Consider the following 144,179-nt stretch of genomic DNA (forward strand, 5'->3'; position numbering starts at 1 on the left):
GAGCCCTTTAAATGCACTTTAACTGCAGGTATCTGGTGATCCCAAAAAATCTCAATTTTTTCAGGATTCTTCAGGCATAGCCATTTCAGATTTCAAGAAATATCAAAAAAATATACCCAGCTGAAATAATACCTGAAAATACTGATCATAATACTAAAAAAATATTCCTAGTCACAGCTAAGTCAGCAGGTGTGGACACCAACAGCTTCTTCTAAGGTCACATATCTCTTTTTGTGTATTTGTGAGACGCAGTGCAGCAGAAAGTTTTCTGGTGGACCACCAGCATAAGTACTCATTCTATGCCTATGGTCCAAGTAATTTATACACAGTTTTGACATCATTTTTTTCAGATTAGGACAATGAGAGGTCTAGTTAAGAGGTTGGAAGAGAAAGTAAAAAGCGCATGGAGGCTATTGTCATCAGGCTTCTGGATAGCTCAACAACTGCCTAAATGCTCTGGATATCCCTATTTACAAAGGGGCAGTGCCCCCACCCTGGTCCCTGACCCTGATCAATCACGGCCCTTGTTTTGTTTACATTTTTGTCTTTGGGGGATTCTTTGTTAAAATGTTGTTATTGTGAACTGATTAAGTTATTTTACATGGTTCAGCTTCCCTCCCTTGAGTCTCTAGAAGTTAAGGCTGTGAACACAGAATGTATGTGTCATTTCAAGTGTCAATGAATGTGCATATCTATAGCTACTAAGGCCCTGTGCATTGTTTTCCACTGCACGCACTGCAGATGCCAAGATATATTTTGAACTTTAGGTAACCCATTAGAGGACAGCTATGTTTTTAAAATTTAATTTAAAATAAAGAAGAAACACCCTCCTTGCTTTTAAATTAGTAAATGGTAGCTAAGTAAATTAATGCCCCATACAGATTTGGAAAAGAGCTGTAAGCAATGTGATATGATAGGAAGTCAGGAGATGGTTCTTGAAATCAGAATTGGGGCATTAAGATCTCTGTTATCATGTTGTAAGATATGGTTGTCCCATGTCCCTGCAGAGTTGCCTATGTCACCCAAATTTTCAACCCGATGGTTCTTCCCTTCCTGCCTTTGCAACAGGAATTTCCTATTGGCCTATTCATTCTGTATATAGTACTGCTCATACCATTTTAGATCAGTTTGGAATACAGATCTTAGTAGTCCACAAGGCATTTCATCCAGTTTCTACAGGCTGTCAGTTTCCTCAGTACTCCAAAATCGAAACCAGCCATTCCTATTATGGCGTCCATGGGCACCATACCGTTCAGGGCCATTCCACATGGCCACGGCTGCACAGGTACTTTGGCAGTACAGTACTGCATATCTTTATGCTCTGCAGCTTTCTCTGTCCCCACGGAAAACACATTTCAGTGGGACACCTGGTGCCCCATCTGAAATGTGTCCCCTGGGAAACACAGCAGCGATGAATAAGTTCCGCCATGCTGGGGGGGGGGGCAGATTTCTTTTTTACTTTTTCAGGATATTGGGATTGTGATCTACACAATTCCACCTTCCTGCAAAATAAAAAAATGCCCCAGTCTGCCTCCCGCTGCAGCAAAGCACCACAAAGACAACTGGGGCATATTTTGCCCCCTCTGGGCCACTGTAGGATGGGAAGGACCCAGGCCTTTTCACTGTCCACATGAACCTGCCATGGGAGAGGCCTGTAGTGGGCTAAGGGAATACAGATTCTCCTGCGTTCCCTTAGCTCGAGGCAAATGACGGCCCAATCCACAACAGTCCTGGGAGCTGCATCATATGGAAGTGTGGATCAGCCCCACTTCCACATGAGCACCCGCTTGGCCTTTTCTGCCCATGCGGAATCAGCCTCACTGATGCATTTCCTGGCAACGGTTTGCTTCTTAAGTTTTGGGGATGAAATCTGAATGGCTTTGAGTACAACAGGGCTTTGAAAATAAACATAGTAATCTGGAATGCTTCCTGTCAGCTGGATTTCTAGGCAACTACAGCACAACCATGTATCTTTAGTGAACAGTATTCATAGACCTTCTTATGTCTCTGAGTATTGTAATCTCTCCCTATTGCAGTGCCATGAGAAAACATTCAATTATTTTTGGAAACCAAGCATCTGTCCCCTAAAGCAGTGGTCCCCAACCTTTTTCAGTCCGGGGACTGCGGGGGGGAGGGGTAAGGAGACCTGGGGACAAGGGGAGGGGGAGAGAGGGAGGCGCGGGAACTGGTACACCAGCGGGAGCGCCTCTCTCCCCTTCGCAGCACACCGCTCCCTCCCGGCATGGCGCGGCACTCAAGCCTAGCCACACTGTGTGGGGGAGGCGCGGGCACAAACACGCAGGCGTGGCAGCTTTGCACCGGTGAGGCTTGAGCGCTGTGCTGCAGGGGGGATGGAGTGCCGCACCACAGGGGGGAGCCTGCCACAGCCCGGTACCGAGCGCTCCCTGGCCCAGTACTGGGTCGCAGCCCGGGAGTTGAGGAACACAGCCCTAAAGCAAAGAATCAGTATAACTTGGCCCATAGCAGCCATTTTGTGATTGGCTACATCTCCCATGGCAGCCATTTTATGACAGAACCCACCATAGGGCTCAATCTCCAGCGTACCTGGAGTACTCTGATAATCATGTGTTTTTCAGGCTACAGATATCAGTTCCTCTGGAGGAAATGTCAGCTTTGGAAGAGGACTCTGTGACATCACACCCCCCACTAAGGTGACTAAGCGCGTCCATAAACTCCTGCTTCATAACCACCACTCCCAAGTATTCGGGGATTTCAAAGTTATCAACACTTCCTCGCTATCCTTTTTTCAAACTGACTAGAGTGGCCACAGCTTCAGGCTTAAAGGTTGGAGACTTCTGATCGAAATAGTACAGGCTGCGAGAAATGCATTTTGATACATTTGTCATCAGTGTGTGCTTTTTTCAAAAGCAGCGGGCTGCATGCCCCTCTCTAATTCACTATTCTTCTTAGTTCCAGGCACTTGCTCAAGCAGACACAATGCAATTTTTTTTCCTGAAAGAGCCATTCCAAAAGTAAATTTAAATTCCTGGGATTTATATTTAAACAATAATGGCACTGAAAACCTGATGCCTATTGAAATAGATAGCACTGGGCTCACCTGAGTGATGGTGGACCACTGGACTGGTCCAGCAAGGCTTTTCTTATTATATTTGGTCATTAAAATGTCTTACGTAACTGTGTATTAATGAAGGGATCTTCCTCTCTTCCAAATATATAACAGAACAACTTTATCCCTAATGAGTTATTAAGGATCCTAGCTAAAGGTTTTCCTCATTCTTCTTGAAATTGTCTAAAATGTAGTTATTCCCAGGCCTTGAACCCCCTTAGTGTTTAATAGTTCTAATAAATAGTTCTAATTGCTTGACCATCTGGCCCCATGAGATCATAAACATTTCACTTTTCCTAGACAAAAAAAACGGAGCCCAATTTCCGGGATATAACCTTAAGCTTTTTTCATAAAAAATTAGGCACGAATATTCTATCATCTTCTTTGAAATACTGGCTTCATTTGTCAATGACTTCCACTCCTATCCCTTAATGGCACCATAGATTCCTCATTTATTGGTGTCTCTTAATACGTCAGGAAAAGCTCTCACTTGGTTGTCTTCATTTCCGTTCATTATTTTTCTTAGAAAAGGCATTTCCTACTTCATCGTTTCCTGCCAATCTTCCTAAGTATTTAATTTTTTTTGGAATATGCAAGATCTGCAGTGTGCATAATTGAGCAGAATATAAAGGGTGTCCTGCAGGGGGCTCTGGTGGAGATGTCCATTGAGCATAGATAAGATAAGAACTTCCTGATGATTTTCAAATGATCTCCTCCAGCATCCTGATTGACTTCACAGGAGGCTTCCTGCTTTTTGAGTGTGTTCCCTCCCAGCTTGCCTCCAGAACAATTACTGAATGAAGAATGATTGCAGACAACAGCTAGCTAGGTAGTTAGGTCTCTTTTCTCCTCTATTTATACATAGTTGTTCCTCTTCTGTATTAAGCAGCCTGGTGCTTTCCTCTCTTGCAGGTTTAAACTCTGCCAACAAATTTTGAACTGAATGTTGTCATTTTTTTGGCTATCAGGTCATAGCAAACTTATGGCAACTCCAAGGGGCTTTTGAGACAAGAGATGTTCTGATGTTGGTTGCCATCGCCTGCCTCTCCAAAGCAACCCAGGAATTCCTTGGTAGTTCCCCATCCAAATACTAGCCAGGGATGACCCTTCTTAGCTTCTGAGATCTGACAAGATCAAGGTAGAGTGGGCTATACAAATCAGGGCATGTCATCATTAGACTTGTTAAAGTAGCTGTTCAAACTGAGGGCCATTCTGCACGACTTAAATGTAGCCAAAGTCTTACCTTTCGTAAATGCTACTAATTCAACGTTCCGCATGACGTCATAAGCAAACTGCAAAACTCCCGCCGAACTCCAGCAACAATCGGAATTTTATAGCGCTTAGGAGAAAATTGAGAAAAGTGGATTCCCCCTGAAAAAACCGCTACACTTCTGAGCAAAAGCCGCAACACATCAGCAAAAGACATGTGCGTTCTCAAAATAGAAAGTAGAAAGTAGAAAGAATGTCCCTCCCTCGCTCTTGCCCCCAAGCTTCCGGAGACGCGATTGCCATTTTTTTCCCCCTTAGACCAGCGAAAGCAATGAACAAGCGAGGATTCTCCGGCTAAAGTCCCTCCACAGAAGTGATTAACAGTAAAACAAAGCTCCCTACTGCAAGTGTCTTTAAAGTTTCCAAGCACCATACAGCCCCCTGTTCGACACTGCCTGTAATTTCGGCCACAAATCGCGCCCATGAGGGGGGTTTACTTGAAGAGCATGGAATCAATTAAGCGCCAACTCCTATGCCAGCAAAAAAGATCTTTCTGTGACAATGATTCAACAAATATTTGTTGTGACTGGTGTGTTTGGGTTTTTTTTATTATTTTAATGGGAAAGGGGCTTTTCGGGAGCACGAACACAACAGTTCATTGTCTGTTCTGTTTGAATGACGGCCAGGGAGAGGAAGAATCATAGAATCGTAGAGTTGGAAGGGGCCATACAGGCCATCTAGTCCAACCCCCTGCTCAACGCAGGATCAGCCCAAAGCATCCTAAAGCATCCAAGAAAAGTGTGTATCCAACCTTTGCTTGAAGACTGCCAGTGAGGGGGAGCTCACCACCACCTTAGACAGCCTATTCCACTGCTGAACTACTCTGACTGTGAATTTTTTTCCCCTGATATCTAGCCTATATTGTTGTACTTGTAGTTTAATCCCATTACTGCACGTCCTTTCCTCTGCAGCCAAGAAGCGCGGAAAAATATTGCTTCCTTTGTTGCGATTCCAGTGAGACCGGAAACCTTTGGGGAATGAATAGACCGCTACTGGGACTTCAATATTCTACTAGAATTAGTATGCAGAATGACAAAATTCCACTATTAAATATAGAGTTTCTGCATACTGCAAACATTTAGCAACATTGGTCCTTGTGCGGAAAGGCCCTCTTAGAGCTCCACCTTCTGTGTTGATCATCTTCTTTATTCTTGGAACTCATTGGTAAGACAATCATTGAATGCTGATTCCTTCATCTCTGGTACCTTGTCATTATTTGGGTTTCCCCCAAACATTTGCCATATTGTCATATATTATGAAAATAATTTAATTTCTCATATACTCATTGTGGTAAGTTTCTATTGGGGACATGAGCAGAAAATTTGGAGTGCTTAATAAATTCTGATGTGTTAACCATATTTTTAAGAGTTCATATCTAATTCTATGACTCCTTTCTTGTGTTATGATCATTCTGATAGAGTTCCTTATCCATAAATAAAGGTGTAAACCTTTACTAAGTCTGCCCATTCAAGTTTTTCTATTCTTTATCTTGGATTTTTAATCCAGTCACATTCATCCCCAGAGCATGGGTGGCTACTGTGCATCCTATGCTCTTTATCATATCTTCTTGTTGTTGTGTTAAGAATGTCATTATCATTTTTCTCTTCTTCCTGCTGATTTCATATTCTGAAAAGGATTTGTAGGTTGAAACTATTATTTTAAATAAATATAAATAACATGATTAAGAAATTGCTTGCCTAGTTCATCATTAGCATCTTTTAATTGATCATTAACGTTCAAATCAATCAAATGCCACATTCCTAACACATACAGACATGCATTCATATATATTACAGCATTCTTCCTGTTTGGTTGTTAAAGAACTGGCATAACAAATCATCCTAAACATTTACAGTGTGCCTAAAGGTTCTCTTAAAATTCAAACTTTATCTCTATTCCTCAGAAAAGCTGTTTGTATCAGGACACCTGATGGGTCTGTCTGGCAAAACCCAGACACCCAACTCTTTTTCTAGTAATGAATTGTTTTGATGCAGGTCGGAGCCATAATCCTATGTAGGGCATGGGTATTCACATGCAATTTGTTCAAGTTTCCTAGCTAACAATGGTTGAATTAGTACTCAAATGAAACATTAGTCTATAGGAAAATTGCCCTGACTTGGATAGCTGAAGTTAGTCTAAGGTGACCAGATTGTCCCACTTTTGGAGGGACATCTGGGGGTACCTGGCAAATTGTACTTATGTTGAAATTAAAAATATATATATTACAATACTATTTTTGCATTCTTTGCATTCTATGAAACTTCTTGTTGCTCCATAGACCGTTTATGCACTGGAGGTTTCATGCTGGGCTGCAGGCTGGAGTTTTAGTTGTGGCAGGTTGCCCCACCTCTTCCTGAACCCACATGGGGGAGCATTTGGCCTGGTGCATGTCATCCGGCCCTGATTTGTGCTCCTGCACGGGAGCTGGGGCAGTGAAGTTCCCAGTGTGTAAACGGTCATATAGATCCAATTTTTATTCAAGAAACCCTCCGGTCAATGGTGTCCCGCTTTACCAATGTTAAAATCTGGTCACCTTAAGCTAGTCCGATCTCAGGAGCTAAGCAGTGCTGGCCCTGTCGAGTATTTGGATGGGAGGCTTCCATGGAGTCAGGCAATGGCAAACTACCACGGAACATCTGTTGCCTTGAAAACCCTATGAGTTTGCCATAAGTCAACAGAGTTGACTTGCTGTCTATTCAAATATGATGGCCATAGCTGGTCACAAGAGATGTTTTGCAGAAGATGAGAACTGACTGCAGAAGGACAACCATAGCTTGGAAACTGTAAAACTTAGTCTGCTTGTTTATTAACGTAATAAGATTTACATTACTTCCTTCTACTTCAAAAACACTCAGAGAAGGATGTTGAACTTCTGTTTTGCAATCCAAGGAACAGAACTGTAGATTCACGTGGCTTTTCCCCATCCAGGTGGCCAAAATATTGTTATAGAGTTTCAACAAGTTTTCAAATTGGTTTTACAAAGCCTGTTCTTCTATTTCTTGCTAGACAATGTAAAATATATAGCCTATTAAAATTAACACTTGCAAAGCAATATTTTATTCTTAACTAAGGGTGAGAAAATAATGCATTTGATGTCTGATGGGAATAAATATTTAATGCACACGGTTATTCTGTTTGCCCTCATCCAAAGAATTAACTATCCACTTGTCTCACAAAACGTGCTGACAATCAACTACTGTAACAGTAGCTGATTTTTCCCCCATTGTCACTGGCCACTTGAACTAGGAATAAAATTAGGATTTGCTCCCATGTTTGCAAAGAGCTGGGATGTTTTTGAAATCTTTACCTGAGCCGGTTTGCTGGGAGGGTGGTATAGAAATTAAATAAATAATAAAAATAATAATAGTACTTAACTTGAAAACACCTACAGAGAAGCAATGGTCAGTCATATCCTTTTGTGATCTAGCTGATGATTTTTTTGATAAGGCATGGACAGGTCCAAAATAACTCCTCCTGCAGTCTTCTCCCCTCTGCAAAACTGTGTTCTTCTTATTTCCTCCCACCGATGTTAACATAGTTTTGTTAAATAACCCAGTAGCAAAGTTCCCAGGGGAGATGGCATTTGGAAGGTCTAAAGTCACACACCGTTATTCCAAGGCTCATGTTTTTCAGAGGTAGTCATAAAAATGGCTGCATTTTTAAAACAATGCCTGAAGAAAGTGCTCAAACCTTGGCAATAAAAAATGTGTTAAAACATTGCCCGTTCACCTATGGAGAGCTGCCCCGCCATCATTTTTAAATCACAGCAAGTGGTAGTTATATGCTATACAGACAATTGTCCCAACAGCACAATTTGATGCAATTTGTTATGATCGGCATTCTCTGCATAGATAAAACTGCCACTGAGGAAGTGGAGAATGTTATGCGGTTAAGTGCAGCATATTCTGAACACAAGATAAAGTTAAGGCTATGGTAAAAAAAATAATAATACTGTGAATTCCATAATTCCACAAATGGCTTCCAAATTAAAATAAGACCTATGCAGTTTTACAGGCCCCTTTTTCTAAATGCTTTTCAGTTCAAACAAGATTGCTAGCTGAGAGTTTAAGGCTCACAGAACGGGTAAGGTGATGCCAAATCCATAGACGCTGGTAAAAGAAAATGCAAACTTGCAAGATACTGATCGCTCAGCTGCCTACAGTATACAGATGGAATGGGAAGATAGACATTTCTCATTTATATTTTTGATCCAGGCTATTTAAAAATGCAAACTGAAGTATCTGCAACCCCCAATTCCCACCAGATGTGACAGTATATGTCCCTGCAAAACCGTCATTACTGAGATAAATATGTGAAGTGCTTTGAAGACTTGAAATCAGTTGATCTCATTCTGAAGTTCTGCCCCCTGAGAGGATACCAAAATCCACGTATTGAGGCCAGGTGTTGAGGGGGAACAGGGGCTTTGCACATTTGGGGGAGGGAGAAAGGGGATGGAGAAGGAGGCTGAGAGGAGGTAGACCATCTAACATTCTTTGAGTCAATCCCCAGCCTGCTCAATTGATATTAAGGATCGTTATCATCATCATTGTGAAGGTCTTGGAAAATGCATTCTCCTTTACATTCTTTCCTGCCTTCTCAAATCCAAAGAAGAGGCCTGCTTCATATACCTTTCTCTGACATTATTTGGGATTTGATCTTTTCTAGTAACAATCAACCTTTAGAACTCCTGATCAGGAAGATTAGTACACAACAATAAAGAGAAATAAGTGGGATGGAGGTTAATTTTCCAGCCCACAGGAGTGTCTGAAATCCTCCAAGATTCATCTCCAGACTAAAGAGGCCAATAACCCTGGAGAAAATGGCAGGCTCAGAGGAAAGACTCTGATATACCACAGATCCTAGGTGAAATCCCTCTTCAGATTTCCATCTCCATAGGCAGCATATCCAAATCTTAAGGAATTTCCCAGGCTGTAGTTGGCAACACTAGCTGGAGAGAGTACAAGAAGACAGTGAACTGGACAGGCAAGATCAAACTATGGTTGCTAGTCCCCCTAGTGGGTGTGGTAGACTCCCCTACTTTGTTTTCCACTGTTGCTTGGAAGAGCTGTTGGATGACTCCCCCGCCGCCAATGGCTATTGACCTAATAGCATGATGTCACTTCTGGGGAAAAACATGGAAGGTAAAATTGCAACATTTCTGGAGATTCCTGTAGAGATATGACATCACTTCTGGGGTCTCCAGGAAGTGACATCATATCATTGCTGATGGGAAACCCCTCATGTCCCCCTTCTGGTCAACTGCTGGTTGCAACCCAATCACTACACAGAAAAAAAATATCTGGGTTAGTAGAGACATTTATAACCAGGTCAGGTCAGAGAAGCCAGTGGGCTTCCTGGAGGTAGAGCCATGCTTATACCTGAAGAAAATAGCACTTTCCCCCATTCTCTCAGTGTAGCCCAGAGTAAGGGGCAGTAGCACTCAACTCAATGCCACCAACTAGTATCGGATCCTGATACTAACAAGTGAAAAAGAAAACATTGTTTCATATTCTGACTTGAGATAAATAAATTGAACAACAGAACCTGCAGATTATCACAAATAAAGGGAGATACCAGGAAATTACCCACCACTAGGCCACCTTTCTAGTTTTGTTCATTACGAGGGACATACAGAGGACGTCAGCATCCATTTCTGCAGTTTCCCTTTTATGGTTGTTTCCTTGAGGAACACATACCATCAGCGTGCCACATCAAAAAACAAAGAGAGACCCTTAAGTCGCAAAAAAGGGGTCGTAGATGACTTGGGGACTGAGAGTCTGTCAAAAATATGTAGCAGTAAGATAGAGAAACAGCTCTAGGGCCATACAAAAGACAGCCTTTTTTGTGCTCTTTTTTAAAAAGTATCTTCACAGGCTTGTGACTGAACAAAAGATGAAAAAGCGGCTGCCTTGAGATTTGTGGGGAAAGAAATGATTTACATTTCCGCTCTTACTCTGGAAAGTTCTCCATTGGGTAAGATGTACCATGTTGTGAATGTCCTTATCGAGTGGTGGCTCAGATTTTTGTTGGGAAGAAAATGGATTTTTCTCCCCCAAACATTTGTAGAAAGATATTGATTATTGCTTCAGATGGACAGTAGTACACTAGTCCTGGGGTTCCTGTTCTGACATCTTTTTATGTTGTGGTAATTCGACATTGTGCTTGAATGTATATATGTGTGACGATAGCATGACACACACAGATTTATTGGTGGGTTGTTCATTTTCTCAGCGTTTGTATAAAATTAGAACTGACTCTTGTTGAACTAGAGTCCTGGCAGAGCCAGGACTGTGCTAGCTACTTGGAAATTCTCAGCAATTTCTCGCTAGACAAAGATGTACATTTAGAATGGCCAGCAAAAGTCGTAAGAGCCAGTTTGGTGTAGTGGTTAGGAGTGTGGACTTCTAATCTGGCATGCCAGGTTCAATTCTGCACTCCCCCACATGCAGCCAGCTGGGTGACCTTAGGCTCAACATAGTACTGATAAAACTGTTCTGACCGAGCAGTGATATCAGCGCTCTCTCAGCCTCGCCCACCTCACAGGGTGTCTGTTGTGGGGAGAGGAAAGGGAAGGCGACTATAAGCCGCTTTGAGCCTCCTTCGGGTAGAGAAAAGTGGCATATAAGAGCCAACTTCTTCTTCTTCTTCAAAAAGCCTCCCACATCAGTCTGCCTCCTTTTAGCCTTGCACCAAGATATTGAGGGTTCCATGAAGGATCAGCAGTGAAGAGACTGGTCAGGCTATGCTATGGAGCTAAAATGGCCATTTGGACTATTAAGGCTGTGGTAGATACCAGTAGAACGTTACCACTCCCAGGGCCATTTACACATAGTTTATTTGCAAGTTTGATGCTGTTGGGCAGCAGCTATTCCCCACCCTCTCCCCACAGCATTATGATGCATTTATGGATCTGCTGGAGTTTCCCACCTGCTTTTCTTACATCTTTCCAATCCTGTTTCGCTGCAAAGTGTGAGGAAAGATCACAGCAAAGCCTGGATGGCTGCTGAGTGGATGGAGAATCTTGGAATTTCCCAGTCAGCCTGCATGGCAGCCATCTTGCCTTTCCCAGTCCACGCAGCCTCCCCACCCCTCTCCCTCCTACCACCAGGGGTTCACTGGATTCCCAGCTTTCAGTTTTTTAAAGGTAAATCCCTAGTCCTTTCTGTTATGGAGACAGTAAAGGCATATTTCCCAATGAACAAGAGGCTTATTTTTTTATAACGAAAGCTAGGAATTCAGAGAAGCTGACACACAGCTTTTAAAACATTGTAACAATATTTAATTATAAGAAATCATGGTAGCCATGGCAGGAGGGAAGGGAATGGTCACAGCTGAGGGACTGGGGCAGAGAAACGAGAAGGAAGCCTGCCACGTGGAAGCTTTCATGCTGCTGCACAGCATTAATAGTCACAGCTGCAACATGAGTCCATCCCCAAGTGTATCTGGCCTCTGGACTGATATGCAGGTTGCCAGCCAGGATCTGGAAACTGTCAGGAGCAATGAGAGGATAGAGACCCTGAAAACTGGCACTGTGTGAAACTGTGGCATCACTTCTTATCTTGGTGGCTGAGGTAGTCTGGAAGTAGTAACATTTTTGTTTGTTTGTTTTTATCATTGTGGCTTAATCTCTGTTTTGAGTTCTGCCTTTCCTTTTTGTAATTCTGAGAAATTTGTTTCTTGTTTTTTTATTTAGCAAATCCATTGCTCAAATGGATTTCATTGGATCTTGCCAGTTGAGAAGAAAGAGTTGGGAACTGACCACTAAAGAGAATTCAATTTAGTGTTGATGGAGGACTTGGAAGGTTGGCAAGGAGGAATGGGAGGAATGTTGAAGACACCCATTTGGGTCAGAAAAAGGGACAGAGATTCTAGTTTAGGGAAGTAATTCCCTGCCTAGTTGAAAAGGGAGATAGCTTTAAGGAGACAAGTGATCCCTGGAGAAGAAACTTGTGTACTTAGTAGTATTTCCCTGCCTTCTGAAATCTGAAGAGTCATTTAAACTCTATACTGAAATGTTAAGCAGACACTGCAAATATAGCGTCACATCTCAAAGTTTCTAAGACATTTGTGAAAGCATAAAATGTTCACGCTGGAAACATATTAACTGAAGTCTGTGAGTTTTCTAAGCTACCTCAGAGCTATTATTGATTTACCTCAAACATTTTACCCTAAATTGCACCTGACCTTTCCCCCTGTATGTTGAATAAAATGCTGTTTGTTTTGAACTTTCAAAAGTTTCTTTGTGTGCCATTTTCAGAAGTATACATCGAGGAGGTGATCTTGTCTCTTCTCTTAAGTCAGCATCAAAATATAATAATGTGACAGAGTGGGACAGCCATAACCTTTCATATGCAAAGAAAATAGACAAAAGGACTATCTCTCCACTTCGCTTTGCACACTCCAACATGTTGGTGATCCCAGGCCCCAAAGAAATGTCCCTGCCCTCAAACAGAGTCAGGACCTTTTCGGCCTCATTCCAACCTGGTGGAATGAGCTGCCAATTAAGACCTGGGCCCTTATGGAACTTTCAAAGTTCTGAAGGGCTTTTAAAGTGGCACTCTTCCACCAGGGGGTGCGGCCAAGGTTGCACTCTTCTTATGTAACGCCCCCCCCCCTGTCTAATCCCTTACTCAGATTTACCCTGTGCTACTCTCCCCCATCTGGGTCTGGCCAGCTATTTGTCTTACATAAGGCCCATGGGGAAGGTTTAAGTAACAAAATAAATGAGTAGTTTTATAGAGTTTATTTTTTTAAGGATTTTAATGTGTTATTATTTTATTGTACGAGATTTATTCTCCTAATGTAAGCCACCCCAAGGCGTTCTTGGAGAGGGGAGGTGTAGAAATTTAATAAACAGATAGATGGACGGATGAACAAACAAATGAGGCTGCTCAGCCAGAAAGAAAAATGAGAGAAACGGAGGGGAAATCCTGTGTGTGATGGAGGGAATAAGGCAAATCACCATAGTTGGTTTTTCTGGTTTCTCTCAATTAGTGGGTTATCTGTTTTCCATCTTTTTATAGATTAATGATTGTGGGCAACCACTTTTTTCATTGCCTAGTCAGCTCCCAGTGAACCAATTGCAATGCAACATGACCTTGCCTCAATTACAAGATGTTCCCCTTTCCCTGAAATGCAATTGGTAGGCAGTTGGGTGCCTCACTGGATAGATAACCTGGAAAAACAGGGTATTATGTCTGGTAAAAAAAACACCCATGGGTCCAGAAAATCAGTGACTGCTTTTGTGCCTTTTTCTACTATGCAGAGAGAATGGTTGGGGGCACCTTATTCAAGGGGCTGTAAAACTGGGACTGTTTGTACAGGTAAAATCTGGAGAATCTTTCTAAGACAGGGTAGACTGTGACAGTGAATCCACTGATATTTCAGTAGCATTTTTTCTTAAAGTCTGCTCAGGAAAATCTACCATTTTCTATTCATAGAAAACAATGGGCAACCATTATATCTGAAGTTAACAAAAACAGAAATAAAATCCTGAGAATTCTTAAAACAATAATTTTTTCCAGTACCCACCCTACTTTCCTATCCAAGTTCTCTACTGAGCCCAGGATCATTGTCATGGTGTTCATTGGGCCAGCTTAGGGATTACCCTAAAGACCCTGTCAATACCTGAGCACACAGCTTCCATAGAGCTGACTGTTCTTGTATGCAGCCTTAGCCCATGAGCTGCCTATTCGTGCCCCAGAATTGTTAAATGTATAGGTGGAACACTATGTCAACAGCTGACCTCCAAGGACTATTCTATGTGCTTTGAAATTTCTCACTAGAAGATTATAGCACTGATTTCAACTCCATTGTATAAAGGATATTAGTTGTGGGCAGTATTCTACAGATGTCCTACTGACAGAAGGTGGAAGAGGACTGCACCTAATCCCCTCCTTCTTGAAGTTCCAATAAGTGCATGGGTTTTGGTCCATAACAGAAAGGGTTCTTCAGCTACAGCGTTGCCTTGGGGGGTGGGGAAGCTTAGGAAGCTGCTAAGAGACAGGAGAAAGCAAAGATGTGCTTCTCCCGTCAGAACGTCTGTAGGATACCGCCCTTTCAAGATCTTTGAAAGAACAGAGCATGTATTCTTATTACTGAAGAGAGCATCTATTCTTATTACCTAAAGGGTTAAAATCATCCGGCACGGTTGAAAAATGAGGATTCTTGCCGTGAAGCTGTAAATAAAGCAATTGGAAAATGTAAATGCTTTAAAAATGCTAGCACAATTCAGCTAAGAAAGCAGGGACCAGAAATTTATATCCTCGTTACTGGTAATTACAGTCAGATTCTTTACCGCGCGCTATTCCCAGCTAACACATAAAAGTGTCCATACACATTACCCACTTAAAAGTAAGTCACCCTCAGCACACATGTGCCACCAGGAGAGTGTAGCTGTGTACTAGGAGACCATGTGAAGCCACAGAGCTCTGCCTCCCCTGCTGTAAATGTATCTGTCTACCTTTTTAAGCAAAGTAGCTGAAAACCCCTCGGGGTGTTCTTACGAAATGTAAATTCACTGACTCGGAGACCTCAACATAAAAATCACTGCTTTTACTGGATGTCAGTTTAACACTATCCTCTCCTCAAGAAACAGAGGGGAAGGGAAATGGGGACCTCTACCTGGTCCTATGGAGTTGTGTTTTTTTAATTTGCAGAGAGTTGTGCTTTAACAAGAGGTCCTTACTATCATTAAAGCATCCTTTCCCTAGTAGATATTTAATATCAAGAAATAGATTTTAAATAGACACACGCACACACACACCATATGCACACACATATACAATAACAACTACGAATGGTGCACATTCCACATCTGATTCAAACTGATACCTGGATTATTTTCTTGCAAAAATAAGGAGGGGAAAGTGAATCTAATGGGTGATCTGCTACATTGTACTGGCACTGGTGGGAGTGATGGGGCTGCGACATCTGTCATTCCATTGATCTTCAGGGTTGATTCAGCTGATCTGGCTGGCTAGACGGGTGTCCCCTCCCCGCTCCATGTGCGTCCCTCCCAAAGCTGTGTGCTGGGTGGAAGAGGACAACCATCCCAGGTAGAAGGAGTGTACTGTTCTTCGGTCAAGGGTAGTAAAGCAACATGCAAGAACATCATTAAAAACTTAAATCTCAGTTGACAGCAACAAGATGTTGTGCATCCAATTCCAAAGGATCACATTAGTGGTTGCACATGTTATATCAAAATACTGGATATGTCTGGAGCCAGAGGACCTTCTTCAGTGGTCACCATTATATTACATACACATAAACTATAACTGCTCCAACATAAAATATTTTTAAAGACCTGGAAGTTGGTATATGAGTCTCAAAAGTGAAGCCCCAGATAATGGATGTAAACCAAGTCTCATCAGTTAAGGAGCTCACATTCATCAAGCACAGTAGCTAAGAAGCACCATTCTATTCTAAGCCAAAGTTAAATTCCCAGCGTTTGTTCTCATGGGCAAGCCAAAAATTAAAGACTTTGGAATAGGTACAGTTTTTGTGTGTTCAGTCAATTCCACACCAGTGGCACCACTCCAGGGCACCACGGGGGCATTGCTGCTCCACTGTCTCTTTTGTCCCCAAGGGGAGATGCAATTCAGCAGTGAAGCAGGGCACCCAGTCCACCCCACCAGGGAATGCTGCCACAGCAGAACCACAATGGTGGTGGTGGTGGGGTGATTGTGCAGGAAGTTGGGGTTGCACAAGAACACAACCCCACCTTCCTGCACAAAACCCCCCAAATGCCCCATTCAGCCCTACAGTGCTATGAAGTGGGGCCTTCATAGGATGGGATGGAGCCAGGCCTGTCCACATGGGCCTCCACCACACCAGGCCCCATTGCCCCCCGGAACGCTTAAGGGAACATGGAAAATATCTGCATTCCCTTAAAGCGGGGCATTGGTGGCCTAATGCACACCAGGCCCATCGGCTGCATCCTGTGGAAGTGGGGTTTAGCCCCACTTCCATATGAGCCCCCTTTCGGCCTTTTCTGCCCATGCGGAATCTGCCTTTGTGTGTAATATTTTTCTCTTCTTTGTCTCTCACCCCATAGCCACCACAGTAACCCACCTCTTTATTCCTTGCCAACCAGTGACAATGATAAAACTTCTTTATAAACCATTGTTTTTCTTACTCACGCTTAGCAAATAGTTTCCTGAAACTCTTTGGGTCCTTTTCTCTCTCACATTCTATATGTGGGGTTTCAAAGGCCTTTTCAAAATATGTTGTTATCATGACAGATTTTTGAAAAAGTCATAAATTAGAACTGTCTATGAGATAAAGGCTGGCTCGAAAGTTTGAATGCCATGAAATATTACTATCATATGTAAAATTAATGTGCCAACCCTTTCTTATAGGATTCCTGTTAAAAAGTTAGAGCGAAGGCCACTTAATGATTTATGCAGCAGTTCAGAGGTTTGGCTCAACACCTGTAAAAAGTGGAATTGATATGTGTCAAACTGAATGGCTAGAAAAGATGCCTGCTCATATGCATTTTGAAATGACGATGTGTTAAATCCCACAGCGCACGATTTCCAGATGTTTTGCTAAGTCAAAGAGCTTAGGCGGTTTTGAGGGCCTCTCCTCCACCCCTTGCTGTCCAGCAGCACAGTTAAAGGAAAAACACAACATATATTTAAGAAAAGGGAGGGGCACTGTTAGCTTTCTGAAAGAGAAATCAATGTACGTTCCCCTTTATCACTCTATGAGGCCCTCATCCACTTCCCTTCTTCAGAGGCAAAGTTATCCCTCCATTTTTCTTTCCCTTTTGTGACTGAGCCACCCTACTTAACTGTTTTCTTTTTTCTTGAAGAAATCTGCCTGTCCCACCCTGTCACAGTATAATATTTTCGCTATTTGTTCAGACCAGAAACCCAAGGAAAGGAGCCCCCTTTAACATATTACTTAAATGGAACTCAAGAAGATTTTTATATGATTTAAATGACATTCGAGAAGTTTTTTATATTCCAATTAAAAAAAAAAAAACACTTCATGTTTCACAAATGCCAAGACCTTAAATCAGAGGAGACTAATAAGGCTTAAATCCCATAGGGGCAAATGGAGTACATTTGTTTTAATTTCTAATGCCATCTTTTAGCCCCCCCCCCCCCCCAATTCTTCTAATAATTCTTCTTTGCATTTTTTTGATTTGGAATATTTTCTGGTTTCCTCTGAGTACTTGAATATCTACCAAATATTCTTCGTACATCTATATACGTCACCCAATGACATCAAAATTTGATCCTATTTTGCACCATTTGAGAGTTGGTATGCTATAGCATATAGTTCTTAATGGTACTGATTGCTGGTTTCCACGCTTTCTACCTTCAAAGAACACATTCCATACCAATAACTGCCACAGAACTGCAGAGTCACAGAATTCTTAAGCACTGCAGAGAATTCTGGGGCATATTCTAATGTATACACTTAGGGCTTACTCTCACCGTCATCCATTAAGACTTTGAAATGGTGTCAAAGAACACCCCCATCCCAATCCCCTGAGGCTGCACATTGCAATAGAAGCCTAGTTGTAGCAAAAGTAACAGTGTCATCTTTTGCACAGTTACACCATTCTAAGTTCATTGACTTCAACAGACTTGGAAGGGTGTAATCCTGCCATCCTATCTCGAGTTCTGTTAGTCTTAGTCCTGCAGAGGTGAGAGGAGTAATTTGAGATGGGGCTTTTTCAGTGGTGGCATCTCTTTTCTGGAAAGTCTAGCCCTGGGGTACCCCTGGTCTAGCCCCTTGAGCCTTGCCTGGCTGTGACTATAGTCTTTAAGGCACAAGATCAAAACAGCTGTTACTATCCAGGCTGTTTGATCTTTTTAAGCTGTTTTATGATCTGGTTCTTGTCTAATGGCTGTCTCGTGGATATTTTTAGGCTGCTATGCTTTTTAATGGTCATGGTTTGTCTTTCAATGGCTTATTTTCCATGCTGTTCTTGGGGTTTTATGGCTTTGTTTTTACTTGTGAACTGCTTTGATCAGGTCTTTGGAGAGGTGGGTATAAATTCCCAAAGTGGGTAGATAAATAGATAGGTAGGGAGGTATAGAATGCCACTGCATACAATGTCACTGGAACTACTGTTCAACAATTCTTCTCCATGAAGATCTCCCAATAAGCTTCCACTGGTATGGTATATAGAAAGCCAGAGGTATATCATGGCTGACATTATTTTCCAGGTCTTTATCATCATAGAACATTTGGATGTTACACTTTCTGCTTATAGCACTTGATAGGTATCATGCAACTCTAATCAGTTTTTGACAAATGACAACTCGAATTCTGCTTCAGCAGTTCTCATAACAAAATGTTAACACCCAGTTTTAAGAAAAATGCTCTGTGACTATGCATTCTACCACTAACTGTGGCTACTTGAAACCCACTGATTTTCGCAAGCTGGGATTTAAGCATAACTCAGGTCTAAATTAAGTATGAAGGACAGAAGTTATTCATCCACCCAACATTCAGCAACTGTGCATTCCATGTTAGCCCTCCCCCTCCCCAGTAATCAGAATCTGGGTAGATGTTGTGTGGGCGTGCTAGTGTTGCACATGCAGTGACGTTATGTGTGTGGTGATGCTATTTACATAAGACATTGTGTGTGTGTGTGTTCAGGGCCACACAGATAAGCTCTTTTGTCCAAATCAGGTACAACGTTATCTGTGTGGGCTCCAAAGACAACTAGGTCACTCCAGAAATGGGAGGAATTGATCACTATAATACCCAATGAAATGACAGTCTGATATGACTGTTGCCTTGGTGATGTTATATTCAATAATAATAAGAACTGACAGCAGAGTAGGACGGTTTCTGAGGCAATCTATACCGGAATCCTGAATAAGCAGATCAATATATGCAAGACCTAGAAATGTCATGTGGTCCTTCCAAATTGACTGGCCAAACAGGCTGTGAGTCAGATGCGCTCAGCTTCACAAGATGCTGGAATTTCTATAAATGGGGCTCCCAGGATTGTTTTAAATTTAGCATTCAGGCATTGTGATTTGAAGGAGGAGCACAGCATGAGGGAAGTGTGTGGGGGTTAAACCTGCCCTTCTGTGTCAGTTTTCCCATCTAAAATGGTCCCAGGAAGTTGTCACTTTCCCTGCTGGGAGAACGTTTGCGCCTTGATATGGATTCCTGAATGGTTAAAAAAAGGTAAAGGTACCCCCTGTGCAAGCACCGGGTCATGTCTGACCCTTGGGGTGATGCCCTCTAGTGTTTTCATGGCAGACTCAATACGGGGTGGTTTGCCAGTGCCTTCCCCAGTTATTACTGTTTACCCCCCCCCCAGCAAGCTGGGTACTCATTTTACCGACCTCAGAAGGATGGAAGGCTGAGTCAACCTTGAGCCAGCTGCTGGGATTGAACTCCCAGCCTCATGGGCAGAGCTTTCAGACTGCATGTCTGCTGCCTTACCACTCTGCGCCACAAGAGGCTCTTCCTGAATGGTTATAACAGGGCAAATAGTACCTCCCTGGAAGCCATTTCAGATGGGTGGACTACTGTGGAAGGGAGGCTTCAACTTTCTCTCCTTGTACAGCTTTCCTGATTTGAGTCAGTCCTTGGAGATTGTGGTATTAAATTTAGAAAAATGTCAGGTGTTCCCTTTATGGAACCCCCAGTGTCAGGAGTAGTTGAACAGTGTGTAACAGATATAGTGTTTGACCAGGTTGACTTGGATTCAAATCCCTGAGGAACCATGACACTACAAGGGTAATTTTGGGTCCCACAGAGAATTTGCATTGATAGGTAAAGAGGGCATTTTTGCCTATTCTGCCATTCCCCAGGGCAGACTTCTAACCTCCTAGTCCATATCTTGGGGAGGGGGTGTCCCCTGTCCTACACAAACAGCATATCAGGTGGATATTAGCAGGAGACGGGAGGGAAGGAAGTCATGATCTGCAGACAGAAAACCCTTCTGTCCTTGGAAACTTCCCATGGAATCCAACCCATTATGCCTCAGAATAATCTACTTCACAAGGTTGTTGTGAGGGTAATACCAGATAATCTCCATGTCCGCTGTCCTCTTTGAAGGAAGAGTGAGAAGTCAATGGGATCAACATCAAGAATAATAGTGATAAATGTGATATGTTTTAATTCCCTTTAAAGTACTTATGATAGGGCATGAGGTGGGGATGGAAGGGTGTAACATCTGCAGTGTGGAGGTGCAAAAAAGGCCGGGCAGAAGGCACAGCTCCATCTGAGGTCAATAAAGACTCTATACTCTGATATTGCAGGGAATCTTTTCATTTCCAATTTCCAAGTGGCATAGCCATCTCTCTCTGTTCCTCCAGATGCTGTAGCTAAGCACCATTCCCCACCCTTCCCTGGATCCTGATCTCCTTGTGATCTACCTCAGCTGCAGCACACCACTGGCTTTACAGCCATTCCCAAGATCTGAATCTCTCCCCCAATTCTATCTCCCTACCTCTGGCTGTCTGATCACTAGTTCCAGCTTATCCCTGAAGGCACACCCTCTCCCCCTGTGCGGCTGACACCATTAGCCACCCCCATCCCCTGCATGGACCCCTGAACAAACCCACTCTACTGGCCAGGTGAGACTTTGCCTCCTCCCCTTCTTCATGGCCATGAGCCTCTGTTTTATCAGCACTCTGACTGCTTGCCGACCTGGCCTTCCTGGTGGGCAGTAGGGAGAGGAAGGGCCCTGAGCTGGGTCACAGTACGTACTTTCATTCACATTTAATTTTTGTTGCAAGGACCTCGAGTTAATATCAATAACATTAAGCAAATGAATTATTTGGGGTTGGATCACAAACCTTAAAGATCATAATGAAATGGTAATGGGCAGAGTGACTCTTTCACCTGGAGGCAAACACTTCTTTAGTATTTCCAATCAATCAGATCTGTAAATTCCTACAATGGATTTTGAAATAAAACTATGGGAACTAATGGGCTAGCCGACTATATGAGTTGCTACAGAGGTCAGTGACCCTCAGGAGTTCAGACTTCTAGACCAGGGGTAGTCAAACTGCGGCCCTCCAGATGTCCATGGACTACAATTCCCAGGAGCCCCTGCCAGCGAATGCTGGCAGGGGCTCCTGGGAATTGTAGTCCATGGACATCTGGAGGGCCGCAGTTTGACTACCCCTGTTCTAGACTGTCGGGATTATCTGATGAGCAAATGGCTTGTTAATAACGACCTTATTTACCTGAAGGGACTCCTGTTGCTAACCACAAGTCTTCATTTGTATGGAAAACCTTCGCCTTAACCCCTTAGTCTTCACTCCCAACAGGAAAAAATCTTCAGTATACACAACCACATTTGCACTAATTATGAGCAAATTTGAAGACAGTCTGTGTGTGTGTGTGTGCGGGGGGAGGGGGTGTTACCTGAAATGCTTATTAATATTAACCTTTAGTGGGAAAGTAGCTTAGCAAGATGAGAGGTAACTGAGATCTTTTATCCCGTGTATACATAGGAGTCCAGTTCCTTTAGAAATGCCTTGAAATGAACAGACCTGATTTGGTTCCAAGAAGGATTTTGTATTTATTAAAAATATATACGAGCATACACATACTAAGTTCTATATAGAGAAATATTAGCCAGATGGGGGGAAACAGAAGATACATTACACTTGTTCTGAAGCAGAGGTGGGCTCTACAAAGCAGAGAGATGAAGTTTACAACCAGCATTTTTCTCCAGAAAACAATGTTGGGTATGGAAAGGTTACAACACCCACATGTCAGAGCCCATACTCTGATATAAGGCTTGAAATTCCTAGGCCAGTCCATGGACTGGCCTGCGGGGCAGTACTGTATGATGCAGGTGAGTGGTGATTGGCTATCCAATTATCTAATTAATGGCTCTTATGGGCTACCTGGAGAAGAGGAAAATGAGGAAATCTGGAAAGAGACGATAAGGATCTTTAGCACAAAGGATGGGAGGGACAAATGATGGCTTGACTGGGAGGTGCAACAACCCTATTGTGTCTTCTCATAACTGCACATTTAACTTAAGTCTGTTGGAATGTCCTAGAGAAAATGGTAGGAGGAGGGGATTTTTCTACCTTGTTCTAGCACTTCACACACAAAGGAGACCCAGCCTGAGTTTCTAGTCCAAGCGATAATTCCAATGACATTCTGTATTGAGCAACTGCCAATGTGATCCCTGGGTGCCCCATACTGCACAGTGCAAAATACGTGCTAGGCAAGTAGAGGTGCCTCCTTGGAGAGAGCCAGTTTGGTGTAGTGGTTAGGAGTGCGGACTTCTAATCTGGCGAGCCGGGTTCGATTCTGCACTCCCCCACATGCAACCAGCTGGGTGACCTTGGGCTTGCCATGGTGTTGATAAAGGTGTTGTTACCGAGCAGTGATATCAGGGCTCTCTCATCCTCACCCACCTCACAGGGTGTCTGTTGTGGGGAGAGGAAAGGGAAGGCGACTGTAAGCCGCTTTGAGACTTCTTCGGGTAGGGAAAAGCGGCATATAAGAACCAACTCTTCTTCTTCTGCCTTCTGTCATAAGGCCCTTGCCAGGTTAACAGGGAGGGACATTGTTCTGAACATTCTATTCAATTCATAATCTCAGTTCATTGGGGAAGATCTATGGGTCAGTGACGATGCATCTTTTTTGCCTGCAGAAGGTTCCAAGCTCAATCCCTGGCTACTCCAGTTTAAAAGATCAAGTAGTAGGTGATGTGAAAGGCTACTCTGCCTAAAGCCCTGGAGAGCTGCTGACAGAAAGGCAGCTTTATATATTCATTGTGCTGTATATGTGTGCTTTTCATATTGCCCCCTGGGAATTTTAGTTCCCAGTACCGGCAATTGAAGAGAGCTCTTTGGAAATTCAGCTATGCTGTCTCCCAGAATAAAGACACCCAGGGAGAACAAGAGATGAGTTCAGATCACACAACAATCACACAAAACTGTTCTCGGGAAATGTCAATAGAATTGACCCAAGCAAAAAAGAAATGCAGGGAAAGGCTGCTTGGTCTGGTGGTCCAGTCATTTAGCTTGCAGAAGCTTGCTTGGGAGGAGTGGGTACATATTAAATAACTTTTGCACGTAGTTTTATGAAGCATCTGGCTTTATAGTTCATAGAGTTTCATAGCAACAAATGAGAGTTCCAGCAAGAATAGTAAGCGGTCTAGCATCAAAGGACTTCTGTGCATGTGTCTACAAAGCAGCTGGCTTTGGAGGTCTGGTCTCGTGAATGCAGACCATGTATGCACAAAATGTTGCAGATGTTTGTTTGACATTCCAAGAAAGTAAAACTCTGGGAGAAAATGGTACTTGAGCCATTATGTATCTGCGTAGCACAAGCTGCAGAGGGGCCGTGTCTCAGTTGCCGGTTAGAAATTCAATCCCCGGCATCACCAGGGAAAAGGGTACGGATAGTGGTGATGTGGAAGACTTCTCTGAGGCACCCTGGAGAGCATCTATCAGTCAGAGCAGACAAGGGTGGCCTTAATGGACTTGGGACTCAGTCAGTTTAAGGCAGGTTTATTAAAATTCATATTCTAAACCAGAGGTAGTCAACCTGTGGTCCTCCAGATGTCCATGGACTACAATTCCCATGATCCTCTGCCAGTGTATGCTGGCAGGGGCTCATGGGAATTGTAGTCCATGGACATCTGGAGGACCGCAGGTTGACTACTCCTGTTCTAAACTAGATTGTAAACTTGGGCAACCATGCTAATTCATGGACATTCATCCCCAAGATTTTGTATTTCCTTTCCCCTTTGTCCTCTGTACTGTACTGTACTGTTTAAATTTAGATTTATACATCTGTGTTTTGTTTGGAGTTTTGGTTTGTTACTGTGCAAAGTGTTCTATATATCGATCAGATTATAACAACCATTTTTTTAAAAATGAAACAGTCATTTCCTTAATTTTGCTAGAAAGTTTCATAGAACCATGAAGCTTGTGTGTCTTCACCTGTATAAGGTAGTGTTATTAGGCCTACATTTTCTCTGTGGAATCAAAGAAAACAGAATGTTATCAGGTAGATGTGACAAAGTCTAATTTGGGGCTGAGAATCAAAGCAATAGATGTAATTTATTATTATTATTATTATTATTATTATTATTATTATTATTATTATTATTATTTACCAAATGAATATTCTGCTCCCTCTACTCCAAACAGGTCTCTGGGTGACTAACAGTATATGCAATCCACCCAATAAAAATAATAGAAAATAAACAACAACACTTTAATAATATAAAATCTATCCCCACTAAAATGTATTTGTACCAAACAAGGTAGGATGAGCAGATGGTGAAGGCACAACTAAAACACATAAGCGGCCTGATGGACCACAGTCACCCAAAGGTCCAAAAAAGAGTAGCCTTACATGCCCTGGAGAACCTAGGGAAGCCCTGCAAGGCACACATTCCTTTAGGTAGCTGGTTCCAGGTGTTACAGGTACTGATCAGGACACTCCTGTCTGCAATCTGGCAGCTATGTTCTGGACCACTTGCAACTTCCAAAGTGACTTCAAAAGTAGACCTGTATAGAGTGCATTGCAATAGTTCAGTCTCAAGGTGATTGTTTACTGTATTACAGTGGCAAGGTCCTCTCAAGACTGATAGAAAGCCAGTTAGTGGGCCCGGCATAGATGGGAAAACACAGTATTTGTCACTAAGAACCCATGTCTATCCATGAGGAGCAAAGAATTGAGCCATACTCCCAAATTCTGACAGAACTGACCATAGAAAGTCCGACCCCATCAAGGGGCATGAACCGTGGAAGCAGTATAATTTGATTTCTTCTTTTTCTTAGATTGCTGAGATGGAGACATGTCATGAGATGTGTTCTCTACATCATAATTACTGCCATCATAATTGCCATTGTTGTCATCATACCTGCCGTGCTTTCATTGGCTGCCAGTCTGCACGTCCCGCTCAACCATGTAACAAAAGGATCTGCTACTGGGGGAGGTACACTCTGAAAAGGTAATGGGGGGTGGTAGAAGTAGCAACTGACTTTTAGAAGGAGCCCTTTGCTAATTGGGAGTGGGGCACACAAGCTGAATGGCAGATGTTTACATTTTGCGAGTATTAACTGTCATGGTGGGATAGCTTTAAGGACAGTGTGGTGAAGTTTCAGCCTTTGGAGCTGCAAATCCAGAACCAATAAGGCTCATTGTGTTCATTTCTGTTTTCTAACACCGGAATCCCCAACCTTTTAAAGTATGCAGCACATCTGGAATTCTGCCACAGGGTGGTGGGTGAAACCACAAAGTGGCTGCAGCAGGGGATGCAGCTGGACCCAAAATGTCAAGGAGTGAGGCCATACATAACGCTAAAGTCTCCAACATTTCATGCAGAAGCTCTGATTAACAGGATACCGTTTTAAAAGAACACATTATTTAAAAGCATTTTCTTGCTTATACACAGAATATCTCCAATCACACAGGGAAGATTCTGGTGCTGTGGTGGCAGTTGTTGCTGAAGCCATTTAAAAGAAAAATCTGCACAGCCAATCAGATCTCTAGCAGCCACCAGAAGCCCCCACTGGGCAACTACCACCTGACCCCACCCACTTTCTAAGAACACTTACCAGGCCCCCTGTTGGAGACCCCGGTTCTATCAGATGAAAAGAATTACATTCAAGGTAACATCTGTCCCTGGGACATCATTTAAATGCCCAAATTCTATACCACCGCCACCCAGACCCTTCCACTTTACCTCCCCAATGCTCTTCTTCTTGGGAATCACCAATCCTAAACTAGGGTAAGCATATTTGAAAATAAAAAGGGTTTAATGTTTCACTGTTGCAATGAGACAAGCTGGAGAATTTGTGCTTTCCTTGGAATTCATGACATTGTTGAATCCCGTTCATTTACCCAAGCACATGACTAACTGTAGTAAAAGCCAGGAACCAGCAAACCGGGTACAAATTGAAAGATACATTTAAGAAAGATAAAAGAAAAGACTCTGATCAAAGTCCTTTGGCTCCAATCAAAGTCTTTGACTGGATCCAGGAGAAAAGGAAGAAACATAGTTAACTTGAGAAACATTTTGAAGCAGGAGTGTTACCGAAATGGGTCTATTGCCTAGTGTGCAAATGCCCAATGAAGGATACAATGGGGAGATTCTATAAGCAGACAGAACTTTATTGGAATAAAAGGGATTCTGAGTTACAGAGAACCAAGAAGTCCACATTATCTGCTTTTACATTCAAGCAAACAACCATGGACATTCACAGATGTCCTCTGATTTAATCGTTTGGCATCTTTTATGCCTATTTAAGGTGTATCTTCATCAAGGAGACAGTCAAAGCAGAGAAATGGTAATCACTTTTTGATCATTAGTTCTGCAAAAGGGGCTTTCCAGGTTCTTTGAACAGATCCTCAGCATAAACAACTTTATCCTCATTACCCGATCTTTTGCTTGGTCAGGAACTTCTTGTCCCACTTTTACCACATCCTATTCTTTATATATGCTTGTTGTGCATATTGACCAGAAAGAACTTGATGTGCTGATACTTGCTCTAACAATATATGATTCTATAATGGCAAACATTTTGCTCTTATAAAAATTGTGTTAGCCTTGCTAGCTTGTCCTTCAATGGCAGCTCCCAACAATTCGGTGTTTTCAAGCCTTTGAAGAGCAGTATCTTGGTGGGGCAGCTCTCTGGAATTCTATTTTTATATATGAAATTTCTTTTTAAAACATTGTTGTCCTCCTTGTGTTCTTTGGGTGGAGTTTGAGTTCAGAATGCTTACCACGGCTTATTCCGCTCATGTAGGATAATGCAATTTCGATGTGCTTTTGCAGCTGGATTTTCCTGTGCAGAACAGGAAAATCTACTTTGAGAGTGCACTGAAAGTGCATTAACCATTGGCTTTCCTGGGATTACAACTCATCTCCAGTTGACAGAGATCAATTCAACTGGAGAAAATGGCCTCTTCGGAAACTGGACTGTATGGCACTATACCTCGTTGAAGTCCCTCCCCTCCCCAGGCTCCACCCCCAAAAAAATCTCCAGATATTTCTCAACCCTGAGGGGGAAGCCCTACAGATTACTCATACACATGGTTGTTAATATGATCAAAATTTAAAAGACTGGTATGACAAGTTTAATTGCTGAGACTCAATAGGTGATACCTATGGCTCAATATTCAGGAAAGTAATGTGACCACACAAACCACTCTGGGACCCATTTCTCCCAGAGCAAGGGTTCCCAACCTTTTGGGGGTGAAGTGGGCAATTTTGGAAATAGGACATAGAGTAGCATTACAGAAGAAGAAGAAGAAGAAGAAGAAGAAGAAGAAGAAGAAGAAGAAGAAGAAGAAGAAGAAGAAGAAGAAGAAGAAGAAGAGTTGGTTCTTATATGCTGCTTTTCTCTACGCGAAGGAGTCACAAAGTGGCATACAGTCACCTTCCCTTTCCTCTCCCCACAACAGACATCCTGTGAGGTGGGTGAGGCTGAGAGAGCCCTGATATCACTGCCCGGTCAGAGCAGTTTTATCAGTGCTGTAGCGAGCCCAAGGTCACCCAGCTGGCTGCATGTGGGGGAGTGCAGAATCGAACCCGGCATGCGAGATTAGAAGTCTGCACTCCTAACCACTACACTAAACAGGAGGTGGAGTCCACCACAAGATGTAACTCAGGGAGTTACATTATGCATAACTCTGATTGCAGCTCTTCAACATTTCAGACAGAAACTCTCTTAAGCGGGATGTCTTTTAAAATGAACAAACTGTTTGAAGTATTCTCTTGCATACCAACCTAGTCAAGAAACACTCATCAGGAAGTTTCTGTCAGATCTCCAGGAGCCAATAAGAAGTTTTGTTGGCCTCACCCATTTCTAAAAAATATTTGTCAGGCATCAGGAACAGTGTAGTCGGTTGCCATGACACCCATGGGTCCCATGTTGGGGATCCATGTCCTAGACCAGTGGTGGCCATACTGTGACTCTCTAGACGTCCATGGATTACATGCTCATGGAAACTGTAGTCTATGGACATCTGGCTACCCCTGCCCTATGGTTTCTCTTGAAGTCCAAATCTCTCTATTCTGGAGTTCAGTCATAATTCTGAGATAATTCCAAGCTGCACCTGGAGTTAAGCAACCTTAATTAGCAGTGGCAGATAGGAATGTATCTGTGTGTACAGTTTTCATCCTATCCTTTACCAGTTATAAGACATCATCTTACAGTCTTACAGTCAAGATACATGAATTGTTGAAGTTCTAACACAATAAACAGCAAGTTGGAATTTTGTGTGCACGTAGTCCGTGAAAGTCTGAAAATACTTTATATACAGACTCTTCTTGTTATCTGAACATCGTGAATTATTTTGAAGTGTTCTCAGACATTTTGTATCACCTTGGACTATGTACGCATCATGTTTAACTTTTGCACAAGTTGCTTAACAATTTAAATGTCCCATTAATCATTTCACAAAGCCCAATCATCTCAAATACTTCTAAACATAATGTGGCAATAATTTGCTACCGTATCTGCTTTCCTGGCTACCAATAGTATTGCTGTACTATCTGAAGATTGCTAAAATGTATAAATTTCAACCCTTGCCATCATTTACACATATGGCTTGTTCTGTTTACAAACTTAGATTCCTGGCTACCAGTGAAACTCCTTCCACCTGAAACAGATCCAGGTCTGTATATGCGAAACTGAATTCCTACAGTGGAACATTCAATCCCATATGTGGTTTAGTGGCAGCCTGACCTCTTTTTTGACTTTCTATCATCATGAGTTTTGCATGGGATAGAAAACAAACCCCAAATACGGGATTGGCAGGGAGCACATTTTTGTGGTCTGGTTTGTGGTTCAGCCACTATGAACAAATACACTGATTCATGAACCAAACTAGCTCATATCAGTTCATGAGCCATTTAAACTCCTGCTTTCTGCTCCCTGCTAAAGCACCTATTTGGCAGTGAGTAGAAAGCAGGGGGTGAAATACCACCCAGCCATTTCACTCCAGTTTGGTGCAGCCAGTTTGGTGTAGTGGTTAAGAGTGCGGACTTCTAATCTGGCATGCCAGGTTCGATTCTGCGCTCCCCCACATGCAGCCAGCTGGGTGACCTTGGGCTCGCCACGGCACTAATAAAACTGTTCTGACCGGGCAGTGATATCAGGGCTCTCTCAGCCTCACCCACCTCACAGGGTGTCTGTTGTGGGGAGAGGAAAGGGAAGGCGACTGTAAGCCGCTTTGAGCCTCCTTCGGGTTGGGAAAAGCGGCATATAAGAACCAACTCTTCTTCTTCTTCTTCTTCTTCTTCTTCTTCTTCTTCTTCTTCTTCTTCTTCTTCTTCTTCCCTGCTTTCTGCTTGCTGCCACTTTGATGGTGAACAGAAAGTAGGGGGTTACCAAACAGCTCAGCTCAGTTTTTTGTGAAAAGCAGAAAGTGGGTATTTAACAGGCTTGTTCTGCTTCCTGCTCTTTATGAACCACCCTGAACTGCATGAAACTTTCTGGAAGTTTATGGTGACTCTTCATTTCACAAACATCACTTCATGATCCACAAACCAGCCAAAATTCTTGGGGAACTTTGTTCGTCAGCCCGTTTGTGCCCATCACTACTCCAAATTTCTGGGATTTTCTAGGAGTAAGGATGCATCTCATAATATGCATGCATCCAGTTTTCTTTTCCCCCAGTTGATGGGAAACTATAGTATTATTTGGGGTGGACACTTAATTTTCTCTGCTTGAATGGAACAATGTACAAATGTTTAGTTTTCAGAATGTTCTAATAACTGGGCTGTCTCAGGCAGTGTGAGTGTAAACCGCATTGTAGCTTTTTAGCTAGTAAGGAAACATCCTGGCAATTTTAATATCCTTGTACGTGAGTGCGTGAGCCCATCTCAAGGCTTCAAATAAATAACCAATGAGATTGAAATGTTTTATTGGGAAGGAGTGAATGCCTTTTGCTCAAAACTTGATTTTCCAACCCTTTTGTGGGGATCTGTTTTCATGGGTGGAGACTATGCTGATATAGGGGACGGGGGGGGGGGAGATCACTGAACATGCATATAAGGATTTCTTTTTTATGAATATAGCTGTGGCTCTGTCTGCAATTTGCTGCCACAGAAATATTTATACTGCTGGCTTGGACTTTTGCACAGGAATTCGTCCAGGTGTTTGTGGGAAATTCAGGCCATCCACTTTCTTGTAGGAGCTTGTGTCAGGTAAGGAACCATTTAGATTATTATTTATTATTTCTTTGATTTGTATGACCGCCGCTCTCGGAAACCGGCTCGCACACAATACTTCAACACAAATACAGTACATTAAAACCCATTAAAATTCCCTATTAAACAATGACTCAATCCCAGTGATGGCGATTAAGAAAAAACTATTCCCATACAGGCCTACTGGATGAGCAGAAGGGAGCGGATGGATAATTGGGCATAGGGTGGAACATTCTGGGGAGCCAGGCCAGTCTAATACTGGCCTGCCTAAGATTACCTTCTTAGGCAAGGTTTTCTTGAAAGAAAAACATGTATATTCCGCTCCCCCAACTATTCTTTGTATTCTCCCTTCCTAAAGGGCTCTGAGTTGTTTACCTCTGATTGCGGCCACTGAAATTCTCCCACCCAGCACAATCATTTTTCCGCTTTGCCTTTATTCTGCTTGGCTAGGTGGTTGCTTAGAAGCAGAACGGCTGTGGCTGTTAACTCAGACAAAGGCAGCTCATCTTTCTGTAATGGATTACAGAGCCTGATAGACCCAGTTAGTAGGGATGGGCACAAACCATGTGACAAGCCAAAACTCATGCCGAATTCCAGCCAGCTCGGGAGGTGATGTTCGGTACACATGAAGTCTCCAAAGAGATCTCTTAAGTTTTTGGGTGTGGCTTGGAAAATGAAACCGAACCAGAAACTCTGGTGTGAAAATGCTAGGCAATGGTGGGGCAGTAATGCTTTCTAGCCTTGGAAACACAAATAGAGACCCTCCCCAAAGCTTGACAGGCACTGCTGCTTGCCAATAACAAAGCTCCTGTTGGTTGCAATGGGACTCTGAGCTCTATATAAGGGTAGGATGACTGTGCATTCCCTTTGTTGGCATTGTGGTTTTGGACAGAGAGGATGTACTTGTGAAAGAGCTTTGCTGCTGGTTGTGGTGTGGGATCTATTATTTATTTATTGCATTTTTATACCGCCACTCCTAATATAGCAGAGCTCGATTAGAATCATAGAATCATAGAGTTGGAAGGGACCTCATGGGTCATCTAGTCCAACCCCCTGCACTATGCAGGACACTCACATCCCAATCGCTCATCTACTGTAACCTGCCACCCCTTTGCCTTCACAGAATCAGCCTCTCCTTCAGATGGCTATCTAGTCTCTGTTTAAAAATTTCCAAAGATGGAGAACCCACCACCTCCCGAGGAAGCCTGTTCCACTGAGAAACCGCTCTGTCAGGGTTGATTAGCCAGTTTACTGTATCAGGGGCCAGGGGGCTTTGCCTTGCCCTGGGTTACTCTGTGTTGTGATTTGTTTTTTGTTGGTTGGTTTGCTGGTAAGGGTGGAAAAATTGGGACTGAATTCCTCTTTCACGTAGCAAGCATTGTTGTTTAGTGGGATTTTCCAGATGTCTGCATCCTTGGTGGTTTCCCTTCCTTTTCCTTTTCCTTTCATTTCACCAACTTTGGGTTGCAGTAGGATGAGGGATTACTCTTTGAGTATTTTTTTTTAGGATGCTGGGGGGGGCAACTGCCATTTTATTTCCACCACACACACATGGCTGCTTCATGTTTTGGTGTGATCTGTGTTTGTCTTCATTGCATTGTCCAATGACTTAATATTATTGACCAGAGGTTGTCAACCTGTGGTCCTCCAGATGTCCATGGACTACAATTCCCATGAGCCCCTGCCAGCAAATGCTGGCAGGAGCTCATGGGAATTGTACTCCATGGACATTTGGAGGACCACAGGTTGACTACTCCTGTTATTGACCACTGCTTTCCATTTGAAACCACCCTACCGATCTGCTTCTCCTTTGGGGGGTGATCTCTGTGTATCCGCCTGCCTCCCTGCAACTAGCCTGCCTTGGGGGACATTCCAGAGTTACTGAAGTGACTTTCTTTTTCTCCCAACTCTATAGACCTGCTTCTTCTTGGAGGGCAGTTTTGCAGTGACCAGCTTAGCGAGGGCTGGTGGATGAAAGGGCGAATAGAATCACACCTGATATTCCACATGTGCCTGGGCTTTCATTATTTTTGTCTCATGGCTTGAGATGGCAGACATGGGACCCACAATACTTGGCTACCACCATTCTCCAGTGGCACCTGCAAAGGGCACATCCCCAGTTTCTCACTACCAAAGGAAGGAGTGCCCACTCCCACTCAGCATGGAGAGGTAGGGGAAGAGCAAATCACTCAAAGAGGGGCTCTGGGTGCTGAGGTTGTAGCTACAAGGCAAGCCAGCCTTCAAGGGGTCATACTCATGAAGACATAACCAATGCCAGGGTACTGGGCAAGGAGAAGGGGGAGGGATCAGAAACCTGTCATTCACCTCATTGGTGAGACGATTGCTGTGGATGGCCAACCATTCTCCTTCATGGAGGACATGGGCTTTCACTGGCTGATGCACCATGGGGCTGCCTGATACACCATTCCCAGCAGGAGGATCATGAGCCGGCAAGCAGAAGCCACATTCTGTACCTTGAAGTGTGATTCTGTCAGACAGAGTCCTGGCAAATTATGGTTGTCAACAAGCCAGTAGGGAAATGACCTGTCCTTTTCACAGAGGCTTAATGTGTGGAAATGAGCAGCTGAAACTTTTCACAGCATGGTTGTAAAGAACATCACCTCAATAACAATCTATTAAGCCTCTGTTAAAAGGACAGGACTTCCCCTTCCCCCCACCTCCAGACAGCTGGCGCTGCCCTGAGTCTACCTTGGCAGAGAAGGGGGTTACAAATTCAAATAAATGAACAGATAAAAATGAAATGGGGAACAGATGATAGGGATAGACCTGTTCCTCCCCTCTTCAAATGCAGAGAGTTTTGTCAGCAGGGCCTTTGTGGTCAAACTTACCTGTTAGGTGGGCTCATATGGAAACCAGTACTTCTTTAGATACTCCTCCCTTGTTCTGAGATGCTTGCTGGCAGAAGACAGCCATTGTGACACAGTAGTAGTGGAAAGTGCTGTCAAGTACAGGAGGACCATGGCTACCCTTTGGGGTTTTTTTAAAGCAAGGGACATTCAGAAGTGGTTTCCTATTATCTGTCTTTGCATAGCAACATGGGACTTCTTTGATGGTCTTGCATCCAAGCAGTAACCAGGGCGGATTGTGTTTGGCTTCTGAAACCCGACAAGATTGGTTAGGGCTTCCAGGTCCTGTTCCCCACCCCCTGCCCCCGGCCACTGGTGGCAGATGTGGAGTATAGGATTGCTATATCCAGACTGGGAGCATCCTGGAGATTTGAGAGTGTAGCCTAAGGAGGACAGGGACCTCAGTAGGGTACAATACTATGGATTCTACCCTCCAAAGCATCCATCTTCTCCAAAGGAATTGAGCTCTGTAGTCTGGAGATGAGCTATAGCTCTGGGGGGATCCCTGGAGCCCCCATGGAGACTGGCATCCCTAAGATCGGGCTAGCTTAGGCCATATAGGTCAGGGCATAGGGGTAGATACTTAAGACCAGGAAAAGCAGGATTCAGATGTCTACAGCCATGAAGGTCACTGGCTCAGTCACTCTTTCAAAGTCTATGCAACCTCCCAGGGTTGTGATGATAACATGGAAGAAGTGTGAGTCAGGCACACTACTCTGAGTTCTTTAGAGGAAAAGCAAGGAGGAAAATGTGATAGACTGGCTGCTTGGTTCGAATTGTTCCTACATAGGTGAGAAGTATAATGTCAAATTTCAGAAATGGGGAGAAGAGTTTTGAGAGGATCTGAAAGAGACTGAGGTTCACTGCAGTGTGTAAAGGCCTGCTGTTTTATATATTCCAGATTAAGCTGCACATCAAAGTGTATTTTAAAGAATTTATTTGATTTCATTTCCTACATTTCACCCTGTATTTCAGCCTTTAGGTTTGGTTTTGCAAGAAAGGTGGGGTATAGATTAACTAAGACGATGGTGCCAGTCTTCCTAATATACTTGCAAAACTAAACAATAAAAGCACTACTCAAGGCAAAACCAGCAAATTAAAACCAGTCACCAAGATAATAAGAATAATGTATTTGAGGCCATGAAAATCCAGGGGAAGCAAAACTGAATTCAGCTGGAACATACCCTGTTGATGGAGTTGCCAACTGCACAAAATATATAGGGCAAGACATTCTACATGTACAGAATTCAACAGTCAAGGTACTATAGTAGAAAAAGTTGCCTTGCATTGTTTTATATACTGCATTAAAAAAAAAGTAAGAGCCATGTAAAACCAAACAGTTCAAAACAGAAAAGCACTAAATAGATTAATCCTAGCTTATTTCTGAAGACTTATTCCTGAATTCTTAGATGTGTCTGAGAAATGCCCCCAAAGTTATCAAAACTAATTCAAATAACCTTTAATGGCATATAAAACATCATAAGAACAATTAATTCATAATTATAATCAAAAAACTAATTTTTCTCTACCTCTAGAAAACTAGTGAAGTCACTAAAATTCACATTCCCTTTATTCAAAATATGAAGATTGACAGCCAAAATGAATGATTCTGGTTCTGGATTATCAGTGGAGTGAGGATTGAGAGTAAACATCTTAGTTCCAAGAGTTGCCACCAACCCAATTCCAGATCAATCTCAGGGCAGATAGTCCATCTGTGCTGGTGATGTTGATGGGCTCATGAGATAGAAGGGACTTCCCATAACATTTAGGACCAACGTACTAGGATTTTAAAGTACACCATTTGTTGTGATTGCTTACATCTCATGAAACCTGCACAAAGGCACCTGAGAAATAATTAAATGTAGTCTGAATGATAAAGGGGGAATCGGAGACAGGTTCCACCCTCTTTTCCTCCTTAAATGGCAGCGGTCAGAATGCTTGCAGCTGATGTTTGCCACGCATGTTGTCCAGACAGCTTGCCAGAAAGGATAGCTTTTAAATTCTGCAGACATCCCCATTCCTATGATTTTTTTAAAGATCTAGATTTTGGTTTCACTCCCCCCCCCCCCAAAAAAAAAATTATCCAGAATTATCTTGATTTGCACAATTTATTCAACCTGCAGAACTGGGCACTGTTTGCAGAATTGCATGAAGTCTTCTGGTTTGAAATCACTGCTGTTACTTCTGTTCTCTGCAGACTGCGAAACATTTGTGATAAACATCGCACCCAAAAACATATGCTTTATAGTCAGTTTTGTGGGTTTTTTACACTCGTGCAGGAAAACAGCAAAGCACACGATAAGCCAAAATGCAGCTCTGTTTTTTGCAATTTGCACTAAAAACAATATCTGTAAAAGCAATTTCAAAGGCTGAAGACCCTACGGGATGTTCAACCAAACAATCACCAACATGCACGGAGCAGGACCTTGTGCCAGTGCCTGCGGGGAGGGGGAGGCAGTGGGGAGTGTTTTCCTGGAATAAATAGCAGGCAAATATCAAGATGTAGCATTTATTTTACAGAAACACTAAAAATTTAGACAGCGCACACTATCCTCAATTAGCTAAGACAACAACAGTGATGCTTTCCTCATAAATAACTATATAATGACTGTGATCTTCTGCGTTCAGTCATTAAAAGTCTACAATCAGAGAAAACAAAGCCCTCACTTTCTTTCAAAGGCTGTTGCCTTATTATGACTTTTGCATTTTGATGGGGACAGATGCTAGCAAATTTCCTTTTAGGGGGTGGGATGGTTGTGCTCTTTAAGAATCCACAGCAAATTATTAGCAGTAGCTTGGGGCAAAATCCACAGAACAGACTGCAGTTTCTAAATTCATTTCTAAAAAAAAAAAATTAAGAACTCCTGCTTTGCCTGCCCTTACGATCTCTTAACTTTCTTCTGCAGTAAAGTCGGAACCATTATCTGAGATACAAAGAACTTGGGCTTCAGCTGTGATGCTATGGCTCATATAAATAACAAAAGACAGAGATCCTTTCTGCACAATCCTATCTAAAGTTAAAGGTAAAGGTATCCCCTGTGCAAGCACCAGGTCATGTCTGACCCTTGGGGTGACGCCCTCTCGTGTTTTCATGGCAGACTCAATACGGTTTGCCAGTGCCTTCCCCAGTCATGACCGTTTACCCCCCAGCAAGCAAGCTGGGTACTCATTTTATGGACCTCGGAAGGATGGAAGGCTCAGTCAACCTTGAACCGGCTGCTGAGATTGAACTCCCAGCCTCATGGGCAGAGATTTCAGACTGAATGTCTGCTGCCTTACCACTCTGCGCCACAAGAGGCTCAAAGTTACGCCAGCCTAAACCCCATCAATTTAGATACACAGGATTGCACTGTTAAACTGGGGCAATTACTATTTCAGTAACCCTGAAGTTTGCTATGAATTACTTCTATTAAAACCATGCAAGTCCAGCAGAGTGATGCTGTGATGCTGACCAGCAACATGCTCAGAAATCCAGCTTATTCATTTTCAGTACGCCATGCCTGTTTTGTCTTGAGCATCCTAGATGAGTGATATGGAGCAGAGAAAGTGAGTGAGGAAAGGTTAAGGCCCCCTCCTGCTTCTTCCTCATTTCTCTTCTCCTGAATGTACCTTTCTTTCACAATAATTGCACTGGGGATCTGTCACAGGCATTGCTCATTAGTTTACCTGATTCCCCCTGCAAAAGAGTATGCCGGTCATCTTAAACGAGATGACCCCTTTACTATCATGATGCTCAATAATGGCATACACTCTTCAAGAAACAGAAGGAGGACTGGTGTGCATGCAGAATATTTGGAATCCCTCACTTCCTGCACATCTGTCATCTCATGCCATGAGACAGAAATAGTGAAAGCCCAGGCACATGTGGCATATCAGGTGTGATTCTATTGGACCTTTCAGACATCAGACCCCAGCTAAGCTGGTCATTGCAAAACTGGCCTCTGGCCAGCCATGCTAGTGGTGCTGATGTGCAGCAGACAGCAGGACAGCAGCTCCTTCTGTTAGTTCAGGCTTTCTCAACCTCTCGGGCTTTCTCGTGAAACTCTGAGGTTTCTTGATGGCCGTGGAAGGGTTTCCCGAATGGGTGGGAGTTAATTAATTTGGTACATATGTTTTACATTTGTTAAGCATATATCGGGTTGTATGACCATATCACAGGAGTGGCCACACTGGGTCTCCAGATGTCAGTGGACTACAAATCCCATGAGCCCCTGCCAGCATTGGAGAGCCACAGTGTGGCCACCCCTGTCAACCATTCCCCCTCCAAAATGGCCAATGATTGGCCAGGATAAGGTGGGATGGGGAGGGGCCCCAGGTGGGTATGTGTACAACAATGCTTCCCAATGTATTCTGCACAATCACGCAACTTCTGGAGTTTCTCAAAGCCTAAAGAATGTTTCAAGGGTTTCTCAACGGTAAAAAAAAGTTGAGAAAGGATGTGTTAGTGAGTTACCATATTCCAGGTATGCACCCACCAGTGCCTTACTGGATTCTTGAATTTTGTATTGCAAAACTCAGGCTGCAACCTGGGCCTGCTTTGAATGTTCCCTACACTTTCCCTTTAGTATACAAGACAGCAACTATTGTCTTGATGCCTCTAATCTATACCATAGGGACCTTTCTGCCACATGCTTGGCCAAAATGCATATAGCATACAACCACCTCCTCTTTGTCCTCCTTTAGAATTGTCCATGTCTCCGAATAACATTGGCTGCTCCCTTAGCACAACACCGGGAAAAGTCATCATCTTTCCAGCTGGGTACAAATTCACACTATTGATATCTTGCGCAGTGTGAGAAGACTTTTAAGGACAGAGTAAGAGGTGGATGAAGGATTCTCCTTGGCCTTTGTGGCTGTATTTCTGTGGGTCTCATCGCAGGGATAATGTAAAAGAGAGAGAGAGAGAGAGAGAGAGAGAGAGAGAGAGAGAGAGAGAGAAATTCCAGGAATCTGATTGAGGTAGGACTCCCATATCCTTCAGGAATTATCTATGCAGTGTATACACAGTAGTACTTCCTTTGGTAAGGGGTGTTTTCATAAAAAGTGAAGACAAGATGTGTATTTCCAAAAATGCAGTAGACATGCTTTAAGGAATTGCAAGCAAGTGCTGCTTCCGAGGTCATAGCCAAGATGATATCCAGGAATGCTTCAAGACCTGTATCTGTTAGGAATATCATGAACCCTGTGGCATGCTGTGGTGGCAAATAAGCACTCTTGTGTGTTCAAGCATTTGTAGTGCCAGGGCTTGTTCACTCAGGTCAGCCCATAAATTGACTTGAGGTCTCATCCTGTAGACGATTCATGCAAGATTTCTCAACCCTTCTTCACACAGGATGTCTGAAAAGGATCTCTGTACTTTGGTTTCCTTCAACAGAAACTGTAGTGTAAAGCTTTCTGTGTATTTTCAGCAATGGATTTCCATGGATGGGTGATTATTGCCAATTTTCCCCTCCCCCTTCCCCTTCTCATTGCAGACCTCTGACTCCTGTCTCATGCTGTTCCTGGGGATTCCTTATCCTTATCCTCCAGGACTGTATTTTATTGGCAGACATGCCTTTCTTCTGTGGAAATCTTCCATGGGGTCCATGCCACAGAGGAGCTAGATTAGGGTCCAGCACTACCTTAGGGTCCAGCACTACCTTAGAATCATAGAGTTGGAAGGGGCTTCCTGGGTCATCTAGTCCTGTACTATGCAGGACACTCACAACCCTATCGCTCATCCACTGTAACCTGCCACCCCCTTGAGAAACCACTCTGTCAGGAACTTCTGGATGTTTAGATGGAAATTCTTTTGAATTAATTTCATCCCATTCATTCTGGTCCATCCCTCCAGGGCAAGAGAGAACAACTCTTCTCCATCCTCTACATGGCAGCCTTTAGTTGAAGAAATCAACAAGAATTTTTTTTTTGGGGGGGGGGGCTTTGGCCACCTCATGAGAAGGAAGGACTCCCTGGAGAAGAGCCTAATGCTGGCAACGATTGAGGGCAAAAGAAGAAGGGGACGACAGAGAATGAGGTGGCTGGATGGAGTCACTGAAGCAGTAGGTGCGAGCTTAAGTGGACTCCTGGGAATGGTAGAGGACAGGAAGGCCTGGAGGATCATTGTCCATGGGGTCGTGATGGGTCGGACACGACTTCGCACCTAACAACAACAACAATAAGCTTTGGAGGAGGGATTGCCAAACTGTGGCTTTTCAGATGTTCATGGACTACAATTCCCATGAGCCCCTGCCAATTGGCCATGCTGTAGTCCATGAGAATCTGGAGAGCCACAGTTTGGTCACCCCTGCTTTAGAGAGTCAAAGCTCCCAGCATCACATTCAAATCAGAATGGAGATCTTGAGTCAGACCATGGGAGGGTTATTGCAAAGAAGGGACTGAGGATGCAACAGTACAATACATATTGTAATCTGCTTGGTTAGAGCAGAGGGGAAATGCTTGGGGCAGAAAATTTAGCACTTGTGGTAAGTTAAGAACCCTGTGTCCCTGTTCAGCCCTGGGGAAGCCCATTGATCTGAACTTGTGAATGAAAAGTTCAGCAATCAATCCAGTTTAGCAGTGTGATACTGCAGACCATCATGTCTACCCTCTGAAGCTAATCAAAGAATGAAAGTTCAAACAGGAATTGCCTTTCTAGGGCACATGTAGCAAGGTACTGGTGATGGAAAGTGCAGCCAAGTCTCAGCCAAATTACGGCGACTCCATAGTTTTCAGGACAAGAGATGAACAGAGGTGGTTTTCCCTTGCCTGATTTGGTGTAGGAACCCACAACTTCCTTGGTGGTCTCTATCCCAGCACAAACCAAGGTTGACCCTGCTTAGCTTCTGAAATCTGATGAGTTCAGGATAACCCTGGATCATTGACATATGAATCAGGGGAATATGTTTGAGGGTATACTATGGAAAACTTGTCCATTATCATAGCGGTCAGGCATCTGAAAGCTCACAGCCAAGTTCCTCCTCAAATCAACCTTGGCCTTGTATGAGTCCATGGAACTCCTATACATCCAAGCATACAAAGAAGGGATCTAAACACCAAACAGGCCAGGCTTTAACTCCTGCCAGAGAAGCCCTGTCAAGCACCTGCTTTCATGCATCTGGTCGATTGCACTTAATAAGTGTTGATGGCTGCAAACTGAGACCACCAAAAAGTTGGTCAGAGAATCACTGCCTGAGGGCGCCTCTCAGCGGTGCAGTAATGGATGCCATAAAACCCGTATTGTCATTAACAAGCATTCACAGGGAGTGGAAGGGCAGTCACGCAGCAGGTGAAAACACTGTTTAGTTGTTGAGTAGAAAAAGTTGCTTGTTTTCCTTTGGAAGCCAATAAGTTGTGTTCACTGATGGCAAATTAGCCATTGGATATGTGGGATATGTGAAATGAGAAGAAGATATTTGCAGTGAGGGGGGAGACCCTTAAAATGTGGGGTTTATTTTTTTAATTCCATAGCCATCAAATTCTGATCAAGGTAGTTTTGTCTGTGTCTTCTCTTCAGGCAACATTTTCAAGGCCAGATATCAATGATGGCATGAAATGAATGAGATAGAATGGATGAAGAAAAAACACTTTGGAAATTCCAAGTCCAAATTTGGGTCCATTGGAGTTCAGATTTAGCTTACATGAAAACATGATTTACTTGGCATTTCCTTTTCTGTTGCTCAACCCTCTGTTATGATGCTGCTTGCCTAGATATCACAAACTGCAAGAACAATCATAAAGCTATGTTTGGACTATACCATTTCAATTGCAGAGAAGGAGTTTTGTGTGATGAATAATCCTCCATTTGGGACAGGGGAGGAGGCCCTGCAAATAAAATAGTATTTATCAAGGAGAAAAATTCTGATTGGACTCTTCTCTTGATGTGCATGAATGATGTGTTTTTTGTGGGTAATGGCCAATCCGTCACTTGAGATACCTGTCCTGAAGTGGTGCAGTTCAGGGACTGGCCAACCTGGTTTTGTCTTCTGTTTGTGAGAATTTGGCCTCTCTTGGCAGCTCTTCATCAGCTGGGCCAGAACAAGGCAGCCAAGTTATTAGAAAGACAGGGCTCAGAGAGATGCATCAGTTTCCAGGCCCTTTTCAAAGTAGGTATTTTGACTGGGCGTTGTACTGTCTAGGCCAGCCTCTTTCAACCGTTTGACTGTGGAGGAAACCTGCAATATTTTTCAGGCTTTGAGGAATCCCAGAAGTGGTGACAAGTCCCTTCAGAGAAGTAGGCATGGAAGTAAGAGGCAGGGTCCATCCAATCAATCATTGACACACAGTGCAGAAAGAGACTAGACCTGTAGAGCAACAGGGGAAGTGGGCTCCCAGTGATGTCAGCAGCCATCAGAACTTCTGAGAAAGGCTGCATAACCCCTGGGGAGCTCTCATGTAACCCCAGGGTTCTCTGGAACCCTGGCTAGAAATCCCTGGTCAAGGCTAAAGAGACTTAAAGATGTAACCTATCCTTATATCTGGGACCTTCAAGAGAGAATGAGGAGTTTTAACTGAAGCCCTTTCTCCCAAGCAATGCTCACCTGGCTAGCTCACTGGGTGTCTTTTTGGGAGATTTCTTGAAAAGGTATGTAATCTGACTGTTGACAGACTTACAGAGGACTTAACTTGATGCTCTCCTGTCAATGCTGTGAGGTCTTTTAAAAATATAACTTGGGCTATTTTATATTGTTTCAACTGTCTGGATTCTGCATCTGAGCTGTGGCAAGATCCATGGTCACCTATCCATAACCAGGTTTTTAGGAATTGCAGGTGTTCCTTCGCAGAATTCTCACTGTTCCAAGCAACATGTCTTCTGGAGCTGAGCTGATATTGTTTGCTCAATGCCCAGAATGTGCAGGTGTTTCTTGAGACATCTAGGCCCTACTCCAAGGGCTTCAATGACAACTGGGCATAATAGCAGCCTTCTTCTCCTACAGGTGCTCTGACTCTATTTCTAATCTTGGTATTTGTGATCTTCTCCTGTTCTCTCTTTTCTGTACTGTCTCCTGGGATTGCAATGCCAATGATCCAAGCCAATTTTTTTTCTACAAATGATGATGATGCATTGATTGGCTGATAAAAGAACACACCTTGACTGTAGGCTCCTTCAGATATATGACTCCCTGTATTGTGTCACTTAAGTTTGTTTTAATTCCATTCTTCCCATAACTCTTCCGACCTCAAGATAGGGAGTTGACCTAGTAATACAACAAAATTTGAGTCCACTGGCACCTTTAAGACCAAGACAGATTTATTCAAGGTGTGAGCTTTTGTGTGCATCATAGATTTTAAACCCAATGGAAACACAGCTTTTGCACACAAGGCTGGAGTTCAAGGCTAGAGTTCAAGGCTTGACTGTTTCCGCACTGGGAACTTTACTACCCCAGCTCCCGTGCAGGAGCACAAATCAGGGGCGGATGATGTGTACCGGGCCAAATGCTCCCCCGTGTGGGTGCAGGAAGAGGTGGGGCAACCTGCCATGACTAAAACTCCAGCCTGCAGCCCAGCATAAAACCTCCAGTGCGGAAACGGTACTTGAGATGCAAAGCTGGTGCACTCTTACCCTACCTGGTGTGTGCTCTGGAAGGGGCTCATTATTGCACTGTTATGAATCCAAACAGTAGGAACAGAGAGATATATTTATTAATTTGTATTTAAGTAATGGCTCACAGTGCTGTTGAGGGAAAAAGGCTGCCACATGGATGGTATTAAAAAGACCATCACAAGTAAGACAGATGAGATTCCACTGCATTCAGCATTGGTTGGCTTGCCAGTCAAATAGTGAGTCCAATTTTCATTTCCACATGCAAATTGCAGAGGATTAAAAGGAAGGCAATAGCATGTCAAGGAATTCAGATTGCAGAGAATACAGGAACAAAACAGAAGAAATTGGGCATATGTGACCCAAACAAAAACAACAAAAAATTAAGGCAGGACAAGTGAGATTTATGTGTACTTATTTTTGGAAAAAAAATTCCTATTCCACTTTTTGATTGTAAAATAATATGCAAAGCAGCTTATGACTAAGTATCCGTAGATAAAAATTGACACAACAAAATCAATTAATAAACCAAAGTAGGAAGAGAAATAGAAAGTTTTATAGTCTGTAGCATACATAAGTGAAGACAAGTCTCTCTCATACTTGGAGCTGGTGAAATCTAATACTTCTCAGATTTTCTTATTTTGTGTCTGTTTTTTGTAAAAATAGGGAATGACACACAGTGAGGGTAGATCCAACCAGATTTTCGTCTGGGGGAAAATACAGCAGGGGTCCTCTCTGACCATCAAAACAAACAAATAAACCCCCCAAAGGTTGATGGGAATTATAGGCTGTCCACAGACAAAAGCCTTGTGGAATGGGAAAAGACAGTGTGAAAAAGTTGTCAGGATCCAAATCTGTATCTCACAAAATCTTACCCACTTGAACACAATCCAAAAACAATTCTGGAACAAATAGTATTGTCTCTGTGCCGTCTTAGATGCAGCAGCTGCGAGAGCCAAGCTGGAGAGGCAGAGAGCCAATCAGTACTGAGTGTGGATGACGAGGCTTCCGTCCTGAGGTCAGAGGGGAAAAACCATCCTAACTACTGTCTGCTTATTTATCAGTGCATATTTGGAGGCAGAAAAGTCAGTGGACCCAAATCCTGTATTCCCGTGGATGCTCAGCTTTTCTGCATGCAAAACAATTCCGCATCGGATAGCATGCACAGGAGTCAAGAGCCTCTCCACGTTCTGGAGAATATCATGTGAATTTTGTGTACATGGCAGGAAATAGCTGGACCCGAGTGACTGAGTTCCATGAAAGTACACAGAGCGGTTTCTCAGTGGAACAGGCTTCCTCAGGAGGTGGTGGGTTCTCCATCTTTGGAAATTTTTAAACAGAGGCTAGATAGCCATCTGACAGAGAGGCTAATTCTGTGAAGGCAAAGGGGGTGGCAGGTTACAGTAGATGAGCGATTGGGATGTGTCATGCATTGTGCAGGGAGTTGGACTAGATGACCCATGAGGTCCCTTCCAACTCTATGATTCTATGATACACAGGTGCGGAGCTCTGGTTCCTCATGTGGATCTCATGATTCTTGCAGAGTAACTGAGGCCTGCCTGACAGCCCATATCAATTTTCACAAAGGGTGTCAAACTCAGTCTGGGAGTCTTCTTTCCATAGCAGTGCAGTGCTTCACAAAGAACCCTCTGTGCGCCCGCTGACTATGGAGTGGGTTGCTCCTAACTAGCATGTCATGCTTCAGATGACTGTGCTGGGGGAACTGCTGGTTTTAAGTTCCCAGTGCCTGAAGCTCTACAAATCCCCAGCTTTATATGAGCATTTGTTTCAGCATTTGTTTGCTGCTTTTCTAAAACACAGGGTGTTTACAAATATGAAGGCACTAAAAACAATACACAAAATTAACCATGCAACCGTAGCTGTAAAATACTAATAGGCAAATGCAATACAATACAGAAGGAAAGGAAACCCTTCTCAGCCAGATGCATAGTGGAAAGTTATTTCACTCCCTATGGAAACTGACAAGAAAATGGCCTTTTCTAACCTCCTCTGGAAAGGAATTCTATTGGCTTGGGACCAGTACAAAGGAAGGTCTCAACTTAGCACACTATGAAAACTTGGCAGAGGAATAAAACTGTCAAAAGCCCTTGCCGGCTCGAATTTTCTTGACAGGTAGGCTCCTTCAGATATATGACTCCCTGTATTGTGTCACTTAAGTTTGTTTTAATTCCATTCTTCCCATAACTCTTCCGACCTCAAGATAGGGAGTTGACCTAGTAATACAACAAAATTTGAGTCCACTGGCACCTTTAAGACCAAGACAGATTTATTCAAGGTGTGAGCTTTTGTGTGCATCACAGATTTTAAACCCAATGGAAACACAGCTTTTGCACACAAGGCTGGAGTTCAAGGCTAGAGTTTAAAGACTTGGGCCCAACATACTTGAGAATACACATTGATTCCTCATATCCCATGCAACTGAATGGGAGCTTTATTATTGGACATGGTTGAGACAGCAGCCATGGGTAGAGTGCCCTCAATGGCTGTACCACAACTCTCTGAAATGCCCTCCAAATCAGCAAGGCTTAGATTGTGTTGCAAGACCTGTGGCTAAGTGAGCTAGAAAGTCCTGATATTATCAGGGCACAAAGTTATCATTTGCTTTGTCCTTACACTCACCCACAATGAATTAGATGGGAGGGAGAGACCCATGTCCAGGTTTTCCATCTCCAAAGCAGTCACTTGGGATAGATGAACTGGATTAGAACTGCAGTATGGGAGAAGAAGGCTAGCCCTTTTTGTACACAATTGTCCTGTCTGGAATACTTCCCTCCCCCTTATCCCTGGCATAGGAGAAAAAAGCTTAACAGGAATCTGTATGGAGAGATCAATCCAGAAAAAGAGGAAATTGACATGCAAGTAGGAAGAAGGGAGGTCTGGGGAGGGAATTTGTGCTTCTCTGGCATTGTCCCTGCAGCCTGGTGCCTGAAGCATCATTCTGCTATAAAGACAAATCATGGTTTGCCTCAACATTAATGAGCCAGGAGATCCTCAGCCTGGTGTGCCATCCCCACCCCCACCCCCGCTGGTGGGATACCAGCTAATTGGTAATAGCTATTTCTTTATTTTTAAACATTTATATCTTGCACATTCCAGGAAACCATGCCTGGGGCAGCTTATGACAATTAAAAACACATAAAAGCATCAAAATGGACCCAGCAGCACAAAGGATTAACACAGACCAATCATAAATGAAACTGGTACATGAAAGCAACAGATACCTTAAAAAATCAGATAATAAAACAGGCTCTTTAAAAAAACCCAACCCAGCAGCTGACACAGAGGTACAGGACATTCATACATAATGGGGGGAAATCACTATTAAACATTGTCTGAGGTTATTCTGCAGAAAATCCTGGTTCTTAATCTCCCCTTAAAACCTGAATTTATGTTGTTAAGTATACCACCAGAGTGCCTTCCTGCTCAAACCAGGACATTCTTCTTCTGTGCAACAACGGCAGTAAGATTGGTAAAGGTATCCCCTGTGCAAACACCGGGTCATCTGACCCTTGGGGTGACACCCTCTAGCGTTTTCATGACAGACTCAATACGGGATGGTTTGCCAGTGCCTTCCCCAGTCATTACCGTTTACCCCCCAGCAAGCTGGGTACTCATTTTACCGACCTCGGAAGGATGGAAGGCTGAGTCAACCTTGAGCCGGCTGCTGGGATTGAACTCCCAGCCTCATGGGCAGACAGCATTTCTGCTGCTTACCACTCTGTGCCACAAGATTGGTACTGGCTAGGAAATGGAAGTTGCAAGAACTACCTTCAATAGACGATTGGCTAGAAAAACTGGTGGATTTAGACAAAATGGCAAAACTAACATTGTCAATGGAAAAACAGATGACACCTTTCTAGAACAATGGGGACTTTATTTGAGTTACCTAGCAAAATAATATAAAATATTATTATATGGAGTGCTCAATTTTCAGAACTTTCAGAACTATAGCAATCAAATTTGTTGTATTTGTATTTTTCTATCTTATGTTAAATAAAAATAAAAATCTGTTACAAAAAAAAAAAAAACAACCCACGGTCTTAGGTGTAAGAGAAAATTTTAAATTCAATTATGGGAAAAATGTTTTTGCCTGGTGCCAAAAGAGCAACATATTTGGTTGCAAATCAGAGAATCTTTATACAACAACAGAGAAGACCTCATTTCTTCTGGAGTTAACCCTCCCTGCCTCAAACAGTGGGGCCCCACATAGCAGGCTTTCTGATGGAGATGTCATCCAGACAATGGACACCCCCTCTGATACTTTGAGTTCTAAGGAAGTGGGGAGCCAGTGGAGAACTTCTGAATCCACCGAGATACAGTCCCTGACACATTTTGAAACTGTACAACCTTCAGAGCAGTCTCCAAAAGCAGCTCTACATAAAGTGCACTGCAGTAGTCCAAGCTGGAAGTAATCAGTCTATGAAGTATGATGGTCAAACCATGCCATGCAAAGAAAGGCCGCTACTGATGAATTGGATGTGATTGTGCCACAAAGCAGATCTGCACCTCCACCTGGAGACCTGGACTTAATACCACCCATCAGCCTGCAAGTCTGTTCCTTAAAGAAGAAAACAGACTGATGGTGGTCCATGGCTGGCCACTTCATTCACAGCAAGCCCAGGTTATAAATAATGCCTTCAACTTTATTTATTTATTTTTATTTATTCATTTTTCACATTTATATACTGCCCTCCCCGAAGGATTCCTCCTGCAAGTCAGGATCAAAGCACTGTTGTGTGAATGTGCATGAAAAAGGGAAGCACAGAAAGTGTGCTAGCCTGAGGACCTCCAAGACCATGTTGTGCAGCCCTTTTCAACCTTTTGACCATGGAAGTACCACAGAAATTTTTTTCAGGCTTCAAAGCACCAGTAAATTATGTCAGCTGGCCACACCTCTCCGACACACAACCCAGAAGTGAGAGGGGCTTTTGATGGCCAAGGTTCAAATGACCTTTCCCACCCCTTCCCAGTCCACTTTGGGAGGGGGTGGGTCAACCTGCCCAAATAAGGAGAGTTTTATTTCAAAAATAAAAACTTTTTTTCTTTCCTCTTTGTTTGACGCTGGAAAATGGCAGGCAAACAGCTCTCCCTGACTGCCATTATGAAATCTCCCATGCAGTGCTACTATTGAGGGATCTGCATCATACCATAAAGGATTGCGCTACTATGACCAGGAAACCCTGATGTAGTGGGACATCATGATTTAGTGTTTCATCTGAACCACACGTGGAGTCTGCTCCACATATTACTGTATTGTTCAAGAGGTCTCTCACCCTTTTCTTCTCCACTGATGAGGAGAGTCATGTAAGAGACTCAGTTTGTGTCAGCTCCTGAGTCAGCCCAAGTCCCACGTTTTCATGAATGAGATTACATTCAGCCTTTGGGGAGGGAGAAATCACAGCAAAGTATTTTTCAAAACAAATTAATTAATTGTTCAGAATGATTAAACGTAAATTTTATATATCAAAGAACTCCTCAAGAACCTGCCTGCTGAGAAGGCTGATGGGAGTTTTTCTGTTTTAATTTGCCAGTCAAGCTGTTTCAGTAGATCACGCTAAATGACATATATTTGTGTTCTGTCTGGGGGAGGATAATTAAAAGAAGGACCGTCAATAGAAATTGAGGCTGCATCTGCACAAAATGGATTGGTACACGGACTCCACTGGCAGAAGGTACCTTCCACCAGATCATCCATCTTTTGATTCTACTGTAGATCAAATCGTCAAAGTAAGATGGATGGGGGTAGAAATATTCTGAGTATTTCCCACGGTCGTATTAATAGAATGCGATACAATTTATTGTCCTTGTAAGCCTTAATGACACAGTGTTATGTGTTAGATATCAATGCTTGATTAAATGAATACAATTTATGATATATATGGAGATCCAAGTCATTTTCCTCTGGAAAACAGAAGCACGAGGACTAGAATCGTATTAATTAGACAAACTCAGCTGCTTGGGGTTGGTTTCGTGTGTGGGAGAAAAGAGGGGAACTGGCTAATAAATATTTGTAGTAAACCACAAGAAATTGGGAAGCATTTGCTTAAAAGCTATTGTTGCTAATCACTAGCACTATGACTATGATAGGAACACGGAGGCACCTACAATAGCAAAAGGAATGTGATTTAAGGCTCATTTAAAATTGATCCAGACGATGACTGTTTCATTTCCACAGTTCTCTGCCATTTCCTTATGCTGAATCCATAGCCTTGAGCACTAATGTTTGCTGTCAAGAACTCCCTCCAAGGTCTCAGACTTAAACACTTATGCCAAAATACATTCCACAGGAAATGAATGGGATTTATTGTAAAAAAAGAAAAAATAGGGTTAGGATCAAAAGAGGCATGACTTGCAAACTTTATTTCCAGCTACGAAATCTATACCATAAGTGGTTTCACCAGTGGTCATGATAATGGCCCCTTTATTGTAAAGTGACAGAGCACTCAGCCCAGAGACTCATGTGCTTTGCTCGCACATGATCCTAAACTTTCTTGTCTCAATCCATCTGGGGGCCATATGTACAAGCTCCTGAGCATTAATATGTAAATAGCTGCTGTACACATTATTCTTCTATCCAATTGGCTCACTAGGCCCAATGGAGAATCACTAACAGAGTTGATAAACTCTTCAGAATTGGGGAGGATGGCCTGACCTAGTCTTCCTCTCCATTCTCTTCATGTATGCATGAAGCTCTTCACACCGAGAGCCAGTGAGGCACGGCACTTTGACCACATCAAGCTAGAAGCTGGGAGAGATTTTGGGGTCCTTACTCTGCCATGGAAGGTTGCTGGGTAATTTGGGGCCAGGATGACCTCGAACATTAGCTACCTTCAAGAGTTATTATGAGGTCAAAATGGCAGAGAAGTCACATTGAGTCCCCATTTGGGAGAAAGATGGCAAACGATATAAGAGAAGTAAATAAATAAGTGCTGTCTAGTCACAGCCAATTTATGGCAACTTATGAAGGGGCTTTCAAAGCAAGTGAGAAGCAGAGGGGAGCTGTCCATTGCCTTCCTCTGCAGAATCTTCCTTGGTAGCCCCTCATCCAAGTACCAACCCTGCTTAGCTTCCGAGATCAGGTTATACCATTCCACCCCCTTTCCTCCTGAGATCTAGTTGCTGTTAAAATTAGGCATCAATTACATAAACCAGAAGTGTTGAGGTCTTTAAAAAAAACCCTGCTTTCTTTTGTTTGTTCTGGACCTATTGTTAATCCATTTCATCGGCTTACTTTAAAAACCACCACTCATTTTGTCTGTACAACATTCATAAACCTGACGGGGTTCCCCTTTAGTCACTATGGAAGGTCTCAATTTGTTAATCCTCATACAAAAGATGTGCCATTCCTCTGGTGGGACTGGAGTTTGGAATGGGAGAGGGTAAATAGGATCTGCCCTAACCTGCATGGCGCAGGTTAGCTCGATCTGATTATATCTCAGAGACTAAGTAGGGTTGTGTCTGGCTATGGGAGGCCACCAGGGAAGTCCGGTATTGTGACCCAGGAGCAGGCAATGGAAATCCACCCCTGAATGTCTCTTGCCTTGAAAAGCCTATGGGGATACTGTGAATCAGTTGCAACTGGACAAGACTTTCTGCCACCACTAAAATTTAGTGGGATGTGGGGCAGAGTTGAAAGAGGTGAAATCTAGAGCATGGAGATGTACTATCCAGGGGAGGGAGGGGGGAGAAGAAACCAGTGGTGTTTGAGCATAAGAGGATCCTGGGAGGAAAATGAGTCATGACCTTTGGGATAGGAGGGATTTGGAAAGCAGGGTTTAAGGTCGTGTGGGAGAGAGCAGACTGTGAAAGAAGGCATCAAGGGAGAATCTTCTGTCAGGATATGTTGACTGGGCTGTGCACATAAATATTTATTAGCCAAAACCTGTGCTGCTGGCCCCTAGTAGTCCTCACTTTATTGGCTATAACAGAGCGGGATTAAATTAACTAGTTTAAAATTGCCGGTGGCATCATGTCAGACCCTGCAATTTTGAACCCAGCTGTTTTTTTCTCTTGAAACATACCCCTCCGTGAAATATTTGGCCCACATGCCTTTTCGAGAACGCTGATTCCACTTGCGGGGCTCGGCCCCTCAGGAATGAGCAAGGTGCGCGGGGCACGCTCGCCCCATGACCGCCCTCTGCTCCGCTGTTAACCTTCCCTCGCCACGGAGGCACAGGCCACGCGCGTCACTGAAGCGAGAGATCCTCGCGCACAGGCTGCAAGTTGGCCGCGCCAGCGCCGTCCTTTGTGCGCAGCACCCTCGACTGCAGCCACCTGCGCGGCGGGAAGTTGTGGGAACCCCCGGCCCCCTTGCAGGGCTCGCCCGCGACCCCTCCGGCCACCTCAGCATTAGCGCGCGGCCATTTCCACGGGCCTGCCCGGGGCTGGGGGGCCTGACCCGCCGGGGCTTCCCTGGGAACTTCTGGCGCGGAGCTCCTTCCTGCCCGCGCGGCGCCCTCGCTCGCTCTCCACGGCCTCTCCGGAGCGAGCCGCGTCTTCCTCCCGGACCCCCCGCCGGCAGGCCGTGAAGCCGTGAGGCGGGCGGCGCTGGGGAGAGCGATGCGAGCCTCGCGGGGGGCGACCCTGACAGGGAAGCTCCCCGCGCGCCACGCAGGACCTTCCTCCTCGCCTCCGCGGCTGGGGCTCTGCCTGCCTGCCTGCCTTCCCTCGGCAGCCGCCGCCGCCGCCTCGCCCCCTCCTCCCCTCGCCCCCTCCTCCCCGCCCCGGCCTCCCTTGCGCTCTCCGCACGCACGCACAGAGGCAAGTTAATGGGGAATAAAGAGGCTGGAGTCCACGGCAAGTGCCTGCTCCTTACAAATGAGCCTCCAGGCAGCTCTCCCCTCCCGCGCTCGCTCGCTCGCTCTCTGCCAGGGATGGAGGGAGGGAAGCGGGAGGGAGAGAGAGAGGAAGGAAGAGAGGAAGGAAGGAGGGGCGGGCGGCCAAACGTGGCCGCTCGCTGCGTTGAGCGCGCCGGAGGGAGGAGATTGAGGAGGCAAAGCGGAGCGGTGGCCCGTGCGCGCCTCTTGTTCCCCGTGTAATTTGCAGCCAATCATCAGGAGGTGTCCACAGCCCCTGCATCCTCCTCACCTCCTCGCCGCGGCCTCTCGCTCGCCCGCTCGCCCTCCCTCCCCCGCCCCCCAGCGCGCACACACACACACACACACACACCCTGCCCGCCCGCCCGCCCGCCCGCCCCTTCGCTTGCCTCCCCTCCCCCCGCAACCACACACACGCACACAAACAGAGAGCGAAGGGGGGGGGGGAGGGAAGAGACTCCCCCGGCGGCCTCCCTCCCTCCCTCGCACACAGCGACTGGAGAGACGGACGGAGCGCAGCGCGCAGGGAGAGGAGACCACCGAGCACACAAGGCGAGCGCTCTCACACATTCAGGCGCGCACGCACACACACACACTCACGCACACACTCACTCGCTCACTCCCTCGCATTGCCTGCTCTTTCCTCTCTTCCCCCTTCCCTCCTCCTCCTCCTCCTCCTCCTCCTCCTCCTCCTTTCTCTGCAACAAGAAAAAAAAGCCACTTACAGGTATTTGCTTAGTGGATCGGCGTCTTTATTTCTCCCCCCCCTTTCCATTCGCCGCCCTTTACAGTTTGTTTACAAGTATCAAAGTTGTAATTGAGGAGCTGCCAAAGACACATCAGGATATTTTTTTTTACCCCTTTCTTCTTTGTGTTAGGGAGTGATGTGCAACTAATTAAAGACAGACAGGCGGCTTAAGCGTCTGCAAATCCAAGCCCCCCCAAACACAGAGACTGGTAAGTGATCGTGTCTTTTTTTTTTAAGAAAAAAAAACAAAATCTTTTCCTTTCTCTTTTCTTTCTTTCCTTCTCGCCCCCCCCCTCCTCTTCCCTTCCCCCTCTTCTTCGCTGTGTTTTTTTCCGCCTCCTGGACCGCTGGGGTTGTTAAAAGTAGATGAATGCGACGGCTTGGGCAATAAAAGGCGCTACTGTATTAATTTATTAATTAATCTGCACCAGCCCCTCCTCCTGAATGTTAAATATGACCTTTGATCTCTCTGTCTCAGCAGAGCAGACATGCAATATTGAACATGTAGAGTCACATTGGCTGAAGCAGCAAGCGAAATCGGGAAAGGCTAGCTTGCTTTTAATTATCTTTTTAAAATATTTCAAAAATTAAAACTGGGCTACGGTTTTTATCTTTTAAAAAAAACAACAACAACAACAGTAAATCAACAGCGACGCCCTAGACACCTTTTCGTGCTCCAGGGATAGATCGATTAAACAATAATGACCCTGGTTGGGGGGAACCATAATTTTCTCGTTTCTGGTGGCAATAAACCTTGCAGGGGAATTGAAGGGGGGAGGGAGGGAGAGGAGCAGAGTCTGGAATGGCAGCAGTGGAAGCTTTTGTGGGGGGGAAAAGCCACTTTCCTGCGATGAAAATGGGGCACCCGAGCCTGTTCTATTTGCAGCCTGTATTCCCCCCCTCCCTTTTTAAAAAAGACTCAAATTAGTAGTAACCCTTTCCGTTGGACTGGATTATACACACCGAATCAGTAAAACGAATGATATTTAAATAATAAACATGAAGTTTGAGTTTCTTTTCTTTTTACAAAAAAAGAAAGACAGAGAAGGCTGTTTTATATATAGAATCTTCAGGGGTTTTTTTTTTAAGCCTGTAGGGAGAAGACCTCCTTGTCACCAGAACTCTACAGGCAGGAATGGCTTCAATTTTTTTTTCCTGATGTGAAAATGCAGAGGTGACTCCTGCCTGATTAGGGTCTTTCAAAATGTTGGATCCAGCTCCAGATGAGATTCTCTTATCTGGACTTTGCTCCATCCCAATTTGGATTCGCTGATCTAAATCCCATCACTTTTCCTGTTTTGGGGGTGCATTTTATTGGCTAGACAAAGTTTTTGCAGCTTGTAGACAGGTTTAGAATGGCTCATTAGTCTAATTATGACTGCAGTTAGTATAATTGAGAACTATTTTTCAGTGCAAGGTGTTGGGTATAAAACTGTACCTGGGCCCCCTTTTTCTGCCTAAGAAGAATCTAATCTGTTTGGATCTTTAAAAACAGAAAAGGGATTGGAAGAAAGCAGAACATTACCCCAAGAGATAAAAATGTTTTTGTGGCAAACACATTCTGGATTACAAAAAGGTGGAACAGTCTCTTGTGACTGGGGTTTATGGTCTGTTTTTCCTCCCCAAAGGTCAGAAGGGTGTGCTTGTGTGCTGAAAACTACCTTTACACACTCAGTGTTGTAATGATGGCCTATCAGGTTTGGGATTCTTAAATCCACAGTTGCAAAAGCAATAAACCTAAAATACTATTCTGTAGCATGGAGCAGGAAGCCTTGCAAATTGCCCCCCTCCCGCCAAAAGCCCACAATAACACAGCACTTCTAGGAGGTTTTCCCTTTGTATGCCTAAAGTTGTTTGCGGTCATCCTGGCTTTTAGAGTGAAAAGCTTGCCCAGAGAGGACCAGGTCCTTCCTCCCCAGGATCTTAGATCAAAACCTGTGCAAATGGCCTTGCTATGCCTGTTTGATTCTATGGAGACACTTTTTCCTGTGAGCTCCGTGGTCGGGGGAGGTCCAGAGCATGGGCTGGGTTACCCCTGCACCCAAGAGACCTGCCCTTGGGACCCTGTGGCACAACCAGCTGTGCTGGGAGCCAAGCTAATGACCCTCAGAGAGGGAAGGACGCCCAGGGTGGCAGCTGCTAATTCTCAGAGGAGCTGCAGAGTCCGGGTCTCTCTCCAAGCGCGTCAGATTTAGGATAGCAGACTCGGGTGGGCTGATCCCTCCCGCCTGCCGCACTCCCTTTGCTAATTTCCTGGTGGGCTTTCTCCTTCCCGCTTCCGTTCTCCTTCTGGGCACTGGCTGGCCCCGGCAGCCCTTGTTCACACGTCTCCTGACGTCCCGATGCCCTCCGGTGAGAGGATTGAGAGCCCTTTTCCACCCGTCATTTGCATGTGTTTAGCACTCCGCTTGCCCCCTTTTCCCTTGGCATTTGTCAGCTCTCCCCTCCCTCCCCCCTCCCTTCCCCCAGCTATTAAAGCATTTACTGGGGAGGGGGGAGGTGAAGGGAAGGTAGCCAGGGGGAGGGGGAGGGGGAGGGGAGGGGGCGGGGGGAGGGAGGGAGGCAGGCTGCGGTGGTCGGATCATGTCTTTATTGATTGTTATGCAAACGAGCTGGAATTACTGATGTGCCTCTCTTCCCTGCGTGTGTTATGTCGTGCTTGGCTTGTGCGCGCTTCCCCGTCTCGGCGACCACACAATGCCTCCTCGGCCGTGCACCTTTTTGGGAATGACTTTCTTTCTTTCAGCGGCGGCGGCGCTTCTTCCCGGGGAGCAGAATGCCAGCGCAGAGGCTGCGTGAGACCCCTTCGCCGTCTGCAGCAGCGATGTCCCCCCGAGAGGATTAAGGGGCACGGCTCGGCTCCCCGGCCCGCCGCCCCCGCCGCCCACCCCGCGCCCGGCCCGGCCCGCCCGACGGCTCCAGTGGCCCTCCTCCCCGCCCTGCCCTTCCCTCCCCTGGCCCTCCCCGGCCCCCCCTTCCTCCCCCCCACCCTGTTGCCCCAGGGCCACCCCCACCCCCACCCCCACCCCCTGGGCACCATGAACACCAACGTGTGCGTGGAGACGGGGCCCAACCCCGAGGCGCCGGGGCTGCCCAAGGAGAACCACCTGCCCGACGGCGCCCTCAACAGCCTTGTGGATTACAACTCGGAGATGGAGAGGTACCGCTCCTTCGCCACCTTCTACAAGACCAACGGCGGCGCCTTCCCGCAGGCGGCCAAGATCGCGCGCATCACCACCCCCATCTTCCCCAGCGCCGCCGCCGCCGCCGCCGCCCGCATCGGCATGTCCCCCTGGAACTGCGACACGGCCACCGCCGCCGCCGCCACCGCCATGCTCTGGGGCAGCGGCGCGGGGGGCGGCGGCGCGGGCGTCGGAGGGCCCAACCCCGCGGCGGCCGCGGCCGGCGGCGTGGTGGCCCGGAAAGCCTCGTCCGCGGCCGCCGCTGCCGCCGCAGCCGCCGCGGCCGCCGCCTCGTCGGTGGCGTCGTCGGTGGCGTCGTCCGTGGCGTCCTCGCCCGCCTCTTCTCTGCACGCCGCCAGCAGGAGCGGCGGCGGCGGCGGCTTGCACCATCGGAACGAGTCCCAGCGGCTGGGCAAGCCTGGCTGCGCGCCAGCCGAGCAGCCCGCGTTGCAAATGGCAAATAATAATTTCCTCTCCACCTTAGCCCCTGAACACTGCAGACCTTTGGCTGGGGAATGCATGAACAAGCTCAAATGCGGCGCCGCTGAAGCAGAGATAATGAATCTCCCCGAGCGCGTGGGGACTTTTTCCGCCATCCCGGCTTTAGGGGGCATCTCATTACCTCCCGGGGTCATCGTCATGACAGCCCTGCACTCCCCCGCAGCAGCCTCGGCAGCCGTCACAGACAGCGCGTTTCAAATTGCCAATCTGGCAGACTGCCCGCAGAGCCATTCCTCCGCCTCTTCGTCCTCCTCCTCCCTGGGAGCCGCCGGAGGAGGAGGCGGGGGAGGAGGAGGAGGCGGCGGCGGCGGCGGCGGCGGCGCTGGAGGAGGAGGAGGCGGTGGAGGCGGCGGTGGAGGCGGAGGGGCAGGCAACCCGGCCAAGAAGAAGCGGAAACGCTGCGGGGTCTGCGTGCCCTGCAAGAGGCTTATCAACTGTGGCGTCTGCAGCAGTTGCAGGAACCGCAAAACGGGACACCAGATCTGCAAATTTAGGAAATGTGAAGAGCTAAAGAAAAAACCTGGCACTTCGCTAGAGGTCAGAGGAGATGATTTCTTTCTTCCCAGCCTCCCGCCGTCCCTCGTGAACCCCCTTCCCCCGCCTCTGCAGTGCTTCTTGTCTAGTTTCAAGATGCAGCATCCCTTTTCCGAAGCCTCCTTCAGGTTGTGAGGGGGAGACACACAGGGGGGGAAGCACCCACCGGCCCCCTTTTATTGCACTTCCCTCCCAGCCCCACAAAACAAAGCCACTGGCCTGGACCTGCCAGGAACCCAGGCCTGAAAGGGGAAGGGGGTGGCAGAGACCCTGTGAGAAAGGGGAGCCAGGGGTCTAGGGGTAAACCTGCATAAAGGGGGGTATATACACAGGGGTGGGGAAGTCCTTGTTATTTGGAAATGAAAAGTCTGAGGAAACCTTTAACACCAGAGAGAAGGATTTTTTTTTAAAAAAAACAAAAATATCCTGAAGATTTAAACAAAAAAAAAATCACTTCTACACTTATAAATTACACTTTAAAATGATCTGAACAAAGTCTGTATATTTTATCTGTTATTATAAAGAGTTCTGTCTTGGTGACATGTAAACTATTTTTTACTTATGTGAAACCAATGGTGAAGGGTGAATCTTTAAAAAAAAACTGAGATATTTTGAGTGCACATGAGACATTTTTTTTAGATTTCTAAACTAATGGTGGTCAATATGAGGGATCTCCCTGCCCCCTTTCCCCCCTGCTGTGTGGATTTTTGGGTTGTTTGGAGAGTAGGGCAGGATCCTCCCCCCTGTTGAACTCCTGATTGGATAACTGTCATAAGTTCAGAACAAAGTCATAACTAGCTAATATTAGGGTTAATGCTTACGAGATGATTTGGTGGTCCTTGATGCAAGGAATTGTGGGAGGGGGGGAGTATTGGTGGTGGTACATGGAGGGGCAGGTGAAGGCACATTCTTACCAAATTACCCTTTATGGTATGTTTTCCAACTGGGTTAAAAAAAAATACATCTATGCCTGAAATTATTATGTGTGATTGAAATGTATATACGTTTATTTTTTAAATCTGTCCAGAATTGACAATGTATTGAGTATCACAGAGCTGTTAAAAACAAGTTTCCATGTTTGTTTAGACATACAAACAACAGCCAAGAGAGAACCTTGTGGAAATTTCAGTTCATGTATTTTAGTCTAGCAGACAGCAAGGGGGGGGGGGAGGGGACGTAAAGTGACTAATAGTATTATTTTTAGCTGGAGCAAAACAAGAGGAAAGACTTGTAATCATACTTAAATCCCTGTCATTATTAAAATTATAGTGTTGCTGGTTAGATGAACTTATCAGACAAGACTGAAGGTGAAGGAGAGGGCATGGAGGGGAGAGCTTATTTGATACAGAAGAGTGCTCTTCTGTTAATTTGCTGGGAGATACAAAGTCACCGAAAGTAGCAACATAGACAGGATATCCACCTTGATCAGCAGAAGTCATCTTCTAAACCAATAGCAGTCTTATAGGTATCAATGTTACCACTACGTTTAAGATTATCCTCTAAGAATAAAAGGGGGTAGGGAGCCCACATTTGGATGATAATAGTTGTCTTTCACCCCTGAAGGCTGAACTATCCTTTTGGAAAGTTTATCAACTCATTCTTACTGTATTTCCCACAGGAGCTCTTTGATAACGTAAAAACACATCACTGCAACAACCTCTACGGATTACATTTCAGATGGTAGAAATCAGATGTATATAGATTTGCCTGTTATTATTTTATTTTATTTTTTGGTTGCGAATGCACTCCTGTTTATTTCATAGAACATTTCAAAGAATGTATATTGTGATTTTTACAATAAACAGTAAATGCTGGATTTGAACACTAAACTATAACTTTAAAAGATTATTATTTCCCCCTCCCTCCTCCTTTGCTGGCATAAAATGTAGCCCAAGTTGCACAACACTATGATTGTCTTAGACACTTTGACCCCAAGCCAGCTAAAGTAAATGGTGCAGTCTAAGGATACTTACTTGGGAGGAAGTCCCATACAGAACAGGGGGACTTGCTTCTGAATAAACTTGGCCTGGATCCATCTGCATGACCCCTTGAAATCTGTGGACAAGGTTAGTGGTGAATAACTCAAATCCTGTTGTTTTCACCTTTGGGTGTTTATTCAGAAGCACATCCCACTCTTTTCATTGGAGCTTATTCCCAAGCAAGTGTTCCTGGGACTGCGCCACATGTGCTGAAAGAGGGCGGGGAGGGGGGAGAGGAGAGAGGTCTGGCCAGCATCTGCAAAGGGCTGGGGGGAGGGGGTGAAGAGTCCATGCTCTGCATGCAGGCAAGCCCTCTTGCATCTCCAGTGGAAGATCTCAGATAAATACCTTTTTCAGTCTTATGCCCTTGAGAGGTGCCAACAGTTGGAGCAAACAGGATTGAGCTAGAAGGACCACTGGGCTGGGTCTGCACAAGAGCAGCTTTGTGCATAGGGAGTTTCGGTCGCTGGGGGAAGTTTAAACTTCCGTCCATCAGTTGTCCTCACACTCCCCCCCATTCCCCCCACCCCATCCCATTACAAACAAAGCACTGGTTTGAGGCTCCCTGTTTTTTTCTTTCTAGCTCTTCTCATGAGGCTATCTTCCTTTCCCAGCCATTTATCATTTTATTAGCAAACTTTTTAAAAGTTTGTAGGCCTGCGCTAGGCTTGTTAGCTGAGGAGGAAGTCCTGCTAAAACCTATTGCACTTGCTGCCTAGTTAATATACTTGGGACTGTAGCCTTAAAGTATCCCTATAAAGCAGCATCTGGGCAGAAAACATGTCGGGTCTTGTTGACAATCTGCCTGATCAGCAAGTTAGTTATATGGGGAGGGGGAGGTACAGATGTCTTAATGAAAGGTTGGTGGGTCTTCATAGGCACATGGAGTGATTTTTTTTTTTGCCTGACAATGGATAACTTTAAAGATTGTCTAGGCTTGTCATAAGAGAAAGGTGCATATTAGAATTGAGCAGTTGCTGCCACTATTAAAAGTGCATGGTTTTTATTAGCCAGAACCACCTATCTTAACTTTCAGAACCACCTACCTTAACTTTTGAGCAACTTGTCTTCACTCTCTCATACATACATACATGGACACAGTTGTACCAGGAGTAGCAGTATTCCCCTTTCTTAGCTTCTAGAACTTTTGGAAGACAAAATCAGAGTCCAGTAGCACCTTTAAGACCAACAAAGATTTATTCAAGGCGTGAGCTTTCGAGTGCAAGCACTCGAAAGCTCACGCCTTGAATAAATCGTTGTTGGTCTTAAAGGTGCCACTGGACTCTGATCTTATAGTGCTACTTCAGACCAACACAGCGACCCGTTTGAATCTGTTGGAAGACATTCACATTTGTGGGTCACAGCCGGTCAAAAACTCTGTCAGGGCACAATATTCTTTACAGGCTTGTTACTGGCCAGTCAGTACAAAGTTGAATCACCTTCTATTTTTGTTAGGGCTTCCCCCTGCTTTTTTTTTTTTTTTTGGTTGTTTTAATTGAATAATAAATAGTGACAGCAGGAATGCCTAAAGCACGTGTGTGCCAGCCTGGGTCTGGTTGTACGGCAACCAGCTGGAAGCATGTCAGGGACTGACGAGGCCTACATGACTGAACTGAAGCCTCTGCGGTAGTTCCAAGCGGGTGAGAATAGTCTCCCTGATGAGCCGCCTTCTCAGCTTGAGATTAGCTTGCGGTCGTTTTCGGTCAGTAACAAGCCTGGTGGTGATTCACTGCAGACATGATGGGCTCCTGATGCAGCCAAGGCTGGGCTTCTCTCATGCTCCATATTTCAATAAGTTGTGAAAGCTGCTTTCCAGTTAAGAAATGCAGCAGGCTTTGTCTGGGGGAAAACGGAAATGTCGTGAATGGAAACTTGACAGTGTTCCTTAACCCCGTCTTCTTATTGGTGTTAGTGGGACTGAATAAATGTTATAAATTCCACAGCAGGTCCCGTCCAGAAATTCTGTTGTACAAGCAGGGGCTCAAGGGACTGCTTACTCAACAGGCAGCCGATATTTTGCTCACTTAATCCTATTGCATGCATGAGATGTTCCTTAGCTTTGAAGGACATATCCCCTGGCTCCTGCGGAGACTTTGTTGGGTGTCGTATTGTTGTAATGGAGTTCAAGACTGGTTTCCACTTAGGCCAACGTGCGATACTGGAGCAGTGTTATGCTTGTGACCGTGCACTTTGGTACACCACCTCTAAATGTTCATGTGCAGTTGATGTTAAGCTTAGGAATTTAGCCGGTGGCCGGGGCGTGTGTGTATGCAAATCAAATTACTGTTGAGTATAAGATGCTTCAAGTCATCAGGTTGGGTGCTCATGTTCAAAATCAAATCAGCAAACTGAAATAGAGCAGTGTGCTTTTAAAATAGAATGGGAGAGTGACTTTTGTCACTGGTCACTGCTTGTTCTTGTGTGTGGAGATGGTTGTAGTTAGAAGCAGCGACTAGCAGGACATGCCTTGTTATGTCACTAGGTCTGCCTCTGACTGCTGTGATAGCAGGGAGCGGCCCCAGTTCAAATGACACCATAATGGAATAAGTAAGGTAAGCTGCCACTTGCCAACCCAGATCGACCAGATTAGCCTGAGCTTGTCAGAGAATGGAAGTGAGGCAGGGTTGAACATGGCTAGGAGTTGGATGGGAGAGTACTAAGGTGCATGGGGGGGGGGTAGAGGCTCTCTGAAGAGAAAGTCAATAACAAACTACATCTCCTCATCTGTTGCCTTGAACATCCTGTGGTTGGGGTGGCTGTGAGTCATTTGCTACTCAATAGCACATCCATCCATCCATCCATCCATCCATCCATCCATCCATCCATCCATCCATCCATCCATTCATTCATTCATTCATTCATTCATTCATGCTAGTACTTAAAACAGCGGCATTCTTGGCTTTCTTAAATAATTGACCATGGGTAAGTCATGGGTGGCCAGTGGGCTAGTCATTGACTGTTGTACCGATTCTAAAAGCAGCAAGCTCACAAATTCAGGAAAGTTATTAGTCGACAATATTTTATAATTTAATTTGCCTTCCTGCTTACATGTATCAGTGGTGACGTTGAGACTTTTCTGCTTCCGCTGTTGCTACAGCTCACGGCCCCCCACCAAGTTATTGAACCTTTAGGACTAGCAGATGGTAAAATGAGGTCTCTAGTGGGAGAGAGGAATTAGTAGAGATCACAACCACATTGTCCACAAATGGGAATGCTGGCTTGTCAGAGGAACTGTGTGATTCAGTGGACACCAGCACAAGTCATTTTTGATAAATCCACAGCCTCAACATTTAAAAGATTCTCTGCCCAAAATTAACAGTCTTAGCCCTGGAGATGATTCTTACTGGCCACAAGGAAATAGGGAAGGTGGTTATTTTATTCTTGACTTCTATACATTTGAATAATGTGCTGCTTTCCATATGTTTAAAGGAAAATAAAATAACTGGTTTCATTTTTCCTACATAAATTTACTCTTGTTATTGAATGATTTAAAAAAAAATAAAACATAATAATATAAAAAATTTGACACATGCAATTAATAATGGTAAATACATAAAATAAGACTGATATCATGTAGAGCCCTGCATATTCACACCCATCTGCAGTGTTCATTTAGATTTATGGTATGTTTAAAAAGGCATAATCATTATTTATCCAGAGAGACTACTTATTTGCTTCCCATTAGTGTGCATTAAAATAATCCCTACTGTAAATTACAGGCTAAGGGGCATGGGTAACATAGCTTTTCTCACACACGAGGGGGGGAAATGGGGCTAGTTCAGGTTGATTTTGCATACCATAATTTTACATTGTGTCCAAAAGCGTTGACTTTGATGGCATGACAGCCAAATCTATCCTCTTGATTACAATATCAGATCCAATAGAGGGGACTGCAAGTTGGGGAACATAAACCAAGCCACAATATTTCCAAACTGGTCATGCTAAGTGTTGTGTTAATTTTTCTCTGTTGGGGCATTTGTGGGTCATAAACTCTCTTGGTATGAGAAAAACGCATTTCAAATTTTAGGACAATGTGAGATCGGACCATCTCCAGAAGAAAGTTCTGTGCCAAATTGCAGAGGTGTTCAATTGAAATCAAGGGACTTAGCTTTCAAGGCAGAATATGAGACCACTTGGGATTTTATGAGCATAATATCATTTTTTAGAATCAGGGTGTAAATCTGCTCTTATTGAAGCCAGCGGGGATTTGAGAACGAGCCGAATAAGAGCAACAATCTGGCCTCCTCCTGATGGCAGAGGAAGCAGCAGGGTTTGGCCCTTAAATTGTAGCAACATCTGTTATTATCACCAGGAGACAAAAGGTCCTCTGGTCAGCAGGGCAACTTTTGCTCTTCTGGTAAAAGGGAAGACAGTTAATGTAAGAGCAATGGATAATGTAAGAGTTTGGCAGATAGGGGTCAATTAGGAAGTGCCTCAGAGGAGAGACCCCCCCTTGCCTTCCTAGCTGTGAATTGCATTCTGTGATGGCAGTCAGCTGCGTAGGGAGATTATGGGAGACTAAAATGGAACAGGCAGATAACATGATTAGGGTAACTAACTGGAAAGTCAGCAGAAAAAAGAGCCTGTTTTTTTTTTTTACTTCTAAAGTGTGTTGCAGCGAGAAATGTATTCATATTCGAGTTCTTCCAACCTTTACCCCTATTCGCCCTTTTATCATATGCTCACCTTGCTTGCTGTACAAGTTAGTTTTGGTTTATTTAGCAGGGAAAATACGGACCTGACTTTTCCACTGGTTGCTTGTTTGTTTTTACTGAGCACAGATTTCTCTCTGAGAAAAGACGAGGTGTGTTTGTTTTGGGAGCCTGTGGGTTGCATTGAATCAGCTTCTCTGCTAGTGAAAGTAGGGGAGATAGGGTCCCCTTTGATCACCCAAATACAATATGAGGATCATGGGACTGGCAAGGACAAGAACCACATGGAACAGGAGCTGTTATAAGGAAGAAAATTGGGTAAGACTTGGCACAAAGCAGGTTGAATCCAACGTTTAAAAAAGCATTCTTCCACAATATGTTCAATAACGTATGGGCTGTACATTAATAAGCAGGTTATAGTCATTTGAGGTCTCACTGAAGCTGCCTGTTTGTAATTAATGGGACATTGATGGGAACTGAATTCATCCTAAACTTCGCCAGTCACATAACTTTAATCTGGTTTGGGGTGTTTTTTAAAAGAAAAAAAATTAAGGAACCACTGGATTTACCTCCCTGAGCCTGGATGTTTTTTGGGGTTTTTTTGTGGGGAGAGACAGACAAAAGATTTAAGATACTTCCACAAGAGACGCTGTGCACCTGGTAGTGTAAAACCATTGGATTAAGCCACAGATCTGTGAAGCTTCATTGCTGATCATCTGTTCTAATGGCTTCTTGATCTTTAAAATCCTTAGAGGACCTGATATCCTCTTAAAGAGAGCTGAAATTTAATCCTCTTCATTCACTTTTTGGCTATTCTCACAGATTTCCTATGCATGATGTTTTCAAACTAATGAAAGCAAAATTTCCTCTTCCACTGAATGTGGAACCCTGATGTAGACATGGACTGTATGTAAGCATAAATAATTTGTGTGTCTATGCAAAGCACTCAGCCAAAAAGGAACATCTCCCAAATAAGCTTCGTAGAAATGAAAATGAGTTTTATAACGGCATCATTGTGTTTCGTTGTGCTGTTCCCATTCACATCAATGGAATTTGGGTGGAATATGGTCATAAAATGCAGGCTGTTTCCTCTTTTAAAGGGATGTATGGCCATTAAATCCAGTACATAAGAGCCATGACATGGATGCTGTGACATCAGAGCAGATCAACGAATGGCATTGAAAGAAGAAGGACAAGAGAGAAGACAGAGTCAGGGGAGGGAAAGGGGAGCAAAAGCAGGGTTGTTTCCAGAAAAGTAAATGTAGGAGAATGCATGAAGTCTGGACGTACAGGGAAAAGAATGAGCGGTCAGAAAACGAAGAGAGGCAAGCAGGACCATCAGGAAGGAGGTTCAGCAACCTCCATGCTTTAACATACTGCCTAGCTCTTAGCCAGTGTACGATAGCAACAACGCTGGTTCCTGAGATGGACAGTTTAATGAGTCAAATGGATAAATACTATAATACACGTCTATTAAACACAATCTGCTCTTGCAATTGCCATGTGATAATGCATTGGTACACGTCCCGACTCCCTCACTGTGGCAGTTCTGCACTCCCTGTCACATTCTGTGTTTCCAGTATAATTTTAAAACAATTTAGCTATAAGAAGCTTTCAGTGTAAGACTGGCTTGAAATGAATCCTGCCCAGCTAATTGTATAACATGTTCGTATTTCAATTTTGATGAATATTTTGGACACACACACACACGCGAAGGTGCCTTATATGGAATGAGATCACATTGGTCCATCAGAGAACATTATCTACTCAAAGCCCTCCAAGGTCTCAGGCTAAGGTCTTTCCCATCACCTGGTAGTGCCAACTGATATGTTCAACTGGAGACGCCAGGGATTGAACCCGAAACCTCCTGCATGCAAAGCAGAGGTTTTCCCACTGAACCACAGCCCCTCCTCAGAAGTGTTAAAAGAATACAAGTTTAATGTTCGCTTCAGGAAGATGGTGAAAGGCCAATTCTGAAAGGCATCTTTTGCCCCGTAGCTGAAACACAGTGTGTTTTTTCAAATCTGTTAGTGTTTGCTGTGCATTACTAGGGCTATCCAACTTTTTAAAACACGGGAAATTTTGTTTCCAAAGTATGGCTGTGGCTAGGGTTGTAACTAAGGATGCCAGCTTCCAGGTAGAATCTGGGGATCCCCTGGAATTACAGTTCATCTCCAGGCTATAGTTCTCCTGGAGAAAATGGATGCTTTAGAGCAGGGGTAGTCAAACTGCGGCCCTCCAGATGTCCATGGACTACAATTCCCATGAGCCCCTGCCAGCATTTGCTGGCAGGGGCTCATGGGAATTGTAGTCCATGGACATCTGGAGGGCCGCAGTTTGACTACCCCTGCTTTAGATGATGGACTCCTTGGCATTATAGCCAATTGAGGTCCCTGTTCTCTTCAAGCTCCATCCTGAAATCATTGGGAGTTTCCCAACTTGAATCTGGTGACCAGGGGAGGCTTGGAAACCCTGCTTACAACACATAGGCATACATGGTTGCATTCCACTGCCATGAATGGAACTGAAGCATGGATTGCGCTCAGCAGGTTTGATCCTCAGAGCAATAAATGGAAGGCCCTTTGTAGAATGAACCTTTCCTCCCTTCCCATCCTCTGCACCACCCCCTCTCTATACTACCCAAGAAGCTGCTCTTAAGGGTCAGGGGATCCTCAGGGACAGTGTGGTATGCAGCAAGGGGGATTGCAGCTCTAGAGGGAATTTGCGGACCCAACTTGTGCATGCAGCAGTGTCTTCAGCATGGTCAAGGGTCCCTTCGGATCTAACCCATGCTCTGTTGCTTAGGACTCACCCATTCTGATCCTATGTATATTTGCTTCAAAGTAAGTCTCTGAGAGTAACGGGGCCAAGTCCCAAGCAAGTATTATAGGGTTAAAGCCTTGGTTTCGATCAAATATGTTTGCCTCGGTATGTCCCCCCCACCACCACTTTGTTTTCTTGGCCATCAAGTTGCAGCCAACTCATGGTGACCCCCCATGGGGTTTTCATGGCAAGAGACATTCACAAGTGGTTTGGTATTGCCTGTCTCTGCATGATGCCTCTGGCATGTCTTAGATGTCCAAATACTAACTGGGGCTGAGCCTGCTTAACTTCCAGAGTTTGACGGGATCAGACTAGCCTGGACTATCTAATTCAGTGTGCTTCCTTTATTAGGCCTTGATGCATATTTTCTTGCTTTATGAGCCACCACAAACATTTAGGAGCCAGACTTGTTTTTCAGGCTTCAGAAGGTTATATTTTAGTGGCGGTGCTTTCTAATTATCGCTGCCACAAAACCTAATGCTAAACTTTTTACAGTTTCTGGTCGTTTTTTTAAAAGCTATAACAAAAATGTTGAAGCAGATGAATAAATATGGGGTAACCCTGGTTGTCATTGCAACTAAAAACCAAACTTATATCCTTCACTTAAATGGGGTTTGTGTTTCTACAAGAGATAATTGGAATGCAGTACTACGTGTCCCAATGAAGTTTTTAAGTATTTTGGTGTCCTAGCATCTGGGATTTGTCAAGCCCTGACCTATATACTGGAAGTAAACTGAATTTGTTTCCTTTGCTAAATACTTTGCATTGTGTGCATGACCATGGCATTGATTATAATTGGTGTTTGTTGTTCAACTTTCTTTCCATAAATTCCTGGATGGTCACTGGGTATTCCAGCCATATAGCTGTATGGACTCGATTGTTCTTTCCATAGACCAGGGGTAGCCAAACTGTGGCTCTCCAGATGTCCGTGGATTACAATTCTCATGTGCTGGCAGGGGCTCTTGGGAATTGTAGTCCACGGATATCTGGAGAGTCACAGTTTGACCACCCCTGCCATAGACCAACGCTTTTATTAAATTCTGGGTCAACACAGTAAATCCCAGAGAAATGCAGAATCTGTCACACTGGTGTTTTTTATAAGCTAAAAATCTAAATTTAGGCATTGTTCCCATTTATAGAAATCTGAATTTTCCCTGTGTTTGGAATATTAATTCCAGCTACCCTTTTTCATTTTAAACTGCATACGTTTGAGAATTGTACCGTAAGAAGGTGATAACAGAACAAAATAGCGATTTCAGCAGAAGGTTCAAATTCCACCGGAGTCAGTATTTTCTAGCTTGATGCAAGCAGTGGCTTAATATTGTTGAACCTCCATTCTCCCAGAGCAAGTAAAAAGAAATAACGCTGTCTTTATTCAGAACTTTTGGCAAAACAAACCACCAAGTACACTTTGGGGTCATTCTATCTTCTTCCATGAGTTGTTTGGAGAGAATTAAGTTACTTCTTTGCATTAATTCTGCTCTCTTAATTTAGATGAAAATTACATAAACAAGTCTTAAGATTGAGGGGGTGTACCATTTTGTTTCATTAAAACGTGCTTGCCCTGACATAAATGATTCAGGCTATCATATTTTCAGATCTTGGAATCTAAGCTAAGGTGACCAGATTTGTCCCACTTTTGGAGGGACATCTGGGGGGTACCTGGCAAATTGTACTTATGTTGAAATTAAAAATATATATATTACAGTACTATTTTTACATTCTATGCGTTCTATGAAACTTTTTGTTGTTCCACATAGACCAAAATTTTAGACCATAGACCAAATTACCAACTTGGGGATCCCAGGTGCTCTGGGGCTCAATATAGCTCAGGACCATGGGCAGGGGAGAAAGCTGTTTTATTCGTCTGGCTGCAGGTTGTTTATTTGCATTGTTATGGGGCTACGCATTAAGTATTCAAGGTACGTGCATCCTTATGACAGGCTCAGGGGCATGCCCAGCTTTCCGCTGTGGTCCATAGCTGACTTGGAGCCAGGTGCACTTGATAACTTTGTCTCCTCAACCTAACATTTGTCTGTGGTAGATGAGAGCTGGGTTGAGGGAACCCAGACTGGATTCATGTCAAACACCATGTTGAGTTTGGCCCTAGGTAGGGTTCGAAACCCCAATATGGTTTGGGGATTGCTGAAATAATTTGGGCCAATCACCAGTTCCCAACTTGAGTTAAGTCATAAGGTTGTTATAAGGGTAAAATTGGGAGGGACCTTCAACCTTAATTTGTTGGAAGAAGAGTAGGGTAAAAATGAAATACGTAAATTATTTGGGCCGCTAAGCATACTTATAATCCTATTCCCTTTAATTAGACTTTTAACAAGAGGAGAATTCTGTTGATTCAGTAGTATCTAAAGTGTACTGGGTTTTGCTTAGGTAAGCAGTGAATCACTTGCCGTACACAGAAACTCTTCCCATGCAATGCATTTGGCTTTGATAGTCCAACTTTAAACAGATGCAGCCTGCATCATTCGGTGTTTACACCAAAGTAATTCCCAATGAATTCCGTGAGACTTATTTCCAAGGAAGGAAAATGAATAAAATGGCAGCCTAAAGGTATTCTTATGTGTGTCCTGAAGTTTCAGAGTTGTTGATCTTTGAGCTGTGTGGACAGATTTTGTAGTGAATGGTAACACAAGAGAACTGGGGAGAAGTAGGCCTAATTTGACTTGGGATCATGGCATTTCTTCTCAGCTTTCCTTCCCATACCATCTTGCCTCAGAGAGGCCCTATTTGCCCTTCTGTAAGGCTTGGCAAGCTGTGTCCAGGTCCCACGGGGTATTAAACTGGTACCAATAGGGCTCTCCAAGTCTGCCTTGGTTCCAAGCTGAATTGGACCTTGGAATCAGAGAAAACAGGTCTCCTGCTACAGTGGGAGATCCTCTGTCCCGAGCCACCCGCTGCTGTCTGAGTGCCATCATGATGGTGCTGCAGTGTCACTTCCGCTCATGGAACCGGAAGTGATGTTGCCCATTGTTGAGATGCTTTAGCAATCCCACAAATCTCAATGGGAAAAACCACAGAGGTTTGGAGATTGGTAGAGGATTGCAGCAACATTATGGCATTGTGCGGTGACTAGCCCTGCCTCTGAAGCCTCCAGGGGGTTGATAGCTTAGGGTTGGCAACTCCTCATGGAGTGTTTGGGAATTTTGTTTCACCAGAGTCACATCTGACTGTGCAAAGATCTGACCGGTACCAGATGGAACGTCTGAGTTAGACCTCAGTCATCATCTCATGATAGTTGCCGCATGACAAGCATGACAAAAGTAGCCACAAAGGGCCCATGTTCTGATCTATGGCTGCTTCACAAGAGATGTCAAAAACCCATGTCCAAATTACCACTGTGTGGCTGAATACGCACAATTCAGTGAGGTAACCTGAAAGCATCTACAAACGTAAATCGGTCTGAATGTCCCTTAATACTTGTGGTTTCCGTTAAAGAGGCCTGAGAACTGTCGTTTTCCCAAGTCTGTTGGGTATTCTTTATTGAAGATCATTAGCCCTTACCTCTAATTAAATTTCATTGTTATCTATTCTGGCCTGGCTGCTGCTTCTGTAGCACAAGAACTTTTATACACATGGCTTGTCTTGGCACATTTGTTTACATAATAAGCAAACAGGATTTGGATCCTTGAAAGTTGTTCTGTGTTATGTAAACAAACCCTAGGGATAAACTGCACAGAGAGGAGTTTTGATATGTACCTGGACCAACCTGGAAACCATACAAAAATGGTCTTCTCCATATTGTTATAGACTCAATGGTTAATAATTGTTCAGATGCCTTGAAACTGGCTGGAATTTGTAGTGTACATCTAGGGTAAGGCAGGGTTTGTCAACCTTTTCTTTAATGAGAGTTACATCTGAACGTTGAAAATTATCCCCAAAATACTCCTCCTCCCTGTCATATTATCAGCCTTTGGGGCTCATGGGAATTGTAGTCCATGAACATCTGGAGGACCACAGGTTAACTACCTCTGCTCTAGGGAATGCATGATGGAACTGCATCTCTCTCCTTGTTCAATTCAACTTCATTCTCTGGGTGATCTCAGTCTGGCAACTGACATAGTGGTTCTCAGCGTCTGTCTGTCTGTCTGTCTGCCTGCCTGCCTGCCTGCCTGCCTGCCTGCCTGCCTGTCTGTCTCGAGGACATAAACTCATATTTCAGGAGGAATGACTTTGTTCCTTATAGTTTTAGTTTGTTTTCATGTAGAACCCTTCAGTCATGCAAACCCTGCCCAGAGTCAGCAGTGGTACATTCCAGGAGCATTTCACCAAATGAAGTGTTTGTCTTGGGAAATCTCTCACTTGTAACACAGGGCCTATTGTCATATCTGAGTGGCTTGAGCATGTACAACATATGCTCCATAAACAGCACTTTTGATTGAAGTCAGTGGGGAAAGTCCCATGGCTTTGAAAGATGTGGGGTTCCACACCTCTTGCTCTTTTCTAGCAGTGCTTCAAAGAAGTTGCATTTCTTCCTTGTTTTTTCTAAAAGGGAGGTAGGCATGATCAGGTCGGAATGCAATGCTGTTTTCTTTCCTTTTTGTGAGAGTTTTCCCCCACACTCCTTGCACAGAGCAGTGCTTATATCTGACATGTTGGTGCAAATCATAAGCAGTAACCACATAGGCCGTTGCCAAGTTCGGCATATCGTCTTTTGTCTAGATTAGCAGCTGTGCTTTATCAGCTGAGCCTGTACATTATAAATGGAGCATACTCTCTTTGAGACAGTAAAACTGGACATCTCTGCTTTGCATGCAAGCACCAAAAGGTGCTTTTTAAATATATTTCATTGTAATGTGCAAGTAAAAGTTGCATTTGCAAGACTACCCATTGCGTTCGAAAGTATCCCTTTTATGCTCTCTGTCCTTCAGTAAGTGACATCTGTATGCTGTTCATTTGTCGCATTCCCATCTTCTCCTTTTTTATGGCTCAGGGGAGTATACATACAATGTCTCCCTGTTTCTCTTCACAGTAATCCTGTAGTATATATAGGTTAAGCAGTGTGATGCTGGCCAGCCCAAGGTCATCCAGTGAGATTCAGGTTGAGCAGGGATGCAAACATAGATTTCCCTCTGTGTCGTTTCCCTTCCTAGGAAATCTTGAAGTTGAATTCTTCAGGTAATCCAAGCGCACAGTTTCACTGTTGTTATGAAATTAGGCTTGGTTTCTGATGCAGCAGCACTGGGGCTTCTTTGAGTGATTATAAAATAGATTTTTCAAATCCTGTATCTGATGTATGGATGGTTTAGAGCAGGGATAGTCAACCTGTGGTCCTCCAGATGTTCATGGACTACAATTCCCATGAGCTCCTGCCAGCATTTTCTGGCAGGGACTCATGGGAATTGTAGTCCATGAACATCTGGAGAACCACAGGTTGACAACCCCTGGTTTAGAGTACGTTCACATATAATAGAAAGTGTATTTCCATACATGTGAATGCCTGGATGTATTTTCTCAAGAGAATATGAATGAGCGTGTGCATCTATAATATATGGGGGAGGAAAGTGCAAGGAAAAAATTGGGCTGAAGCTTTTGTTATGTGTCTGGCTGTATGTCGCACAGTTCAAATTGTCTGCGTCCTCACTGGGTTGTTTCTCAGTGTAATGTGATTCACACGGTCACTCTGTGAAAATAGGCAGTTAGAATGGCAAACTTCTCTGTGCGCTGTAAAATAATACAACAGAAATGCCTTCTCAGAGGCCCTGTCTACAAATACCATCTGGGCACAGCACTTTAGTTTTTAAAAAGCTTGACTTTTCCCCCCTTTCAAGACAGTGAAGTGTGAGTTTTCTTCTATATACATAAAATCCTGACCATGCACCCTGACAAAACGCTGAAGGTTCCGAAGCCTCCTATTGGTGGGATCTCTCACCCTCAGGGCCAATTGCTGCTCTTGATCAGGATTCCGCACCCCCTTCCTTTCAGGCCTGCTGTGAAGGGAGCCTGACTGAGGAGAGGGAGGCATTTCTGAGAGCAACGCAGGGGAGAGTGTGGGCATGGGTGTGCTTTCCTTTTGAGGGGAGAAAGCTTTCCCCTTCTGCCTAACTGTTGGCTGACATGTTATGCTTTGTCATAAGGAGAAAAACCAAAATGAGATAGGATCATGCCACTCATGCCTCTGAAAACCAAAGCATTTTTAGTGCTTCAAATAATGCAACATGTTGATCAATTCATCAAATAGGGTTTTTAAAATCTGATTGTTAAAATGTGAGTATTTTAAAAGTATAAACCAAACATATTAGCATAAGGAATCATCTGAATTTGGGTTTTTGGAAAAATTAATTAGTGAGGGATAAAGCATGTTTTTTGAACATTAGAGAATCCCCAAAGAACTGAACATTTACAGGTCTGTATATTTAAAAAACCAAACAAGCAATAAAAGCAGCCTGGGAAAGGTAGCAATTTTCTCCATTCTGTTTTCTCCTTTTGTCTACAGATATGGATTTTTTTATCCTGTTTGTTGGCTCTCCAGAACAACTGGCTGTGCTTTGTGCAAAACAGAATGCTGGACTAGGCTAGGGATGCCATTATGGGTTAGGAGTCCCACCTGAAGAGCCTGTGGAATTATAAGTCAAATCCAGGTGACAGAGATCAGTTTCTGTTGTGAGCCCAGGTGCTATTAGTGAAGACTCCTTTGCTAAGAATTCCTAGCTTCATCCAAACCTCAGCTAAATGAGAGCTTAGCCCAGCCAGATGTTCAACAGACAGAGAGCTCTGACCAGCAGAAGGGCATGGAGCAGTCAACAAATCAGGGCTTTGACACCAAAGTTGTTGAAGAAGCTCTTCATTCCTCTGCCCAGCCTCCAGCTGTAGCTCTCTGTCTTGTCAGCATGCCTAGCTCGCCTGAGCCAACCAGTCTAAAAAGGCACCATGACAGGTTAGGAGAAGACAGTTGCTGACTCAGAAGCCTGTGAGTCATCACAGAGTGAGGACGGAGATACTGCTGGTAATATATGTTAATTTGGGGTTAGGAGGCCCATCTTGCAGCTGCAACTTTGCAGCTACCTTGATATGCTCCTTCTGCTGGTACCCTTGGACTGCTTGAATAATCCCTTGACTCACTGGACTGTCTGACCTTACATTCTGTCTATCCCCTTAGTATTCTGTTTTGGATACTATTTCTCCCAATTCCACCCTGGTACTATGGGCCCAGTGTACACTCCCCCCAGTGCATCTACTTTTAGATGATAAAGAACATGCAGGAAATCTGTTCACACATCTCTTGCAGCTCAGATGTTTCCCAAATTGAAAAAAAATATCATATAGGAATTTTAAATGGGAAAGCTAAGTTAGCATATAGACAAATGCTGGAACTTCTAACATTTGAAAAAATACAACACTGTGTGGTTTTATTGATTGTAGTTTTGAAGAGCTTGGCTTTTTAAGAGCCACATGCCCATTCTGTTTTCTGGAGAAAGCCTCCAAGACTAAACTGACTTGAGCCAGTCAGGCATCCTCTGAAAAGCCTTCAGGCTTCAAAAAATGCCAGTGCTGTTTAATTTCTCCATAAATTGACAGCGGACTTCGGAATTAAAGATCTTCCTTGTCACTTGAGCCCTTGGCTTTCTTGCTTGAGGTAGTAGGCCCCTTTTGATGACATCTGAACAGCTTTTCTAATACCAGCTGGAGGGTGGTGTGGTGACACTTAGGGCCTTTCATGGCACAGAGGGCTATGCAGGCCTAGAGCCAAGCAATTGAATCACTTGCCAGTCCCATGAAAGAAGAAAGTTGATAAGAGAAGATGAGATTGGGGGGGGGGGGGGGAGAGAAGCAACTGTGAAAAACAGATGTCAAGTAATAGCCATGGCCTGCCATTTTGTTCAGCCTTTAATTGGGGTGGGGAAACACTAGGAAGGGGAAGGGGGTATTATTTTACAGCAACATGCTTGTCCTTAAGAGAGCATTTTCTGTCTTGTGTAGCTCAGCATTTGCTGTGTTATGCATTGATGTAAATATCCACATTCTCCACAGATAGTAACTTTGGCTTGTTTTGGAACACATATATGTATGTACGTCAGTGTACATGCGGCTGCCTTCCTTTCTTGTTGCTTTTATTTGTGGAGCTTTCATATTGTTGAGCCTTGTTCCCTCACATGCAAACACCTGTCTTCAAATTGAATTATTCTGCAGGGTAATCTAAAGCCTCCCCCACTTGGCGTCATATGTTTTCTCTTGTTTATTGAGTTATGTTGCACCATACTTCAGATGCGACAGCCATTTAATAATCTTGAAGCCTTAGCTCTGCAGGGGCTAAAAAGATCCCAGCAGGCTTGTTAACTTCTGCTCTGAAACATTATGGGAAATATTTTCTCCTCCTTGGAATCCATGGGCTTCTGATTAATTTATTTTAAGACTATAAAAATCCATAGCCAGGTATGTGGTAAGCCTTTTGTGTTTCCTATCTTTTTTAAATTCCCCATTCTCAGGTTTTAACTAGCCAGCTTCATTCTGCGTGCTGCGTTGTGAAGGCAACGTGGAGAAACATGTTCTTATTTCTTAATTGTATGGTTTATTCTCTTCTTCAAACAGTCCTCATTAGTGATTTGAACTATTTACCAAAGTTTTAGAAATCTTCGTTATCTCCATCACCAAATTAAAAATTCTTTGCCAGCATCTGAAAAAAAAAATGTCCACAGGTTAAATCATTTAAATATGCACCAGACTGTTTTGCATACCATGCTGAGTTTTCTTCATTCAGAAACTAAGAGTTAGATTGAACAATATGGACTTGGCCACTGCCCTACATGATGTGGGAAGGAGAATATACCTTTCATCTCTGATCACCAAATGTACCATTCCTCCATCTGGACCAAAATTACATAGGGTTGTAACATCCTTACTGGCTCTGAGTGCATGTAATCAAATGTCCATAGACCCATTTTATGTTATAGTAGTTCCAGATACTGGGCAGAATACAGGCCAAATGGTCATTCCTCAGGGTCCCTTATCCCACAAGAACAGAATTGGAAATCAGTGGACTGCAGTGGGAAGAAGAAGAACTGTGTTGTGTACACCACTTTTTACTATTTGAAGGAGTCTCAAAGTGGCTTACAATCACCTATTCTTCCTCTGCCCACAACAGACATGCTGTGAGGAAGGTGGGGCTGAGAGAGTTCTGAGAGAACTGTGATTGGTCCAAGGAGACCCGGCTGGCTGCATGTGGAAGATGAATGGGGAATCAAACCCCACTGTCCAAATTAGAGTCTGCCACTCTTAACCATTACACCAAACTGGCTCCGAAGAAGAAGGAAGAGAAGTCCCAAGGTGACATTGGAAAATTTAGTCTGGATGCAACTCATAATATGTAACCCAACAAGCGTGAGTCTGCATCTCTACTTAGGACAGTTTAAAAACCTTTTGGGAAAATTGCCTGAATGCTTGCTATCATGATGGCTAAGAGTTTACTTTATTGAGGCAGGGGAGTTGTACCAGTTTATCAGATTATTAGCAAAATTCCATCTGTGCGTTGAAGGTGCTCTAGGCATGAATTTTCTGCTCAGAGAAAAATAGTTTGATGTATTTAGGAAACAAAAAAGGGAAATCTGCTGGTCCTGAGATCACCCAGCAGTATAAGGAACTTTCATGGTGGTTCCCTGTTTCTGGAATGGCCTCTTAAGAGAGACATGCTTGACATGCTCAACTGGTGTTCTGTGAAGGGCATTGAGGGCAGTTTTCTTCCGTCAACCCTTGGAGATAGGGTTCCTAGCCTATATAGATGGTGGCTGGAGATCTCCTGGGATTACAAATTGTCTTAAGGTGACAGAGATCAGTTCACCTGGAGAAAATGGCTGACCTTTGGGGGTGGATTCGTGTCATCATACCCCATTGAAGTTCCTCCCTTTCTATTAATCCCAATTTCCTCAGGTTTCACCCCCAAAATCTCTGGGTATTTCCCAACCCAGAGCTGGCAACCCTACTGGAAGCTCATAACTAATTTTAGATGTTCCCTCTCTTCTGGTGAAGATTGTGTTGTTTGGTTTTGTTTACAGCATCTAAAACTGGATTCTAGTGCTTTTTCTTTGTATAATATCGTTCAGAGCCCTGGTGGAAAAAGTAGGGCGGACATTTTTAATAAGAAATAAAAATACAGTAAAGGGCATGAATTGGCAAAGGGAGCAATGATAGCATTGCTTTCAGTTGAAGCGGCTTCAGGAACTCTGGCGTGAGTGTGGAAAACTGCGAGATAATCAAAATCCAGAGGAAAAGAAATGCTTGGAGCACAACTTTATTGCCGGAGACTTTGATCTTTGGAGCAAATTTGAAGCTTGAGCTGCAGAGGATAACTGTGGAATCAGAAACATGAGCCTGTGGGATTTATCCAGGAAATAGTCTTCTGCCATAGGATGCTAAGGCACTGCCAGGAGCTGCAGTAGGCAAGACAGAATGAGAAACAATGGGGGAAAGCATAGCTGGACAGAAAAGAAAAAATATAGGCCATGGAAGGAGAATGCTCAGCCAGTTACTACATTTCGGTCTTAGGAAATGTGGTGTAATAGATGACACTGAAAGAGCAATTCAGAGCAATGGAAAGAGAATAAAATATTATTTGCATAGAGACCCAGCACCATGCTATTAACTGCCTAGAGAAAGTTATCTTACAAAAAAAAAAGAAGCTGAGAAGTTGGGCTAGAAAATTAAAGTATTCATCTTATAAGAGACCTTTAAAAACTAGGCAGTTATTCCTTGCTTACATGAGAGAAGTGGAATAGTCTAACGTGAGAGAAGTGGAATAAATAAGAGATCCCAATATTTCATTGTATAAAAGATAGTCACAGCACTCTACTGGATAGTTATAGCTGTATTCTTTGTCTTAGAAAGGCATTTGAGCCAGTCTATAAAATTTAGCTGGGACCCAATCACTGCTTGTATTCACTTGAGGAGTTTATGTTAGCTTAGTCATATTTTTGATCCCCCCACCCCACCCCGGACATTTCACCTCCACTGTCTGCCACATCATCTTTCTACCCTGTTCCTGCATGAAGCCTGCTCAGGCCTGTATGGTTCTTTTGTTTCTATCGGTTAAGCTAAGAGAGGTTGTTTGGCCCAGTGCGCTCCATAATAAACTGAGGAACTGAATTTGGATCATCCGATCCTAGCCAAGTTAAATCTGAATTCTAATCCAAGAACTAGTTCAGGGAAGAGGTTGTGTGTGTGTGTGTGTGTGTGAGAGAGAGAGAGAGAGAGAGAGAGAGAGAGAGAACTGCAGTTTGATTCACATTGAAGGTAACAAAGAGATTCTAAGTTCAAGTATAGGACTCAAAACAGCAAAACAAAGTTTGAAATGAGATTTTGAGTTGGGGGTCAAGGTTTCCTTTGATTGCCCTTCTCCGGATTTCCAAACTGCATGGGAAAAACCACCCAATTTCAAAAGCAGTGCAACATCATCATCACATGATATAAAAGGGGAGGACAGCTGCAGTTCAAGAAGAACAAATTTAGACCCTGCCCAATCCCTGGTAGTCCAGGACAGTGATCCCCAACCCCCGGTCCGGAGACCGGTACCGGTTCATGGATCAGTCGGTACCAGGCTGCGGCTCCTCCTCGTCCTCCTCCCCGGCTGCTGCCTCGGGGGCTGCCATGCCACTCTGCCGCCAGCTCACCTCTGGTGCTCTCCAGTGGCCGCCATGGCTAGGGCTCCCCCTCAGTGTGGCACTGCGCAGCTGCTGCTGGCAGCACCCCCCAGTGGGCGGTGGGAAGTCAGGGGCACCGGCAAGAAAGCAAGTGGAGCAAGGGCTCAGGCCATGTCCCTCAGCAAAAGACTACCCCCCCCCGGGGCCTCAGTAAAATTGTCAAGCATTGACCGGTCCCCGGTGATAAAAAGGCTGGGGACCCCTGATCCAGGAGACTAAGAAAGGTATACCAGCTAAGCAGGTGCCACAGTAAGCGGGGACAGAAGACACCACATTCCTCCTAGCTGCCTGCAAGCTTCTCTGTGATATCAGGAGGTACCTAACATGACTGAATGAAGAGAAACTTCTTTTTGATTTTGATATACACACCTGCAGGCATCATGCCACTCAGATCAAGGAATAACTGTGTCCAAGAACAGCCGCAGGAAAACAGAAATTGGGAATGAATTTTGAAGGCTTCCTGGTAATATCAGAAACATGTTCAAGATAAACAGAATGGGGTCTTCTGGAAGGTCTTCTGTCATCAGCATACCAGTATTTCAGCGATAAGGAAGAAAAAGATGTAGACAAAATAAGAATCTTTTCTATGTATAGTCATCAGTTGTTCAGTCTCACAAAAGATAGTGGAGTTTGTTACTTTAGTATAAAATTAACTAGAAGCATTGGTGCTATTAAGCAACCCCTTCCTGCATTATTACCACCATAAAATCATAGAGTTGGAAGGGACCATGCGGATCATCTAGTCCAATCTCTTGCTCAATATAGGTTCACCAGATGTGCTAAGCATAGACTAGGCTAAGATGATGGCTCACCTGTTTCCTAGAATTGGGTGAGGGATTCTGCTCTATACCTTATTAATACCATGTGACCAAAGAAAGTCCCTTCACCGGGCTTCTAGGCAAGTCAAATTGTCCCCTCTTCCTCCTTTCATGTAAATAAACATCCATGGCTTCATTAATGCTGAAAAGGTCATTACTGTCCCAAGGTTTGGCCAGAATAATCTGAAAGTGCTCTTTCCAATCTCTTCCAAGCACTTTAAAATGTTTTTGTGGCATTAAGTAGGGGCTGAACACATGAAGCTACCTTATACTGAGTCAGATCTGTGGTTTATTTATTTATTATGGCATGTGGGTGCATAGCCAGGAGATCCTAGGACTGTCTGGCAGCCAGGCTAGAGATGATCCAAGGTGGATTGCCATTGCCCGCTCCCATGTCAGGACCCTAGTGTTCCATGGAGGTCTCCCATACAAATACTAGTTAGGGTCAACCCTGCTTAGCTTCCAAAATCGGATGAGATTGGGCTTGCCTGGGCTACCCAAGTCTGCATACCTTGCTTTCTGCAGTGAGTGCAGGATTATCTGATATGGGGAAGAACTGCTATAGAGGGAGAACCTCACAGATGAAATAATAATAATAATAATGATTAGTAATAACAATAACAACAGCACAAGCCCTGCTCCTGAAAACGAGATAAATGCTGATATTGTTTATAGGTTTGTCTAAGCTGCTGTGGGGTACCTGTCCTAGGCGATTTGGTCAGCTTTGCTCTCCAAAATGGCGAGGGATAAAATCAGCTGGAATTAAAATAGCCTATTTGGAAGGGAATGGATAATGTGGTCAGCTATGATGACAAGATGAAAAACAAATCTTGCCTTCATGCAACAACAATGATTTTAAAGAGCTGGATTTGAGTCTGGTAGCACCTTAAGAGACCAACAAGAGTTTTAGGGCCAAAGGGAGTCAAAGGGCTAAGGGGAGTTTTGACTCCTGAAATGTGTTGGTCTTTAAGTTGCTACTCAACTCAATTCTATGTTGCAGACCAACATGGCCGCCCGCCTGTAACAATGTTTTAAAAGTTCTAATTTCTGCTGATTTATTTTCTTGCGGGAAAATATCTGTTAAGCAGCCCACTTCCTATGCAAGGGGGAAGCATAGCAGCAAGTAAAATCATTTGCGGCTTACTGCAGTCTTATCTAGGCCTATTCTGCACACATTGGATAATGCACTTTCAAAGTGCTTTTGCAGCTGGATTTCCCCGTGCAGAACAGGATAATTTACTTTGAAAGTGAATTGAAAGTGCATTATCCAATGTGTGCAGAATTGGCTCTAGTCTGAGTGATTCTCAGGCCCTGGATAAAAAGCCAGGTTTGGACCCAGAATCACTGCTGACTCCTGCTGGGTCGCCCACTGTGTTTACCTCTTGTTACTGGACTCCCAAGCTTTTCTTGTGTGAGGCAAGTGGGAGCTGCTGCCACTCCCAGAAGTTGGTTACCCTTGCCCCACATGGGACAGCCACATGTGGCTGTAGTGCTCAAGCCAGCTGAACCTCTCCATCAGGGAGCAGGCCATGAGTGGTCGAGCCCCCTTTCCAGCATGGGGCCTGAGACAGCTGCCCCTATTGCCCTTTGGTTGAGACTATCCCTTGATTCCAAGCAATAAAAAGTACCCATAATTTAGGTTTACCAGTTTTCCCGCAACGCCTGCAGACCTTCTGCTGTCTGCCTGCTTTCTCTTCTGTCACTTTTTTGTGGTGACAGAAAAGGGGGAGAGTCATTCTATCAGTAGTGTGATGTCACTTCCAATGTAACCCTGGATGTGAGGTCACCACATAGGTGTGACATTCTAAAACCTCCCCAAATCAGAGTGTTGGGGGTATACTTGAACATCAGTCCCACACTGTGATGACATTTTGGGGTTGTGGTGACAGTGATGTCTTGCCACTGGAGTGATACCCTTCCCCCATCCCCCCCCCCCACATACCTCTTGCCAGCCAGTGGATCACAAGCAGGATCACAAGAAACAATGCCTGACATACTGGAACCAAAGCTTCTCTTGTGTGGACACCATGGTTTGTGGTCCAGCCTATAGCTCTTTGTATTAGTAATATGGACTGGTGGAGGATTATTGCAGTTTATGCTATAAGGTTCAACTGCTTGATAAGTTAAGGTGCACCACTTGTATTTTCCCAAGATCCCTTAAAAAGATCTAAGAAGCCTGATCTCAGGGGAATGTTGGTGGCCTTTGGACTGGTTGGGATGGACCAATATGGCACTACAGTTGTTTTATTAGAAATTCATTGACCTGGCAAGCTGTGTCCTAGATAGAGGCTGACTAGGATCAAGTAAGGAATGTGAGATGTTGCTCTCAAGGGACTCAACTTGAATGGTGTCAAGTATTTCTAGTGGAGATCTGTGTGTCTCTATACCCCACCTTGCTGGAGAGAGAGCTTGGATTTAAAAGGATCAAGCTTGATTCTGGGATGTGTGGTTCCTCCTGTTGTTTTGAGACCCAGTTGGATGTGGGTCTCAAAACATTTTTCTGGGTTGCTAATGATTCTGAAGATTCTTGAATCAGGGTCTGCAGATGAAGGTATCTCTCTTCTGGGATTTCTCCTGCTCCTTTAAGGAAGCCTCATCATGTAGGGCTGTGTCCTAAGGCTGTGAACTCTTCCTGTGAAAGAGCAGAGTCAGGGTCCCAAAGTGTGACAGTTTGCAGACCCAGATTATACTCTCATAAAGAGTAAAGAGAATTATTTGATTCTCTGTTTCTACAGACTCTTTATGAATCAGGATTTCATTGTTATTTTGTTTTAAAAAGATTATGCATAAAGAAGATATGGTGTTACTGCTTTATCGGGTTAAATTAATCCCATGAATTGATTTTTTTTTTATTTAAGGGAAAGAAAATGAAGGTGTAGGATTATACAAATTGTGCACATTAAAGATAGATTTTGTCCTGTTGATATAAATGAATTAAGTAAATAATGGCTTCAGTGGTGCTGGAATTTGGTGCTGGAATTTGACATCATAATTTTAAAGAATTTCATGCTGTAATCCAGGCTTCCTCAACCAGAATGTTGTGAAACCCTGGGGTTTCTTGTCAGCGCTGGAAGGGTTTCTCAAATGGGTGGGAATTAATTAATTTTATAATACTTTTTTAAAAAGTTCTTATACATTTATCGGATGCAATGCCCGTATTCAGTCATGTCGGGCCCTCCCTCCCCAAGTGGCCAGTGATGGGCCTGCAGGTGGTGGGAGGGGAAAGTGCCCCAGGTAGGCATGAGCACAGTTATGCTTTCCAGCCATATTCTGCATGATGGCATGCCTTCTGGAGTTTCTCAAATCCTGAAGAATGTTTCAGAGTTTCTCAATAGTAAAAAAAAAAAGTTGAGAAAGGCTGCTGTAATCAGACCAGATCCCCCCCCCCAAAAAAAAAATTGTTTTACTTCTAGGGCCAAGCTATACAGCACATTACCTTCAGTTCCCTGAAGCCATACACTAACCTGGCTGCAGCTGGGGGAAATGTTTCTAAAGTCTGGGAAGGGGGATCTGTTCCAGCTCAGGTTTGTGGCATGAGGAGAGGAGCTAGTGTCTTGCTGACACATTTTCTTGAGTTGAGCTGGCTCCCTGCAGACTTTAAAAGCAGTGTTCCCTGAAGCATCTTTCTGTTTTCAGGGAAAGCTAATCTGGACCCAATTCCTTAAAGACATATTATATAGTAGTTGGACTATGCTGAATAGTTATCTGCTTTGATGTAGACAAAAAGTGGTGGTTTTAGAGCACCTGAAATATTTCCAAATGGTGGTGAGGAACCTTAATGGAGATAATAGTTGCATTTTAAATTTTTCCCTTGCTCCTACTTCTGTTCTGTCTCCCTTTCTCCCTCAATCAGGGCTTCTTTTGCTGGTGAGGCTGATTTCTGCCAATGGGATTGGATCAGTGTAACATCACAGAGCTGTGTATCCAATCAGATTTTTCAGAATCATATGATTCCGGATTCTAATCAATCTGTTCATATACTAAACTAGTATCAAAGCCCATTTTAAAAATGGACTTTGAAAGGGGCGGCAGACAGGAGGGGGTGACAGGGTGGCCGCATCTCCCTTTGTCCACAAAGCGGGCTAAAGGGAGTGAAAAGCTCCCTCCCTCCCCACTGGCGGAGACAGAGCTTTGCAGCCCACAGGGAGGCTGCAACCCCCCCCCCCCTGGCTCCCTCCCAGCAGGAGGGTACCTGCTGGACGCAAAGGCCTGTCACTGCCTCTCTCCTCGTGGGTGACAATGGAGGCCGCAGCCACAAGGCTTCTAGCAGGAGGGAGGGTGGGAGCTGGAGGGGGAGGGCCAATCAGGGTGGACCTGGACGGGCAGGGCCCCAGACAGTTTCCTCCCAAGAGGCTGTTTAGGAAGCTAAATAGTGTTAAGGATAAGACAAAATCACTATGCTACATAGCCAGTCAGATCTGGTTGTGTGATGATGGCTTCAGTCCTAAGATGACTTTCCATGGGTAAGCCCCTTTCAGTATAGTTTGACCTGCTTCTGAGTAGGCTTCCTTAGAATATCTTCATAGGGTTGCTAGTCCCTCCTAGCAATCATCAGTGGATGGGGGAAGACTTACTAGGAGAAAGTGTAGGCCCAGGCCATGTTGCTGGCATCAAGAAAGTGACATCACCATACCAGCAACTTCTGGGGGATACTCTAGTATTTGGACAAACACTCTAAAACTGCTTTCTATCAGGAGGTTTTTGCCCAAATACCAGAACATCACCTGGAATTCACTGACATTATGACATTATGATGTTACTTCCTGTGTGACTCTGGCAATATGGCTTAGACCTCAAGACTCTAAGGCTTCGGACCGGCGGTGGTGGGGAGAGTACATGCGGCCGCGCATGGCGCAAATGCGCATACGCGGACCTGCTTCCCTCCCCCCCCCAAAACGAAACTTGCCGGGCCGCAAGCTAATTGGTTGCTTTTGTGGCCAATTTGCTTGCGGCCTGGGAAGTTTCTTACTGCGGGGGGGGGGGAGAGGGAGCTGCGGCCTGGTGGTTGGGGACCACCGGCTTAGACTGTCCTCTTTCTACTGGTAAGTCCCTTCCGGCAGCTAGCTGACCAGTGGCTGGGGAATAGTGTCTGGTGGTGGAGGACGCCTGGCAACTCTGAGTTGGAAAATTTCTGGAGTTTTGGTGGGTAGAGCTAGAGAAGGGTTTGGGGAGGGATTGTAGCACGTTATAGTGTCCACCTTCCAAATTAGGTTATAGTGTCCACCTTTCACCATAGTGTCCAACTTCCAAATTAGGTTATAGTGTCCACCTTCCACCATAGTGTCCACCTTCCAAATTAGCCATTTTTTCCAAAGAAACTGATCTCTGTCATCTGGAGATGAGTTTTAATTGCAGGAGATCTCTAGGCCCCACCTAAATGGAGACAACCCTGTTCCAGCATCACTGAGAACAAACAGACCCAATTCAGAGAAACAGCCATGCTGATTTGATAGGTGAAATATGAACTCTCTGGTAAAAGGTAGCCTATGACAGAATGTCTAAAATCCTTACTTTTTGGTTCAAGTCTAATCCTGAATATATTTGTATGGAAGAAAGTTTCATTGGACTATTGGAATTCCAAGTATAACTACTTCAAAGAAATTTGTGCCTAGAGATTACTCTATGAGTAAACTACAACAGGCCGAGACCTAAAAGTCGAATCCATTGCTGCTTTCATCCAGAAGTCAAAGTTATATTTTCTGTATGTGTGTGAACTCAGTGCAGCTGAAATTCAGATGAGTTTCCATATCTGGTTTCTGTCAAATAAAATACAGACGATATGTAACAGAGGAGGGAAAATAGCTGCCATGGACTGGATTCATGGCCTTTCAGTGCAAACAAAACTCACTTTTAAAAATCAATGGCAAATCTCAAGTAAGGAACAGGGAATGAGCAGAGCTTGGTACTATGTAGAACTTTTTTCACAAAGTCTGTGAAAAGGTAGCCATTGGGAGAATGCTTTCATATTTCCCCTGTCACAACATGGGTCTGCTCTGCAATCTGTCAGCAAAACACTGAGAAAGCTGTTCATATATGTAGCTTTCTCTACTGAAGTGCTCAGCTAATTTTAATGAACATTCGAGCATGCTTTCAATTTACACTGAATAAAATACAACATAGTTGTTTGTACCTTTTTGCACTCAGGTATAATGAATATTTAATTAGAAGGTACATGCATGGAATATGGGGCGTGCATCATTTAAAAAATATGTAGATACAATGGTATGATGTCCATGTCCTATTTCCTCTCTCAGAGGCAAGAGTTTCTCTCTGTTTTTCTTCCCCTTTGCTGACTGAGCCACCCTAGGATGTGTTTTCTTCTTTGCTGAAGAATTCTGGCTTTCCCACTTTGTCACAGTATGATATTTTGGCTGTTAGGAGGAAGCTGAGGGAAGGATTAGAAGCCTGCTTTAACTTAAACAAGTGGAATGGCACTTGGGTCATCTTGAAATTTAAAAATAACAAACTATTTTCTTTAACATAGAGCGGAAAGGTCAGATGAAATCGGGGGGTTGAAATTTCCGAGGCAAAATCAGTTCATGCACAGACTTTAGTTCTTATATTTCAGGCTGGGAATTTCTTAAGGTTTTCACAGTGATTTAAATCTTTATGTTGAAAGGGTTTTGTTCCAGTGTTTTCCCCAAACACTCCAGTATACTTTCTTTGAGTCTTCTCTGACTCTTTTGGCTTCCAGAAGGCTGGTACATCTTTCCAGTACCCAACCCCCTTTTCTTGAAATATCAGTACCGGTCTTGAGTTTTTAATTGACTCTTATGCTCTCTACAGGCAATTTCTAACCACACTACACCAGGGATCTCTGAACTCTTCAGAGCAAACTTCCTGTTTCACTGGGTAAGAAATGTTCTCTCTCTCTAGAACAGGGGTAGTCAAACTGCGGCCCTCCAGATGTCCATGGACTACAATTCCCAGAAGCCCCTGCCAGCAAATGCTGGCAGGGGCTCGTGGGAATTGTAGTCCATGGACACCTGGAGGGCCGCAGTTTGACTACCCCTGCTCTAGAAGATCTATCCCTTTTCCTTGGCCTAAATGAGATTCTTCACCTAACTTGCCAAACTTTCTTGCCAACTTCCCCCCAGTGTTAAACTGGTCTCAGCTAAGGCTAAAATCAGTCTCAGCTCAATCTAGGCAGCTTTCAAGTGTTTCTCCGCTCAGCTGATGCTAACCAATCAGGTTGCCTGGAGCAGCTTGCCACTCAAGGCTCTGTGTTTCTGTGAAGAATTAACCATTCAGAGTCTTTTACTCCATTTGTGCATCACTTCTAAGCTTTTTAAAAGTGCAGTGTGTCACAAATGGCAAATGGGGAAAGGTTGGGCTCTACTCAAAGTCATGCACAACAACATCACACACAGGAATATTTCACACCTGACATTCCACAAGTTTATTTTGTACTTTGGTATTGTACTTGGAATTTCACCAAGGAAGTCCAGGGTTGCTACAGAAAGGCAGACAATGGCAACCCCCTGTGTTTACCTCTTGCCTTGGAAACCCCATGGGTGGGCTCTGTGGCTATACATCCTACTTTATTTCCACCACTCCGCAAACCCTGCCAGCCTCCATCCCCAAATCTGTAGGAATCTCCCCAGAACTGGCAACCCTGGTATGCCTATATATTGCATTACTAAAAGCAATGTGAAAATAGGTCCCTAATAAAAAATGTGACAGCAGTTTGATGTATATGTTGAGATATATCAAGCAAATTGTGTATAGTATTTTTTTTCTTTAAAAAAAACAACAGGTAAACAGTGCTGCAATTTGGGCATGTGTTTTTATGTGACTCTCCCAAATTTCTAACCTCATTCTACTTTACCTGATTCCATATTAAGACAAATAACTGAACTGTGAAATTTGGCAGTCATAATGACAAAATGATTTGATCCCACTTGTTTTAGGTTCACTTGCGCTCCTGATGCATTGAATCCACTGGCTTGGATCTAGAATAAATTAGTTGTGCTGAAGTTCCATTTAAATAAGGGGGGGGGTAGCAAACAGATTTGCAATGCTATTCTAAACAGAATTACATGCATTGAAGTTGATATTTTAAACATATTTACATGTGTTTACTGTCAGACATTTAAATAAGGGGGTTTGAAATAGACAGGTGCTGGTCCTACTATTTTCAACGGGATGTAAGCACGGTTCATTTTCTCTGTAGATCTCCACAGCATTATTTACAGTGAATGGGATTTGTTAACTTAGGATCTAATGATGGACCCTAGTTGTGGGACTTTTTGGAATGCACAGCTTATTTTCTACTATACACTGAATCCTGGGCCTGCACTCTGCACCTTTTCCCCTCCGATTCTCTCTTGGGAATCATGGAGTATGTGAATCCAGATAGGCAGTGTCTGGAGGAATGACGGGAGGAGAAGGTTGGAGGAAGGAGAGAGCAGGGTCCTGCTCTGTGAGGGAGCCAAGGATGATTGGGAGCAAGAAGAAGACAGGAAAGGAGCTGTGGATCGCAGCAAGGCACTGAGAAATGCAGGGAGCCCACAAGGTGTGCAGACAACAGCCAGAACCCATAATCTGTCAGGCCTGGTGGCAGGGCATACTCCCCTGTCACAGAGGGCAAGCAAGGGCTGGAGAGACCAGTCAGGATTCTCTGTGTTCAAACCCCAAGACTCCTCCTGCTCCACTAACAAACCTTCCTTCCTTCCTTCAGTGGCTCTGGAAAAACCTGCCACCAGAAGGCTGGTAAGGGATTCAGGTGCAGCCAGTTGTTGACATGCTGGGCAAACTCATCATCATCAATAGAAATAAGACAGAAAATGGTCAAGTTTAGGAACTACTGTCAAGTTTAGGAACCACGTGAAAGGTTTCTCCAGCATTCCAGTATTACCAATGAAGGAATTGCTAGACTTAACCTACCCTTGTAAAAATACACACAAAAAGAAAATGTTAAATGCCTAAGCTGTACTGGAGCTTATACACCAAAGAAGAGGGGAGGGTGGCAGAAAGTGCAGAGTGGAAGGAACGAGCTCAATGTGGGTAGTGGTGGCTCTGAGAGGCAGGAAAAGGATGTAGGTGGGAAATCTGAGGGGATCATTACGTTTTTGCATTACCTTCAGTTTGGGAGTGAAGCAAGGGGGGGAAACCACCACAAAACCACTATCAGAAAATCCAGGAAAACAGCAACCAGAAAACAAACAGATCTCAAGGGAGGAAAATCATTGAGGAACTGGGGAGAGGGGGGATAAGTGTAGTGAAAGTGAGGGGAAATGCAGAAGAAAAAACAAAAACCAATGGACATGCACAGTGAAGGTGAAGGAAAACATGCATGCATAAAAGACTTAGGTCTCATTTTGTACAATATTAGGAAAATATGACAGATGTATCTACCAAGAGATATTATTTATAGCAAGCATTCTTCTCTGGTTTATCAGAGGCTCTGAGCAAGCAGTGCCCCTCAGTAAACTTTACCATGCTTTACTTTTGTTATAGACAGGGTACTAGATTAGATGGAGATTTGATCTAAACCAGAAAGGTAGCTTTGTTGTTTTACCTGTTAGTACAAATAAGATATGAGCCTCTTGTGGCGCAGAGTGGTAAGGCAGCGATATGCTGTCTGAAGCTGTCTGCCCATGAGGTTGGGAGTTCGATCCCAGCAGCCGGCTCAAGGTTGACTCAGCCTTCCATCCTTCCGAGGTCGGTGAAATGAGTACCCAGCTTGCTGGGGGGTAAACGGTAATGACTGGGGAAGGCACTGGCAAACCATCCCGTATTGAGTCTGCCATGAAAACGCTGGAGGGCGTCACCCCAAGGGTCAGACATGACCCAGTGCTTGCACAGGGGATACCTTTACCTTTACCTTTACAAATAAGATAAGGAAAACCAGAAGAGTAACTTGAGCATATAGAGACTCAGCTGGAACATTATATTCATTGCTGATTTCCATGATCAGATCATCTGAGAGAGCTCTTTTAGTTTCTATATATAGGGGGGAACGTATCCTGTCAATGTACTGGGGAATTGATACATTTGTGACTCAGGAAGGCAATCTGTGTCCCAGAATAGAATAAAAGGGTACAGTTTGCATAAAATTGGCCTTTATTTCATAATATCAGCACTGACAATGGCAAAGGATGCCTATATGTTTTGTAGTGTCACAGCTCCAGAGCTTTACATAGAAGATTCTTCACATTTTTGTATTCCCTTTTTAAATATTGGTCTGATTTGCCATTCCACAAGCTGAGCACTGTCCCATTGAAGTACAGCCATGGTCAGGAGGGAGGATGCAAAGAAAGTACATGTAGAAGTTTCACAAGGCCTTTCCCTGACAAATTAAGTTAGACTCCCAAGTATGAATGGAAAGGCATTGGCTCAGAAATAGGAAGAAAGATTTTCCTCTGATTCATTAAACTATGTTTTGGCCTGAATCTACCTGGTCTGCATTCACTGAGGGAAGGTTGTTCAAAGACATCTTTTAATTTATAGAGCATCCTTTGTTTCAAATGCATGTCCCAGATCATTAAATCGCCAACCTCCAAGTGGTGGCTGAAGATCTCTTGCAATTACAGTGGATCTCCAAGTAACAGAGATCAATTCATGAGAAGAAATGGCCACTTTGCAAGGTGGATTCTATGGCATTAGATCCCACTGAAGCCCCTTCCCTCCACAAACCCCACCCTCCTCAGGCTCCACCACCCAAATCTCCAGATATTGCCCATCCCAGAGCTGGCAGCCCTACAGATTATAAAGAATCAGAACTTTACAGAACTGTTGAGAAACTCCTGAAACAGTCTTCAGGCTTTGAGAGACCCCAGAAGTGATGCGATGATGCAGAATATGGTTGGGAAGCATAGTTGTGTTCACGCCTACCCGGGGTCCCTCCCCTTCTCATCCCCTCCAGGCTCATCACTGGCTATTTTGGGAGGGGGGCCAACATAACTATATATGTCCATATCACTTGATAAATATTTAACCAATTTAAAAATACATAATCATTAATTAATTCCCACCCATTCAGAAAACCCTTCCAGGGCTGTCAAGAAATCCAGAGTTTCATGAAACCCTGGTTCAGAAAGCCTGCCTGAAGGCATTATAGTTTGAGATCCATCTTGGTAGCTAAAAACTTGTTTTGAAGAATGGAATTCTCAGGATGTTGGACCAGGAACGGATGCACCTTCCTGTGATTTCAAGACCTACAGGAGATCATACAGTACAAATTAATCCAGATGAAACAGCTCTCCGTTTTCACCCTTTGCAATGTTAAATTTGTCTGCTAATCATATATTTTAATCACTCATTATTTAGTATCCAGTCTCAAAGCCAAATCGTCCCTTAACTTGCTTCTGTTCTCACAAGCCCAAGAACTGGTAGCATCTTGGATCCATTTGTAGAATTACTGTGCACCTTTCCTCCCAGCAAATAGGCAGCTGGTATAGAATATCCTGCATTCAGGTTTTGCACTGTGCGAGCAAGTACTGGTCAGGTTATTCACACTTCGTGCTCAGCCCCTCTTGCCTAACTCTGAGCAAACACAAACACCCCACCCATGTTCATGTGATCAGCACACCGACCATCTGTTCCAGAGGGGCTCTGGGCACTCATCAGTTAGCAAAAAGCTTTCAGCTGTGCTTGCGTGTGTGTTTGCATTGAGGCTATGGACTTTCCTCCCACGCATATTTATAGATGCATAATCCTTTGTTAATCTTTCTTTTCATTTCAGACTAGGAGTGTCTTTTCAATCACTAATGTAGATTCTAATTGCCACCCCAGTATTTAAACACCTTTTGGAAGCAGGGAAACAGTTCAAGTCATTGCTTTTCACAACGCAGAGTGTACGAATCAGGGGAGCAAAAATATAATAATAAATCCCTGGAAATGTGGGGGGCTGTATCCTGGGAGAGGCGGGAATCTCAGTGGAGTATAATTCCATACAATCAACCCTTCAAAGCAGCCATTTTCTCCAGAGGAATTGATCTCTGTCATCTGGAGATCAGTTGTAATCCCAGGAGATCTCCAGCCACTACCTAGAAGCTGGCAACCCTAATGGGCCACCTAGAGCCACCTCTTGCTTTGCACAATGGCCAACTAGTTTACCATGGGGCATAGAGGCCAAGGCCCTCCCTTGCTGCTGCCTCCTAGCACTGGTATTCAGGGGTTTGCTGCCTCTGTAGAAGAAGACTCCCTTCAGTCACTATGGCTGGTTGCCACTGATGGACTGTGGCTCAGTCTAACTTCCTTATCATGCTATTTGTGCTTGTGGCCATCGGTACCTCCCCTGACAGTGAATTCCACAATTTAATTGACTCATTGAGTCAAGAAGTATTTCTTTTTGTTCTGAACCTATTTGCAGACAATCTCTTTGGATGCCCCTGAGTTCTAGTATTTATGGGAGAGGGAGAAAAGGCTCTCACAATCTACTTTCTGTACTCATTCATGATTGTATAAACCTCTGTAATGTCTCCCCTTAGCCATTGTTCCACCACCCCCGAGACTGAAAAGACTCAGACTCTCCAGACTTCCCCCAGAGTCTATGCACAGATCGAGAACAGTGTGAGAGGGGGCTTTCTTTGCAGGGCCTGAAGGATTTTTGTCTTAGGATAACACAGTGTGAGTAAGGAAAGCCCTATGAAAGTGGGAGAAATATCCATATGTGTTGAGCCATATGTGTTGTAAGACAGTGGTCCCCAACCTGCGGGCCGCGGCCCGGCGCCGGGCCGCGAAGGCCATGGCGCCGGGCCGCAGCTCCCTCTCCCCGCCCCCCCCCCCCCGCAGTAAAAAACTTCCCAGGCTACAAGCTTGCGGCCCAGGAAGCTACTTACTGCGGGAGGGCGGGGAGAGGGAATCAGGGCCGGGCTGCGCCCGTGCAGGCTACGCCCGCGTGGCCCGATCTGCGGGCGCGGCCCGATCCGCGGGCGTGGCTCGCGGGCGCGGCCCGATCCGCGGGCGTGGCTTCCGGGCGCGGCCCGATCCGCGGGCGCGGCCCGATGCCCTGCCGGTCCCCAGCCTAATAAAGGTTGGGGACCACTGTTGTAAGATATTTGCGGAAGGGTTTCCTCCAGGACAGATCCCATAGGTCTCAGCATATGTCCAGTTTAAGAAATAGTGGTATGAGAGAGAGAGAGAGAGTTGTATGCGATGACCTGCTAGGAACATGTTTTTCAGAAATTTTGAAGTTAGGGAAATATTTTCTTTCTGGAAAAGAAACTGAATTGGAAGGGACACTTGAAACTTACTGTTTTAAGAACACACATAACCAGCATATAAAAATTGTAGTTTGGGGACACTGGTATTCATATATGGCTGATGGTGCAGTTTTAAATAGAGTTACTCCCGTCTACGTCCACCACAGTCAATGGACTTAAAGGGGCATGTCTGCTTAGGACAGCACTGTTAGTTTGGTTTGGGGAAAGTTGACCATCTGCCCTTGCCCAAGACAAGGGAAGGAGTTTGCATATATCTGTTTCCCCCCCCCCCCCCCTTACTGGAAAGCAGGAAAAGAATCAAAGTTGAAATTACAAACGCTAATGTTTTAGTAAACATATCAAGGTTGATTCATATTTCTAAACAATCATCATTTAACCACCGTATTAAGGGGTATCTACAGATTTAGAAACAGACAGCAACAGTGAAAACATGGACTACCTCATCAGTATATTATCTACACAGACCCTGCAGTATGTCATAGGCTGGAAAACATCTCATCTGTCTGTAGAATACACAGAAGTTATCAGATGGTATAGTCTTACCTAGAAAATTAGGAGGAATTTTGGATAACTGGCCGTGCAATCCCATGGGGAGATACTCTAGCATATTTAAAATCAATGGGCTCACACTAGGATTACTCTGTGAAAACTTGTTGAACTCATTCCAGTAGACAAGTTATTTCGTAGGATTTTTATTTCAAGTTATTTCATAGGACTGGAAAAATGGGGATGTGTGTGTGACAGTGGTTCCATTTTTTAGCTCATGTGGCTTCACATCCCTGCAACCAGAGATGACACTGAAAAAGTTGTGGTGGATGAAAACTATCTGGATATTTGGTTCACAACAAGATGTGCATATTACTTTCAGCAGAAAATCCCAAAAGTCTCTCTGGAAAAGGTTCTAGTATTATTTTATGTGGGTATGTGTACCCTCCAAACACCACAAAGCACAAGCCTTATGAGAGAGCATTCTCCCCCCCCCCCCATTGTATGTGTAGGTCTCATGGGTTGTTCTAATCTCTTTGAAATATGGAGCGTTTTTACCTTGGTGCTATGGATAATTATTTCTAGAAAAGGCAATTAGCAGTGGCCACAGGCTTAGATCGCTTTTGAGCTGCTCCCAGTACAGAATAAGCACTTTAGAAACCGTGCTTTCTCACAGCAAAGCTATTGTGTGGTTGAGGCCAAGTCTGCGAGGAGGCATAACAATAAGGACAGCAGATCATTTGATTTGATATATGAGGCAGGGGTGTGTGTGAGAGAGACTGTTATGGGACAGTTCTGACTCTTGGGCACATTATTTATGATGCAGAAGAGAAAATGGGTTTGGCTCAGACTTTGGATCTGACCACATAATTCCAAAGCAGCTGTGATGGGCATACCACCATTTTCTCTGAGTCAGCCGAGGAACGTATTTCAACTGATTTTTTAAAAAACATATTCCTCAACAGAGCAAGCATTTATAGATTTTTGGTGGGGTACAACTAGATGTGTCCTTTTGGGAATGGTCTGTAGAAACAGAAGCCTTAAAAATATTTTATAAGAATAATGTTTCTACCTGTTAAGGACATTTTGTTCCCTATAGTGTGAAATGCTGACGCCATATGTAATTCCGTTGACTGCTGGGATGTTTTAGCAACGGTGTCCAGCATTTCAAGCCAGGGGATCCACCGTTAATTCCCAGGCAGTGGCACGACAAGCATATAAGAGGGCAGAGTCATGTGACAAAGTCATGGGACCTCCAGCAGAGCCTTGCCTGTGTTGAAAAAAGATCCTTTCTGCCAACCAGTGACCTCCTTTTTTTAGCCCTGCCACTTCTCTCAGTATATGTGCAAAGAGAAGGAAGTAGTATTGTAGTGGGATTCCAAAATTATTGGTGGCTCGGGAAGTATATGTGGCCCAGGGGGTGGAGGTGTCCAACCCACCTGAGAGTCTCAGACCATGGCTTGAAAATCACTGGGTATGAAAACAACCTATGCAGCTGCTGCCTGTGTAATTATGGTCGATTTTACTGCACCCTCCGTTCAAAGAACAGACAAGATCTGTTGTTATTATGTTATTCCCACAATAATTCTTAAGCGAGAGTTTCCAGTCAGATACAATGGCAGAGCTTGGGTTGGGGATGCCTGAGGGAACCTGGGGTCTGCGTGGTCTACGTTTTTCTGCTCTCCACACACAGCAGTGTTCTCCCTTCCTCTCTGGAAGCAAACAGCAATATGCCAGGAAATGCAGACTAGCAACTGTGGTTTGTGCCTGCTATTCAAAGCAGAATTGCAAACCGTTGTTTGATGAGAGCTTGGAGATTCAGATATAACAGCAAACTCTTGTTTGCCTCCGAATGGGAAGGGAACCCACTGGGAATTGCTAGAGAGGGAAAGGGAGGAGGAAGAATACAAGGCAAAAAACAAACCCAGGTAGTTTTCCGTTGCTATTGCCTGCCTTTTGTGTAGCAACCCTGGACTTCTTTGAAGGTCTCCCACCCAAATAGGTTTCTTGGAGGTAGTGTTGGAACATCCTTTTAAATTGGAATTTAGTTTTAATTATTAAATTTTTTACACAAAGTTTTTTTTTTAATGTTGTTAGCTGCCCCGAGACTGTTGTCAGAATGGGCAACCTACAAATCTAATCTTCTTTTAATAAATACAGGACCAACGATGCTTCACTTCCAAGCACCAATGGAATCAAATCATCCAGGTCAGGATGAGGCTCCTTTTGGACTCACATATAGGGTTGCCAACCTCCAGGTGGTGGCTGGAGATCTCTTGAGATTACAACTCATTTCCAGGTGCTAGAAAGTAGTTGAGCTGCAGAAAATGGCCACTTTGAAAGGTGGACTCTATGGCAGGGGTAGTCAGCCTGTGGTCCTGCAGATGGCCATGGACTACAATTCCCATGAGCCCCTGCCAGCGTTTGCTGGCAGGGGCTCATGGGAATTGTAGTCCATGGACATCTGCAGGACCACAGGTTGACTACCCTGCTCTAGGGCATTATACCAAATTGAATTACCTCTCCTCCCCAAATCCCTCCCTCCACAGGTTCCAGCCCCATAATCGCCAGGTATTTCCCCACTTACATTGAAACCAAGCTTTGGTGTCCCATCTGAAGCCAGCCATAACGGCAGGCTCTAAGCCACCTTGTGAGCTTTGTGAACAATATAAACAAAATGACCAAATTGTATGTGCTTATCCTTCTTTTCCTTAAGGGGTGGGGGGAAGATGCCTTCCGTCGAAGCTGACCGAGAAAGGGGAGGTGGGGAGACCTGGGAATTGCAGGCATGAAGGTTATCTGGCTTCCGTTGCGGTAAATTCTCTCGCATGCCAGTGCTTTAAAGCATTACCTTTTTGCAGAAGCGAGAACAGCAGGATTTTTGAGTTTCCTCTGGGGAACAAGGCTGCTGTTTGTCAGTATTTGCACCTGCATGAGCAGTGAAGGCTGCCTTAAACAATGCTGATCAATTCCAATTTTATTCCTGACTTCCCCTCCCCCTCGCTTCCAGAGGAATCTGTCTTCCCTGTCACTCAGGATAATGATCCTCCTGCAAGCGTAGCCGAGAATCCAGAAACGCACTGTAATCTCATCAAGACTTTGATTCCCCAGCAGGGACGGTTGAATTTGTACAACCGGGAGGCTGGGGCACGTAAGCTTCCCACGTCGGTGTGCTCAGCCACTAAAATGTGCAGGGTTTCTTCTGGCTTTCCCTTTGCCCGCTGATTGTGGCAGAGCCAAAGGATTTCATTTCCTGAAGTGAGATGAAATGACCTTAGTCTGTCCTTTCAATTCCAAGTCTTTCTGGCTATTATTTTTAAATGTACCCTCTTCCATACGCTAAAAGTGGCAGTAATTCCCAGTTTCACAAATAGGAGGCTGTTATTATAATAATCATTTTCATAGAATTTGGACCCAGTATATCCTTTTACAAATTGTGTGTGTGTGTGTGTGTGTGCATGTGCATGCAAATCATCTTGAAATCAATTCAGTAACTGCAAGATTTCATCTTGCACAGTGCACCCTCTGATCATGCTTCCTTGAAAGCAGGTCCCCCATGATTGGATCACTCTTATTGCCCTGTCCATGTCCTTTGGACTGTGGCTAACAGCAACCCTGTGAGGCAGAACACTGTGAATGCCATTTTGAACACAGGCCAAGGCAGAAAGAGTGTAAGACTGAAATTACATGTGCATTGTCATGTGCAGGAAAGGAGAAATGCGATCATAAATCAGCCTTCTACCGTGACCGTCAGCCAGCCCATTCAAAAGCCTTCCTGTTTTTCACATGTCAGAAACCTGATACGCATTCGGAACTGCCGTTCTGTTCTTCACAGACAGACCCCAGCAGAAGGAAAGGGCCTGAAAAGTGCTTTTAAGTGGGACGTGGGACTTCAGCCTCAGGCCAGTCTGCGCATTACAGTTGCCACAAGGAAATCTCACCACGTAGCAGCTGTAATCACAGGGTAATGTTGCTTGCTTGTCGTGTGGCACCATACTGTATGTCTGCACGCAGCTTTTTATCTTTGACAGCTCCATTGAGGTGGAGAAAATTGGCCCAGCTACGTCCAAACTGCCTGTGGAGCAAAATTAGCAATTACAGTCTCTGGGCCAGCCCCAGTTTGCCAAAGGCTAGCTAGTGGAATCCATGACTGAATCTCAGAGGGGAGAAGGCCCTGCTGCCGTGGGTAGGATCCACTAACGGCAGTTCCCTCCACTAGCCTCAGAGGAAGGCATTGCTGATAGCAGGGCAGAATCTGTGGGATCCAAGCCGTCCGCTCGTAACGTTGAGGTTTATCATTCCCACTTTCTTTTTGTACGCTTCTCTATTCTGAGCAGAGCAGCACCGAGCTGAATCAGAAACAGCACATCTGTGAGGTTTAATTGCTCTCTGCTATAATGCACACGTCGAGGGAGATGCAAAAAAGTCAAAGTGCAGGTCCCCGCTAAGGACTTTGAAATCATTCAGTGATTGTACTAGTCATTCCGGCTAGGGGGAGGAAGGAAAAGGAGGAACAAAGCTAGGTTGGTGTCATCCCCCCCCCCTCCATCAACACATTCCTCCTCCAGCTCTTGCCGGTTCCCAATGGGCAAAGGAGGCAAATGAGAAAGGGTTCAAAAGTCTTGGTCAAGGGTGGGCAAACTGTGGCCCTCCAGATGTCCATGGACTACAATTCCCATGAGCCCCTGCTGGCAGGGGCTCATGGGAATTGTAGTTCATGGACATCTGGAGGGCCACAGCTTGCCTACCCCTGGTCTTGGTGCTCCAATTTGCGCTGAAACATTCTGCATTTAGCTGTAAAACTTGAGTAATAATAGCTTTGGCATTCCAAGGAGTCCTGACTGGGGTAGCCCAGGCTAGCCGGATCTTGGGGACACAGGCAATGCAAACCAGCTGTGAATGTCAAACCCAACGTGGGCCACCAAAAGTCAGCTGTGAAAGTCAGCACTTTCTAACCAGCACCATTCCAAGTAACCTTTTGCATATCCAGAGCCTCACCTGATTGGCATTTCAATCATCTGTCACCTTCGTACCCCAGGATTCCTGCAAGAAGTTCAGTCTAGCAAACGTGGCTCCCTTTCCCTCATTCTGTCTTTACAAAAACAACCCTGTAAGGTAGGCTAGGCAAAGTGAAATGGCTGTGCCAAGATTGTCGTAAGAGTGCCATGGCACAGTCCACATTTGAACCTAGGTCTTCTCAATCCTATTCTGGGAGCAAGTTTGATGTAGTGGTTAGGAGTGCAGACTTCTTATCTGATGAGCTGGGTTTGATTCCACGCTCGCCCACATGCAGCCAGCTGGGTGACCTTGGGCTCGCCACGGTGCTGATAAAGCTGTTCTGACCGAGCAGTGATATCAGGGCTCTCTCAGTCTCACCTGCCTCACAGGGTGTCTGTTGTGGGGAGAGGAAAGGAAAGGCGACTGTAAGCCACTCTGAGACTCCTTTGGGTAGAGAAAAGTGGCATATAAAAACCAACTTTTCTTCTTCTCCAGTAATCTCAGGGCTCTCTCAGCCTCACCCACCTCACAGGGTGTCTGTTGTGGGGAAAGGAAAGGCAATTGTAAGCAGCTTTGAGCCTCCTTCCGGTAGAGAAAAGCAGCATATAAGAACCAACTCTTCTTCTTGTCCTTCTCCTCCTCCTCCTCTTTATGACTCTTCTTCTTCTTCTTCTAGCCACTACCCCCGCACGGTCACTGACTTACCCCCAACTGGTTTGCCATGGAGGACTAAATTTGCTGCAACAAGGGAAAATGCCTTTCTAAACCTTTTAATTTGGGGGAGGGAGTAAGCGGAAAAAAATTATTTTCCATAACTTGCTCAAGCAAAAGTGCAATTAAAATGCACCCTTTCTAAAAGGTCCTTTGACCTTATTTGGAACTCACACTAGCTGATCAGCATCATTCTAAGCTCAATCTCCTTCTCTATTCTTTATTATATCTTGTGCATCCCTGTGCCTTGGGTCAGCAACCGTGTTGAAGCCACTGTGGGGCTGGATGAGAAGTCTGGCTGCCCTCTCGGTAGACTTGGCAACAGGAATGTTTTCTTGGCTTTACGACCAGTAACTACCTCACAACGTGTATATGCCTCCACATTGAACAGGGAGAGCGAGAGGGCCTAAAACCCCACCCAGGGACACGCCAGCACACAAAGAAGATCGCTCTGAGTCAGGGGTAGTCAAACTGCGGCCCTCCAGATGTCCGTGGACTACAATTCCCAGGAGCCCCTGCCAGCATTCGCTGGCAGGGGCTCCTAGGAACTGTAGTCCACGTACATCTGGAGGGCCGCAGTTTGACTACCCCTGCTCTGAGTCTTTGACTTGGCATCCCATTTTGCGAAGGAAGCATTTCTGTCCTCAGCTCATCCCATGTATCTGAGTGATCAGTTTGCTACAATGAGAGGCGAGTTTTAGCCATTTAACGGTGAAGCCACATTTTTCTAGATTCAAGATGAATTTAGAAATGAATGAAAATCATTTAGGGACTTACCGTTTGAAAACTATACGGTCATGGTTGAGGCATTTTATTTATAAGAGTTAAATTCCAGTCTAGTAGCACTGTAGAGACCAATAGGTTTCAGGGTATACGCTTTTGAGAATCAAAACTCCTCGGATGGTTGGCAAAGGGGACTCTCAAAAGCTTATACTCTGAAACTCCTGTTGACTTCATGGTGTAGTCACTAGGAGCACCGATGGTGATCCGGGTGTAATTATCAGGGCTCTCTCAGCCTCACCTCCCTCACTGGGTGTCTGTTGTGGGGAGAGGACAGGGAAGGTATTTAGAAGCTGCTTTGAGACTCCTAACTCTTCTTCTTCTAAGGTGTTACTGGATTCGAATTTAACTGTTCTACTCTGAAATTATTTATACGCGTTGTATCTGAGGTTTTCCTCAGACTTTTAAACGATATTAGTTACCTGCTTTTGCAATCAGAGTGCACAGTATTCCATTCTGTTCAGTAACTGCCTTATATCAATTGTCCAGTTTTTAATCCAACATCTGACATATGTCTCTATAGTAGCAATTATAATGATGTTAAAGCAGCCTTTTCCAACCATTTTACTACAGAGGAGACCCAGAGGTAATTTCTTAGGCATTGAGGAACCCCAGAAGCAATAAATCACCAGAAGTGACATCAGAACTGGTGCTAACTGGCAGGCTTGGGAAGGACTGAGGGCAGGGGAGAGACAGGAGGTAGCTTTAAGGCAGGAGTAGGCAAGCAGGCTCCACCCCCTCCCAGGTGCAGAAACTGTGAGAGAACTCAGGCTCAGGAGGCGGGGAAGGGAGCAATGGAAGGGACCCATTCCTTCACTTGTGGCTGAGTCCATTAAGGCAGGAGGGGAAAGACCAAAGACCCGTTCCAGAGCTGTCATGGACCTATGGTTGGGAATCTCTGAGTGAAATGTGAGGTTTTCTGAGCTAATTCTGAGCTAATTCCCCACCACTATTATGGGAATGACCTAATCTACACTGGACCACCGTGGCCTATTGGAAGGAAACTACACTCTGGCTTGCTAATCACATGTCCATCATTACCAAGTATATGAAAATTCTCAGATACATAGAGGAACTTTTGTATTCATGTATGTTTGCCCCCATTGGAACAGAGCTGCTTTTTGGTGCTATTTCAGGATCTACCTGCATGTGATCAAATAAATATTTCAAATGCCATGCTGGGAATTTAATCCTGTGCTGCAAGAAGCATTTTTTCTCTTCTTGGGAATTTAATCCTACGCATGTAGGGTTGCCAGTCTCCAGGTGGTAGCTAGAGATCTCCTGGGATTCCAACTGATCTCCATTGACAGATATTAGTTCACCTGGAGAAAATGGCCACTTTGGAAGACTGACTCTATGGCATTGAAGTCCCTCCCCTCGCTAAACCTACCTCAGGCTCTATTCCCCCATCCCAGAGCTGGCGATGTTACAGGTGTAGGCAGGCCCAATTCAGATTAGATCCATAGCTTGTGGTGAGAGGAGGATTCAACTGCCCCCCATGCCATTTTCCTGACCTGGAATGACCCTGGGTTTGCTATACATCCCATTGGGAGTACATGCACCGCTAAAGTACACCCAGGTTTCCCCAGTGGGTTAAATAGTGCTAGCTTGGACCATTCCTGGTTGGGAGAATGGAATGTGGGGAAGGCTTCAATCCCCTTTCTTCATGTGCTGTGGTCCCAGATCAAATCAGGCCTGCCAGACACAACCAAGCATGATCTAGGAGCCAGCAGGAGGTGGTGGAGTCAGGGACTGATGCCAGGGGTGGCGCAGCTGGAATTCCTGGCATGATAATGCAGCTTCAAGCAAAAGCCGGAAGTGATGTCATTGCACCAGGGCCACATTCTAGCATCCTTTCCAAACTTTAGGGTTTAACCATAGACTATTGGCTGAATGCTAGACCATCACCCAACAAAATAACATCACTTCTATGTCAGGCTGTAAGTTGCAAAATGATGCCAGGGATTCCAATGGTGACCCCATTTCATTTGCCCTTTTCCTCCTGGCACCTAACTGTTTCATCAGCAAAGGACATGGCAACTCTAGGCTTGTGTGCACTGCATGGACCTGTGGAAAATATAACATGAATCCAGAAGGGGAAACTGTGCAGGGGAAGACGCTAAAACTATCACTCTCCTTGCACAGGGTTCTATTTTGAATTGGGCCCTGAGCATGTGTGTGTGTGTGTTTTAATGCTGAGAATCTTGTTAACAGCATCTCCAGCATTTCATCTGGTTTGTCCCTCGCAATCAAAAATGCACAAGCATTTGCTCACAGCAGCAGTCGTCTTGGTGCCAACTCTTTTGGTGAGAGCAGCATGGCAGCAGTTAAAGCAGCACCCAGCGTGATCAATGAGTCCCATGCAGCAGCATGAGTGAGAGAATGCAAGACGGCTGGAGAGAGGTTCCTCTGCTCTGCTGCACTTGTTGCTGGGCAAATAAGAATTTCAGCTGGGTAGCCACTTCCTACCACCGCACCAGCAGATTGTGTGGGCGAGGGCTTGAACACACGATTGCATGAAGCTGCCTTTATACGAAATCCATCAACATAGTATTCAGATGGGCAGTAACTCTCCAGGGTCAATCAGAAGTCTTTCACATCACCCATTACCTGGTCCTTTCAATTGGAGATGTTCTGGGACCTTCTGTATGCCAAGAAAGATACCCTACTTGTGAGCTGTACCCCTCCCATTCTTTTCTTCTCAGTTTCTGTAGGCCAGTGATATTCAATCCATGGACTGGGACCTTCTGGTGATTGCAGAGCCTTACCTTCTGGGTTGCAAGTCCCTATAGTGCTGCCTTTTTTGCTTTTTGGAAAGACCTGCTGCTAACGGGTCATAGAGAGCAAAGGTGCCATGCCTCCTTGCCGGCAGACGGAAAAGAAGGTCAAAGTGAAGTCACTCAGTAACAAAGAGGATTCCTTGCTTATCCCAGGAAGTTTCAGAGACTGCCTCTGCCTCTTCCTGCCATGTTATTCTAGTACGTTTATGCCACGTTGATCCCCCGCTAGAGACTGACTGGAACCATAGGTCCTCTTGATACATAATTGCTGGAAACTTTTGTGACTGATTGGAAAACACACTGCTTGAGATATTTAATGGATATTAAGAAATTTAAAGCCACTGAGAAAGAACTTTCCCTTTGAAAACGAGTATTAGACCGGAACTTGTTCTGACTTGTATTTTGGAATTAAAAAAGAATTACGTTATTGATAGTTGTCTTGTCAGCTTTTTTCCCCTTTCCATATCACTGTGCTTGGCAACCAGTAGGAGCGGGGAGGGTGGTGGAGATGGGGGAATGCACAATATCACTTCCGACACAAACCCAGAAGTGATTTCTCTGAGTTGTCATGGCACTCTAGGACAGGGGTAGTCAACCTGTGGTCCTCCAGATGTTCATTCAATTCCCATGAGCCCCTGCCAGCATTTGCTCATGGGAATTGTAGTTCGTGAACATCTGGAGGACCATAGGTTGACTACCCCTGCTCTAGGATCCTACCAAGACTTTATGGTTTTACTATAGAGGTAATGTAATCTGGCAGTATTACTGGCTAGGCTATATCAGTGCTTATTTCTTTTAGATTTTATGTCTTTGACCTTTGATTTGCAAACATGAAAACCAGCAAAGCAACTAACCAAATGCTATTGACCACTGCTTCCCTTTGGGAGGGTAGGTAGGTAGGTACCATGTGTGCTGAAAGCTGCTGCAGTTTGGTTCTGCTAGAAAGAATCAAGACATTGACACCGCTATTTGTGATCAGCTTCCTCCTATTTCCATGCACTGTTAATGTTTGTATAGAAGAGCACATCATGTTATTTTGCTAGAGATGTTTGGGAAAGTTGTACCTGCTGAAATCCCCTCTTCTACTTAACTTTAAAATGTTCTTTTGGGGGATTCTTGGTAGGCAGACAGTTGCTTTGTCTGGATTGTCCTACTGGCTTTTTAATAATATGCTCTACTGACTTTTGACCTGAATAAGCCACTACAATGGTACTATCCCTGTGGACTGAAGTCCTCCACACAATTAAACTACTTAAACCCTGGTTAAATTAATGGGTTTAAGAAGCCTAATGGTTAGCAGGATTAAGCCTAAGTCAACAGTTTCTAGATCTAGAAATTAATTGTGAAAATGTTGTCCTTTTGATCTTGCAATTTCTTGGATGGTCGTTGCTACTCAAGATCTACCCAAGGTCATCTTAATGGAGACCTACCCCATTTCCAGGTGTCTGCCATCTGGTGGGATGTGCTGAAATCTGAAGTACTATGATGTCAATTAGTGAGTTGACTGTGTGTGTGGTTGGTATCTTACCTTAGGGTGAAAGAAGTTCTTCCATTGGAGGAGGAACCACTTAAATTGGTCAAAAGATTCCTTAGGCTGGAAAAAGATTCAGACTTTGCTCTGGGGAGTGATAAGATATACATTTGTCATAATGCTGAAATCTGTCTTTTAAAATTTTCTGCTGAATTCTGCCTTATTGCTTACCTGATATCTTGGTTTCAGGATTGGATATAGGGAAGTTCAACAATCCCTGAACTATAGTAATGATAAATAACTCATTGAGTGACCCAGGCCTAAGAAGGGGGGGAAGTTTAGTGGCCCCTCATTATCTAAGCTCTTCACGTATGATGTTGCTGGATGATAATAATGGCTGTGAGATTGTAGCATCTAGCATACCCTTAATGAAATGCATATGGGTTTGAGCAGCTACAGCTATTCAGAACCCCTGCAATGCTAAAACAGTGTTTGCCTCCTTCTGGACCCCAACTGCATGAAAAGGTGACAGAACATTCAGTTTCATTGGTTTGTAAAAGTTTTGAATGGGCTTTAGCAAGAAAGATGTTGAGTCACAATTTATTACATAGCAAAGTTGCTGTAACAGTCTGTAATGCTGAAAACAACAAATTCTATGGTTCCTTAAAGACTAATATATGTATCACAGCATGGACGTTTTTTCTCATGCGTATGATGGCGTACACTCCGGAGGTTCATGCTGTAATAATTTTGTTCTGTGTGCTTTGTCTTTAAGTTTCCACGGCATTTTTGATTGAATTTATACTGTGATTTTTTTGCTCTTTCATTTTAAGTGTTCTTAACCATATATGTGTTCTGTGGCTTTAAAATGCAACTCAGCTATATGGATTCACCACTTGGGTACCATTTTGGTTCCGTTGGTGGCACTTGTGGTAATTGGCAGGGGTTCGCAATAGTTGTTTTGACTAGGAAGTAATATATTTAAAAAACAAAATCTAAGTGAAATGTAAAGGAAGTACAAAACAAACAAACAAAAAAAAAGAACAGATCTTACAATGCAATGGAAAGAAAGCTTAACTTGTTTTCTTGCTTTTTTTTATAGAGAGCACCTGTTCCCAGCGCTGAAGCATTCCGATGGTTCTTTTAAGCAGTAGTATATCTTATTTTCAAGGCAGCCTGAAGTGAATGGCAAGCTAAAGTCTTGTTTTAAGAAACTGCTTAGTCCACCACTGAAGAATATATTCAGATACTATTTTCATTTATGTATAGGGGTTTCCTCAAAAGCAAATTCTCAAGTAGAGTGGTCTCCAGTTAAGAGGGGGAATCAAAGCAGCTCTGTAGAACACACCCGGGATGAAACCACATTGCCCCTGTTGAAAAGCCTGAACATAAGATGATGCTGTTTCAGCACCTATCCTGTCATGTCCACAGTCTGACTTCTGCTGAACCAGGTGCCCTCCCCATACCTCATAGCCCACTGCCTTTTGTTTCCATGTTATCCAGCAGCCTCCTGCTCTTTGCCCCATTCCTTGCAACCGGCTGCCGTTCTGACTCCCCCTCCTTTGCTTTCCTCTCGAACAAGAGAACACGATGCATAAGAGATCCTTCTCACCTGCTTCTCTTACCAGGAGACCACCCCACCTGGGCCCCTGGGGAATTGGCCAGTTGACTCACGTTCAGTACACCGATCCTTTCTTTGATGTAATCTAGCTATACTAGTGAAGTCGTTGTCTATTTTTAAAGTGGCTGTAAAAAAAAAAAAGAAAAGAAAAGTTTGGGTAAACCCCTGCTATAAAATAATGTATCTTTACAAAGTACCATATCTATACTTCATTTTTTTCCAATATATGTGTTTCAGTACTGTAAACTGTACAGATAGCCGCTTGTATTTTGAGTGTTTAGACACAAGAAGACAATCACGTCTGAGCGTCTATGGAGATTAACTGTTTGTACACAACAGTGTGGTTCTGCAGATTAAACCCGGAGCAATAAATTCAAGCTTTAATTAATTAATTTTTTCTTGGCCAGTCGATCCGTAGCAGCAGCAGAGGTAGCACTGTTTTTAAATTATGCATCCTTCCATGGTAACTCAGTGCAAAGGTTTGCAAGACGGCAAAGACTGAGATGTGTCTCCCAGATGCCTTCAGACCATCCTGTTATATGAAACAAAGACATAAGAAAAGTTAATCTTTGGGAGCACTATCCTTAGAGTAGCAGCTGCACACTCGCTTTGCTTCAGAAAGAGCTTTATGGAACAGGGTCCCTCCAAAGCATGTCTCATTTGGTGACTGACTTTATACTGTATCATGAAGTAGAGTTTATAGCAGAGGTGGGCATACAGAATCAGTTTTACAGAGAGTTTATATGACGCTTGTTTTAAATTACAAAATGAAAAGAGTATCGTATCAGTGGGGGGTGGGATCTATGAGTCAGTGTATTACCTTAATGTTAAAAGTTGCTTTATAGACCTTTCCATAGGACATTATTAACAAAAAAAATATAAAGTATGAACTTATTTTCACCCCATATACGGCATTTAGTTTTTAGGCTAGTTTGTAAATTTAGATGGAGTTGGATTTTTTCTGCAATGGCCCTGGAAGCCTTTAAAGTGTACCATTTTCCTTTGATCAAGCTAAAGTTGAAAAGAGCGATCGTTTTTTCCTGACCCAGTTTTCCCCTACTGGTCCCCTCTGGCAATCACTTGAAGTCTTCAACACAGGATTTCGGGCCGTGCATTCACAAAAAGGACTTTGTTGATGAGGTGGCTGTGGCTAAGTCATTCAGAAATAAAACAAAAGGTATGGAGGATGGTGACTTTTCCCATCTCATGCAGATCACTGTATGGCCTTTGCCATATCACCAAAAGGCACAGTCCTGCTACAAGCTACCCATAGAAGGGATTAGAAGACACCTTTGAGGGAATTCTGTGCTAATGGGTAGATAGAAAAGATAAAGCTTTGGTGGGAAATTTGGGTTCAAAAATGTTTCTGGCCTCAGTTTTGTAAAGTACGGTTTGAACATGGAGTATGAGGAGAACTTCCACAGAATCTTCAAAGGTCTCAGGCAAATAACTATGTTTCATTTTTAAAGAGTAAATTCATAATCCTTGCAATTGGCAGCAACTCCCCCAACCCCACCCTGAAACAAACCCATAGTTTGCTAAAGATCAGTAGTTGTTTGTTTGGGGTTTCCTGTACCTCTGTTAGTGATGGATGTTGTAACTTCTATATTCAGGACAGTTCACACTTCCTTTACGCCCTGCTTTCTCAGAGGATACATATTTAAGACTCCTTAGCAGCTATGAGTTACTCCTTACTGTGTTTTAAGTTCCCTTGTTTTATTTAAGTTCACCCCATTAAATTGTCCTCCCTTTTTCATGCATGATTGAGAGTAAAGATTGCAATCCTCATTTGTGATAGTGAAACCAACAGCAGGAGATCTTCGTGGCCAAATGATTTCAAGCAGCAGGGTGTAGTCTCCTGTACCTGGCTGTGTATCTATTTCTGTTAGTTGGTCCAGTTATGTACCAGACCATTCCCCAGCCCAAAGGAAGGGAGGAAAACACCCCAACGTTTTGCATCGGGAGCAAGGGATGCAAATATATGCAAAGTTAGTTGACTGGCATAATGCATTTCTGTTGAGGAATGTGTTCTGCCCTGCCCTTTCAACACAGAATCCCAATGTGCACACAGGCACTGAAAAAGGCAGCATGGCTACAAAGCATTTTCTTCCCAAATGGCAGCAAGTTGGTTTCTCTTCTTATTTTGTCCTAGTCCAGGGTCACATGCTTGAAGAATATTGCATATTTTGGACCTCCACAAAGCTTTATGATTTAAGATCAACAGGAATGGCCATCAGCATGAATAATTTCAGTTGCCTTCAAAACTGAGAGTTTGTTATAAGTTTTGGTTTTTTTGGATCAGGGTGTTTTGTTTTTGTTGTTGCTCTTGTTGTTCTTTGACACTCTAACACCCTGAAAGTAGTAGTTGTAAAGGAACATCAGTAAAGGAAATCCATATAACCAGGACCAAAGAAAGTGAGATCTGTGCCATTGAAATCTGGGCTGAATTGTAACAGCCTTGTTTTTGACCATTCTTCAGGAAGATTCTGTCAAGAGGGGCATAGTGTCCCACAAGCGTAGAGGTAGTACTGCTGGCTACTCTCTTGGTGCTGTCCCATGCTATTGTCCCCCTTTGGGCAGCACAATAATACCTCAGAGCGAAGGCAAGTAATCACTGCCCGCATCCTGACTTTGCTTCATAGTACAAAACCTTGTAACCAATCAGATTGGGTGATATCATATCACCCAATAATATCTGATGCCAAATCAGAGTGAGGGTAGTTCTTCCTGCTTTTGTTCTGGATGGACTAAGGAGAACATGGTTGCCATCATGACTACAAGCAACTAGCAAAGACGCAAAGGGTCTGAGAGGGTGTTTTTTGTTTTTTTAATCTCCCCAAAATCACCCTTCAAGTGAAAAATGTTCACTCTTGATCATCTGGCTCAAGTTTAATTGCAATCAATGGAATTGAGCGCTATTTTAAGGGGGGGGGAAATCACCACATTAATGTTTATGATCTATATGGCCTTAACTTTTCATGTGATATTGTTTTGTGGGGCTCAAGGTCTTTTCACAGTTCAGCGACTTTGTACATCTGTTAAGACATTTCCTGTATGGTTTTCTACTGGAAAGCCATCTCATGTGGAGTTGCAAAATATTTAATTCTAATGTAGGAAAAACGGTTCCCGCAGCCCTCCTTCAGCTCTCGAATGGGATGCATCTTGCTAATTTTTTTGTGTATACGTCCCAACATGTGACGAACTGTGAAAATGGTCAAGAGCCCACACAGAACAAGTAGAGAGGAAGGCAGTAACAGCTTGTGTTTGTGTGTTATCTGGGGCCAAAAGACTGCTGCAAAAGGTCTGCTGAAACAGAACTAGATGCCAACATGGAAGGTCTGTTATGTTGCACAAAGCTTTAACTGGTTCATAGTTCTTAGCGACAGACAATGTGGCCTCACATCCATAACTGCAGAATATGAACATGCTCAATAAGGAAATGCATAAAATAAATATGCCATAAAAATCCTTAGCATTTTATGTTTTCTAAGTTGGACGTTGTATGCTGGGTATTATTTTTGAGGCCTTCAGTTCAAGGGCACTTCCAGACAGTAACCAATGGGGAAACTAGAGCTATATGAACTCGCCTGGTCTTCAGAATCCTGACGTAAGGAGTATTTTGGCCTGTGCTGACTTCATCCGGGGGCAGTCCAAGATTTTGCTGCTTTAGCCTGATCCAGGAGGTGTGCTACAGATTTTGTGTTGACATCACAAGGCGCCGTAGAGTTCACCCCTTGGACAGCATGCATCATCTGCTGACATCTGAAACATTTTAGGCTCCCTTATAAACTCTCAGACTGACAGCGAATTACATTGGTAAGCGCAGTCCACAAAACAAGCTACCTTTAATAGTTCACTACCCCAAGTTGCTAATTGGAAAGCATGCATAGTGAGGCTGCCCATGGGGCTGGCCAGTCTGTGGGTTTGACTACAAGCAGTAAAAGGGCTGCATCAGGCTGTATGACAGGACTGGCTTCCCCTGGTGCTCATGAAAATGTCCCAAGGGTAAGGGTGCTTGTCTTTCTCTGGGGACATTTCTGGCACTCCTGGTTGTGTGCTGTCTGGATAAGCCTTGAATTGTTCCTCTACCTTAAAGGAAGAGCAGTGGGAACTGGGATGCTTTTGTTTTGTTTCTTTTGGTGGAGGAAAATAATGAAAACAAAAACCTGATCATTGAGTATCAGTAGAGTCAATGTCTGAAGCCTTATTTGCCCTTCTGGCTGCTGAGTTTGCCTTGGTCAGAAGGAATTTAGGGATCACGGTTTAACCAATCTTGGGTCAGACTTCAGTCCAGGCTACATTAGGTGTACGATGATTCATAGCAATGTACTTACTGTCTAATACCCTGATGTTGCATGTCTGAATGTGGATTCATTTCTGAGGGGGGGAGGGTTGGTTTGATTTTAAAGAACTGATGAATTTGTATATTGTAAATTGTGATGTTTTACATGTCAAATCTGAATGGTTAAAAATACCAAACTTGTTAATTATTAAAAAAAATAAAAACACAGATATCTTTACTTTGATTCCCAAAATGTTTTTAAAGCTTTGAGTATCATTCCATAACATTAAAAAAAAGTCCCTCTTTTTACCACACAATATTTGTATGATGTATTTTAGCGTATTTTGGTTATTGGTGTTGAAGAAGGAAATCTCTTTTCTGGCCTCTTATCCTCCTTTCTCCTGTATCGGGCATCAGATTATTTGTAACCTAGATTATTGTCAGGGTCTAATATCATTTGTTTTGCTCAAAACCTCCTTAAGTAACCTAGAAAGTACAATATGAAATGCTAATCCTTTATTTGCATTGTTAAGAGCAAATATACAGTCTCCCGATTTAGCCATTCCTTGCATGGACTCTATTTTTCCTTCAGTCGAAGGGGTAACTCTATATGAGCCAAGGGACACCCATTCAGGGTTTCCTCTTGTATTGAAGCAAAACATGCCTCATGCAGGAGCTCCGTATGAGTTTCAGAGAGCATGTTGGGCGTACGGCTGGGACAAGCATGTAACTTGGATGTCTTGCTGAACTGAGCACTAAGTATGCCAAATTGGAATGTGATATTTTTTACTATCCCCTGGATAAACCTGTTCAATTGCAAGGCTGCAAGGAAAGCACACATAGGCATTATGAGAATTAATAACAGACAACTCTGCTAGAAAAAAGGAAAGATTCCCTTTTTGATTGGAACCCCTGGTATGTAAGTCATACAATTAACACTAAAGAATATGAAGTCTTTAAACTGGGCTATGTCTGTAATCAAATAATGGGGGGGGGGGGAAAGGAAGTAATTAAATGAACATACCATCCAGGGTTGAATACATCCCGCAAAAAAAGGCAGTGGTGGGTCTTTGATCATGGTTGGATGCATAGTGCTATCAAACAGTTGGTTCTCATGTAGCCGCTAAATGTTTCAGATTTTGTTTTTATTAAATTTGGCAGTTTCACACTGAGATCTGCTGATTCTTAGCGAACAAGAGACAGCTCAAATGTGAGAAAATATTCCATTTTCACAATGGCAGGGAGCTAGGATTCCTGTTTTTTTTTCCCCCTCTCAGACACATGGGCCACAAAAAAATGTACTCCTTTCACACTGTTCTCCTATTTCTGAACTGTGCAGTTATCTATTAAATTTTCTAATAGATCTTTGTGTCAGGTGTATGTATGCTTGTGCAATTATGAAAAAAAAAACAGTTTTGGAAAATGGTGTATTTATTTCAAATCACTTATGGGGCATGTACAAAACTGTATAAAACCATTTGATTTGCCCAGTAAAACTGTTCTTTTGTGATATTTCTGTGTTGTTGAATAAAGGAATTTAGTACTCTACAGATCTCCCCCTTTTCCATGAACAAATTTGGTTTGAGGAATCTTAAAAATAAAATGATTGTCCTGAATGACCCTGATAAAACAACAAAAAAGAGTCCGGATCCTTAATAAAAACCATACATAATTCCAATAAACGCAACAAGGCTTTGCTACAATATATGCATAACGTTTCTGTTCTTTATTAGTGTTTGACAGTAGTGTCTTGAATCGTGTATGTCAGCCGCATCATAACTTCATTTTCCTTAAAAAAAAATAAAGAGATGATATAAATCTTTTGATACTAAGGAGTTACTGATACAGAAGTATATATCAAAAGGAAATAAAGAATTTCATGCAATTAATTCCACAGTGCTGCCAGTTGAGTTGATGGGAAACTGAGAGTTACGGGAGAGATCTACCCTGGAAAAAGTAGAGAAAGCATCCAATACTTCAAATTAAATTATCATATTTTCTTTAAAATATTTTTGGTCTATGAAACTGTTTCTACGTTTGACCTCTGTTTTACTGCTTTGGAGTTCAAAGTCCTGTTCGCTAGATGCCTTGTAAACTCCCAGGAGGTGGAAGAAACAGGTTCCCACACCTTGTAAATCCTTGTTGTGGTTACCAACACCTGGAAGAACTTCAAACAGCTTTAAAGCCTTTGGCCACAATCCAACTTGACATGGAGTGCACTCAGCCTGCTGATTTCAACAAACAGGAGCATGCTTAAATTTCTGTTGGATTCTGTGGCCTTGAGTACAGAATCCAGTGGCAGGATATGGCCAAGTTGGGGGTTGTTTTTGTTTTTTAAGGAAGTTGGGAAAGCCATTCTGTGAACATACCACAAAATTGAAATAATAATCAAATGCAAACTCTTAAAGGCTCTGGGAATGGAATTGTGCAGCTTGGTTGACAATGGTGCTCACACACCCAAGCAATACTGGGTGTGGGCACATCTGATAAAGCTGCAGGCACCTGAAGGCAGCCTTTGAGAAGACAGATTTTTTTTTTCCATTCAGGTTTTTTAAGTGATACGGGGGCTCTGTTGAGATTTTAAACTCTACACTGAACCAGGGACAGACCAGAGAGCCAGCTTGGTGCAGTGGTTAAGAGCAGTGGCTTCTAATCTGGTGAGCTGGCTTTGATTCCCCGCACCTCCACATGCAGCCAGCTGGGTGACCTTGAACTAGGCACAGCCCTGATGATGCTGTTTTGACCAAGCAGTCCTGTCAGAGCTCTCTCAGCCTCACCCACCTCACAAGGTGTCTATTGTGGGGAGAGCAAAAGGAAGGCGATCATTGTAAGCCACTTTTGAGATTCCTTAGGATAGTGAAAAGCAGGGTATAGAAACCTTTTTCTTCACTTAATAGTAATCCAATTAATAATAAAAAACAAAAAGGATTGCAACAGATTGGACTAACTGGCAGACCCAGCAGGTAAGTGCCACTGGACCATTTAAAAGAAGACGACTGTTCTTTTATTACCCTGCCTGGCTCCCCAGATTCGAAGCCTCTGCTCCTCACCACTACACCACGCTGACTCCCACTTCAAGGAGGTGTCGCATTTTATCGGATAGAACAAGAAAGCTGCTATCGAATTCTTCCTGTTTTGTCTCTTTAAGAAAATGCCAATATGCCAGAGATGAGTCTTCATTGCAATGTCATGGTGGCTGTGCAGCAAGACCCAAGAGGCAAGCTGCAATGAGAAACACGGTTACCTCTTTCTAAATCTCTTGTAGCCAGCATGCTTGGGCTAGTGCAACTCGGTTTAGGATTGCGCTGCAAGTTCCAGAACTTTGATTTAAAGGAGACCGGCTGTGGCCATAGTTCTTTCAAAGCACGTCCATTCTGTACTGGCTGCAAAATATTTGTGAGGGGAACCATCAACAGCAGCTCTATCACTGTGAGTGTTAAGTTTGTACTGCGATCCATTTTAAAGTTCAGAAAGGTAGCCCACCCGCATGCGGGGGCCTGGTATGTCTGGCACCCACTACCATTGCCAGGTGGTCTAGCAAGCATCCAATGGGACTGCAGTTACCTTGTCAGGGTGAATGTCAGCACCAAGTTCTCACAACACCACAGCAAACACTGGAGAAACAAGATCCAATGTTGGGGCACAGCCAGGCAGACTCATGGCATCCCTGCTGCTATCGACTGACCATGAGATAGCTTGCTGATGACAATGCTCATAGAATCATAGAGTTGGAAGGATCAGACTCCCTGCACTATGCAGGATACTCACAACCCTATCACTCACCCACTGTAACTTGCCACCCCCTTGAGCCTTTACAGAATCGGCATGACCTGTGTATGGAATGCCCATGTACACCAATGGCCCACAAATGAAACAGGTAACTCACAGGAGCTAGCGGAAAGGTATATGGAAAGCAAACTGTTGCAGTAGGAAATGGGAAGCAGCAGTGACCCTCATGGGGCTCATCTTGCTTTATCAATGTTCAATCAGTAAGTGTGATTTAGATGGAGCGGAAGCCGGACTAGAATTCAACCTTTTCCCTCTGCACAACTACCTCAGAACAGGTTGAAAACAGACTAATAATTTGGTCTTCATGCTCGCTCAGGGGCCCGGACTGTGACCTAACTCCTTTTCTCCTCAATCTCACCTGGGAACACAGCCACATAGGCCAGAAAATAAAATGGTTATTAATAGCACCAGGCCAAGCGCCTAACAAATTTGAGGCTCAGTCCCTGTCCATATGAAAGGAACTTGCATAACTTACAGGTACAGACTTGCTTGTCAGGCTCAGAGATGAGAAGCCATTTTGGCCGCTGATCTATACTGGTTTAGTTCCAGCCCTGGACAGGGCTAAATTGCCTTATTCAGATAAGTCATCTCTGCTTTCATCCATCTTTCCCGCTCCCTTAATCCCATCCAGCCATATCTCTCCTATGTATCTTTGCCTGATCCCCTCTCCCCCAATGACCTGGCTCCTGCACCCCTTCCACATGCTGCCCCTGTACCCCCTTCCCTATCAAGGCAAGGATAGTGCTTGGCTATGTATTTTACTAGCAACAATAAGGAGGAGACTGCAGGTGTTGAGCCCTCCCTTACATTCCCTTGCTCATTCTCTGGCCAGTTCGTGCCCCTGACGATGACCAACAGTTCCAGTGAGAGACCTTGGTGGAAAACCCACTTCTCCGAGTGTGCTGTCCCATCTGGAGGTGAGTAACATGGTTGGAGATTCCAAGCTGCTGGCTGCCAGAGGACCAGCGGCACAGATGGAACAAGGTTGGTGCTTATTGTAGTGGAATGAGTCCTGCTAGTAACAGATGTGTGCGCACACTAGGACCATGACTAGGAAGCCCCTGGTTGAAATCTCAGGCCCAGACTTCCATCTGCTATCCTCTTGTCGTGATTTGTGAGATTTAAAAGGCAAAGCATTTGGAACTCTGAAAGCTCTATAAAAGGTTATTGTTGTCCCATTAAAAGTGGAGCTGTCAACCTGCGTGCTGCAGGGTCCCTTGGCCTGGGACGGCCACATGTGAAGTAACAAGTCTACTTCACGGCATCCTCAAATGCTCCTGCTCCGTACCCTTTCCATGCACTCTACAGAGGTGCCCAGGGAACATAACAGTGGCAGCCCCATGTGGAAGCGTAGCTTGTTTCCCACTCATTGCTCTTGTGGTTTTTCATCTGATGTTATGATTTAGGCCAGGGGTAGTCAAACTGCGGCTCTCCAGATGTCCATTGACTACAATTCCCAGGAGCCCCTGCCAGCATTTTTCAGTGTCATCTCTGGTTGCAGGGATGTGAAGCCACATGAGCTAAAAAATGGAACCACTGTCACACACACATCCCCATTTTTCCAGTGGAAGACGTGGACATCTGGATGAACACCGGGGAAAAAAATCCTACGAAATAACTTCTCTACTGGAATGAGTTCAACAAGTTTTCACAGAGTAATCCTAGTGTGAGCCCATTGATTTTAAATATGCTAGAGCAGGGGTAGTCAAACTGCGGCCCTCCAGATGTCCATGGACTACAATTCCCAGGAGCCCCCTGCCAGCGAATGCTGGCAGGGGGCTCCTGGGAATTGTAGTCCATGGACATCTGGAGGGCCGCAGTTTGACTACCCCTGATTTAGGAATTTAGCGTATGGCATGTATGTTAATGTATATGGGTGACCTTGGACTAGTCCGCTTCTTGCAGAGCAAGTCTCTTAGAGCTCTCTCGTCCCCATCCGTATCTGTTATGGGAAGAGAAAGGAAAGGTATTTGTAAGCTGCTTTGGGACTCATTTGGGTAGTGAAAAGCGGGGTATAAAACAACAACTCTTCTTCTTATGCAATGTATCATATTACTCCATTTCAGGGGCACACATGAGACCTGAAAGAACCTGCTCTTCCCATGTTGTAACACGGTGCTGCCCCCTCACTGCACTTCATGCTGGGGGCATTCTGCAGGCGGCAGAGGATTGCAATGCCAGCAGCGTTTTGGGGAGGGGGGCAAGGAAGAATCCTCTCCCAGCCAGCCAGTGGACAGAGCAACGGGGCAGGATTGCTCTGTGAGTTATCTCTGTGAAGGCACAGGGGCTGGGATCCAAAGAACGGCCTTAGGCATGACTCAAGGGCTGGAGCCAGCCTATTAGGGTTTCTTTCTTTCTTTGAACGGCATCCTCGCATCGCAAGCAGCTTTGATAAGTCCCCCTCGGTTTCAAAAGCCATTTACCGTAATGCTTGGCGAGAGCCCGTTCCGGGAAGCCCAAAGCCCCCAAAGCCCTCTCCGGTGCACAGACCGCGTCGTGCAGATCTGGGTATCCAGCCCATCATGCCGAGGATTGGAGCTGTAGCCTTCCGAGCCAGTTGCAATCTTCCAGTTCTGCATCCGCAATAACTCAGCGTGGTAGATCCCTATTATTCCCATTTGACAGGAAGGGAATTGGGACTGCCAGGCAGTGCATCGCCCAAGGCCACCCAGTTAGTTGCTGGCTCTGCTGCGATTTGAAATAATGCTTCCCGAGTCCAGCGCGCAATCCGGGGGACCAGACCAGCTCTTGGTTTAATCTCATTTCCCCGCAAAGAATATATTATTCTTCAGAACGGCGCATCATAAAATAGAGGGGGAAAAAAACAGTCGGTGGATTCACAAACTCAGCATGGCCACGCAGATATTCGGGGTAATAAGAGCAGAGATGTTGTTTTAACCGCTCGCCGGTTCCCGCTTCTGCAGCGTTTCTCCAAGGAACTGCTCTGCAATTATTAATGGCAGGGTCCTGGGAGGTTCCACATGCCTGCACAGAGATAGCGATCATCATTAAATTCTCACTTGCAAACTAATCAGCTTCTAATTATATGCATAACTCTTCCTTAAAAGACAATTATTAGTATCATTATTTGGGTAAGGAGGAAGGAAGGGCCTAAATGAACCCAACCCTTTGGAGGTCATCCATCCTCTGGAATCCTCCTGATCCAAAGAGATGCGATAAGCCAAGCCTGGCGAAGATACAGCAATGAAAGCTCCAGCCGGGATGAGGCCAGGTGGCCACAGGGGCAGAAAAGAGATCTCGGGGTCTTTCCCAATGGAACCCCTTACGACCGAGCCACACTGTTTCTAAAGAGCTGTGTGGGATTCTGCAGTTCTGTGACTGGAGCTCCAAACAGTTGCAGAGAACGTGATGAGGCTCCAGGACTGCCCTGTGATGGAACAGGTAGACTTGCCAACCTCCAGGTGAGGACTGGAGATCTCCTGCTATTACCATTGATCTCCAGACAACGGAGGTCAGATCCCTTGGAGAAAAAACAGTATCTTTGGAGGGTGAAACCTATGCCATGGCATTGTACCCTGCTGAGGCTCCTGCCCAAACCCGGCCCTCTCCATGCTCCACCCCCAAATCTCCAGGTATTTCCCAACCCAGAGTTGGCAACACTAGGAATGGGCCATTTTTAAAATGAAGGATGCCTCTCCCACAATTGCTTTAAGTGGGCTCCACCACTTCACCTGCCCCACCTCATTTGTTGCCTCCTCATTCAGACAGAGGCAGGAAGTAGGCATTAGTCATGTGGAATTGCCTTATACCAACTATTGGTCCATCAAGGTTAGTACCGTCTCCTCTGATTGGTTCACCTGGTAAACAAAAAAAAAAGCAAGCTGCTAAGAGCAGCAGCCAATTCCATGACTCAGAGAAATGGACCGCCTAAGAGAATGGTTGCAGCTGCTGTTCCTACCTCTGGCTGCCATCATGACTTGATCACCTGAACAAGCTGTCAGGGGTTCCAATAGGTGCAGAAAGGCCCAGTTCCTCCATCGCCACTTGGTGCAATTAGGAAGCAGACAGTGTCTCTCTCTGCTGTGCAAGATTGGTTGGTTGTGGCTCTTGTGTTTTGGCAGCTGTCAGAGGAGAGACTGGCTTTGTGATTGCCACAAGGACCATCTAATCAATACTCACATAGCCAATGAGAAGTTATCATAAATATATAGGCTCATCCAATCAGCTCTCTTCAAGTGGTTTCTCCTGGAAACAGAGGGAACTGGCTGTTTTGGAGCTTGATTTGCTTTGAGTTTTGTACTTCTGTCTAAAATGGCATGGCTGTAGAGGCACCTCTCAGTCAGCACTCAAAATCTATCCATTGATCCAAAGTCCCAGCTAACAGTCACCATAGAGTTGTGCAGATTGCGGACTGAAAAAACAGTGATTTGCACAAAGCAGTCTGAGTGAGGTCAGGGCTGATATTTTTAATCATGGACTTCTTTATTCATTCACATGTCCCCCTTGACAAAGGGAACATTGACTTTTGAAAGTTTATATCCTCAAAATCTTACTGGTCTCTTGGATGCTACTGAACTTGAATCAGGCATATCCACCTTGAGTTTCTATGAGCAAACAATGAAGCCATGAAGATTAAATTAAAATCCTCTCAGCTGTTCCTTTGCAATTATGCACATCCTGGGGTTGCTGAACTCTACTAGAGCACAGGTCAGGAGAACCATGGAGACAATTCAAGTAACCAAATACTTTTCCCAAAAAGCTTCCTCGTAACAGAAGACATTTTTAAAAAGCAACCTACAGAAGGCAGTTCCAATAACGCTATGATTGGGGTGAAAGAGTTCAGCTTCCTCTCCCTGTCCATCAGCCTCCACTTAGATTTCAAAAATACTGGCAAGATCTGATCATGGATCTCCTACCGTCTCCTACAAGACCTCAGTGAGGCGTGATTTGAACTTGGGCTCCACAAGGTCACACTCTTGCCACGGCACAATTGTGGCTCTGTTTCTTTCCTTAGAGACAGGGCTTATGTGGAATACTTGCCAATGGGCAGTCAGGTTAGTTCCGAGGATATATCTACTGTGATTTCCAGCTGACTCGATCGTTCTGAAAAGTCGCATTATCAGCATCAGATGTTGTCAACTTGAGAATCTGTGTCAAACACAAGGAACAGCAACCGCATTTGCATTCCTAAAATAGCCTAACCATTTCGAAACGACACTTTGGTATTAGGCTTCCAGAAGTTACAGACAACAGCTAGGCAAAAATTGTGTGTGTTTGTGTGTGTGTCTTCAGAAGAATGGCTATGCTAGCAGCATTCTTACCCAGCTTTCCTCCGCCCTCAAATGCTGGTCATGTTTTCCTGAACAAGCAGTCCTGACTCCTGAGCGTTCTTCTTTTCTGCCAGGGGCAAGAGAAATTCAAGAACAGTGACGTACAGACCTGGTCCGCCTCTCCAAAGTCAAGGATCTTTGCTAGAACTGAATTCTAAACAATTTCCACTGTAAAACTGTGCAGATGTTGTGAAGTTAAACAAAGCCACAATTAATTATTCTGTTTAGGCCTGCCTAGTTCAGTTTGTGAACCAAGGCCAGGCCAAAGCAGAAGAGGGGTATGTATAACCTCTATGCCCTTGCTTCTTTACCCCCACCCCCCAACCCTTTTAAATCTGTTTCAAGTTTTTGCACTCAATAGCTCTTCTCCCAGAGGAAACAAGTGAAGGGAAGAGAAACATGATTCGAGGCGCAGCTAGTCAGAGGATTCTGGTTTTGATCCAAATCACCTAATTCTTACTCGTCCAGTTGACCTGTCTTTCGCTATCAGATGCACCATGCACAGGGTGAAAACTCATCCAGAAGGGCCAGTAGCCAGCTGGAATTTTTCCTACATAATAAAGCAGGAGAAACAAAACCAAACACAGACACAAAAGGGTGCACTTGGTAGAAAAATAGGATTGCCCATAGTACACTTAATCTCTGTGTGCAATTGTCAAGTGAAGTGCCTTGCCTGTAGTTTCCAGGCTTTTTCTTATATACAAGTATTTCCAATGTAGGGAATTTGTAATTTTAATGGGATTCTCTGACTCCACCCCCACCTGGTCTCTATTCAGTCCCCCCCCCCCCGTTCTACCCGGGAAGGAAAGAGAACCCCTCCCTGCCTCTTCCCCCTGTTGCCTGCCTCCCCACCCTGCTCCTGGCCCTGGTTGTTCAGAGCAGCTTCTTACCCTCACCCATCCTGGCCTTCCACAGGTCTGGGCTGGACCTTGCCTTCTAATCAGCCCCTTCCGTGCTTCTGCCTGGAGCAATCTGCCTGAGTCTGGACGTAGGCTTTGCTGCCAGAGATCTTCCAGGGTACTGGTCCACAGGGAATTATCCTTGGAGACTAAGTGGCCAGTCCTGGGGTGGCCAACCTGCATGTGGCACCTGGGGATCTCCCAGTTTATACATCATAATTTTGTATTTCTAACCTGCCTTTCTGAATTGCTCAGGGAGGGTAACAATAGTAAAAGCAACATACAGAGTTAAAAGTTAAAAAAAAAACATTCCAATTATTACAGAAGACACTCCCAACTAAAATAATCAGTCCTTTGGCAAAACAAATTTAGAGTCCCGTGGCACCTTTAAGACCAACAAACTTTGTTCAAGGTATAAAGGCCAGACAACACCCGCAGGGCTTGAACCATGGACTGATTGAGTCAGAAGATATCTGAAACAAAGGAACCCTACCTAGGTATTCCCCAACCCAGAGCTGGCAACCCTAGCCAGCCCACTGCTGATGATGACAATTTTGAATTTACAGATAGTTTACCAAATGAAACGCAGCTTGGCAGGCAAAGAGTTAAGACAGAATTTTTCTCCGTGCCGTGCTTGTAGGCTAATTAATAGCAGCAAGGTTTTCGTTTGCTTTTTTGGGGGGGGGGGACCTTCAAAAGCAACCCTCCCACCATCCACAGTCTGAGGTAGGGTTGGGCGCTTTGGCGTCTGAAGTGGCCGCTCGCACCCAAAGCAGCTAGTGCCTTGGCGTGGGGGGGCGGGAGGTGCGGGCCTCCCCTCCCCCCATGCCGCCATGCTGGCGGCTTCAGGCACAAACTGCCGCTTCAGACACCAAAGCATCCAACCCCAGTCTGAGGTGGTACTGTCCATCCTGCCATCTCAGCAATGTATTGTCTCATTCCTACCTCATTCTGCTATGTGTGCACAGCAGAAAAAGGTGCCATTTCTAAACTATCCCCATCTTGCCTCTGTTCAGCTCTCCTCTGAGAACCAGTTTTGTGTAGTGGTTAGGAGTGCAGACTTCTAATCTGCAGACTTCTATTCTGGCAAACTGGGTTCGATTCTTTGCTCCCCCACATGCAACCAGCTTGGTGACCTTGGGCTCGCCACAGCACTGATAAAGCTGTTCTGACCGAGCAGTGATATCAGGGCTCTCTCAGTCTGTTGTGGGGAGAGGAATGGGAAGGCTACTGTAAGCCGCTTTGAGCCTCCTTCAGGTAAAGAAAAGCGGCATATAGGAACCAACTCTCCTTCTCCTTCTCCTTCTCCTTCTCCTTCTCCTTCTCCTTCTCCTTCTCCTTCTCCTTCTCCTTCTCCTTCTCCTTCTCCTTCTCCTTCTCCTTCTCCTTCTCCTTCTCCTCTCCTCCTCCTCCTCCTCTTTATGGCTAAGGAAGAAGGTCAATTGCCATTTTGGGTTTGCTGCCGGAGTCCTTGATGTCTTTCTCCCAAAGAAGCTTTCTTCCTTTGCTCTGGAGTTTCTCACATCCTGCCTCCCCTTCCTTAAATTCTTTCCCAGTAACTTTTTTCTTACGTTAACCTCTGTGTCCATATGCAGAGCGAATAGGGGAAGGATTGTTAGGCATAAAAATCATTGATCCGCATTATTGCATAGAAGGGCAATACTTGTCAACATGCCCATAAGTCTTCGCCAGAAACTAGCAATGGAGGTCTGACAGAGGAGGACGTTTTCTGAACAAAGGAGAGATGGGGAAACATCAACAGCATGCACACCCAGATCCCCAGGATCTACAAAATGTCACATTTGCTCCATTGAAGGGTACATTTACAGGTTATGTTCCTGGAGGCAATGCTCCTCAGTGCTTAATTTTAATACAAAGAAATGCTGGAATCCATAACTCTCTAGAAACGCCACTCTCTTTTTGACTGACCCTTGATGTGTCCTATTGTGCTTATGATGATAATGATGAACATATAGGCTGCACTTCCCTACAAGCAAGCTAGGTGTGGCTTTCAGAAAATGTAATAGTAAAATCTATTAAAAGCATTAATCTTAAAAATCATCTATTGCTATTCCCTTTCTATAACTCCCCTAGCATGCTATATCAGCTTTTGAATCCTACAGTGGGGGGTCTTTCTGGTGTGGGGAACAGCCTGATTAGATTTGGAGAAGCTGAAACGGGAGACGTAGGAGGCAGACTTGTACCCCCACCAGTTTATGGCCACGGCCATGTATTCCTACCTCATATAGACCAGAGTTACAGACATGAGAAAGTAGGTTCTGGAGCTGGGGGGCCTTGGCAAGGTTATATCGAGTTCTTGACCCTTTGTCTTCACTTTGCATAACACAGCCAAGAGGATTAAGAGGTTGGAGCACTTTTCCGCTGAAGAGGGGCTTACCTGTTCAGAAAAAAAGACAGGAAGGTTGGGGGGGGGGGCATGACAGAGATTTTAACATTGTGCCTGGGGTGGAGAAAGGATACCAGGAGAACTGCCCCCACCCCTAATGCTAGATGAAGACAAGGAAATTCTTCTTTACTCAACAAACATTTAAACTGCAGAATTCACTGCCAGTGGATGTAGCGACAGCAACCTTATTCTTTAAATTAGAACTTGATTCCTGGAGGAGGGGCCCATCAGTGGCTACTCTCTATCTGGGATGCCTTATCTGTTTATTTAGGAGATTCCTAATGTCACTTTTTTAGAGTCCTGCGTTAGGCAGCTTACAATTAAAACAGGCCCAGGGAAATACAACTATCCATAAATCTGACTGCAGGTCAAAACCACAAAGGGGGAGGGGGGTGGCCTCTGTGTGAAACAAGACATTGGGCCAGGTGGGCCACTGATCTGATCCAGCTCAACAGCTCTTATGTTCTTAATGCCCTGATGTATACCTAATTAGCCTTATTTCTTTGAATTCTACTCTTTGAACTCTACTCTTTCCCTCCTTTCCTAAGGGGGTTCTGAAATGGACACAAATTTGCCTTCATTTCAGAGCTCTGGGTATGCATGCCCACTCACAGTGAATAAATAGGAGGAAAAACAGTCCTTAAAAACATCACCTACCCTGTTGTGGGAAGAGGAAAAGGAAGGTGATTGTAAGCCACTTTGAGACTCCTTTGGGTAGAGAAAAGCGGCATATATGAACCATCTTCCTTCCTTCCTCCTTCCTTCCTTCCTGGGAGGCTGGATTGTGTGTCTGTTGTGTAGAGAGGAAAGGGAAGGCGAATGTAAGCCGCTTTGAGACTCCTTTGGGTAGAGATAAGAACCAACTCTTCTTCTTCTTCTTCTTCTTCTCCACCTCAGTTTTGTTTTGTTTTGGGTTCAGGTGGAGGTGGGCTGTTTAGTGTAGTGGTTGCATGGGATGTGCACTGGCCAATAAGTCTCATAAACTTCTTTCAGAGGCATTTGGAAGTTACAGGGCAGGCAGAGGTCTGCCTTTTAAAAGAGCTCTTGTATAATCTGTAGATTCAGGAGACCGTTGGGGGAAAGCGACCGCTGTGAGAGTCCGGAGTAGTCTGACAGTTACTGGCACTCTCTCTGGCCTAACACTATATATATTATGGCCATCCCCAGTTTCCTTTCCCCTCACTATAAAATGAACTTTCCCCTTGTCTGCTCATCCTGTGCAAACTGGAAATATAAGATCTGAAGTATAGCCTAGTTTTGCTTTAGGAGGTTGGTAAAATGCAAGACAGAAATGCTGGCCCGCCTCTACCTAACCGACTGACTGTCCATTGGCTCTTCTGCCCACCCTGTTTTTACCCTTGTCGAGAAAGCCCTGCCCATTCTACTTCACAGACCCGGCCAGCAAACACCAGTAGCCCAACATATTGTCTGTTCAACTTCGTCTAGGTTTAACCGGGAGCCTGGAGTTGCTGGTGTGTCACACTCATTCCCACACTGCTGAAGTGACGATGGGAACTGAGGCAATTTCGTACGCCAGCTCCTTGAGGCAGCGCTGTCAGCATTACATTCGACCGTGATGGCTTCAGAAATTCCTGGAGAATTGGCAGCAGTGCCTGGACAGAGCAGGGAAAGTAGCCCTGTGGGGTTGTGATACCACAGAGTCCGTTCTCTGAAGCCAGCTGCCGTTTCCTCCAGGGGAACTGATCTCTGAGTCCGGAGATCAGCTGTAATTCCGGGAGAATACCAAGGCTCAGTAGGAGGCTGGCGATCCCAGCTGCAGCGTGCCAGTCTCCTGTGGTGCACTTCCTTTCACAGCCCACGGCTGCCGATTAAGTGTAGCATCATCAGCTTTCACCAAGTGGCTTTCCTCAGCCCAGGAAGCTGGCAGCCCCGCCTTTAACAATTTGGTAATTGCTTCTATCATGATATTGATTAAATACTTTAGGGGTTGTCAATTACTGATTAAGACTAGGGTTGTCAGCTCTGGGGGGGGAGTACTTGGAGTTTGAGGGGGTGGAGCCTTGAGAAGGTGACGTTGGAGGGGGGGGGCAAGGAATTTAACATGAAGAAATACTGTCCACCCTGCCTACAAAACCCCCACTTATAAAATACTGACCCACCCGACCACCCTAAGTAAGGTTTTAAAGAGGCGTTTTTAAATAACTTATTTAAAATCATTTATATTGCTTTTAACTATGTCATATTATTTGTATGTTTTAATTTGGTGTGCCCTGCCCTGAGCCAAGAGGCTGCTTCACATTAGCACCCAAGCGGACCAAATACCAGGGTGCAAATGAACTCCGTTCCCAAAGTTCCTTTCCCCCCACTTCACAGATTAGGGCAGGCATTTTTAAAATGCAAAAAATGGTTCCCAAGGTGTCGCCTCTCAAAATATTCCACCCCAACCAACCCCGGCAATGTTCTGCGTGATCGGGCAGCATGGTCACCCTGCTTGGCAATTACTTTGGGTTTAATTAATGAGACGCATGAGCGGCAACCTGGCAACCAAAGGCCTCCTCAGAAATAATACCAGAAAGACAGGGCTTGTTTGCATGGCTTCCAGGCTCTTCCGCTGAGGATGCTTACCAACTCACATACCAAACAGCAGTCGTCTCTACGACGCTGTATCCAGGTGACGACTTAAGAAAGCAAGCGCTTGATTTCCTGCTCCAATAGATAGTCCAACCCTTAAACTGAAGAAATAGAGTTGGTTCTTATATGCCGCTTTTCTCTACCCGAAGGAGTCTCAAAGCGGCTTACAGTCGCCTTCCCTTTCCTCTCCCCACAACAAACACCCTGTGAGGTGGGTGAACCCTGATATCACTGCTTGGTCAGAACAGTTTTCTCAGTGCCGTGGCGAGCCCAAGATCACCCAGCTGGCTGCATGTGGAGGAGCAGGGAATCAAACTCGGCTCGCCAGATTAGAAGTCTGCACTCCTAACCACTGCACCAAACTGGAGCATAGGTTCGGCCTCTATCATCTAACCTGTAAAACAGGAGCTCATCCAAAGAAAGTATAATAAGGAATATTTTATAGTTAGCACTTCAGCTAGACAGTGGATGGGAAAACGATGAGATTGTTTCTTGCAGTATTGTACCTGGCTTAGTCTCGGACCTTTTCCACACAGTGTTGCTGCTGTTTCTTGGCAAGTTGACTCCCCAGCTAACTTCATGGCACCCCTTCCACAAAAGACTATTCCAGGGAATTTGTTCTTGAATTTAGATTTGACCTCCCCCCCCCCCACACACACACACACAATGTGTTCTGCAGTTCCTTTGAAACAACCTGGGAATTGATTCAAGCAGATTTATCCAGATGGAAAAAATTAAAAATCTAATGGCTGGGAAGAAGATTTGCAATCAAAATGAATATACTGCCAAAACTATTTTTTTTAATTCCAAATGCTACCTGTTCATATAGAAGAAGGAATATGGATAAAGTGGCAAAGACAAACAGATTTATTTGGAATGGCAAGAAGCCAAGAATAAGCTTTAAAATATGACAAGATGAGGAAAAGAGAGGTGGGTTAGTATTCCCAAATATAAAATTATATTTCCAAGCAGCAGGCCTGGTTTGGATTGCAGATTAGATTATAAACCCAAGACAAAGAATAGTAAAACTCAAATCAGCAGACCTAGATGAAGGTTTACACAATTATTTATGGATTATGAAATCAATTAAAATGATCATAACAAAGGAAAGTAATCATACAGATAGACTTTTGAGAATATGGTTTAAATACAGGAATTTATTGAGCCCTCCAAATTCTCTGTTGATTTCCCCAATAGAAGAATTATAGAATTATATATGCAGTTTAGAGGGATGAGAAAATAAACTTGGTGACCATTCAGTAATGGCAAAATTAACAACTTATTTGAGAAAAATCAATTATAATATTTACTGAGAGTTGGAGTATTTATTATGCAAGCAAGAGACAAATTTAGGACAAAAAACAACTTAAAATTGTATATAAATGTATTACAATGCAGAAGCAGAATAAGAACAAGTACTGAAAATAAATGTATAAGGAAGTAAATTTTGAGCTGAAACATATTTTATTTTCTTATTGTAATGATATATAAAAGACTTGCCTTTGTACTTTGATATATTAAGTTATAGCGAGTATGCAGAAATGGCAAAATATGTAATACTGAAAATGGATTAATGATGAAACTAATATTGTATGAAGAAGAAGAGTTGGTTCTTATACGCCACTTTTCTCTACCTGAAAGAGTCTCAAAGCGGCTTACATTCGCCTTCCCTTTCCTCTCCCCAGAGCAGACACCCTGTGAGGTAGGTGAGGCTGAGAGAGCCCTGATATTACTGCTTGATCACAACAGCTTTATCAGTGCCATGGCAAGCCCAAGGTCACCCAGCTGGCTGCATGTGGGCGAGCGTGGAATCAAAGCCAGCTTGCCAGATAAGAAGTCTGCACTCCTAACCACTACACCAAGCTGGCTCTCATGACATACTTTGTTAGCAATGGAGTCTCCTTTTTTGTGTATATGCAGTAATAACAACATAACAGTGGGGGAAGGGGAGAATAAACATGAACTGTGAGCTATAGGAGATAAAGGGGGGGGGGAATAAAGAAACTCAGGCTTGTGGTTTCAAAACCCACCCACCCAAAAGAAAGAAAGGAAAGAAATGTCATGGATGGGTAACAGCACAGAGAAGGCTACATGAAATCTTGCTATCCATTTTGTCCCAATATTACAATATTGCTATACTGTAAAGAAAAAAATTGCATTGTAACCCATCAACATTACACTTTAAAAAATTAGCAGATTGTTTAGACTGAGCTACGCAGAAGAAGGGTGAAGATACAACACTGAGTACATAAAAGGTCAGTGGGAACCAAAATTTGAAATCAGGAATTCCTCACTGAAAAACTGCAAGTTCCGGTTTGAGCAGGAGTGGGATTACAGAACAAGTGGATTTGGAAAGCACAGGGTAACAGAGCACTAAATTTGGGTCTCTGTCTGTGGAGGCAAAAAGTTGTGTGGAAAGTTTTACCGACTTTGATTTCTTAAGAACACTGACGAAAAGGTTTGTATTTGTGTGATAAAGTTGGGTGTTGGTTTTCATTTTACTTTCCCCCGCGTTTTTCCCTCATGAGTGTCTGTTGAGCTGATCAGTTTCTAGACTGCTGTGAAACTCCACCTTTCGTCTAACTTGCGGGAGCTGTGTGCCTCATTGCCTAACCATTATTGATGCAGCACAATTAGTCTGTAGGCGCAGATTTTTACAGGTTAATAAATATGGACTCGAGCAGGATTAAAACAGGGGTGCAGCTACAAAAGCACAATTGAGCGTCAGGTACATAAACCTGGAACAAACGTCGACCGGACATGCCAAGATCTCAGGAGCCGTGCCGAAAACAGCTTCCCCTCATAAACTCTGCAGGGCCACCAGACAAAACTCTAAGCCCAGGATTTCACTTTGGTTTCACGTTTTGTCCAGGGTGTGCGAGAGATTTTAAACCTTTTGTGCACTTTCAGATAAGGTGACCGCAGAGATAAATTGTCTTTCCTTTCGCAGGATATTTTCGGTAACCAGCGATATAACGAGAGCAACTTTAATGGCACAGCACTTACTACAATATCTTTCTCCTCACCTGGCAGAGCCCGATTACAAGACGGCTGTTCTACGATGAGGGAGGGCACAGCTGTGCATACTGAAAGATAGGAGAGCCACAAGCAGTGGACGGTTTCCAGGCATCCCTTTGGAAAGCTGACGTCAACGGAGATTTTTGCCTTGTGCTGCAACTTCTACACAGAATAGGAGTATTGTGCGGGGCCAGTGTGAGAGAGGCAGACCGTTTGTACGATAACACTGTTCTTGCTGGCTTTTCATTTCCCTGAGCCCTTTTAGGAACGACACTACCAGTCACGCTTCACAGGGACGTCCGTGTTAGTCCACTGAGGCAAATTAAGCAGAGCTCCAGTGGCATCTTAAGGACTAACAACATTTATTCCAGCAGAACTTTTCATGAGAGGCACAGAGAGAGAGAGCCGGGTTTGATTCCCCACTCCTCCACATGTAGCCAGCTAGAGGACCTTGGGCCTGTCATGGTTCTGTCATAGGCCTCTCAGCCTTACGTACCTCACAGGGTGACTGTGGTAGGGAGGGGAAGGGAAGGCGATTGGAAGCTTCTTTTAGACTTCTTTGGGGAGTAAAAAGCAGGGAACAAAACGATCAGCTCTAGTCAGCCACAGGTGGTATGCTTCTAATGGTTTACACTCTCACTGGTGGGAGTGCCAGTGCTGGGTCATGGTTAAAAATGTCAGACTAGTCTCTGGAGGACTCCGGTTCAAATCCCAGTCATGCCACAGAAGCTTGCTGGGTGACCCTGGGCCAGTCAATTTTACAGGGTTTGTTGTGAGGGTAAAATGGAGGCGAGGAAAATAATGTCAGCTGCTTGGAGTCTCCATTTGGGGAGAAAGGTGAGGTGTGAATTTAATCAATTAACGCTTAAAAGTTACAAGCAGCCAATTGGAGGCAGGCAGCCTTTCCAAGGTAGCCTCAGTCACCGCCCCAGAGAGAGACATCCCCTCAGAGAGAGAACAGTTACCTCGGCTACAGTTTGTGCTCTCATCCATTCCCCAAGGGTTCGATACATGGTCCTCTTCTCTCTCGTATCATTATTAGACCTGTGGGTTCAGCTGCACTTCAGCTGCAATGTGAAGAGAACTTTTATTTTATTAAAAACTGAACAGCAACAGGGAGAACACACAGGCTTTATGTACATATCCGACTGTTTCAGGTCAAGCCCCCTTAGACACACTACTGGTTGTTAACGCACCCTTACAATCGGCAAATCGCAACTGAGGACCGAGGAGCCAGGTCCTGACAGAAGCTCAGATATATGAACATATATCCACATACATAACAAGTATCCTCACAACAGCCCTGTGAGGTAGGTTAGGGTGACTGTCATGATGTCACTCAGTGGCCTGCCTCACTGGGTGGATAAAAATCCTCCAGAGTACCTCACCTGCAGCCAGCTCAGGGATTCTCTGCCCTCCTCTCTCTGTTTTGTTCCAGCTATAACAAAATCAGTTTCTTACACACTGCCTGCCTGACATTCATCCCAGACCCCCCAGTCTCTGCAAGCAAAAGCTCCTAGTTAGGAAGCATCTACAGCCATACAAGAACATTGCCGCTCTTTTGTGTCTAAGCCGTGATTGCCAGCTGGAGTTACTTTAGGCAAAACCATTGTGATCGAACCATTCATCACTATAATCAGACTGCAAACTCACGGTGATATATCTGAAGCCTCCTCAGGTCTGATGCGCCATCCCTCCCCCTCATTATAGATATATTAGATTTCTAACCCAGGAAATCAAGGCACGTCACACACCCAGAACAGAAAGCCATCTGCATTCATCAGCCCTCTGTAGCTATTTCTATTAAACATTTATATCCCCTGCCTTTCCATCAGAGCTGGCATCCATGGTGGTTTACAGTCAAATGAAGAATTTCTAAATGCAAATAAAGCACAACAATATAGCGAAGAGTATAGCATCCAAAAGCGAATCGTACGGCATCTTTAAAAAAACCTGCTGCTAAAGGCCAAGTTCAATAATAAAATCAACAATGTAATTACCTGACAGGTTTGCCTAAAGGGGACATTCTGTAAATTGGAGGCCACCTCTGAGAAGACCCTGTGGACGCCCAACAGATTTCTGCTTTTGATTCCTTTTGGTCCAGCTTCGGAACAGTTGTGGCCTCAGTAGCTCGGGTTGACCCATTTATTTATTTGTTTGTTTGTTGTTTGTTTGTTTGTTTATGGACTTGTATGCTGCCGCTCCCAGCAAACTGGCTCGTGGAGATTCACAACAATAACATAAAACAGATATCCAATATAAAACCACATAACATACTAATAATAATCCTAAAAACAATCCCCAACTCTATAATAAAATGGTTAAAACACAGTTAAAAACTCCTCCCCATGCATTGGGCCATTGGATTTGGTCCAGATGACAACTTATATTTGGCAGTTAAAGAATAGGATAGAAACAGGGGCAGTCATCCAGCAGCTCCTGGCACAGGCAAATACTTTGCACAGGAACGAAGGGGGGTGGGTGGGACAACCTGATCTCACACCCTCGGATGAGATAGGCCAGGTCACAGTAGTAGTAGTAGAAGAGTTGGTTCTTATATGCTGCTTTTCTCTTCCTGAAGGAATCTCAAAGTGGCTTCCAATCGCCTTCCCTTTCCTCTCCCCACAACAGACACCCTGTGAGGTGGGTGAGGCTGAGAGAGCCCTGGTATTATTGCTCGGTCAGAACAGCTTTATCAGTGCTGGGACAAGCCCAAGGTCACCCAGCTGGCTGCATGTGGGGGAGCGCACAATCAAACCCGGCTTGCTAGATTACAAGTCCACACTCCTAACCACAACACCAAGCTGGCCCTGGCTTAGTATTTGAATGGGAGACCACCAAGGAATACCAGAGTTGCTGCACAGAGGCAGGCAATGGTGAGCCACCTCAAACATCAATTGCCTTGAAAAACCCAGGGAGTGTGTCAGGAGTCAGTAAAGAAAAAAAAGCACTCTGGTTGATCATTTTTGCAGATGGATCTATGTCTGCAGATGGGAGCACCTCTTTGTCGGTTCCACCTGGATATTCTTTGGTGCAGTTGATCAACTGATACTGATGGAGCATCTTGACAGAGGGGTAGGTTTTAAAGGAGTGGTTTTGACGTGGTTTGGAGCCTTCCCTGTCCAAACAGATCCAGTGGTGTTGTGACTGGAGATTTTGAGCCAGCAATATTGGAACTATCCTGTGGGCTTCACAGAGTATTGTCTCTCCAGTTCTTAAATATTTTTGTCAAAGCCTTAATTAAGATGCTCCATATGTCTGGAGCTGGGTGCCAACAACCTGGAAGGGGTGAGGAGTCCTGTTCCCTTCACAGAGATTTAATGGGCAGTGGAAGCTTTTCATTGCAAGGAGGCAATAGTATCACCTGGTGAATTACATCCCATTAAGCCTTCATTAAGAGCCTCTTGTGGCGCAGGGTGGTAAGGCAGCAGAAATGCTGTCTGAAGCTCTGACCATGAGGCTGGGAGTTCGAACCCAGCAGCCAGCTCAAGGTTGACTCAGCCTTCCATCCTTCCGAGGTCGGTAAAATGAGTACCCAGCTTGCTGGGGGGTAAACGGCAATGACTGGGGAAGGCACTGGCAAACCACCCCGTATTGAGTCTGCCATGAAAACGCTGGAGGGCGTCTCCCCAAGGGTCAGACATGAATCAGTGCTTGCACAGGGGATACCTTTACCTTTTTAAGCCATTACAAGGTCATTTTCCCCTCCAGTTTTGGCAGCCTTGTTCTCTCCCAGGCTTGAAGTGGTTTTAAACAAACCAGAAAAGAACCAGGGTAGTCAGATCTCTTCCAATTCTGTGGTTTGCTGCCTCACATGAAGCTTCTTAGATTGGGTCAGGATTGTCTACTCTGACTTGCAGCAGATCGTCTTTCACATCACCTACTATCTGATTCTCTGAACCGGAAATGCTGGCGATTGAACCTAGGGCCTTCTGCAGGCCATGCCAAGGCCACTTCCTTTCACCCTCCGTTTATAAATGTATCTGCAAACAGGAATATCTTCAGCCTGTAAGAAATCTACACCCAGACCCCAACACTTAACACAGTCTTTCCAAATTCCCACCACTCTGAAGATGATTGTATTGATAAGACTATTGTTAAAAGCAAGTATGCAAACTTTGTGATAGCTTAGCACATGCAACACCCCAAGGTAAAGCTCAAAAGAGTGCATGGGCTGTAGAAACTTTATGAGTCACTAATCAACAAGTCAATTATCAGTAAATGCTAAGTTAAGGAGTGAATCCTCCCCAGACATAAAAGTGGGCATTTAAGAAAATCAACACACACTAACATGCCAGGTAATCATTGCCCAAAAGGCTACAGAAGGAGTATAGGTTTTTAAAAGGTAATCAGCTCTTGGTTGGTATTTTGGAGGTGGTGCCTAAGGAGGGCATGACTTGGGAAAGGGGGGTGCTTCAGTGGGGTATAATACCATAGAGAAGGGGTGGCCAAACTGTGGCTCTGATATAGAATCATAGAATCATAGAGTTGGAAGGGGCCATACAGGCCATCTAGTCCAACCCCCTGCTCAACGCAGGATCAGCCCAAAGCATCCTAAAGCATCCATATCCATGGACTACAATTACCATGCTGCTGGCAGAGGCTTCAAGAACTTCTGGAGGGCCTCAGTTTGGCCACCCCTGCAGTCTACCTTCCAAAGTGGCCATTTTCTCCAGGGGAACATTGCTCTCACTTGGAGATCAGTCATAATAGGAGGGTAACCTATTATGACTGACTATTATGACTAATAGGAGGTTGGCAACCCTATAAAAAGAGGAGGAAAGGTACTTTTAGACCAGCTAGGGTTCTGGGAATTGCTAGCATTTGATTAAATCTGTTTGTGATATGGATACCACTCAAACAGCTACTGAGAAATCTGGCAGCCAGTTCTCCCCATTTGCGATAAGCAGGAGAGCATTTATAAATGTTTACAGTTTTCCCCCCTACACACAGCGGATGGTTTTATCCATGCTGCATTTAGCATGACCAGCTTAATACAGTAATGGGCACAGTATTGATTGCTTCAAACCCATGGCCTTTTAGACATTACCTTCAAACAGGTCGTGATTATGCTGGTGTTCTTCATGCATAAACGCATTCACCTGGACATAATCCCCATTGATTTTAGTGGAATTCCAGATATGCGCACTTCGGATTGCAGCCTTCCCATGGAAAAGTAGCACAAGCAGCAGGCTCCCATCAGTTCAAATCTAAAGGGCCCTGCCCCACACATGCACCCAAACTTCTCAGTAGATATTTCATTTCACCCAGAGGTATCTGCCGCATTCACATTTTTCCTTCAGTAAGGAAGTTTGTGAATTGCTAAATTACGGTAACTTTTTTTTTTAATTTATAGAGAGCCAACACATTCAAGCATCTCAGGATATGACTCACTTTTCTGTGTTAGCAGGAGAAGCAGGAGGGATCCAGTCTCCTCTGCCCACTATTGGTTTAGCTGCCATGTTACAGATGGGCTGGGCAGCCTCACGTTAACAGCAGTGTGGATCAGGAGTCAAATTCTATGGTGCAAGGCTGGTTTTTGTTACCGATCGTTGGTTCAGCTCTGCTGAGCAGGTTTGGAGCCTTTTCCAAGAAACAGACAGCTAATACTTGATGTTTGCTTATAACTCATATGGCAGAGTAATTAAGAAGCTACTGGTGAGCACAGGTTTGTTGGGCAGCAAGAGAAATAAATATGAATCGGGCTCAAACTCAGGAACCTGTTTTAAAGGCCTGAATTCAGGCCTAATAGGTGGAGTAATGATGATACAGGACAGGGGTCTGCAACCTTTTACAACCAGGGAGCCAAACTAGAGCAACTTCCCCATCAAGGGATCAAAAAGGATCCCGTGCAAGAGAGTCTATTTGCATAAATATCAATATGCAACTTGACATTACTGATAACTGACTTGTTGATTAATAACTCATAAAGCTTCTACAGCCCCGGCACTGGTATTTATGCGTTCTCTAAGTGGCACACATGAGATCTCACAATAAGTAGGAAATATGCACAGGTCCACCCTGCACACTTGCTTTGAGGGCTCAGGCATAAATCTGCACAAGGTGTGCACTTGAGCTACTGGCAACTGTTCATCTCTGTCATTTCTTTCTGTAAAACACCTCTACAAAACCTTTAAGTCCGATTAAAAAATCTTTGCCTGCTGTTGCTTTTGCATACTGGTCATTCTAGAATCCCACTTAAAGTTTTGGTTCACTTTTCAAAAGAGCCACAGGTGGTTCCATGCTGACCCACATTTGGCTCTAGAGCCAAGGAGGTCGCTGACCCCTGATATAGACAGTCATGCTTCATATGATACACAGAATATATTTTCCTTCCCACTGGGTAAGCACACATCTGTGGACCTGAAATTAAGAGACAGGACACCTAGGTTTTTGCTGCCAAGTTGTGGGCAAAAATGCCTAAGAAATATAGGCTTTAAAATAAAAGGATGGGATTCTTGTCACAGGTCACTGCCATGTCGACAATCCTCTTAAAATTGGAAAAAGGTAATGCTCATGAAGATGCTGAGCTGCTTCCAGAAGCTCAGCGTACTACATAAAAGGTTTCTGGACATGGGGGTGTCCGATAAAAACTCTCCTGTGTTCCTAAAGAGACTTATAGTAAAGGAAGCACTAAGGATTCGGCTGGGAAGCATGTGCCATGGAAAGGTCTAGATATCTGGAGCCCTCCACCTGTTTTCACACCATCGATCACTTCTGAGCAGTGTTCCAAAATGTGACACCAAGAATCATAGAATCAGAGTTGGAAGGGACCTCCTGGGTCATCTAGTCCAACCCCCTGCAGTATGCAGGCCACTCACATCCCTATCTTTAGGATGCTTAGGGCTGACCCTGCGTTGAGCAGGCAGTTGGACTAGATGGCCTGGATGGCCCCTTCCAACTCTGTGATTCTATCGCTCATCCACTGTAACCTGCCACCCCCTTGAACCACAGAATCAACCTACCTGATGCTTCTGGAAAGGTCCTTGCCCAGTGAGGCTTGGGGTTGGCAGGTGACTTCCCACCTTGAAACAATCACGGCTGGACAAATGGATAAGCAGTGAACCCCCCTGAGGTACAGGCTTCATGCAAAGGGTGGAAATGAATGTGACTCTTTGGGCTGATGATGTTCATGAGTGTGGCTCTCTTTGATCCACAGACTGGGCATCACTAATTTAAGCTTTGAGGGGCCAGCAGAAGCTGAATGAGAGCCCTGCAACAGCAGACAGATACAAAGGAACAGCATCAGCAGCCCAAACCTGGGCCTCCCTCTGGGAAGAATACCTGCTTTGTTAGGGGTGAGGTCACAGCTCAGTGGTGGAGTATCTGCTTTCAGAATCAAAGGGTCCAGGTTCAATCCAGCTACAACAAGCAGGTCATTGGTGATATGAAAATCCTCTATCTAAGACCCTGGATAGTAATTGGCTGAGAAAACAGTACACGTTGGATCCAGCCTCTCCTTGCTTCTTTGGCCTGCCAAGTACAAGCCTCTGAACTAAGTTGACCATATTTTAACATTGGTAAAGCAGGATACCATTGACCAGGAAGGGGTTCTTGATTTAAAATTTGGTCTATATGGAACAACAAAAGTTTCATAGGACGCATAGAATGCAAAAATAGTATTGTAATATATATATATTTTTACCCAGTCTTGCCTAATTCTCCTTACTATAGGCCAGGGGTGGCCAAACAGTGGCTCTCCAAATATCCATGGGCTGCAATTCCCATGAGCACCTGTGTATGCAGTCCATCACTTTTCTCCCTAGGAATACCCAAAGCGAATTACATGAAGGAAAAACTGTATAGATCAATAAACAAACAAATCAAAATCATCACTTAGGCTGGTCCTCGTCTGAAGGCAGAGAAGTCTGAGTCACAGGCTAAGAGTTGAGGTACAAGATGAGCCCTTTGACTTACTACTTCTGTCCACTCACAAAGAACAGGAAGGGAACAACCTGCAGGAAGGTGCTCAATACCTGGGAACAATGTTCTTCACTCCCTGATGTGTTCAAATGCTGCTTGCCTTGGGATACTAAAGGCAAGTCTCTGTGTGTACATTGCCATGTAGGGGTGCCAGCTCTGGATTGTGAAATGCCTGGAGATTTATTTGGGGGGAGGGGCGGAGTCAGAGAAGAGCAGAGTATTGGTAGGTGACAGGAGGGACTCCAATGGGGTATAGTGTCAAAGGTCTCCAGGTGAACTGATCTGTGTCACCTGGAGATCAGTAGCAATGGGGAGAGGGGAATCTCCAGCTACCATCATATTGCCATGCTCCCTGCCTTTCTTGAGATGCCAAATGTCTATCTTCTTCTCTCCTGAAACTCTCCTCGCTTCTTTGGTCTGCCAAGTACAAGCCTCTGAACTAAGTTGATCAGATTTCAACATTGGTCAAGCAGGACACCATTGACCAGGGGGAGGGGGGGTTCTTGATTTAAAATTTGGTCTATATGGAACAACGAAAAGTTTCATAGAATGCATAGAACGCAAAAATAGTATTGTAATATATATATATGCCAAATACTCCCAGACGTCCCTCCAAAAGTGGGACAATCTGGTCACCTTACTCTGAACCCACAGAGCAAATACCTCTTGGAGCATTTGTCTTCTCGGGATGCCAAATCTCTGCCTCAGCTGCTTTACAGGGGAGGATTGTCGTTACTTACACCGCTTGGAGCTTCTTTCTCCCTTCTCTCTGCTTGAATGTTGGCAGAGATAACAGCAAGGTAACCCTGCTGAAGGGAAGACAAAGGAATTACAGCTAGAACATGTGCTGTGCTTTTATCTACAAAATGGAGCCCATATGTGAAGTGCACTCCTCTGCCTGGCAGAAGCTCCCAGGGCCTTTTCGCAGATTTGTGTAGCGGTTAAGAGGAGCAGCCCCTAATTGGGAGAACTGGATTTCATTCCCCACTCCTCCTCCACATGCAGCCAACCAGGTGACCTTGGGTCAGTCACAGTTCTCCCAGAGCTCTCTCAGCCTCACATACTTCACAGGGTGTCTGTTGTCAGGAGAGGAAGGGAAGGCTATTGTAATTCTCCTTGAGACTCCTTCGGGTAGTAAAAAAACAGGGAACAACCCCCCCTCCCGGCCTTCTCCTTTTGATGCCCAGTCCAAAGCTTTTTAGTTATTTAAAAAATGAAAACAAAACTTTTTTTTTTTAATGGAAAGCAGAAAACCTTAGAAACTTTCCCTCCCCACAAAGGTCATTCCCACGAGAGCCAGTTTGGTGGAGTGGTTAGGAGTGCGGACTTCTAATCTGGCATGCCAGGTTCAATTCTGCACTCCCCCACATGCAGCCAGCTGGGTGACCTTGGGCTCGCCACGGCACTGATAAAGCTGTTCTGACCGAGCAGTGATATCAGCGCTCTCTCAGCCTCACCCACCTCACAGGGTGTCTGTTGTGGGGGAGGAAAGGGAAGGCGACTGTAAGTCACTTTGAGCCTCCTTCGGGTAGGGAAAAGCGGCATATAAGAACCAACTCTTCTTCTTCTTCTTCTTCTATTATGCTTCATTGGTTTTGACTCTAACCACATGGCTTCCAGCTTGTGAAGGAAACACGTCCCAGTTTGCCTGGTGCTGTTTCAGATGCAACCTCATCATGCCTGCCACCCTGCAGAGCAAGCAGCAGGAAGGACTGAGGCCCGCAGGGATGGCATCCACACCACCCATGCCACTCTCTGCCTCCCTACGCCCTTTCTGCTTCACAGGCCAATGCAGCACTGCTGACTTGGCAACAATCTCATCTCACACCTCCCCCCACCTTTCCATCATCCCCCCCCCCCCAGTCCCAAGTCTCTATTGAAACTGATGAATTCACTATGCCTTCTCCCATCTCCAGCAAAACTGATAAGAACAGGGGAAAGACTTCCCGCACACATATATCTCTGTTGGCAGAGGTACATATGATATGCCTCCAAGAAACAAGGCGACATTCTGCCCCTGAAACTTAACTGATAGGGTACACCCCAGGCAAAGTCAGTTCCGCCAGAAATGGGAAGGAAAAGAAGTCCTGAGCGGAAGGAAGACCAAGGGCTTGGTCCATTCTGCTCCAGGGGAGACCAGTGAAGGAGGGACAGTGAAGGGAAGCACTCAGTTCTGAATTACAAAATCACAAAATAGCACTTATTCAGGGTCAAGAAATTTGTGTACTCTGTCTACTAATTCACAATTTTAGATGAGCATTTTCTTTGGCTTGTTTCAATGTCCTGCTCTCTACAGTTTTGCAGAGGGGTCCCATTCCAGGAATGCACAGGCCTTTGTGAAGGTGGGGGAGGATGAAACTGATGGGCATATCACATTGCATTTTATTATGATTTGAGACACAACTTTTTTCTCTTTGTCTCTACCTGGGCAACCCTCTTGAAACAGCCAAGGAGAAAGGGACCACAGATGACCAAAGGGGCAGGACCCTGAGAGGAGGAGAGGTTATAATGTGCAAAAACAGAGGCAATTATCAAAGGTGTGCAAGTTAATGAGGTGCTGGGCTAGGGCAGACACACAGGTCGAGAAGGCAGATGGCTGAAAAGCAGCTGTAGAGCTACTTTTCTGGCTCTCCATTTATGGCTTTTCAAGTCTGATCCATACCTATCTGGAACTGTACTTTTAGCGGTTCAGTGCCCTCCACTTCCCCCCCCCCCCCGGGGTTGGGGGGACACATTGCAAAGTTCTTCCCTTAAGTATGCCACTCCCCACACTCCCCATTTCAGAATCAAGGGGGAAAACAACTTCGGAAGTATTCCTTGGAAGTCGGTGCCATGGAAATAGATTGGAATGTCCAAGTCGGGCTGTTTGGGACCGAGGGCTTAAAAGGGACTCGCAGACAATGCTTCGCTTGAATCCCCGGCGATGGGACCAAACTGGAAAGACTGGATTGCTTCTCTGCCGTTCAGCCGGCCCTCTTAGCGCTTTTGTCCTTCGCCCACCGCAGCCTTCCTCATCTCCTGCCAACACAGCCGCCCTCCCCCCCCCCCCCCGCATGAGGCCAGGCAAGCCGTCCGGGGGCTTGTCAGGTGGACTGTGATGTGCTAAGTGGAGTGTGCAAAGAGGAGCAGGGGGGCGGCGGGTGGGAGCGAGAGGGCCGTGTGCCGGTTCAAGCTCTCCGGTCGAGTGACAACCTTGCAAGGGCACGGGAGCCAAATGTGGCTGGAAACACTTCCCGGGAGGGGGAGGGGGAGGGGACGGCGCTCTCGACATGTCAGCTCCAGCAGGGATTAGAGCCCGGCTCTGCAATAAACCAGAGCCGGGGAGAGAGAGAGCCATTTAAAAAAAAGAAAGCAAGAAAGTATTCTGGGATTAGTGATTACCTCCCTTCCCCCAAGAAAGGCGAGAGGAGAGGGGCAACTCTCTCTCTCTCTCTCTCTCTCTCGCAAGTTGCGGCTGCTTTTGTGCGCGGCGGCGCCTCTGTGCATTGAACTGAAACAGCTTCCTCTGCGCATTGAACTGCAAACAAAGAGGGGGAGAAGGAAGGGAGCGAGCGAGCGAGCGGAGGGCAGAGCGCGGAGCGGCGTTCCCCGCGCGCCAGGCTTTCAGGCCCCAGCGCCGGGCCGCGCTCGCTCTGCTCCTGAATGGGGGCGGCTTCCCAACGCCACAACCCGCGAAAGGGAAAGGCAGGGGGAGGGGAGCGCTAATGACCCCGCTTCCCGCCCCGCCCGCCCCTCGCTCTGCGGGCCCAGGCGCTCTCCAGCGACTGCTTGGCAAGCAGGGCATTCAGTAAAAAAAAAGAAATGATGATGATGATGATGATTTGGTTATCAAGCCCTTCTCCAGAGAGAGAGAGAGAAATTGTCCGTGCAATAATTTTTAATGTGTATAAATTAAAGCTTTATTAATGATTTTTTTTAAAAACCCACGAGGCTGCCCTTTCCACTCCCGCGGGGGACGGGGATGCGACCCTCATCGCGCGGACTGGGGACAAGGCCGCCCCGGCTTCTGGCAGGCTATGACACGGGCGTGTGACACTGCCCTTCACTCTCGACCCCCCTCAGTTCTGAAAAAGGCTTCTCCCCCCCCACCCTAGAGAACGCCGCAGTCCCTTTCCCCAGCCAGCCCGGCCGGCCAGACAATGCCGCCTGTAAGACTTTAATCCGCGGCGTTGCGTGTGCGCCCCCCCTCTCTTTCCCTCTCTCCCGCCCCCTAATCAGGGCTGCTGCGCCCCCCGTGATCCACGGCCAGCGCGGCTGATTTATATAATTGCTCCGGGTGCGTCTCTCTCTCGTTGCCTCGCTCGCTGTGTGCGTGCGTGCGTGCGTGCGTTATAAGTGAAACAGCAACATTTAGGTTCCACCTTAACAGCGCACCTTAAAAGATTATCTCGGTTATTTCACAGGCACCGAGCCGGCACTAATAGTCCAAGGCAGATATTGAAAAGCAGCGCAGGGCCAGGCAGATCTATTAGAAATTCCCATCCACGCGCCTCATACATATTGATTTCTGACACCAAGCAGCAGTGAAAGCCCCCGTGGGAATAATATATTTAGCAGGGTTCGCTGCGAGGAGGTCACAGAGTGCATACAGATTAGCTACAGAGGACCAGGGCTCTAGTGTAGGAGCCAAATGCGAGATTTTATATCATTTTAATCTGAACTTTTATAATCCTTTTAGCTCTGCTTTCTCTGGGTGGCAGAAGGAAGGTTTCTCTCTGCACAGTTCGTGCATTCCGCCCCCCCCATCCAAACGATAAATGTGCAAATGCTTTTATAATGGGGAGGAAGGTACCTTTACCATAAAGCCACAGAAGTCACCAACACAATCGCTTTTTTCAAAAAAATAAAAAGTGGGGGGGGGTGGCATCTGAAGTGAAGATATCTTTATCTAAAGATTTCTTTGCAGTGGGGCGATTAAGTGGGGGATGGAGGAGACAAGGGGATGCTTTAAAAAAACGAATATCCATTGTAATGTTCAGGATTCAAAAACTGCATTTATTTTTCTTTCCTTCCACTCCCCCCCCCCCCCAAGATCCAAGAGCTTTAATTCTACAGAAGTTGTAGGAAGAATGTTGAGTGCAGCAAAGCTACAGAACCCTAACACCCATTTCTAAACACTTTTAATTATTTTATAGGTTGTCTCTCTCTGTGTGTGTTTTCCTGTTTGTTATGCAAAGAGTTGTTGTGACTGTAGCAGATGAAAACTGTCAAACAGGGATTTTTAGAGACTGGGGAGATGTCAACAATGCAAAGAAAGTAAAATATAATAAAATATATTCACACAACAAAGGAAGGTAAAGAGGGTTCAGCTACTACAGGCACATGGAGGCTTTCTGTGGGGTTTTTTTTAGGGGCAAAAAGACTACCTTTAATATATAAACACTACACACACACGTGTGTGTGTGTGTCTGTGCATACGTGCATGCATATGTATGTATGCATCCATGCATCCATGCATCCATGCAGGAAATCCCTTCTGGAAAAAAGAACTCTCATTAAGTGGATGAAGCAATTACCCAATGCAACACAATCAGGTGAATTGCAAGGAAACAGGTTAATCTGTGACAGTGAGGTCACTTTTTAAGGACATTTGCCAGGGACAGACTGGTGTGTCAGGAGCCCTTATTGTGTGATCAGTGCAGGGCAATTAAAATGCCTAATTAGGACCTGGAGATTTTTTTTTTTTTTTTTTTGCTTCCCTGCATATTTTACGGAGGGGTGCCATGACCGACATTCAGGTTATTCTCCGAGGTGTCTTCCTTTCGACCCTCTTGAATCTCAGCACGTCAATATCCCTAGTTTTTTTTCAGATGACTATAAAGTTCCGCAGAGGAAGGGAGTATGAAAATAGTTTATTTCCAGTGGATTTTTTAATATACACATTTTGAAATTACGTGAGGGAGGGGAGGGGGCTTGTTCAGTAAAGCTTTCTAATCCTCATGCCAGGAGCACAGCAGCTATGTGAGAAACAAACGGAAAGATGCGTACACATTTTTTTCTTTAAAAAAAAAAAAACTGATTGTTTGCTTTTCTGCAAAAAGAGAAGCCGCAAAGTGCCCCAAATGATGGAATAGCAGATGAGAAACACGTAGAAAAAGGAGGAGGAAGAAGCCAGCAATCCAGAGGGTAGGATAATGTATATGTATTTCTGTCCCTGTATGGGAAATTGCTATTTAAATCCCGCAGAAACAGCTGCATTTAGAAAACAAGTTAGAAGAATTCAGTATGGATGGCAGGGAGGATGCAAGCATCTCCCCCCCCCCAACCCAAAAAAAAAAAAACTGCATTGACATTCACAGTGAGAAACATCAAGAAGAAAATATCAGCTCCTGCCAATATAGGAGAAGTTATTTATCAACAGAAGACAATGTTAAAGGCAGGGGAGGGATTATTTCCCAATAACATGAGGAATCTGCTACCTCATTTCATGGGGGGATTCAGGGGAAACCCCCTTACACACACACACAAACACTCATGCTAGATTAAAGACTGCACAGCTTCTTTAAAAAAAAAAGACATAAAGGTGAGATTAGAGGTGAGGCAATAAGCAAGGAGGGGAATAAGACATCATTAATTCGATCTGGATAACCATCTTGAGATAAGTGCTGTGCCATTTTTCTCAATAGGCCTCCTTTCCTGTTCTTTCTGCTTGCGAAGGAAAAGTCAGAACAATTCCCTCTTCACCTTCTAGCTTGCAAAGGGACTTGCTTTACTTTTTCAGAAAAAGGGACCATGGGGATTTGTAGCTATGGGGAAAAGAGAAAAAACAGGGGTCAGACAAAAAAATGAAGGGTGTTGCAGGGAAATGAAGGGCACGGATAAAGGACCTGGCTGGATGATACACTCTCAAACCCTGGCACTTTCCGTAAACATTTCCCTAGATGTTAGGGTTGCCAGATCTGGGTTGGAAAATTCCTGGAGATTGGGGAAGGGGGTGGCACCCAGGCAGGGTGGAGTTTGGGGTGGGAACTTAGCCGGTTAAAGTGCCATATATTTCACCCTCCAAAGCAGATGTTTTCCTCAGTAGAACTGATTTCTGTATCTCCAGGAGACCTCTACTAGATGTGTGCATTATACCTGCTCAAACTGACTGATAAAGAGAACTATTGCACATGGACATCATAGGCTGTTCTGAATTGAGTTTTCCCGGTGCGATTGCACATTCTGGTCTCCTGAAATGTTCTTTCTTTGGGTCCTTCAGTGACCCTTTCTTTCTTGTCTCTTCAATTTCTCTGTGTACCCAGAGCCTGCCGCATTCTACATCCTTTCTTTGAGCACTTTCATTCATTTGTAGCCAGTTGCTTAGCTTTCTACACCCGCTTCTGGAATCGAAGGATGAGGTGACCTTGGGCTCACCAAAGCACTGATTAAGCTGTTCCAACCGAGTATACATCCTTATCCATGGTTCCTCCTCTTTATATTTGTGAAACCAGCCTTGGGGAGGAGCGAGTCCAGCTGTCCGAGTTAGAATAGGACCAATCAGGGTGCGGCTCCTGCCCTCCCTCACTGAACACTCACCCCTCACTACAGAGATGCGCCTGGCTGCTGGAGCCACCGCGTCTGCAAGTCTCCGCCGCTCCACCCGTGCACTTGCCGGGACCCAGGTAAGCGGCAGCGGGAAGGGGATCAGTTATGTGCTGAGGTGCCTCAGTCAGAGAGGAAGAGGGAGGGGAGAAGAGGTGGAGTAGCTGATGCTGGTTCTTGGACACCCTTTCACTCACCTCCCCCCAAAAATGGACCAGCACCACAGAACGTCCTCTAAGAACACCAGAAGTGCCCACCCCTTGCCTCAGACACTGTTGACAGCATGCAAAGCTCATGTAGCAAGGACTACAATGTACTCGGTACCTTTGCCTCTTTGACAGGCCTTCTTTGCAGCAACCCTCTCCACTTCTGACTGGAATGTAAAGACTCAGATCTCCATTACTACTTGTTGGTCTTGAAGGTGCTACTGGACTCAAATCTTCCCAGTTAGGAGTTGAAGCGGCAGCCTTCTGGACAGTATAAACAATTAGGCCTTTGGATTCATCTCTTGCTGCATGTTTAATCCAAGGCCAAGTGGGTCATTCATTTATTTATTGTGGGATTTCCCTACCGCTCCCTCGTGACAAGTCCCTCGTGAATAGTCACCTTGGGGAAGTGCATTGATCCAGATATAAAATATCAATAAAAATATTAAAACGACTAAATAAATTATGATGAAAAATATTTCTGCTTAAAACTGCTAGCCCCGTGAGGGTGGGAGGAGGGGAAGAGGGGAGGGTGGAAGGAGGCATGGATAAGATGTTTAGTCAGTTTTCCCGCTGGCTTTAGCTGTAATATGGGTCGAAGAACTGCATTTTGCAGTCCCTTTGGAACAATGTGAGTTCCGGCAGGGGCCTTATACGTCCTGGGAGCTCATTCCACAAAGCAGTGGATAAATCTCTTGTTTCAGGGGAAACTTTCCAGTGGTATCAGCCACATTAGCAGTACAGTCCTCTAGGGAGGTCTATAACTTTACTCCCAAGAAAGTATCTGGGGCTATTCTGCACACATTGGATAATGCACTTTCAAGGTGTTTTTGCAGCTGGATATTCCTGTGCGGAACAGGAAAATCTACTTCGAAAGTGCGTTGAAAGTGCTTTATCTTACATGTGCAGAACAGGCCGAGGTTGAGAGGGGACAGGATGGCTCTCTCTATGTATATGAAAGGTCGTCCCTTGGAGGAGGGCAGAGAAAGGTTCCTGTTGGCAGCAGAGGAGAGGACCCACAGTAATGAGTTTAAGCTACATGTAGAATGGTGCTGGCTCACTATCAGGAAACAGTTTTCACAGAGTACTTCAGCAGTGGAATATGCTGCCTAAGGAGGTGGGGAGCTTCCCCTCACTGGTGGTCTTTAAGCAGTGGCTGGACAGATACTTATCATGGATACTTTAGCAGGGGGTTCAACTAGGGGGCCTGTATGGCCCCTTCCACCGCTATGATTCTGATTCTATTCTTAGAACTGCATCAAATACTTTCCTGGGAGTAAGCCCCACTGAAATAAATGGGACCAACTTCTGAGTATACCTGTTTAGGATTGTTCTTTAAATTTCCAGCCACGAGTGGGGACAAATACAAGAAAACAGTCCCCAAAAATAAATTGCACATTTCACTTTGGTTTTTATGATACGAAGGTAGAAGGCTGCACTCACAGCAACCGTAAGTATCGTTTTGAATAAAATAAAGAGGCCTTTTCAGTTTAATGATGAGCCACATAAAATCTCCATCTCTGGGTTTAAAAAAAAAAAAGCCCATTATGCCTATTTAATACTCCACGGCTAGGCAGCTGAGCAGGTAAATAAGAATTTAATTTCCAGGGGTGGTTGCTCTAATCATCATATCATCATCAT

General features: G+C 44.6%; 1 protein-coding gene and 1 long non-coding RNA gene across 2 annotated transcripts; one reads left to right on the forward strand and one right to left on the reverse strand.

The window, feature by feature from the left end:
• The first annotated feature begins 54,874 nt into the window (after positions 1 to 54,874).
• Positions 54,875 to 110,437, forward strand: CXXC4 (CXXC finger protein 4). Its single transcript, XM_077300719.1, has 2 exons — positions 54,875 to 56,677; positions 104,089 to 110,437. Exons 1-2 carry the CDS (start codon positions 55,082 to 55,084, stop codon positions 104,131 to 104,133), a joined length of 1,641 nt encoding a protein of 546 aa, XP_077156834.1. The 5' UTR covers positions 54,875 to 55,081; the 3' UTR covers positions 104,134 to 110,437.
• Positions 110,438 to 110,472: 35 nt separating this feature from the next.
• On the reverse strand, positions 110,473 to 116,843 carry LOC143819273 (uncharacterized). The gene is made up of 3 exons (XR_013224891.1): positions 116,380 to 116,843; positions 115,102 to 115,663; positions 110,473 to 110,678 (listed from the first exon to the last, which is right to left on the reverse strand). It is a non-coding gene; the product is annotated as an uncharacterized LOC143819273 (long non-coding RNA).
• Positions 116,844 to 144,179: the final 27,336 nt, after the last annotated feature.

This window comes from Paroedura picta, chromosome 10 (genome assembly GCF_049243985.1).
Source record: "Paroedura picta isolate Pp20150507F chromosome 10, Ppicta_v3.0, whole genome shotgun sequence".
Classification (NCBI taxonomy): domain Eukaryota; kingdom Metazoa; phylum Chordata; class Lepidosauria; order Squamata; family Gekkonidae; genus Paroedura; species Paroedura picta.

What these genes read in the sequence shown, in the direction of transcription:
- CXXC4 (XM_077300719.1), top strand. Translation starts at nt 55,082, where the DNA reads ATGTGCCTCTCTTCCCTGCGTGTGTTATGTCGTGCTTGGCTTGTGCGC. An exon ending in AACCTGGCACTTCGCTAGAG is followed by an intron (nt 56,678 to 104,088) that starts GTCAGAGGAGAT and finishes TTTTTTTTATAG; the next exon opens with AGAGCACCTGTTCCCAGCGC.